The sequence below is a fragment of the Schistocerca serialis genome, chromosome 1 (genome assembly GCF_023864345.2).
Source record: "Schistocerca serialis cubense isolate TAMUIC-IGC-003099 chromosome 1, iqSchSeri2.2, whole genome shotgun sequence".
NCBI lineage: Eukaryota > Metazoa > Arthropoda > Insecta > Orthoptera > Acrididae > Schistocerca > Schistocerca serialis.
In genome coordinates this window covers 1,140,285,714-1,140,429,892 of record NC_064638.1, presented here as the reverse complement: position 1 = coordinate 1,140,429,892, position 144,179 = coordinate 1,140,285,714, and positions in this window count along the sequence as shown.

The window sequence follows — 144,179 nt, the reverse complement described above, 5'->3', positions numbered from 1 at the left end:
TATGCGACTTAACTTCTGAGGTCATCAGTCGCCTAGAACTTAGAACTAATTAAACCTAACTAACCTAAGGACATCACACACATCCATGCCAGAGGCAGGATTCGATCCTGCGACCGTAGCGGTCGGTCGGTTCCTGACTTAGCGCCTAGAACCGCACGGCCACTCCGGCCGGCTCGAAAGCGCATCTTCACTCGCGTTATCGTCTTTGTTTTTCCTCTTAAGGTGGGCCCATTAGCTCGTCAGTCACAAAAGTGGATCAATAGTTATTAGTTCTGAAATGTTTATTTTTCACACAATCGCGCAAATGCGACCATGACAAGTCTCCAGTGTCCTCCTTCAACCGCCCGTGTCTTTCCCGTCGGGGAGCAGCCCGTCTCTCTCCTTGGGCTTTGTGGGTTTTTCATGTCTCAAAGACACCGCCATTTGCAGAGAGAAATGTGAACCGCCCAAAAAATCAGGGTCTCTCACTTTACCAATGGGCAGCCTTCTTACACTGCTCCCATATCTGATACGATTCCCTTCGCCGTGTTATCTCCTCTGTCCCGTACCGCACCGAAACAACTCACCATCATTATCACATCAACAGTTATCATCCTTATCAGTAGATCTTTTGGTTACAACGGATACACAACGTTCTCGTCTGGTTACTAGCCCCTGGTAACTGTTTGAAACCTGCAAGGGGCCCACATAAAAGAGACGGATCGCTGGCGATATCTCCTGCATTCGGTCACTCGCTTCGACCACACGAGTATTTCACCAGATCATTTCTACCAGTATTAGGAACACCACTGTGTCATGTAGTGCTGCTACAGAAAAATGAACTGTCGTGTTCATATCCGTAAGTCGACTAATACTAACAAAAATGAAGAAAGAAATTGTTATTAAACATTCGGAATTGAAATTTATGCAACTCTTAACTGTAGGCTATGCGTCACAATTGATTACGTTTTCATGGACTTCCTGTGTTCTGTACATAAATGCAGTGTGTAAATCATTAACATATTCTGAAGTCCTCCATACATTTTTCATCTATTTGTCTTGCAGTGTACCTATAACGTGCGATGTACTGAAGTATCCCCCATGATTATGGCCGCACATCGGGAATTAACAGACTTTGAATGCGGCATGGTAGTTGGAACTAGAAGCATGGGACATTCCATTTCGGAAATCGTTAGTGAATTCAATATTCCGAGATCCACAGTATCAAGAGTGTGCGGAGAAGACTAAATTTCAGGCATTAGCTATCAACCACGGACAATGCGGTGGCCAGCGGCCTTCATTTAACAACCGTGAGCAGCGACTTTTGGTAGAGTGGTCAGTTCCAACAAACAAGCAACGCTGCGTCAAATAACATAGAAATCAGTGGGATATATACGAAAAACGTATTCGTCAGGACAGTGCGGCAACAGACGCGAATGTCTTTGCTAACAGCACGACATCGCTTGCAGCGCCTCTCCTACGCTCTTCACCATATCGGTTGGACGCTAGACGACTGGAAAACCGCCGCCCGGTCATATGATTCCCGATTTCAGTTGGTAAGAGCTGATAGTAGGGTTAGAGGGTGGCGCAGATCCCATGAAGCTATGGACCCAAGTTGTCAACAAGACACTGCGCGAACTGGTGGTGGCTCCGTAATGGTGTGGACACTTTTTACATGAAATGGACTGGATCCAACCGATCGTTGAGTGGAAATGGTTATGCTTGGCTACCTGGAGACCACTTGTTCCCAAACAACGATGGAATTTTTACATGAAATGGACTGGATCCAACAGATCGTTGAGTGCAAATGGTTATACTTGGCTACTTGGAGACCACTTGTTCCCAAACAACGATGGAATTTTTATGGATAACAATCCACCATATCACAGGGTCATATTTGTTCGCCATTAGTTCGAAGAGCATTATGGACAACTCGATCGAATGATTTGCCCATCCGGATCACCCGACATAAATCCCGTTGAATATTTATGGGACATAATCGAGAGGCCAGTTCGTGTACAAAATCCTGTACCAGTAACACTTTCGCAATTATGGACGGCTATAGAGGGAGTGTGGCTCAATACCCTTTCTGCAGGGGACTTCCAACGATTTGTTGCGTCCATGTCATGTCGAGTTGCTTAACTACGCTGAGCTACAGAAAGTCGTCTTACAGTCCACCGGCATTGCAGATATCCCATGACTTTTGTCACTTCCGTGTGTATACACTGAAAAGACAAAGAAACCGCCTAATATCGTGTAGGGGCCCCGGGAACACGCTTAAGGGACTCAACACGAGGTGGCATGGACTCGACCAATGTCTGAAGTAGTGGTGGAGGAAAATGACACCATGAATCCCGCAGGGCTACCCATAAATCCGTTAACAGTACGAGGGGGTCGAAATCTCTTCTGAACAGCACGTTGCAAGGCAACCCAGATTTGCTCAATAATGTTGGTGTCTGGGGAGTCTGGTGGCCAGCGGAAGTGTTTAAACTCAGGAGAGTGTTTCTGAAGACACTCTGTAGAAATTATGGGCGTGTGGGATATAGCATTGTCCTGCTGGAATTGCCCAAATCCTTCGGAATGAACAGTGGACATGAACGGATGCAGGTTATCAGACAGGATGCTTACGTACTTGTCACTTGTCACAGTCATATCTAGACGTATCAGGGGTCCCATATCACTCCAACTGCATACGTCCCACACCATTACAGAGCCTCCACCGGCTTGAACAGTCCCCTGCTGACATGCAGGGTCCGAAAATTCATGAGGTTGTCTCCATACCCTTACACGTCCATCCGCTCGATACAATTTGAAACGATACTCGTCCAACCGAGCAACATGTTTCCAATCATCAACATTCCAATGTCGGTGTTGACGGGCCCGGGCGAGGCGTAAATCTTTGTGTCGTGCATTCATCAATGGTACACGAGTCGGCCTCGGCTCCGAAATCCCATATCGATGACGTTTCGTTGAATGGTTCGCACAATGGCACTTGTTGATGGCCCAGCATTGGAATCTGCAGTAATTTGCGGAAGGGTTGCACTTCTGTCACGTTGAGCGATTCTCTTGAGTCGTCTTTGGTCCCGTTCTTGCAGCATCTTTTTCCGCCCGCAGCGTTGTCGGAGATTTGATGTTTTACCGGATTCCTTATATTCATGGTACACTCATGTAACGGTCGTAAGGGAAAATCCCCACTTCATCGCTACCTCGGAGACGCTGTGTCCTATCGCTCGTGCGCCGACTATAACACCACATACAAACTTACTCAAATCTTGATAAACTGCCATTGTAGCAATAGTAACGGATCTAACAACTGCGCCAAACTCTTGTTGTCTCATACAGGCGTTGCAAACCGCAGAGCCGTATTCTGCCTGTTTACATGTCTCTGTATCTCTGTATATGAATACGCATGCCTATACCATTTTCCTTCACGCTGCAGTCTATGTTCATTTGATGTAGTGTGACTGCAATTAAATGGCTCAAATGGCTCTGAGCACTATGGGTCTTAACTTCTGAGGTCATCAGTCCCCTAGAGCTTAGAACTATTTAAACCTAACTAACCTAAGGACATCACACACATCCATGCCCGATGCAGGATTCGAACCTGCGACCGTAGCGGTCGTGCGGCTGCAGACTGTAGCGCCTAGAACCGCTTGGCAACTCCGGCCGGCTGCAATTAAATGCAGCGAGACAATCTGTGGCATGCGAAGTCCAAACTTGACCATTGAAATTACCGAGTTTGTATTCCGAAATAGAGGTGTAATGGTTCTTCTGCTATGAGGAAGTATTCTGCTACACATGTGTATAATATGGTGTGCGTTACCTTAAAGGTGATGGTGAGGTGCACCTCTTGAATGAATTTAACTTTTTTGTACGGTTCGTAGGTAAACAGTTACGTGATATAGAGACGAACAATAATTCCTTTTGAGTTATAACGTACCATTTCCACTTTGTTTTAACCACGCTAACTGGAACGATACAGTATTCCTGTTGACAGCAAGACATTTTTCACTGTGTTCAACACTCTCTTAAAAATAAAACTTGTTGGATAATTTTTGTTGAAGAGTCACACCTATCATGCAGTCTCTATATCTCGGTATTTTTCACAGCAGCCCCATATCATTTGTCGCCGTTCACTCTTACGTCCACCATCCTGAACGTCCTATGGCTCTCTGTTGTGTTGTGTCGCTATCTTTGCATCCCCTCCAGCGGCTTAGCGTCCATACGTCGCACGCCATGATTTTCACTGATTGTCACATAACTTCTCACGTGATTTGCCAATGATTGCATTAGTCTTCCAAACAAGTCCCTTTCTTTACAGTGCTTTGTCATCAAAATTTTACAAAAGTGGCTGAGCTCAGTGGGGATTTGGATATTAATTTACCTGTACAAAAGTTTTAATTTTTATCAGTTAAATGTGTGAGGTGACATAGAATGGTCACCTTATATAATTACAAGTGTTTACACAGCGGTTTTGCAATTTTGAGGAAGGAATATTTGGTTTAACATCCCGTTGATATCAACATAATTAGCAACGGAGCATAAGCTTGGATTGTGTCACGGAAAACAGTCGTGTGCTTCAGGGAAGACCTCTATCTCGATGGCCGGACACAGATTTGAATCGTCGTCGTCCCGAATGCGAATCCAGTGTGCTAACCACTGCGCCACCTCGCTCGGTGATTTTAGTGTATCAGTGGAAATGTTATCAACCAGCAACACTGCCGGTTCCCATAGCTCTTGTTGTAAATTGTGTAAGAGAATTTCAAATGATATGTAACCAGAAAGGACCTAAGTGCGTTTGTAGAGTAGATATGTTCTAAGTATCTAAATTAAAACGTCGGCTTAATATGATCTCTTTCCATTTGGAAGTTAAAAACTTTAACAACGCGTCTAGTTCTTTTAAATAACTCAACATCATGAGCTGGATTTATACTTCTGCTGGCAAACATTAAAATGTTTCTGATCACAAAATTTAAAGAGTAGTTTTGACTTTGTAATCCTGTAATTTGTGTAGTGGCAACTTTACCTGCCACTTCACTTTACTGAGTGTCGCAAGCTCTCTGCATTCTAACGTGGCCATAGCGAAAGGAAATGACGATGCACAACCACGCTTAATAACTAGACTATCGAGTAATAGCTAGGCAGACAAATTGACACAAATGGCCGATTTGTCGCATGCTATTCGGGTTGCCTGGGAATTACGGCCGATCACCGATCGATTACTGCAGTCTGTAATTTTCCCACACACGAGCGATCCATTGACATATCGCGCGATCTGGCGACAAATTTCTGCGATCCGTCCGTCACTTGTGTGTTGGACAGCTGCTACGTCAATCAACAGCTGCAAGAAACGCAATATTAACTCTTCTACATATTTATGCAGGTCCTTAGTTTACTCTTCTGATCGTCAGGACTTACGGGGCACACGATGAAGAATGAGCACGGTTGGTTCAAATGGCTCTGAGCACTATGGGACTCAACATCTTAGGTCATAAGTCCCCTAGAACCTAGAACTACTTAAACCTAACTAACCTAAGGACATCACACACACCCATGCCCGAGGCAGGATTCGAACCTGCGACCGTAGCAGTCCCGCGGTTCCGGACTGCAGCGCCAGAACCGCTAGACCACCGCGGCCGGCAATGAGCACGGCTTGCGTTTCTTAATACTTCTAGAGCTATGGTCCACATGCCACCATAGACTGAGTAGTGTTCAGGTGTAGATGTGCTCATCCTTCGGGAACGCAAAATCATGAGGTATTTCATTTTTTTGCATAAACAGAAAATTTATTCCTTGGCGCGCCCAGGTTACTTGACAATACCACCAGCCAGTCTTGACGGAGTCGAGAGGTCATATAATAAGCGTTAGTTTGTCACCTGGGAACTAAAATCCGCAAAGGAGTTCGGAAGGAGGGAGATACGACCTTACTAGCAGGACGCCAGTGCCAGAAAGAGCTTGTGTCTTGGAGCCGATGCACTTCGGTGGCTGTCAGCAGTCAACACGTGACAACACCTCCGCGTTCCCCATTGTCTCTATAAAGCGAGTATATGGCGGGCACATTGTCAGCAGTTGACTAAAAACCTCTGCTGACTCGAAGATGTTACAATGAATTGTACTAGCTGCAGAATTATGAAAGTGCGTGTTGTGGGTTGTAATTATCGTGTGACAGGAAAACTTGGTAGATATGCTAATACGTTAATGCGGAACCGATTTTCACATGAAAAAAAAAAAAACAGTTCCGGTTTTGGCCACCAGGAGCAAATCTAGCACTGTACATCATCTTGTCAACGTCTCTGGTGCTCTTATTGAACAAATTGCCTAAGTGGCGGTTGATAATAAAACCAACGTCATGCCTTTCTCACTTGCTCACTCCTAATCCATTACATATGGAAACATTTCTATACGTCTTTCTTGCATTCACAGCGCCAGATTTGCACCCGGTGGCCAAAATTGGAACAAATTTCTTTCGGCGTAAGTCGGTTCAGCATTAACGCTGCAGAATATCTATCAAATTTCGCTACCATAGGACTTCTCCCCGATTTATCAATCTGTATGTTGAGCAAGCAGTAAAGGAAACAAAAGAAAAATTCGATGTAGGTATTAAAAGCCATGGAGAAGAAATAAAAACTTTGAGGTTTGCCGATGACATTGTAATTCGGTCAGAGACAGCAAAGTACTTGGAAGAGCAGTTGAACGGAATGGACAGTGTCTTGTATGGAGGGTATAAGATGAACTTCAACAAAAGCAAAACGAGGATAATGGAATATAGTGAATTAAGTCGGGTGATGTTGAGGGAATTAGATTAGGAAATGAGACACTTAAAGTAGTAAAAGAGTTTTGCTATTTGGAGAGCAAAATAACTGATGATGATCGAAGTAGAGGGATATAAAATGTAGACTGGCAATGGCAAGGAAAGCGTTTCTGAAGAAGAGAAATTCGTTAACATCGAGTATAGATTTAAGTGTCAGGAAGTCGTTTCTGAAAGTATTTGTGTTGAGTATAGCAATGTATGGAAGTGAAACATGGACGATAAATAGTTTGGACAAGAGAGAATAGAAGCTTTCGAAATGTGGTGCTGCAGAAAAAGTTGAAGATTAGATGGGTAGATCACTTAACTAACGAGGAGGTATTGAACAGAATCGGGGAGAAGAGGAGTTTTTGGCACAACTTGACTAGAAGAAGAGATCGATTGGTAGGACATGTTCTGAGGCATCAAGGGATCACCAATTTAGTATTGGAGGGCAGCGTGGAGAGTAAAAATCGTAGAGGGAGACCAAGAGATGAATACACTAAACAGATTCAGAAGGATGTAGGTTGCAGTAGGTACTGGGAGATGAAAAAGCTTGCACAGGATAGAGTAGCATGGAGAGCTGCATCAAATCAGTCTCAGGACTGAAGACCACAACAACAACAACAACAGGACAACTACAGCCCGCACTGAACCTCTATGAGGAGCTGACGTTAATTATAACCACCCTATACTAGAACTGGTCAAGGAAATATTTTAATGAAAACTTTGAGATAATAATTAGATCCCAGAATGAATTTTTACTCTGCAACGGACTGTACGCTTGTTTGCAACTCCTAGCATATTATATCTGTCTACTGGACCGATACACGAACCTGGAGTTTCATGGAGTTTCAAATCAGCGACCACTCCGCTGCAGACTGAAAATGCATTCTTGAAACAATCCTCGAGAAGTCACGTCTCTGCAATATCCTTTCTTCAAATAACGCTTGTCTCACAACGTTGTAGGAGAAATTAGTAAAGTTTGGAAGGTAGGAGGTGAGGTACTGATGGACGTAAAGCTGTGAGGCCGGATCGTGAGTCGTGGTTGGGTAGCTCAGTCGGTAGCGAAATTGCCCCGAAAGCAAAGGTCTCAGGTTAGAGTCCCGAACCGGCAAAGATTTGTCAATAACTAGATTTTCTGGCCGCCCTATGCAGTGTCCATGGATGTTTCTTCTACCACGACATCTTTATCGCTCCCCTGCACAGTTCGCAAACGGTGCGTCGGAAAGCACGATTGTCCGTAAACCTCCTTATGAGTCCTGACCTCTCTGATTTTCTCGAGGTGGTCTTTCTGTGACAAATATGAGGGAACCATGGACCAAGCCAATATGGTGCGGTTTGCGTGCCTCGACACTACAGGTAATCACACAGAAGTGGACGGATATCTGTGAGGAAGCCAGATGGACCCCTGCTTCTGGGTGAACAACGGCCTATTCAGGAGCTGCAGGGGCAGTATGCAGGACGACAGGTCTGACCTTGTAACATTAGTTAACAAGACCTCGATACACTTGGCACTGCAAACGGCAGAAAGCAAGGAGAAACAATAGGTGTTATATTTCCCGAGGACATGCAGTTCTACTGTATGACTCAATGATAAAGGCATCCTCAGTGATAAAATATTCCGGAGGTAAAACAGGACACTGTTTGGATCCCTGGGCGGGGGTTATTAGAGAACATGTTGTCATCAGGAGAAACAAAACTGGCGTTCTGCGGGTCAGAGGGTGAAAAGTTAGATCCCTTAACAGGGTAGATAGGTTGGACAATGTAAAAAGAGAACTGGACAGGTTGAAGTTACATACAGCAGGAATTAGTGAAGTGTGTTGGCAGCAAGGAGCTCTGATCAGTAGAACACAGAGTTATGAATACAAAATGGAATAAGGGTATTGCACGAGTAGGTCTAACAGTTAAAAAGAAAACGGGAAGGTGGGCATGCTATTATGAATATCACATACCTTTTTACCACAGGCGCAATCGACACACCGAGCGAGGTGGCGCAGTGGTTAGACACTGGACTCGCATTCGGTTCAATCCCGCGTCCGGCAATCCTGATTTCGGTTTTGCGTGATTTCCCTAAATCGCTCCAGGCAAATGCCGGGATGGTTCCTTTCAAAGGGCACGGTCGACTTCCTTCCCCGTCCTTCCCTAATCCGATGAGACCGATGACCTCGCTGTCTGGTCTCCTTCCGCAAAAAAACAACAACTATCGATACAAAACTAACAGTGCGCCAGTATAAGTTTGTGTGCCAACTAGCTCCGCAGATGATGAAGAGACTGAAAGAAACTAGACTGAGACAAAATAAATTATTCAAACAGTTAGAGGAAATTAATATTTAATTCTCATGGGAGACTGGAATTTTATAGTGGGAAAATAAAGAGAAGTAAAAACAGCTGACTGTGGGAAAGGAATGAAATGAGAAACCGCCTGCTAGAATTTTGCACAGACCACGATTTAATAATTGCTAATTAAGCATCATGAAACAAGATTGTAGGCGCGGAAGAGATCTGGAGACACTAGAAGCTTTCAGATACATTGTATAACGGAAATCAGGAATTTGGGAACCATATTTTAAGCTTCAGAACATTTCCCAGGGCAGATGAGAACTTTGGCCATAGTGTACTGAATATGAACGGCAGATTAAAACCTAAGAAACGGCAGAAAGGTGGGATAGGCTGAAAGGACCAGACGTTATTCAGAGTCTCCTGTGGAGCATTTGGCAACTATGGACTGAAAATTGGAAAAGGACACTATAGAAAAGGATTGGATAGCTCGGGGGACTTAATAGTGAAGGCGCCAGAGAATCAAATAGGCAAAACGGGAAGGCCATTAAAAATTCTTGGTTAACTCAGGAGATAATGAATCTGATTGACAAATATATAAAAATTCACTAAGTTAAACAGTCAAAATGCCTCCGGAAGAGACGACTTTCTTTCAGAATGACAGATCGTTGGGAGTCATTGGCAAAACTATTCCATCTGGTATGCATGGTATATGAGACTTGAAAAACAATATAATAAGCCCTGGTCCAAAGAAAGGAGGTGCTTATAAGTGTCCGAACCATCAGTTTAGTAAGTCTTGTTTAGAAAATACTAACACGGGTTATTTGCAGAGAAATGAAAAATCGATGGAAGCCGCTCGCGAAAAATCAATTTGGCTTCTGGAAAAAATGTATGAGAGCATGAGGCAATACTAATCCTACGAGTATCTCAGAAGATAGGCGAAGAAAGGCAAATTTATATTTTTAGCATTTGTAGATTAGAGAAACCATTTGAGAATGTTGACTGGAATGTACTATTTGAAATTCTGCAGCTGGCAAGAATAAAATTCAGGGAACCAAAGGTTATCTACAACATAAACCAGAATACAGTTATAACCGTCGAAGGATATGACGTAGAAGAAGTAGTTGAGAAGGGAGTGAGGCGGGTGTGTAGCCTACTTCCGATTTAATTCAATGTGTACTTGAGCGAGAAGTGAGAGTAAAGACGAGGAAATTGGAAAAGGGAATTAAAGTTCAGAGAGAAAAATTAAACCTTTGAGGTTTGCCGGTAACATTGTAATTTTGTCAGAGGACTTGAAAGAGCAGTTAAACGGAATGAATGATTTCTTCAAAAGTGGTTACAAGGTGAATACAAAGAAAAGTAAATCGAGGGTAATGGAATGTAGGAGAATTGAGTGAGATGATGCTGTTTTCTGTCTGTAGGTGAAGGCTAATCTCAGGAACTGCGTAGGGATTTTGATATGGTTCTAACTAAAGGGTCAGAGCTTATATACCGGAAAGTTGTAGCTTCCACACTTTCAATTTTGATACCTCCTTTTAATTTAGTTGTTTCCGATGGTGAAACGCACTGTATTAGACAAAGTTCCTGAACCATTTTCGAAAGATTAAGTTCTATAAATGTCCAAAACTGTATGACTACACCGCAAATTACACAGAGGGAGACTGGAGATTAGTGTGGTAGTATGGTAACAGTAAGATACATCGTAGTCCAAAAATACCGTACAGCTCATGACCAACCCCCACATTTATTTTCTTTATGATATAATTCCGTTTGCTAGCAGTCGTCCATGAAAATAAAAATCATCGTATGGCACTGTTGGCCGGGATGTCCCATTCAGGTTCGGCCGCCAAGTGCAAGTTTTATTACATTCGGGCCATATTCGGCGACATGCGGCCGATGATGAGGATGAATTGATTATGAGGACAACACAACACGCAGTCCAAGAGCGGAGAAAATCTCCGACCCGGCCGTGAATCGAACCCGGGTGCAGTGCATGGGAAGCCAACACGTTACCACCCAGCTAAGCAGGGGGACAACACTCCGCCAGTCCTACGTACATAGAGTATGTGGCAGTCGCCTGCCTGGATGTCGTTCCTGATACAGTGAGACTGTGTGTTGCATAAAACGAATCGGTAGGGGTAGCTAATTCACCATGTGTAAGAAGCAGTCAAATGAAAACGAGATCAATGGAAAAAATAAGTGAACTGTTTTTTATTTCGAAAGTAATCGTCGTAACTACTAATACAGTTATCCCACTACGAAGCGGCCGGCCGGTGTGGCCGAGCGGCTCTAGGCGTTTCAGTCTGGAACCGCGCGACTGCTACGGTCGCAGGTTCGAATCCTGCCCCGGGCATGAATGTATGTGATGTCATTAAGTTAGTTAGAATTAAGTAGTTCTAAGTTTTAGAGGACTGATGACCTCAGATGTTAAGTCTCATAGTGCTCAGAGCCATCTGAACCATTTGAACCACTACGAAGCAAGATGGTAAATGTTTTCATGGAAAAATGTTAACTGTTTCCTAAGGAACCATGATTGTTCCCAGGTGTGCATCTCTTCGTCCGATGTAAAACGGTGGCCACGAACGTCTTTCTTTAGGCAAGAGGAGAGATGGGGACTGTATGAAGAATGTGTAAGGGTTGTTGTTGTTGTTGTTATGGTCTTCAGTCCTGAGACTGGTTTGATGCAGCTCTCCATGCTACTCTATCCTGTGCAAGCTTTTTCATCTCCCAGTACCTACTGCAACCTACATCCTTCTGAATCTGATTAGTGTATTCATCTCTTGGTCTCTCTCTACGATTTTTACCCTCCACGCTGCCCTCCAATACTAAATTGGTGATCCCTTGATGCCTCAGAACATGTCTTACCAACCGATCCGTTCTTCTGGTCAGGTTGTGCCACAAACTTCTCTTCTCCCCAATCCTATTCAATACTTCCTCATTAGTTATGTGATCTACCCATCTAATCTTCAGCATTCTTCTGTAGCACCACATTTCGAAAGCTTCTATTCTCTTCTTGTCCAAACTATTTATCGTCCATGTTTCACTTCCATACATGGCTACACTCCATACAAATACTTTCAGAAACGACTTCCTGACACTTAAATCTATACTCGATGTTCACAAATTTCTCTTCTTCAGAAACGCTTTCCTTGCCATTGCCAGTCTACATTTTATATCCTCTCTACTTCGACCATCATCAGTTATTTTGCTCCCCAAATAGCAAAACTCCTTTACAACTTTAAGTGTCTCATTTCCTAATCTAATTCCCTCAGCATCACCCGACTTAATTAGACTACATTCCATTATCCTTGTTTTGCTTTTGTTGATGTTCATCTTATATCCTCCTTTCAAGACACTGTCCATTCCATTCAACTGCTCTTCCAAGTCCTTTGCTGTCTCTGACAGAATTACAATGTCATCGGCGAACCTCAAAGTTTTTATTTCTTCTCCATGAATTTTAATACCTACTCCGAATTTTTCTTTTGTTTCCTTTACTGCTTGCTCAATATACAGATTGAACAACATCGGGGAGAGGCTACAACCCTGTCTTACTCCCTTCCCAACCACTGCTTCCCTTTCATGTTCCTCGACTCTTATAACTGCCATTGTAAATAGCCTTTCGCTCCCTGTATTTTACCCCTGCCACCTTTAGAATTTGAAAGAGAGTATTCCAGTCAACATTGTCAAAAGCTTTCTCTAAGTCTACAAATGCTAGAAACGTAGGTTTGCCTTTCCTTAATCTTTCTTCTAAGATAAGTCGTAAGGTCAGTATTGCCTCATGTGTTCCAGTATTTCTACGGAATCCAAACCGATCATCCCCGATGCCGGCTTCTGCTAGTTTTTCCATTCGTCTGTAAAGAATTCGTGTTAGTATTTTGCAGCTGTGACTTATTAAACTGATAGTTCGGTAATTTTCACATCTGTCAACACCTGCTTTCTTTGGGATTGGAATTATTATATTCTTCTTGAAGTCTGAGGGTATTTCGCCTGGTTCATACATCTTGCTCACCAGATGGTAGAGTTTTGTCAGGACTGGCTCTCCCAACGCCGTCAGTAGTTCCAATGGAATGTTGTCTACTCCGGGGGCCTTGTTTCCACTCAGGTCTTTCAGTGCTCTGTCAAACTCTTCACGCAGTATCATATCTCCCATTTCATCTTCATCTACATCCTCTTCCATTTCCATAATATTGTCCTCAAGTACATCGTCCTTGTATAGACCCTCTATATACTCCTTCCACCTTTCTGCTTTCCCTTCTTTGCTTAGAACTGGGTTTCCATCCGAGCTCTTGATATTCATACAAGTCGTTCTCTTATCTCCAAAGGTCTCTTTAATTTTCCTGTAGGCAGTATCTATCTTACCCCTAGTGAGATAGGCCTCTACATCCTTACATTTGTCCTCTAGCCATCCCTGCTTAGCCATTTTGCACTTCCTGTCGATCTCATTTTTGAGACGTTTGTATTCCTTTTTGCCTGCTTCATTTACTGCATTTTTATATTTTCTCCTTTCATCAATTAAATTCAATATTTCTTCTGTTACCCAAGGATTTCTACTAGCCCTCGTCTTTTTACGTACTGATCCTCTGCTGCCTTCGCTACTTCATCCCTCAAAGCTACCCATTCTTCTCCTACTGTATTTCTTTCCCCCATTCCTGTCAATTGTTCCCTTATGCTCTCCCTGAAACTCTGTACAACCTCTGGTTCTTTCAGTTTATCCAGGTCCCATCTCCTTAAATTCCCACCTTTTTGCAGTTTCTTCAGTTTTAATCTACAGGTCATAACCAATAGATTGTGGTCAGAGTCCACATCTGCCCCTGGAAATGTCTTACAATTTAAAACCTCGTTCCTAAATCTCTGTCTTACCATTATATAATCTATCTGATACCTTTTAGTATCTCCATGGTTCTTCCATGTATACAACCTTCTTTCATGATTCTTAAACCACGTGTTAGCTATGATTATGTTGTGCTCTGTGCAAAATTCTACAAGGCGGCTTCCTCTTTCATTTCTTAGCCCCAATCCATATTCACCCACTATTTTTCTTTCTCTCCCTTTTCCTACACTCGAATTCCAGTCACCCATGACTATTAAATTTTCGCCTCCCTTCACAATCTGAATAATTTCTTTTATTTCATCATACATTTCTTCAATTTCTTCGTCATCTGCAGAGCTAGTTAGCATATAAACTTGTACTACTGTAGTAGGTGTGGGCTTCGTATCTATCTTGGCCACAATAATGCATTCACTATGCTGTTTGTAGTAGCTTACCTGCATTCCTATTTTCCTATTCATTATTAAACCTACTCCTGCATTACCCCCATTCGATTTTGTGTTTATAACCCTGCAGTAACCTGACCAGAAGTCTTGTTCCTCCTGCCACCGAACTTCACTAATTCCCACTATATCTAACTTCAACCTATCCATTTCCGTTTTTAAATTTTCTAACCTACCTGCCCTATTAAGGGATCTGACATTCCACGCTCCGATCCGTAGAACGCCAGTTTTCTTTCTCCTGATAACGACATCCTCTTGAGTAGTCCCCGCCCGGAGATCCGAATGGGGGACTATTTTACCTCCGGAATATTTTACCCAAGAGGACGCCATCATCATTCAATCATACAGTAAAGCTGCAAGGGTCTCCCAGCGAAACTTCAGCAGCGTACTCGAAACAACCTTACAAATATGTGATTGGGACCATCATTGAGCTCCTTCAGTTTTCTACTTCCTAATTAACGCTAACTATATGTTTAGTAAAATTATATTCAAAATACGGAATAGTGTTACTGTCACAAAAATAAATATTAATTTCTAGCGTTTAATACTAGACTAGCTTTATACGTTGCATTATGCTTTATCTGGATTAAGCATTCTCTGAACCATCGCTCAGTTTTGTACCTTTCATATACCAAAAGTTTTAGCATTTTAAATGCTGTAACATGTACATCTTTATAGCTCTGTAGCTCCTACTAAAGTAACCGTACTATAAGAATGAGTGTAGGCTAATTTGCTTCTTTACTCTGATGCGCTTAATATTTTCGTAGTTAACATGTTTTATGTAAATTCCGTTTCAAATATCCAACTTCCACAAACACGTCTGTCAGCAAAACGCTTTGGACCAGTAGATGACGCATACTGTCGTCTTCAGTGCAAGCTGTGAGTTACCTCCTCATTTTGAAGTCTGACACCTGAACTCTGTCCATCGCACCCTGGCGACCAAGCCCCTTCACCTACCTGAAATCGGTTGTGTTTATGGTGTAATACAAAGTGCCCTCTGCCATGTACATCACAGTGATATGTAGAGTACACACAGGGGTGGACGTGACCATCGCCATGTTATGCTCTCACGGCAAATCAGACAACCAAACAAACAAAGCACTCTGCGGACTTTCTCAACCAGTCCTCTTTGAAGAGCTCTTCACTCGTGCGCAGCGGACTTTCGGATGCAGCGTCCAACAAGACTTCTGGAGGGTTCTCGGGCATGTGAAGTCACTTTCCCCTCGCAACCGCAGTCTGGTGAGGGGCACTTGTCGGGCGCCTTAATGGCCACACTCGGTTGTTGCCGGCACCGTGGAGTGGGGCAGGTGCGTTGGCGCGCAGGGCCGGTCTAATGGGCCCGGGGTGGGACCCTCGTGGGGGCTGCTGAGCCGCGGCCGGTCACCCTGGCAGTAATTGAAGGGCCAGTCCCGTGGGCTCGCGCCTGGCCCTTCTGTTCCCCCGTGCGGGCCACTAGTCCGCCTGTGAGCTGTGACGTACGGCTGTGCTGCCATCCGGCAATCCTAGGTCTGCTTTAGAACACACTCCTTCCGCCCTGCGCAACATTACAACTCCGACTCAGCCATCTAGTATCTTGATGATTCTCCACGAACAATTTGCAGTAGGCAGTGGTTATGACAAGATGCTAGAGACGAAACTGTTACAGGCTTCTCAAATCTACAAAACGAGAAAGAAGATGTTAGTGCACCTGCCTGCGAAATGCAAAGGTCCCGAGTTCGAGTCTCGGTCCGAGACACAGGTTTTAATCTGCAAGGAAGTTTCACATCAGCGCACACTCCGCTGCAGAGTGAAAATTTCATTCTGGAAATATCCCCCAGGCTGTGGCATAGTCATGTCTCCTCAGTATACGAGGTGCATTCAAGTTCTAAGGCCTCCAATTTTTTTTCTAGTTAACTACTCACCCGAAATAGATGAAACTGGCGTTACTTCTCGACGTAATCGCCCTGCAGACGTACACATTTTTTACAACACTGACGCCATGCTCCCATGGCAGCGGCGAAGGCTTCTTTAGGAGTCTGTTTTGACCACTGGAAAATCGCTGAGGCAATAGCAGCACGGCTGGTGAATGTGCGGCCACGGAGAGTGTCTTTCATTGTTGGAAAAAGCCAAAAGTCACTAGGAGCCAGGTCAGGTGAGTAGGGAGCATGAGGAATCACTTCAAAGTTGTTATCACGAAGAAATTGTTGCGTAACGTTAGCTCGATGTGTGGGTGCGTTGTCTTGGTGAAACAGCACATGCGCCGCCCTTCCCGGACATTTTTGTTGCAGTGCAGGAAGGAATTTGTTCTTCAAAACATTTTTGTAGGATGCACCTGTTACCGTAGTGCCCTTTAGAACGCAATGGGTAAGGATTACGCCCTCGCTGTCCCAGAACATGGACACCATCATTTTTTCAGCACTGGCAGTTACCCGAAATTTTTTTGGTGGCAGTGAATCTGTGTGCTTCCATTGAGCTGACTGGCGCTTTGTTTCTGGGTTGAAAAATGGCATCCACGTCTCATCCATTGTCACAACCGACGAAAAGAAAGTCCCATTCATGCTGTCGTTGCGCGTCAACATTGCTTGACAACATGCCACACAGGCATCCATGTGGTCGTCCATCAGCATTCGTGGCACCCACTTTGATGACACTTTCCGCATTTTCAGGTCGTCATGCAGGATTGTGTGCACAGAACCCACAGAAATGCCAACTCTGGAGGCGATCTGTTCAACAGTCATTCGGTGATCCCCGAAAACAATTCTCTCCACTTTCTCGATCATGTCGTCAGACCGGCTTGTGCAAGCCCGAGGTTGTTTCGGTTTGTTGTCACACGATGTTCTGCCTTCATTAAACTGTCGCACCCACGAACGCACTTTCGACACATTCATAACTCCATCACCACATGTCTCCTTCAACTGTCAATGAATTTCAATTGGTTTCACACCACGCAAATTCAGAAAACGAATGATTGCACGCTGTTCAAGTAAGGAAATCGTCGCCATTTTAAGTATTTAAAACAGTTCTCATTCTCGCCACTGGCAGTAAAATTCCATCTGCCGTATGGTGCTGCTATCTCTGGGACCTATTGACAATGAACGCGGCCTCATTTTAAAACAATGCGCATGTTTCTATCTCTTTCCAGTCCGGAGAAAAAAAATCGGAGGCCTTAGAATTTGAATGCACCTCGTACTTTCTTCCAGGAGTGCTAGTTCTGCAAGTTTCGAAGGACAGCTTCCTTGAAGTTTGTAAGGTAGGAGACGAGGTACTGGCCGAAGAAAAGCTGTGAGGAAGGGTCGTGAGTTGTGCTTGGGTAGCTCAGGTGGTAGAGCCCAAGAAAGGCAAAGATCCCGAGTTCGAGTCTCGATTCGGTGCACAGTGTTAATCTGCCAGGAAGTTCCAAGAAAGAGAAGCTTGTTCGCCGCTGTCAAGAGTCGGGGCCAAATGTGGCTGAGGTGCTTCAAAAGTGGATTCTACTGGGGGTCCTGTTCTGGGTCCTTTAAGTCGGTCAGTAGTGTGTAATTTTGCTCGCCCTAAAGTGCAGAGTTCTATAGTCCGATTAAAATTGCTTGATAGTTGACACTGCACGCGTTGTAGCTGGTGTCCTTTCATTAGAGCGCTCCACGTCACTCCCGAATCGATCGACGTTGCCAAACTGCCACAACAACTCTGGTCAGTTCACTTCCAATTGCTTGTGCGGCTTTCTTTCTTGCTCTGTTGCACTCCGAATATTGAGTCTGACTCTCTTATTACGTATTTCATCACACATTATAATCACACCAAAAACCACACACATACAAACACAGCCGGCCGGTGTGGCCGTGCGGTTCTAGGCGCGTCAGTCTGGAACCGCGTGACCGCTACGGTCGCAGGTTCGAATCCTGCCTCGGGCATGGATGTGTGTGATGTCCTTAGGTTAGTTAGGTTTAAGTAGTTCTAAGTTCTAGGGGACTGATGCCCACAGATGTTAAGTCCGATAGTGCTCAGAGCAATTTGAACCCCCCCCCCCCCCCCACACACACACACACACACACACACAAAACACATTCACACAAAACTATGTTAACGAAATCCACACGTTTCATACACAGCATTAACCAAACACTACTGGATCCTACCGCACAAGCAGCGATTCAGCGCCATTTACACGGTAATTATAATCAGAGAGATCGGCTTACATTAGAGAAGGTTCGCACGACATTCCGTGAGGCTGAATTTTTGAAGGCTGTCAATTAATCGTTGCGACTGAGACATAAGTGTCATAAATACAAGAATCTTTTGCAGTGTAATGGCATAGCGTAGTGGTTACCATATAAACATGACGAATAGGAAGTTTAAGATTCGAATGTCGTAAATTCAGCGAAAGTCTTTAGTTTTCTAAATCTAATCAAAAGACTTTGACTATCATTTTATTCAATTAATCGGTTTAAAAATAACTTTTTTAATTCTAAGACTTTGCCAGTCGTTTTCATCATCGTATTGACTTTTTATTTGCTCCTACTTTTCTTCTTATCATTCTTTTCTCGTTTGGAATCCGCTTGTGTCTCTTATAATCTGCAGTCAACTGCCAACCACGACTGCTCATCGGTTGGTACGCGGCATCCGGTGTAGACAGTGTGAGGATGTTGTAAGCACATTCTTGCTTCCCACTGTTGAAGAGCTATTGGGGGATGGCGATTGCATCTTTCACTTCCATCGAGCATCTGTTCATAATTCACAGCCTGTGGCGGAGTGGTTACACGATAGTAACATCCTTGTAATAGACTGGCCCGCACAGAGTCCTGACCTGAATCCTATAGACCACCTTTGCGATGTTTAGGAACACCGACTTCGTGCCAAGCCTCACCGACCGATATCGATACCTCTCCTTAATGCCGCACTCAGTGAAGAATGGGCTGTCATTCCCCAAGAAACCCAGCGCCTGATTAAACGTATGCCCGCGAGAGTGGAAGCTGTCGTCGAGGCTAAGAGTGGCCCAACAGCATATTCAATTCCAGCATTACTGATGGAGGGTGCCACGAACTTGTGAGTCATTTTCAGTCAGGTGTCCCGATACTTTTGATCACATAGTGTAGTTAGTTTTATTTGTTTTGTGTCTATCGTCTCAGTTATGTGACTGTATTTGTGATTTCCTGTCAGAGAGGTCACAGTTCGTAGTAACTGACGGAAAGTCATCGAGTAAAACAGAAGTGATTTCTGGCGTTCCCCAAGGTAGTGTTATAGGCCCTTTGCTGTTCCTTATCTATGTAAGCGATTTGGGAGACAATCTGAGCAGCCGCCTTCGGTTGTTTGCAGATGACACTGTCGTCTATCGACTAATAAAGTCATCAGATCAAAACAAACTGCAAAACGATTCAGAAAAAAATATCTGAATGGTGCGAAAAGTGGCAGTTGACCCTGAATAACGAAAAGTGTGAGGTCATCCACATCAGTGCTAAAAGGAATTCGGTTACACGATAAATCAGTCTAATCAAAAAGCCGTAAATTCAACTAAGTACCGAGGTATTACAATTACGAACAACTTAAATTGGAAGGAACACATGGAAAATGTTGTGAGGGAAGGCTAACCAAAGACTGCTTTCTGTTGGCAGCATACTTAGAAAATGTAACAGACCTACCAAGAGACTGCCTGCACTACGCTTGTCCGTCCTCTTTTCGAATACTGCTGCGTGGTTTGGGATCCTTACCAGATAGGACTGACGGAGTACATCGAAAAAGTGCAAAGGAAGGCAGCACCTTTTGTATTAGCACGAAATATGGGAGAAGTTGTCACAGAAATTATACAGGATTTGAGATGGAAATCGTTAAAAGAAAGGCGTTTTTCCATGCCACGGAATCTTCTCACGAAATTCCAATCACCTACTTTCTCCTCCGAATGCGAAAATACACTCCTGGAAATTGAAATAAGAACACCGTGAATTCATTGACCCAGGAAGGGGAAACTGTATTGACACATTCCTGGGGTCAGATACATCACATGATCACACTGACAGAACCACAGGCACATAGACACAGGCAACAGAGCACGCACAATGTCGGCACTAGTACAGTGTATATCCACCTTCCGCAGCAATGCAGGCTGCTATTCTGCGGGACCGTAGCCCAGCTTCATGGAGACGGTTGCGAATGGTCCTCGCCGATACCCCAGGAGCAACAGTGTCCCTAATTTGCTGGGAAGTGGCGGTGCGGTCCCCTACGGCACTGCGTAGGATCCTACGGTCTTGGCGTGCATCCGTGCGTCGCTGCGGTCCGGTCCCAGGTCGACGGGCACGTGCACCTTCCGCCGACCACTGGCGACAACATCGATGTACTGTGGAGACCTCACACCCCACGTGTTGAGCAATTCGGCGGTACGTCCACCCGGCCTCCCGCATGCCCACTATACGCCCTCGCTCAAAGTCCGTCAACTGCACATACGGTTCACGTCCACGCTGTCGCGGCATGCTACCAGTGTTAAAGACTGCGATGGAGCTCCATATGCCACGGCAAACTGGCTGACACTGACGGCGGCGGTGCACAAATGCTGCGCAGCTAGCGCCATTCAACGGCCAACACCGCGGTTCCTGGTGTGTCCGCTGTGCCGTGCGTGTGATCATTGCTTGTACAGCCCTCTCGCAGTGTCCGGAGCAAGTATGGTGGGTCTGACACACCGGTGTCAATGTGTTCTTTTTTCCATTTCCAGGAGTGTATTTTGTTGACACCGAGCTCCATAGGGAGAAACGGTCACCACGATAAAAATAAGGGAGATCAGAGCTCGTACGGAAAGATATAGGTATTCATTCTTTCCGCGCGCCATACGAGTTTGGAATAATAGAGACTTGTGAATGTGGTTCGATGAACCCTTTGCCACGCACTTAAATGTGATTTGCAGAGTGTCCATATGGATGTAGATGTAGATGCAGGAGATGAGCTTCAGTGATCGAAACATGTAATCTAATTAAACATGTGCAACTGAGAGGGAAGAAAAAAATGAGAGTTATCTCAGATTTCGAGCTTGGTTTGATGCGATTATCGTTTGACCAACCCTACAAAGTGCCTTCCACCATACGCTGTGGTTTACGTCGTATGTAAGTAGACGAGGATGCAGATCGCGTTGCTTTAGGTACATGAATTATTGTGACAAATACACTACTGGCCATTAAAATTGCTACACTACGAACATGACGTGCTACAGGCGCGAAATTTAACCGACTTGAAGAAGATGCTGTGATATGCAAATCATTAGCTTTTCAGAGCATTCACACAAGGTTGGCGCCGGTGACGACACCTACAACGTGCTGACATGAGGAAAGTTTCCAACCGATTTCTCATACACAAACAGCAGTTGACCGGCGTTTCCTGGTGAAATGTTGTGGTGATGCCTCGTGTAAGGAGCAGAAATGCGTACCATCACTTTTCCGACTTTGATAAAGATCGGTTTGTAGCCAATCGCAATTGCGGTTTATCGTATCGCGACATTGCTGCTCGCGTTGGTCGAGATCCAGTGACTGTTAGCACAATATGGAATCGGTTGGTTCAGGAGGGTAATACGGAACGCCATTCTGGATCCCAATGGCCTCGCATCACTAGCAGTCGAGATGAGCGGCATCTTATCCGCATGGCTGTAACGGATCGTGCACCCACGTCTCGATCCCTGAGTCAACAGATGGGTACGTTTGCAAGACAAAAACCATCTGCACGAACAGTTCGACAACGTATGCAGCAGTATGGACTATCAGCTCGGAGACCATGGCTGACCTTTGACTCTGCAGCACAGACAGGAGCGCCTGCGATGGTGTACGCAATGACGAACCTGGGTGCACGAATGGTTAAACGTCATTTTTTTTTTCAGATAAATCCAGGTTCTGATTACAGCATCATGATGGTCGCATCCGTGTTTGGCGACATCGCGGTGAACGCACATTGGATGCGTGTATTCGTCATCGCCATACCTGCGTATCACCCGGCGTGATGGTATGGGGTGCCATTGGTTACACGTCTCGGTCACGTCTTGTTCGCATTGACGGCACTTTGAACAGTGGACGTTACATTTCAGATGTGTTACGACCCGTGGCTCTACCCTTCATTCGATCCCTGCAAAACCCTACATTTCAGCAGGATAATGCACGACCGCATTTTGCAGGTCCTGTACGGGCCTTTCTGGATACAGAAAATGTTCGACTACCGTCCTGGCCAGCACGTTCTCCAGATCTCTCACAAATTAAAAACGTCTGGTCAATGGTGGCCGAGCAACTGGCTCGTCACAATACGCCAGTCACTACTCTTGATGAGCTGTGGTATCGTATTGAAGCTGCATGGGCAGCTGTACCTGTACACGGCATCCAAGCTCTGTTTGATTCAATGCCCAGGCGTATCAAGGCCGTTATTACGGCCAGAGGTTCTAGTATAATATATTTGTGCGATGAATATCCGTTTATCATCTGCATTTTTTCTTGGTGTAGCAATTTCAATGGTCTGTAGTGAACCTTTTCGGTTGCATTGGCAGTGTAGCCGTGTAAGATAGGCGGCTGCATACGGGATTCACTGCGTGTAGGCTGGGGACAAGGCTTTCCGCCGTGCATCCTCTTCTCTCATGCCCCCCTTCCAGCCCCCCCCCCCCTCCCTCCAGGCCCGAGGCGCTGTATTCTATTTGCTGCTCGGCTCCTTCGCCCCCTCCCCTCCACAGTGCCCTGGTTTCCTTACGTCTCGTCTGCGCTCGGTCGTTGCTTCTCTCGGCGGAGCGTATTTTCTCCCCGCCGAGATAACTCGGGCGCGGCTGTTTTCGATTGCGCCTGGCCGGACCCGGGCCCGGCAGTAACAGTCTCGTTGATTGCAGCCCACTGTGTCGCTATCTTTATCCCCGCGCAGCCTCTGACGTGACCGGCGCCCAGAAGCAACCCTTAGCCCAGCCATCCGGCTGCTATGAACGCCGCCCGGCTGTGTGTTATCAGAAGGAACGGCGCGCAACGCAGGGCTGATGGAATACAAGGCAGCAGCCAGTCTATTAGGTTAAGGCAGTGGCAGTTTGAAAAATGAAATACAACAGACTGATTTCTATCGTGAAATTTATAGAGATACGAGCTGATTAATCAGCGTTGTCCGGTTTCTTATTGTTTTTTTTTTTTAATATTATTTTATTGTCGTCATTCTCGTCTGTGACGAAGTTGTACTGGCCTCTGAAAATGATTTATTTTAATAGTGCTTAGACTACCTTTTCACGTTTTGTTGCCCTTTATTTCGTCACTTTACTTATTAATAACTTGCTATAACAATTTGTGATAACTTTTATTTTCACACAACTGCCATGTCTAATGCAGTTGTGACTCGGATTTCCCGTAACAGAGGTCTAATTCGCCTCTGTCTGTAAACAGATTTGTTAACCAAATCCGCACACGATCCAACAAGTCTGCCAATTTAACCTCAATTTTGAAACAGACACTGTTCGTGTGTGCTGTATTTTGACGCTAATAGGAATGGCTACAAATGCAGATAAATCTTTTCTGACATTGTCCCTAGGATTCTGTTTAAAGCGGAAGAGGAAGAAAAACAGACGCTGGTCTACGGAATATTTTAAAGTGAGAGAGAAATATGTCAAAGGAAATGTTATACTCGGAATCTACATCAACTTTCTCCGAATGGACAGTGAAACTTTTAATAACTTGTTTGAGTTTGCTTTGCCCCTACCCTTTATGTTGAAAAAGAAGACACAAGCAAGCGAAAATTTATTCCCTTTTACTAGTTCTTCTAATGACAGTTCATTAATATACCACAGAGTTGGAAGATATAACGTTTAGTGGAAAGAGTGTTATTAGAATTTATCTCAGTTATCGTGAGTGTTCACAACTAGTATCAAGGATAAACACTAAATAGCACTGCTAATTACCACAATGGTAGAGGTGTCGCATCTTTCTCCAGTTCTTCCACGCCTTCGAGTCCGAGGGTCAAGTCGCAGGGCGCCATGCTTTTGCATCATCGCGGGGGAAGACTGTACGCCCCATTGAGCTAACTTTCAAACTTAAGCGTTAGTAGGAATTACGGGGTTTCTAAAACATGATCCTTTAATTCTGTTGCGCAGCGTACAAGTAACACTGCCGGAAAAAGAAACCCCTGTCAGAACCAGCCAGTGCCGAATGTAAGCTTGAGGTTGAAGAGCACACCGGGAATTACTGTTGTCAACAGCATGTACCGTGAGTGACTGCAATAACATTATTTTCAAACAAGACACAGAATATAATTTCGTCATTTCCATTGTTGTGCAAATATTTTCATTGTAGTGTAGGTACAAAGAAATGAAACAAAATGGAATTATTCTGTAACGAGCCACTGGAGCACCTTACGACCGAAATACTCAAGGTTTCCCTGCACGAACTTAGAAATTTTATCAGAGTTCGTTTTCAAACTGAATATCTACTCGCTTACGTTTGAAAAACTAGACTGCTTCAGAATTTTTAATTACTATTTGTGGTGCATGAAAGTGCAATTCAGTTGCAAGGAACTAGAAGTAATACACTAGTAGTGGCTTCGTTATGGTATTAATTAACACTAATTCGTATTGGTTTGGAATGCTTTTAGTAGCTAAATTTAAAAATTAGTGTGCTTTACAGGCTAAAAAAGTAATTGGTTTGATATATATTTGACTCTTTTCTTATTTGTCCACTTGGGGTTAGCCGTAGTATCTGTTAACCACATTGTCTGTAGAAATAAAACAGTTTCTGCACCATTCACTTGTTTATTTTGCCACTGTGCGTTTCGATGGTTCACACCATTATCTTCAGGTGAAGAATTGTTTATTTACATGGCTGGTGTTCGTGAAGAGTACAGACGTCTTTCAGAGTTGCAGACCAAGCGTGGTGTATGTTATTTTGCGTCTTTTTCTAATGAAAAAATTGTTTATTTAGAAAAGGCTCTTTAGAAGTTAAAAAACATGAATTTATGGCAGTGAACTGTACTTACAGAGGCGGTAGAGTTGTAAAAGGTCTGCATACTGTTGCCTAATGTATGTCCTCTCCACTGCACATTACATTTACACCGTCGTTTCAGAAATGTACGTGTTACGGATGCGTTTGTTTACATTGTATACAGAGATACAAGATTAAATGGTTCCTGCAAAAAAAATTTTTTCTTTTTTAAAAATATGAATCGCTTGCACCAAAACACTGAGTTGTGCGCAGCTCAGTTATTATAGCTATGTATTCCTTTTTTATGTGAATGTGCTGTAGCATTGGATACAAAAATAATCATTAAATGGTTATGTGCATAAATATGTTTTCCGTTTATTTTAAAAATGTTAATGAGCTGCTCTTGAATACAGATCTGTGCACACTTCAGTTATTATATTAATTTCTTATATACAAAAAGATTACGATTGAATTTATTGAGGGAAGACTGGGATTGGTTACATTAATTGCTGTGCATTGAAACTGTCTACTTACGCTGTTTCTAGTTCTGTTCCAGCGTTATGACGTGTATGGGTGTCTGGATTTCAAGCACAACGTTTCTTAGCTCCCCTTCCACTTTGTATTAGTTCATTGCCTCAGCATCTCTGTTTTTCTTTTTGTGCTATCGTACTTGATGATAAAATATATTTGTCTTCGGGTTTCCTCGTTGCATGCTTTCTTATTTTCTGCCTTACATTTGCCATGTTGTTGTTGTTGTGGTCTTCAGTCCTGAGACTGGTTTGATGCAACTCTCCATGCTACTCTATACTCTGCAAGCTTCTTCATCTCCCACTGCTACATCCTTCTGAATCTGCTCAGTGTATTCATCTCTTGGTCTCCCTCTACGAATTTTACCCTCCACGCTGCCCTCCAATACTAAATTTGTGATCCCTTGATGCCTCAGAACATGTCCTACCAACCGGTGCCTTCTCCTTCACCCCAATTCTATTCCACTCCTCCTCATTAGTTATGTGATCTACCCATCTAATCTTCAGCATTCTTCTGTAGCACCACATTTCGAAAGCTTCTATTCTCTTCTTGTCCAAACTATTTATCGTCCACGTTTCACTTCCATACATGGCTACACTCCATACAAATACACTCCTGGGAATTGAAATAAGAACACCGTGAATTCATTGTCCCAGGAAGGGGAAACTTTATTGACACATTCCTGGGGTCAGATACATCACATGATCACACTGACAGAACCACAGGCACATAGACACAGGCAACAGAGCATGCACAATGTCGAAGCTAGTACAGTGTATATCCACCTTTCGCAGCAATGCAGGCTGCTATTCTCCCATGGAGACGATCGTAGAGATGCTGGATGTAGTCCTGTGGAACGGCTTGCCATGCCATTTCCACCTGGCGCCTCAGTTGGACCAGCGTTCGTGCTGGACGTGCAGACCGCGTGAGACGACGCTTCATCCAGTCCCAAACATGCTCAATGGAGGACAGATCCGGAGATCTTGCTGGCCAGGGTAGTTGACTTACACCTTCTAGAGTACGTTGGGTGGCACGGGATACATGCGGACGTGCATTGTCCTGTTGGAACAGCAAGTTCCCTTGCCGGTCTAGGAATGGTAGAACGATGGGTTCGATGACGGTTTGGATGTACCGTGCACTATTCAGTGTCCCCTCGACGATCACCAGTGGTGTACGGCCAGTGTAGGAGATCGCTCCTCACACTATGATGCCGGGTGTTGGCCCTGTGTGCCTCGGTCGTATGCAGTCCTGATTGTGGCGCTCACCTGCACGGCACCAAACACGCATACGACCATCATTGGCACCAAGGCAGAAGCGACTCTCATCGCTGAAGACGACACGTCTCCATTCGTCCCTCCATTCACGCCTGTCGCGACACCACTGGAGGCGGGCTGCACGATGTTGGGGCGTGAGCGGAAGACGGCCTAACGGTGTGCGGGACCGTAGCCCAGCTTCATGGAGACGGTTGCGAATGGTCCTCGCCGATACCCCAGGAGCATCAGTGTCCCTAATTTGCTGGGAAGTGGCGGTGCGGTCCCCTACGGCACTGCGTAGGATCCTACAGTCTTGGCGTGCATCCGTGCGTCGCTGCGGTCCGGTCCCAGGTCGACGGGCACGTGCACCTTCCGCCGACCACTGGTGACAACATCGATGTACTGTGGAGACCTCACGCCCCACGTGTTGAGCAATTCGGCGGTACGTCCACCCGGCCTCCCGCATGCCCACTATACGCCCTCGCTCAAAGTCCGTCAACTGCACATACGGTTCACGTCCACGCTGTCGCGGCATGCTACCAGTGTTAAAGACTGCGATGGAGCTCCGTATGCCACGGCAAACTGGCTGACACTGACGGCGGCGGTGCACAAATGCTGCGCAGCTAGCGCCATTCGACGGCCAACACCGCGGTTCCTGGTGTGTCCGCTTTGCCGTGCGTGTGATCATTGCTTGTACAGCCCTCTCACAGTGTCCGGAGCAAGTATGGTGTGTCTGACACACCGGTGTCAATGTGTTCTTTTTTCCATTTCCAGGAGTGTACTTTCAGAAACGGCTTCCTGACACTTAAATCTATACTCGATGTTCACAAATTTCTCTTCTTCAGAAACGCTTTCCTTCCCATTGCCAATCTACATTTTATATCCTCTCAACTTCGACCATCATCAGTTATTTTGCTCCCCAAGTAGGAAAACTCCTTTACTACTTTAAGTGTCTCATTTCCTAATCTAATTCCCTCAGCATCAACCGACTTAATTGGACTATATTCCATTATCCTCTTTTTGCTTTTGTTGATGTTCATCTTATATCCTCCTTTCAAGACACTGTCCATTCCGTTCAACTACTCTTCCAAGTCCTTTGCTGTCTCTGACAGAATTACAATGTCATCGGCGAACCTCAAAGTTTTTATTTCTTCTCCATGAATTTTAATACCTACTCCAAATTTTTCTTTTGTTTCCTTTACTGCTTGCTCAATATACAGATTGAACAACATCAGGGAGAGGCTACAACCCTGTCTTACTCCCTTCCCAACCACTGCTTCCCTTTCATGTCCCTCGACTCTTATATCTGCCATTGTAAATAGCCTTTCGCTCCCTGTATTTTACCCCTGCCACCTTTAGAATTTGAAAGAGAGTGTTCCAGTCAACATTGTCAAAAGCTTTCTCTAAGTCTACAAATGCTAGAAACGTAGGTTTGCCTTTCCTTAACCTATTTTCTAAGATAATTTCTTATTCTGCCTAAGACATTGGTCATAAAAAGGTATAAAATCTGTCTCAAATGTAAGAAAAAGTTCCCTCTCAGTGGTTAAAGACAGTCTATCTACTAACATCCGAAACTACGGAGTCAACTCTAATATCTGGATGAAACAAATAATGAATTGACGTACCGACAGACAGGTGAACTGCTTCGCTCTTTCCGACCATCTGTAGGTACAAAAGCATCATCACCACAATGTTTCGTACTGTCCACAACTGAGAATAATGCGTGCGACAGGAGAGTGACAGAATGTCCGGTGCGCACTGTGTTGTACTTTAGTGCAGGATAGTTCACATCATCCTAAAAAAAGTTTTTGTGAATGTCAGTCTGCTCGCAAAAAAATGCGGCAGCGTCGCGCTGAAAGGCTTAGCACACATCCCACACAGGGAAAATCGCATCCGGTTCAACAAAAGAATGGAAGTGGTCCGTTTGTCATCCTACGCAGACGTGGCCCGTGCATCTCACAGCGTCTCTCCTCGCGTCCCTTTATATACTGCTCGATGCAGCGACGTATCTTCGGATATATAGACTGAGAAAGAAAGGTACTCCCAGAGAGATAGCTCCTTACGTTCGACCTGGGCGGGCACCAGTACGTATTGCGGAACTCTCAGAGTGTTACAGGTAGCGTTTGGTAATGATGTAAAGTTTCCATGCTGATGGATGAAGCTTTTGAGTACAGAAGTTTATTTCTGCTTTTGAGACCATTGAGAACGCTGCCTCGTAATTCGACATATCGATTTGGGAGACGGCATATTACGGATCGCTGTTAAATTCACTGTCTCGTCCCATCCAATCCTTGGTAACAGTTTCGACGGATTGGTGTGTTTGCCATACATGAAGCTGCCGTATTTCTTATAAATACTTGTTCACAATCAAATGGTTCAAATGGCTCTGAGCACTATGCGACTTAACTTCTGAGGTCATCAGTCGCCTAAAACTTAGAACTAATTAAACCTAACTAACCTAAGGACATCACACACATCCATGCCCGAGGCAGGATTCGAACCTGCGACCGTTGCGGTCGCTCGGATCCAGACTGTAGCGCCTAGAACCGCACGGCCATCCCGGCCGGCTGTTCACTATCATTTCTAAAAACTTCTGTTTGAACAGGTGCGCTTCTTATGCTTGTATGAATGTTATTTGATAGTTTAGTGTTTTGAATTTTCCGTGGATAATATTCGCGATGATGTTAAAAGTGGCAGTTTACAAAGAAGACTTCATATTTTCTTTCTTTATTGAAATTTGAACCTATAAGTATATTTGATCACACGCATACTACCTACACAGAAACTCATCTATGGAGTCGAAGGAGTTACTGAGCATAAATGATTTACATTTTTTAAAACTTTCATCATTTTTCTGTAATTTAATTCATTTAGAAAGTGGTCAACTATCTTTATTCGAACGGATTTTAAACCCACATTTATAGCTACAAGGAAAGGTGTATTTTTGTGAGCGAATATGTTTGGTTTTATCGGAATAAACCATGATCAGTAGTCTGCAATGAATGATATATATAATTTTGCTTGCTACTTGGATAGACAAACGGTTTGTTGCAGAGTAAATGCTTTGTAAGGCTCTTGTTAGTAAACTTAAAATTTTAAGAATTACCAACAAGAAGTTCGAGGATGGGCACCGGACGTTATCCTTACAACACTTTCTCTACAATTTATAATTCGTGTCTTTGTCTGGAACTGGCATTCAGAATTATGCCATGTCATATCAATGAATGGAAGAATGTAAAATAAGCTAATTTTCTAGCGAGCGAACACAAGGGGTCGCATTCGCGAGGACGACGGTACAAACCCGCGACCGGCCATCCTGATTTAGGTTTTCCATGATTTCCCTACATCGTTTCAGGTAAATTTCGGGATGGTAACTGTGACAGGACACGGCTGACTTCCTTCCGCATACTTCCCTAATCCCATGGGACCAATCACCTCGTTATTTGGTCCCCTTCTCCAAATCAGCCAACAATCAAGCTAATTTTCTAGTCGTTCTAACACCCAAATCAATAATTACACGTACAGCAAATGTTGCTGAAATTTTGGTAAGACCTATAATTTGTGATTTACACTTGTATTTCCGATGAATATAAATACCCATGAATTTTGAACAAACAATTTTACGTATTACCTATCCCTATACTGTATTGTTTTGATGATAGTACGCTGATGATATGATCCGAAACATTATGGCTACTGAAACTTCCTGGCAGATTAAAACTGTGTGCCCGACCGAGACTCGAACTCGGTACCTTTGCCTTTCGCGGGCAAGTGCTCTACCAACTGAGCTACCGAAGCACGACTCACGCCCGGTACTCACAGCTTTACTTCTGCCAATACCTCGTCTCCTACCTTCCAAACTTTACAGAAGCTCTCCTGCGGATCATATCATCAGCGTACTATCATCAAAGCTGTGAGTACCGGGCGTGAGTCGTGCTTCGGTAGCTCAGTTGGTAGAGCACTTGCCCGCGAAAGGCAGAGGTCCCGAGTTCGAGTCTCGGTCGGGCACACAGTTTTAATCTGCCAGGAAGTTTCATATCAGCGCACGCTCCGCTGCAGAGTGAAAATCTCATTATGGCTACTGTCCACCGCGATGTGTGGCATTGCGGACACGTGCAGCGGTAAAGAAAATATGGGAATGGAGTAGGGATGGGATGAATGGAGGATCATTCTAGCGACGATAAGGGGCGTAAATGAGGAAATCCATCTGTGACATTATTGTTCATATTTTTTAAAAAATTTTGTAAATATTTTATTGAAACTATTAAAGCAGAAGTAGAGACATCTTGTTTGAAGCGAAATCGATACTGAAACTCTTTGATAAGATTAAAGTGAATGTACACATTAAGAAAAAGGGTGTGATATTTGCTTTTAAATATTGTAAAGATATCTATTTGTTATAATTATTAAATGAAAAAGGTGCTATTATGTAATTACGTATGTAATAGTTACTGGCACTCACTTAGGGCTGTATGAGGAATGTGTAGTAGGAAGGGAAAGCTGTGTAAGCGTAGGAAAAAGGTGGGAGCGGAAACGTTTGGCGCGCTTTGGCGGGCCCGAACTAAGTCAGTCGGTGGCCAGTGATCTTAGAGGCAGCACGTACAGCGCCAGCATAGTGTGGAGTGCGCCCCATTGTTGCATCTTGCCTCGGTTGGAAGCTGCAGTTTATCACGGCCTGGTATGGGGAGAAAAACGGGCTATTGATTATAAGATGGATCATCGCTATGAAGAGGAAATAAGTCCGACATGGATAACTGCTCTTGGCCGTTCTGATGTTAATGCAGTTGTTGCCACCAACGCAACCGTCGCTGATGTCAGCTTACAGGGTACGACATTTTAGCTATGTATTATAGTGTGTGCCAGGAAGTTGAAATGTGCTTTAAGAGTAATAACCATCATCCAAATTAACAATTGTGTCCACCTGGTAATTTATCCCGCTCATAAACCAAGCAGGTAAAGGTAACATGGTAAAGGAAAATTCCGAGTGACCTGTATTCGGCCAAGACTGTGAAATCTTTAATATATTGTTGGCAAATCAGTGATTAATCAGTGAAATAATTGCTGGAAAGAATAACTGAGAATTTCATAATTAACATTGCTATTATTTTCTGTGTTAGAATGATTACGTAAGGTCATGCCAGATTCAGATACCACATTAGATAAATTGTTTGCTGCTTTCACATTACGTATTAATGAAAGGAAATACTAAGTTGATGATCAATGGTGATAAATAGTAACGTTGAACAGTTTATAGTGAATCAATGAAATGTTGAGTACCAAATATGTTGATGTATAACCCCCCGCCCCCCCCTCTTGGTCCAAATTTACTTTTGTATTAATGAAATCAGTCTGTTTGATTAAGCAATTGGGTGCTATAGTTTTGTTTCGAGCGGCTAAACTTTTCTTGTATTGCTGAACAATCTTTTATCTCAATCTAGTGAAGTCTATTAGGTAAGTAGGGAGTTGCAATCTTTTCTGCTGTCCTGCTCAGCTTCATTACGTGTGCCTAATTAGACTGGCGAATAACCGTGCACCACCAACCACATATATTGTTATCGATGCAGAATAGTAGTCTAACTACTGTTATTTGCCATACCTCTGAACTAATGACTTATTTGAAGAAACCAGTCAAAGTCTGATGCTTATTCCTTAGGTTAACACACACAGTTATTACACTTGTTTTTGTGGTTTTGCTGTCCGGATAGGTAACGGTATTTCTGTTTTTTACATTGCTTATTATTAACAGTATAGTGTGAAAATGTTACAGTTGGCTTTGCATGACAGTATGTTTTGTAAACCAATTCAGAGAATACAAAATACACACAAGTCAAAAGGAGGAATATTACATATCGACATCTACGACTTCGAAAAAAATGTTCAAATGTGTGTGAAATCTTATGGGACTTAACTGATAAGGTCATCAGTCCCTAAGCTTACACACTACTTAACCTGAATTATCCTAATGACAAACACACACACCCATGCCCGAAGGAGGACTCGAACCTCCGCCGGAACCAGCCGCACAGTCCATGACTGCAGCGCCCAAGACCGCTCGGCTAATCCTGCGCGGCGACTTCGAAAAATGATAGATTGTTATGGCTCGGTATCTGGAAATGAGCATCTCGGAAACGGTGAAGCTGGTCGTCTATTGGCGTGCTGCTGTCGTGAGCATCAATTGAAACTGGTTTTAGGACGGCGAAACCACAAGTAGAGGACAGGCTGTTGGACATCCACGGCTCATCATAGACCGTGGAGGTCGTATGGTTGCCCCCTCTGTAAAGCAGGATAGGTGGCGATCTGAAGCTGATCTGACGTCAGGCTACGAAGTCTGTTCAGAAAATTCCGGAACTTCGTTCACAAAATTTTTCTGCTCTTACCTCTTACTTATTGTGCATGCATGGTGCCCTTCGAAATACTCTCCTCCGCAATTGATACACCGCTCCCAAAGCCGTTTTCAACTTTGGAAATAAAAAACAGGCCGCAGGGGCGAGGCCTGGAGACTACGGAACATCGCAACTGCACAAGCTGCTTTAGTCCATGCAACTGTGGTAGCCACATTGCTATGGTGATGTAGTGGTTAGCACATCTGCCTAGTAAGCAGGAGACCTGTGTTCAAGTTCCAGCAATAGCTCAAATTTTAGTTCATTATATCAGCTTATATCCTTAAAGAAATATTGGATTGTATGTCTGTCTAAACAACTAAACACATATGGACTGGTCGAAAAAACAGTGCTGGCTCCACAGTAAAAGCACACATCTGATACTTACACAGCTTGCTCGTATTCAAGATTAGAGCTCTTGCCTCGCTGCAATATTCTCAAATCTCGAAGGTCGGCGAGTGAGTGCTGAAGCAAATCTGCTATTTTACCGAAGGCCTCCAGTTTTTGCTGGTTTCTGCCAACTGGAGACAGGATAATAAGTGAAATATATCACACCACTTTTTCTGATCTTAATTTCCTGTGTGGAAACGCCTTAAACGAAACTCCTGTGTCTTACATTGAAAAATAGCTACTTTCAAGTTCCAAGTGCAGGAGCCGATGAAGTACATTGCCACGGCTTCACATACGCTTATTTTAAAGTCTTTCTCCCACCAAAAGTGTTGACAGAGAGATACTTATCCAAATAATGAAACTGCTTACATAATATTTATGTCAATGCCTGTAGCTGCAACATCTAATGAAAGCAGTTGCAGTAAATTACAGATGATAAAAGCTGCCGGTCGGAGTGGCCGAGCGGTTCTAGGTGCTACAGTCTGGAACCGCGCGACCGCTACGGGTGCAGGTTCGAATCTTGCCTCGGGCATGGCTGTGTGTGATGCCCTTAGGTTAGTTAGGTTTAAGTAGTTCTAAGTTCTAGGGGACTGATGACCTCAGAAGTTAAGCCCCATAGTGCTGAGAGTCATTTGAACCATTTTTGATAAAAGCTATTTTAGGTTAAGAGTGTCAAATTTGCCTAGAGAACATAACAAAGCTGCTAAAATGGTCCTCAGTAACATTAACAATGAGTTTGGTCCGCTCAAAGCAAGGAAGTGCAAAATTTTCATTATAGCCTTTATTATAATTTATGAGAAACAAATAAAATCCTTTTTTTATTAATATATCACACTAAAACCTATGTACACTAGCTGACATCAACCGTAGGTCACGTATTTTGTTTTGCTTTCAGTATTTTTAGTAAGTTTATATAATTTGTAATTTATTTACTACAGTCTTCTTCTTCATGGTGCCTCATCTCGTCGCTCCACATGGTCAGAATGTTATTTCGGATGTGGCGTTGTTAGTGGGAGAGAGGAGCCAGATGCCCTTTCTGTTGCCACCACTTATCACCAGGACAGAATTTGTGTACAGCGTCTAGAACACCACCTGTCTGTGTGCCAAAAGTGAGCGCTTAAACGTGGTCGGCTTTCAGGAAGGGTAATTTATGTGCTACAATCAAACATTTACTACGTTGTCTGCGACATTTTTCATCATCGTATTTAATTTTTATTGAGCCTAATCACAAAATTATAAAATTCGCTAAATATTATCCGTAGGAAAAAAACTGCTGGAAGTTAGTTTCACAGAGGAGGTGTTGGTGGTTAGGGGGAGGCGGGAGTAGCTTGGGCATTTCCGTCAGGGACGCAGAATCACCTCGACACTTGTCTTTTAATAATGGCCATCTAGCTGTGCGTACGCCTACGTGTTGGACCTGGTGCCCACGAACTTGTGACGTCACACTAGCCGCCCTTCCCCGACATACAGTGTGAATTCTCGGCTACTTCCGGGGCCTGTCAGGAGATCAGTATGTCAATGAAACGGTTCCCAACAAAATCCTTAACTTTGTCATATGCTATCGACAGCATGATCTATTGAAATGCACAGCTATGGAGTATTAATGGCGGACGTTCCTGAAATTGTTCGAAAACGTCAGTTTTCGATTTATTTTTCATTTATTAGTGGAACTCATGGACCATAAGTTCCCAGAGTTTCAGTGATGGAAAAGTTTCTTAGTGGCCTAAAGTAACTAAATGTGCGAAGCGACTTTCGTGCGATGCCGACTCTTCAATACCACCATGATGAACGACGATTTTGTGGATTACTTTCAAGTAATCTTGCATGGGATACATATAGAAAGCTGTGAATCCTGAACTTGTAAAAAAGTGTGTTCATGGCGAACCCCAGAATCCAAATGAGTCTCCAAATTAACTCATATGAAAACGTTGCCCTAAAACTGTATTTTCACCTCCTACAGTTGCCACAATTGCAGCTTATGATGCAGTTCTCGTATTTAATGATTGGAACCTAGGCAGGGTGAAGATATTAGGGAGAATGGGCTTTAAGATAAGAAACTTCATTCACGACATATAGAGAAAAATACATTTACAGCTCCTGTCTGCGGCTGAAAAGCCAGTTGCAGAACTGGCAATGGAAAGAAAACAGAAATCAAGAAACCACAAGAGAAGTCTCGAAGAGAAAAAGGACCCTGAGTACAAATCTGGGGCCTTCTGAAGAGTTCACATAAGATAAAACGTTGGGTTGAACTTTAAATTGCGTTTCCTGAATATTGTTTTTTAAAACTTTATGTGCCTTTTTCTCAGAACCTATTACGGGGGGGTAGGACGTTAAACGAGCTGGCTTGGAGCAGGAGTGGCACCACAGGACATTTCAATTTCCACTGTCTATACTTTTACAAATAAATTCATATAACTGTGTCAGCATGACCAGGAAGGATTAAGAATTTACACTCACAGCAGTGGAAGTTCTAAAACATAACGAAGTAATTTTTTTACGCGTGAAATTTCATCATTTTTTTCACTTACTAATGGCAGCATTTATTGCTATAGGTACACATTTCTTCATAAGTAAGAGAGATTCTTCGATGAATTTTGCACAGCATACAAACCATATTTAAAGGTGTATGAAACTCTAGAATTTTCCAAATCTATTATAAACTGTGGTAAAAATTCAGGTAATTAACTATAAAATTTGTGTTTTTTCTAAACATGAAGTTTAAAAATAACAGTTCATTCTTTTTTTCATAAATTAAATAAATTCTAGAGTTTCATACACCTGTGAGTATGGTATGTATGCTGTGCAAAATTCATCGAAGAATCTCTAACTTATGAAGAAAAGTGTACCTATAGCAACAAATGCAGCCATTAGTAAGTGAAAAAATGATGAAATTTCGCACGTAAAAAAAAATATTTTTTTATGTTTTAGAACTTCCACTGCAATGAGTGTGAATCCTGAATCCTTCCTGGTGATGCTGACAAAGTTTTATGAATTTATTTGTAAAAGAATAGACAGTGGAAATTAAAATGTCCTGAGATGCCTCTCCTGCTCCAAGTCGGCCCGTTTGACGTCCTACGCCCCTTAACCTAAATTTGTGAAACTCTCTATACAAGTAAATCCAATTAATGTTGTCTCAAGAGCAAATTTTGAATTTCTGGGTGCTGATACATGGGGCAAAGTGCGTGAATTAAGTACGAATTTTATATTATACGGGGGCTGTTCAATAAAGAATGATCATAATTCCTCGCATTGAAATTTAATCTTATGATGTTTTGTTAGCTTAGTGTGCAACAAACACGCCGTAGTATTTTCATTGTTGGGTCTCCTGGTTCCCACCTGTGAGAGGCAGGCAAGGTCCGACATGTTCAGTATCGCCTACCGCTACATTGGAGGTCACGCGAGGAAAAATATGCGGCTTTGATATTCTGCTTTCGTCTCAAGAAATCTTCAGCTGAGGCCTATACAGTGTTACAAGAGGCCTATGGAGAGTCTGTTCTTCCCTACAGCAGAGATCGAAGGTGGTTTAAAATGTTTAAAGAGGGGAGTCATCAATTTCAAAGGAAGGTGGACCCGGTGCTCCAGTTACTTCTCTTATGGAAGAAAACATCAACACTGCTGCTGTCATTGTGAGAGAGACTACCGCTGCAATGGGGAAACACGCGAGGAAAAATATGGTCATAATTCGTCTCAACAAATCTTCAGCTGGGGCCTATACAATGTTACAGGAGGTCTATGGAGAATCTCTTCTTCCATACAGCAGAGTTCGAAGGTGGTTTAAAATGTTTAAAGAGGGGAGATCATTAATTTCAGAGGAAGGTGGATCCGGTGCTCCAGTTACTCCTCTTACAGAAGCAAACATCAACACTGCTGCTGTCATTGTGAGAGGATCGACAAATTACCTTAAGATCACTTTCTGAAATATTGAACATTTCACTGGGTGGCACCCACACGTTGGTGACAGAAAAATTATGCATGACACGTGTTTGTGCCCGATGGGTTCCAAGACTGTGTGCAGGTCTGAATGCAGTTAAAGTTGGTGTTAGAGGAAGATCCAGAGTTTCTTTCAAATGTAATCACTGCTGATGAAACTTGGCTACATCATTTTGATCCTGAGAGTAATCAGCAAAGCTCAGTGTTGAAATCTCCTTCGTCACCAACACCCAAAAAAGTAAAAGTGGTTGCATCTGCTGAGGAAGTTATGGTCATCTCATTCTTTGATATTCATGCAATAATGGTTTATCAGCTTGTTCTACCTGCACACACATCAGTAACTGGACAATACTACAGGGATGTCCTGAAAACATTGCAAGTCGATATCAGGCGCAAAAGACCACATTCCCGTGAAACAGGCTGGATGCTGCGCCACGATAATGCGCGGCCGCATAATGCCAATGTTGTTGCTGAATGTCTTGCAAAAATCAACGTGAAGTGCATCCCTCACCCTGCCTATAGTATGTAGTCTAACATGAAGAAACGCCTTCAAAAAAAGTAAGTATATATAATCCATGAAACTTAATAGTAAATGTGTTAATTTCATGTAAAGCTTGCTACAAAATTTCATTGCCGTTTCTTCACAATTGTGGATTTGCATCTTTTAAATAATGTGTATTTTTTTATGAACATACCCCCTTTAAACCTCTCTCAAATAGTAGCTTGCTCCCCGTCGGAGACGGTCGCTGCAATTCGTAAGGACTGTATTACACTATCAGATTTCTTTGTCAAATATCTTTGTCCAATATCTTTGTCAAAGATATTTGATGGTGTAATAGGGAACTTTGTCAAATGTCGTCCAATATTTGATCAAATCTAGGGCCTCGCTGTAGATTTGATCAAAGAAGTCGCTTGTCTTCTGTTCACTGCAATGTGACATGTTACCACATGGAGCGATAGCATCGCTGCATTCAGTCGTCTGCAGTGTTTTTATAAACATTGCGGGTAAATGCAATTGGTTTATGCCGACAACTACAAAATTAATAGAGATGTATGAAGCTGATGAGGCGCTTTACAACGTCAGGCACATTGAATACAAAAATAGATTACGAAAGTTGGAGACCTGACCTAACCGTTCCTAACCTAACCCTCTCCTATAGCAAGGAATCGGAGTGTTACAGTGAGCCTGTCTTCTGCAGATGTAGCAGTTCTTAAGTGAATATTGTGCTTTGGGATACGAGGATACACTTCATTAAGCACATACAGAAACGTATGCTCATCCATTCTTAAGTAATTGATGTACAGCTTGACGTCCCCCACTATAAGCTCACGTAACAAGTTTTGTTTAATGCTTTTATCGTGTCGTCGTAAAACCCACGGCTTCACCCAGGTTTGTTTCCTTTTTTTCCCCCCGCTTCTCCTCCGCATATGCACTCAGTGCAATTGTGGTACATGCAACTGCTGCGGTTAATAACAAGTTGTTGTTGTCAGCCATCTTTAACTTTGACGAAAAACATGATGACAGTGTAATACCCCTTCTAGCGCTACGTCAATGATATTTGTCAAATATATTTGACGGAATATTTGATCACATCTTTGATCAAATCTTTGACAAAGAAATTTGATAGTGTAATACTGGCCTAAGACACGTGGTGTCACGTGCTGTGACGTACGCCACAGGGCACATACATCTCGATGGCACCTGCTGATCCTAAAGGAGGCCACACACCTTGAGTTTAATTACGGCGCTTATCACGTGTGACATCATGTCTGAGTGATGAACTTTTTGAGTGTAAGAGGCAACTGTGCTGTTCATAGAGGATGTGAACCTGCGCGGAAGACTCGTCTTTCGCGACGACAAATTGCGTCTTTCCCTCCAGTAAGAGCACAGCTTGCACTATCTCATCGTCGTTAATTATCCTGTTGCTCATCCTGTTGCTATCATGACCTCCGTCAGAAACAGTTGCACTTTTGGCGTTCGTGAACGGCTTCTTGAACCTCCTGAATATTGGGATATACAATGTGCTTCATGTTCCGATGGTGTAAATAAGAAAAAAGGCGGCCGGTTACGATGTTTTAATAAAAATCTTAGTTTTCTATAGTCTGATGCAGCTCTTGATACGATAGTGACGAGAGTGGACAACGAAGTAAGAATTATGTTAATACCTTCAGCTGCTAATGGGCCTTGATAAATATCAAAGGGGACAGGTGAAAATGTGTGCGCTGACCGGGACTCGAACACGGGATCTCCTGCTTACATGGCAGACGCTCTACCCATCTTTTTTTTAATCTCATTTTGTTCGTATTCGTTTGTTGAATATGCTCGGGGCGGACGTCGCAAGACATCCGTTTCAGTTCGTCGATGATCCATTGACTCAGTTTTTTATTACAGAGGGCAGGTAACCCTCTGACCGAACACGCTGAGCTTCCGTGCCAGCGTATCCATCTTAGCCAGCGGGGGAGTAGAGGATAGCGCGACTCCAGGGACTATCTCGCCCGCACCTCCCAAGCATAAAGTAAACAACGTTCAATCCATTCTTCAGAAAGAATTAAAGAAGTTTAACGATTCAGAGAGAAAGAAAACGGGCATTCAAGAGTTTTATGTTCCAAGCCAGAGGTATGTCAACAAACTGATGCAACCACACAACGAACTTCGACTCACCTTTTTCTGTCACCCATTAGTATTTAATATTAATCACGGGCGCTACAGGAAACGCCTAACGGAAAAAAAATGAGAACAGAACTGAGGGGAAAAACTGAACGTAGCTTACAAATATTCAGTTGAGATAATAGCAAAGATTTTGACATGAACGGAAGACAGCGCAGTTAAACTGAAGGCGTGTGACCCCTTTTACGGGCTTACGTTTGCAGTTATAAAAATCCACCAACGTCTGTCAGGTTAATTAAAAATGTGCATAGTTCCTTACGCTAAAAAAGTACTATTTCTGCCTGGTTGTTTCACTTTTGCACAGTTTATGTTAAAAATACGCGTGCACGGTGGAGGGAAGAGGAGGGAGTGTACGAGCTCGTGGTTTAGTAACTGTAAAACTAGAATTAATATACGACATGAGTGCTCATATATGATTCTAGTCTCCGTGGGAACATTTAGCAGTGTGACTTGTTTTTTGGGAATCACCTGACTGCATGCACATCATGACGAATTATCATGCACATTACCACTGGAAAGCGGAACAACTAACAAATAGCTAACAACCTCGTAACGTTTCGGTGCGCTCCATTGGATTCTGTGCAGCGCCAGCAATTGTAACAAACTGTTTCTACATTTCGCAACGTTATGGTGTTGTTGATCGACTGCTTTTTCAGCACAGGTCAGAAACAAATAGGAAACTGCCTACGATTTAACAGCATTTGAGAAAATACCGGACTGTAGTTGAGAGGCCTTTAGTTCGAATTACGTCCTACATATACGTACCAACTTCCAAGGAGTTCCATTGAATTTTCCCGAGAACCTCTGTCATAGTTTTGTAGGGGATTTTAGTCAGCCGTTACAGTCATAGCAGTGCGCCTATGAATTCCTTCTATGTCTGCCTATTGTCATTCCTACTTCATACGCTAGAGGAGCAACCTACAATTGGTCGCATTAGCCTCTTACAAATGGCTATCCTCGCAGTTGTACTACACTTTCCGAGAACACTTACAACAAATCCAAAACTTCCATTTGCCTTTCGTACTGTTGATAATACGTCCTCAACCTTGTTCCATATCGCTCCTTAGAATTACTCCTAATTATTTAAATGATGCGACCAACTTCAGAATTTCAAAATTGATACTTGGCATTATAGGACGCTTTCTTATTGTTTTGGTACTTGAATATGCCCACATTTAAACAAATATATGACGGCGTGTCATGACATTTTATCGTGTGCTGAAGTATTTGTTATTATTTTTATTCTTATTCTTTTCCGTTTAGACCTAAGTCACGTAGTTCTGCCGAGCTTCCCTATCCTTTGTCATTTTCACGCTATGGGTGTTTTTACATGCCTGGGTGGATTTCCTTCCATTGTCGAAAGAGACTTTTATTACTGATGGAATTTGATGTGTAGATGAGCATGCTGCAATGACTTCTATCGTTAATGTCGTCATGGTCCATTTCTAGTTGTTCAAGGTGTTTTCAAATACCACGTGCAAGATTATCATATTCTCTCACTACGCACAAACTATTTGCCCTACAGCAAAACTTAACAGAAACTTTTTGTAGTAAACTGAATGTAGTTAAATTTTGTATCAGGATATACTTTCACTAGAGGCCGCAGTTTTCGAATTATTCTAGAATTATTCTAGTACAAAAGCGACCGTCAAACGCGTTTTTCTTGAATAACTCTTCGAAGCTCTTAGCTTCCCTGTATTGTTGTTGCTGTGGTCTTCAGTCCTGAGACTGGTTTGATGCAGCTCTCCATGCTACTCTATCCTGTGCAAGCTTCTTCATCTCCCAGTACCTACTGCAACCTACATCCTTCTGAATCTGCTTAGTGTATTCATCTCTTGGTCTCCCTCTACGATTTTTACCCTCCACGCTTCCCTCCAGTACTAAATTGGTGATCCCTTGATGCCTCAGGACATGTCCTACCAACCGATCCCTTCTTCTAGTCAAGTTGTGCCACAAGCTTCTCTTCTCCCCAATCCTATTCAATACCTCCTCATTAGTTACGTGATCTACGCACCTAATCTTCAACATTCTTCTGTAGCACCACATTTCGAAAGTTTCTATTCTATTCTTGTCCAAACTATTTATTTTCCATGTTTCACTTCCATACATGGCTACACTCCATACAAATACTTTCAGAAACGACATCCTGACACTTAAATCTATACTCGATGGTAACAAATTTCTCTTCTTCAGAAACGGTTTCCTTGCCATTGCCAGTCTACATTTTATATCCTCTCTACTTCGATCATCATCAGTTATTTTGTTCCCCAAATAGTAAATCTCCTTTACTACTTTAAGTAACTCATTTCCTAACCTAATTCCCTCAGCATCACCCGACTTAATTCGACTACATTCCATTATCTTCGTTTTACTTTTGTTGATGTTCATCTTATATCCTCCTTTCAAGACACTGTCCATTCCGTTCAACTGCTCCTCCAAGTCCTTTGCTGTCTCTGACAGAATTACAATGTCATCGGCGAACATCAAAGTTTTTATTTCTTCTCCATGGATTTTAATACCTACTCCGAATTTTTCTTTTGTTTCCTTTACTGCTTGCTCAATATACAGATTGAATAACATCGGGGATAGGCTACAACCCTGTCTCACTCCCTTCCCAACCACTGCTTCCCTTTCCTGCCTCTCGACTCTTATAACTGCCATCTGGTTTCTGTACAAATTGTAAATACCCTTTCGCTCCCTGTATTTTTACCCGTGCCACCTTCAGAATTTAAAAGAGAGTGTTCCAGTCAACATTGTCAAACGCTTTCTCTAAGTCTACAAATGCTAGAATCGTAGGTTTGCCTTTTCTTAATCTTTCTTCTAAGATAAGTCGTAAGATCAGTATTGACTCACATATTCCAAAATTTCTACGGAATCCAAACTGATCTTCCCCGAGATCGGCTTCTACCAGTTTTTCCATTCGTCTGTAAATAATTCGCGTTAGTATTTTGCAGCTGTGGCTTATTAAACTGATAGTTCGGTAATTTTCACATCTGTCAACACCTGCTTTCTTTGGGATTGGAATTATTATATTCTTCTTGAAGTCTATATATGTATAGGGATATCATCATTTTGCAGGAAAATATAATACTTGGAAGCTCACTTGTTCACACACACACACACACACACACACACACACACACACACACACACACCCACACAAACACACACAATATGCTACAGAATCTTAAATATAGAATTTAAAAAAATTAAAATAGCATCCTTGTTAGCCTGTTGGCCACGTTGTCCCTCTTGTTACCCCGTACAGCGTGGCTGGAATCCAGAGAAATTGCTCGGGTATCTCTTGGATCACTCCCAACTGCCTACATGGTAGCATAGGTGTCCGTTTGATTGTCGTTATGTCACAAAAAGTAATTTTTAGAAGATACAGAAAAGTTACTATACCCCACAGAACTGATGCCTACCTCGGGACCGTGATTGTTCCCAGGAGTCCGTACAACTAGCAGTTTTAGTACATGAGGCATTACTGAGATGCGAAAACCTCTTACAGCTAAAACTATACTTCACTAGCCAGCTTACGGTGTGTTGAAGAGGATACTTCTGGTGCCACTACCATTTCCCAACATCCCTTTTCTATTCGGAAATGGTGTGTGGGAAGAACGATTGCTGTTAAACTCTATACGACTTCTAGTTTCCCTAATTTTCCGTCAAGGCATATGTGGAGAATATAAGGTGTTGCCCCGTGTCTCCTTGGAGCGTACACTTTCTGTACTTCTACATCAAACATCTCCATGTGACACAACGCCGCTCTTGAAGCGTCTGTCACTATAATTCTATGAGTATATCCACAACGCTCACGTGATGCCTTTACGAAACGTGCCGATCGTCGATGAATGTCCTCGGTGTCTACTATAATTCCTAGGTGAAACCTGATGAGCAGTCTTCAACAATCGATCTTACAAAAGCTTTGGAGATCACTTCTTTCCAGAAGTGAATTACATTTCTGTACTAAATTTCTTTACGATACTCACATGATGGGGTTTACTGCAGGGTAAGAATGCAACCTTGCTTCTCTGCTGGAGGTTAATGATAGAGTGGGCCCAGAAGGCAGCCAATCAATTGATAGAGCACTTTGCTGACAAAACATACAGAAAACATGGTTCAGCACATCTGAAACAGACAGACTACGGACGACAGGGGATGATCTTCAGATCCCACCATGCCGGTATGGGTGTGCTGATGCAGGTGTTTCTCGAGGATGATATCGGTGGCCCAGTTATCATAGCATGCTGGTGGATGGTGGCTGACTGCTGTGGAGTGGCGGTGTGGAAGCGAGGCGCCGTCCTTGTGCCCGGATTGAAAATCCAGGCAGTTGTCGTTGGCTCGTGGCCCAGTGGTGGCAGTGTTACATATTCGGTCACTACCGATACAGGTCGTGCGTCATCAAATGGGCCAGCTGTGACAACTTGCTGACAGGTTTGTCGTGGTAGTTTAAAGCCTATTTCCACGTGCAGAAGGGCCTTTCTATCGAGGCCACGTCGAAACATCTGGAGCGGGGGCGATGGCCTGGTGTGACTAATCGGTAGGTCAGTCGAACATGCGGCGGGAGTCGGTGAGTCCATCACGCGGAAGCCGTGTCTGCTGACGCTGTTGAGCTGGCATACATTGGGCGGTAATTCGACTTCATCACTCCGAATGGGTACTCCTAATTTACCCTACGTATTTTAAATTGTTGACTTTTCCAGTGATTTTTCACGAATGGCGTAATCGCACAGTAACGGGTGTATTCACTAATTTGTGTGCAAGACGTTAAACTTATACTGATGAGCCAAAACATTATTACCACATGCATAGCAGAATTTTGGTCCACGTAGACATCTACGTTCAGGTCACGCAGTGGCTGTAAATTACGCGCCGCTGGTCAGTGGGTGCGTAGCTGGCACCCGACTGCATCCCAGGTGTTAGTTGGTTGGTTGCGTGTTCCATTGATCATTTGCATGGTACGGTAGCCGTTATGATGTGGAACGTGACAAGTGCATAAGCAATGCACATTGAAACAAGATTTTTTAGTATATATATATACATATATATATATATGTATATATATATATATATATGATTAATATTTCTATTATTTACCCCATTCCCATAAATGGCACAAAATGCATACACTATATTTATTATATACTATATTTATTTATTCCTATTCAAGAATTCATCTATGGTATAGAAAGAGTTGTCAAGGAGATATGATTTCAGTTTATTTATGAAGCTATTACTGCTGTCTGTCAGACATTTTATTTCATCTGGTAATTTGTCGAAAATTTTATAGCAGTATATTTTACCCCTTTCTATGCCAAAGATAGGTTGAGTAAAGGATAGTGTAGGTCTTTCTTTTTTCTGATATTATAATCATGAATGTCACTGTTGTTTTTAAACTGGTCCATGGTGTTGAGAAGAAATTTCATTAGTGAGTAAATGTACTGTGAGGCTGTTGTAAGAATTCCCAATCTTTGAAAAAGATGCATATAAGATGTGCGACTATGAACCCCACACATAATTCTAACCACTTCCTTTTGAGCAGTGAATACTTTTTGTCTAAATGTTGAGTTACCGCAAAATATTATTCCGTATGACATCAGAGAGTAAAAGTATGCAAAGTATGTTAGTTTACTAATTTCTATATCCTCAACATTTGCAATTATTCATATTGCAAAATTTGCTGAACCTATTCGCTTTAGAAGATCCAAAATATGAATTTTACATTTAAGATTCTCATGTATATGTACACTCAAAAACTTAGTATGCTCTACCCTTTCTACTGACTTCTTCTGATGTTTTATATTTATTGAGGGAACTGTACTTTTTGCAGCAGAAAATTGGATGTACTGTGTTTTTTCAAAGTTTAGACTAGAGTAAGGCCATTTGCAGTAAACCATGGGACTCACATCAGGCACATTTGGTGGCCGACTATCAGCGTAAGTTCACTATCATGCTCCTCAATCAACTGTAGCAAAATTATAGTCTTGTGAGGTGGACAGTTATCCTACTGGGAGAGATCATAGCTGTGAAAGAAGACATCAAGCGTGAAGCGATGCAAGTGGTCCACAATAACGCCTACATAGTCTGCAGCTGTCATGGTGCCTTCTATTACTACCACAAGTCCCATGGACGCCCAGGTGAATGGAACCTGTAGCATAATACTCTCCACACAAGTCTGCGTCTACTGGGCAGTGCATGCTTCGAGCAGTCGTTCTCCCGGATAATGGCATATCTGGTGTAACAAGAAACGTGATTCTCCCGACCAGGTGACACATTTCCAATGATCCTGGTACAACCCATAGATCTCGTGCCCACTGCAGTTCCCAACTGTAGTTGACTATGGATTTGGGTATACAATGAAACGCGTAAGGGTTGTCTGTTGTGGGGTCCCATGTATGCCAATGTGCCCTCAATTGTGTGCTCCAAAATGTGCCTACAACAGCATTGAACTCTGTCTTCAGACCTGCCACAAATCGCCAAGTATCCTGTGTTACATAACTGGCAAATCACGATTTCCACATTCTGTGATGTGGAGTCGAACACCTTGTTTCCTAACTGGGGTTTCACGTTCTTCAACCAGTTTCCATAGATACCTACGATGGTGTGCAACAACGCCAACCAGCTTCGCCCTTTCCGAATTTGCATTCCAGGCTCAACGCCTTAGCATTAGGAGGTGCTATCCAAAATTTTCGGGACTGGTGCTGCCATCTCTTGAAAACCTTACCTTTGGACTAATGGTCACCATCACCCTCAAAGTAGTTCCAATCCGCACGTACACACCGGTCCCAGCACTTCTGCCACTGGTCAAACGTTTTCTGGAAGTCCTGTCCTTTGAGGATGTTTATCATCGCCTCTCTAGGGAGTCAAACCGACGGCCTTTCAATTTGAATTTCAGTTTTGGAATAGCATGATTCGCAAAGGGCCAAATATGGCGAGTACGGTGGGTGGGGTACAACCGCCATGTTGTTTTTTTTGACTAAAATGTCCTGGTGAGCAAGTATATGTGACAGAACGCATTGCCGTGATGCGGTAGCCAAAGTTCAGGCGGTCGTCGCCGCACATTTTTCGTCGCAAAACGCCACATTAGTACGCGGCATTCACTGTTTCGTTGGGTGGGACGAATTCTTTGTGCACAATTCCCTTGGTATCAAAGAAAACGATGATCATGTTCTTCACTTTTCTCTTTACCTGTCCCGCTTTTTTGGGTGTTGGAGAGCCCAGTCTCTTCCACTGGGACGATTGTTGCTTTGTCTCTGGGTCATGACCATAAATCCAGCTCTCCTCGACGGTGACAACCCACAACAAGAAGGCTGGATCATCAGATGTGGTCTGATGAAGGTCCGTGCACACTTCATCACGCTGTGCCTTCTGATCAGCAGTCAAGATCCTTGGCACAAATTTTGCGGCGACACGATGCATGCCCAATTCATCAGTCAACATTCGTTGACATGTCCCATAACCAATACCCACTTGATCCGCAAGGTCTTGAATGGTTCGACGTCGATCCACACGAAGCAATTGTTGAAGTTTGGTGGCAATGGCGTTGTGCAGATAACGGGTCTTCCAGTGTGAGCATCATCTTCGACGTCTGTACAGCCGGCTCTGAACCGAGCATGCCACTCAAACACACGCATACAGCTCATATTCCGTCCCCTGACCACTTGTTGAATCATTGTAAGGGTCTCCGTAGCACTTTTCCCGAGATTCTAGCAGATTTTGATACACACACGCTGTTCTGTTCACGGATCCATCGTATAATCGCCACACATCAAACACAGACTATTATGGAAATCACTGCGGACACACAACACGTCCTTCCAGCTGAATGCTACTCCGCACACTGACTCATCAGACACGCAGCTCTCGCCACCTAGCGGTGCAAAGATCTACTACTCCTACTTTCCAGATGGCAGCACTAGTCCAAAAAATTTGGGATTCCACCTCGTATCTCCCTTGTCCATGTCATCTTTGTCAGTGGATTTCCCCAAATGCGACTCCTGTCATCTCTAGAAGGACTGCCCAACCATATCCGCTTCGCTTGTATACTTCCCTTTCCGCTACACATGCCCAGCAACGCTAGCAGACGACATTCCATGTCACGATAGCAGTGGTCACTATTTTTTTAGTATATTTATGTAAACGTTAAAATATCAGACCCAGCAACGATTATCGATCCTCTGTACACTTTCTTGCCTTTTGCTGTATCTCTCCAGCGTTCTCTAGAGACAGCAGTACGATATAGTCTGCTGACAGACTCATGCAGTTTCCGACGTTATTCACTAAATGATTTATACTGGGTGGTTATAACTAGACTGAAGGTGTGTGTGTGTGTGCTGCAGTGCAGGCTGTAACATCACAAGACACTGAACATCGTTGGTACGTTCATTAATCGGTGTGCTCGCGGAATGTACTGAAAAAAATAATAATTCCACTTTCTTCCACCAGGTGAAAATATGACGCTGTAAGCAGTCAGAATGTGAAATGTTTCCTGTTTGACTTCAGTATGCTGTTTGTCGCTTGTCGAGGCGTATTGATTTCTTTTGTGAAGTGACTATTGATGTACAGAGTTAACAGTGTTGACGTTTTCTGTACGGAACGCAATGTCTATCGATAAGAAAGGTCGCACACTACTGGTAAAGTTGTTTTATCCGGACGACAGTGATAGCAGCGCTGCATTGCGGGAATATCGGTGACAGAAACAGCTTCTGAGAGGCTCCACGTCCATAAATGGGCTACAGCTGAGGTGTCCATCTCGCGGCCATCGGGCCCATGCCACCCAAAGCAAGTATCAGTGCAGTCCAAGAAGCGAGAATCTATCACACGCTTGGAAAAAAGAAATCCATGAAATTCCGTTTATGTGAAGTTATGATAAGCTGAGTATTTTCTGTTTGAAACTCCTGTCTCACGTTGCTGTTCTCTCATTGGTCCATACCGTTCTTAACATTGCCGCCCGTGCCCTACCTGAACCCTCAGAGACTCTTTCTTATAACCGGTCAATCCGGCAGACGTGCTGGCCTGTTATCATACGGCAACTTTAGTTGCAACTGCGAAACATGGGATTTAGAGACGTAAAATGAAATTAATTTATGGAAATACAAGGAAATTTAGTGTTATTTCCGTACAGTTGTGGTAAAGAGCTTTTTTCTACATAGTTTTGATTAGTAAAAGTCGATAGAAGTTAGCAACCTTCATGTGGACTGCAATTACTGCAATACCGTATATTTTGCAGCTTTAAGGTGGCTCAGTCGAGAATAGATGATAAGAAGATTTTGTAGCGTAATTACTGAAATGAAACCTTCCATCGTACCAAAAGCAAAGTCTGTGCCAGAACTTGACGATGTCAACTAGGTGGAATTATTTTGGATTTTTGGTAAATTTAAGTGCTCATTTAGGTGACAAACAGGCGTCTTCGAGGTGGGAACCTACTTATCAGTACAATGTTTCAAATAGTAAAAGCGTTCCAAATGAAAGTTAAATTATGGCAAGAGCAAGTAAGTGCAAACAGTTTTTTTATATTTTTTTCATTTCAAGACATTGGCCAAATATCATAAAGACAGGATGAAATATGCAGCCATGCTTGTCAATTTGATGCAAGAATTTTAAAATGGATTACTGGATTTTCGGCAAATTTACAAACATTTTAGATACGCTGCCTGCAATTTTTCGGATGGAATGCGTAGAGTTTCGGTCTGACATTCGACTAAAGGAAAAATTGGAACATGTATCTTTGCTGGACTTTTACAAATCATACCTGCCCAGAGACTGCCATATATAATTTTTTTTTGGAATCACGTGCGATTGTGAATAATTATTTTCAAGAGTAAAAACAAAACCAAAACCTCAGATGAACACCTTGAGAACACCCTGAGAATTGCAACCACTTCGATCGAGCTTGATATTGATACATTAGTTGCTCAAATTCCAAGTCAATTCTACGATATGTAATTACTTACATATAAAATTACTAACGAAATGTCATGTATAAAATGTCAAATTAATTCCATCTTGCTTTTTTGGAATAAAGGATCGTAACTTAATAATTTCGAAGTTATTTAAATGTGTAAGCAGTTTTTTCCGCTGTTAGTGTTAAGTATATTGTGTGTAACCCAAAAATTCTCGTCTTCTTACAATGTGGCCTAGTAACTAAAAAAAGTCGGCCATCCGTGAGCTAAAGAATATGATGAAGAAATTTGAAGGAACAGGTGAACTACGTGGTGCAGCAGGGAGAGGGTGGCGGCCCATTCCCATGGCAGTTTTTGTTGAAGTTGCTGTAGCTATAGCCGACCGTGCAGCACATGACTCAGTTCCTGCAGCCAGTGCTCGAGCTGCGTCACAGAAATTGTCTCTCCCCTTGCCATCAGTTCAAAAGATTCTGTGGCGCATTTTACTCTGGTCTCCGAACAAGATTCCGAACGTGCGCCAAATGATGCCCCAAAAGATAGGCAACTACGTCGTGACTTTGCCCTTCTATTTTCGGCACCCATGGAAATGGGTGATATGTGGTCGGGGGATATTGTTTAAATAGACGAGACCCGTTTTACTCTGGACAGTACTGTGAATGTACAGAACTGTCGCAGATGGGATTCTACTCCACAGCATGTTGTGCAGTAATGTCCACTGCACTCAGTTTATGTGTGATATGATTCCTCTAGCTTCTTCATTCTCGGTAGGTTTTTCTTCGAGGAGATGACACCTCGCAGGCCTGTTAGGTCTGCAGTGACATCTACACGTTATGAAGTCCTCCTTGTACAACACGCGACTCTAGCTTTGCGCCGGCCGGTGTGGCCGAGCGGTTCTAGGCGCTTCAGTCTGGAACCGCGCGACCGCTAACCGCTGTCACTGTTACGTGCTATAGTAATTTTAAACATCTAGCACATTACAGACATGAGAAAAAGTAAGAATTGTAATTTTACATAGTTTCACTCATAATAATTTCATGTTACTACTTAGTTACTATACAACATAAATATTACAAAAAATGTCATCAAAACTATAAACTTCAGGAGCAGCTCATATAGGGCGCCATACGCAAAACCGATGTGTACTGTGAAACCAACATATTATTTTACGACAGTAATGGCTGAACTGTGTAAGCATTCACTTGAGCACGAACACAATTCCGCACTGGTATGTAATGTTAACATTAAAAGACAACAATGTGATGGACTTATAACTTTTGTAAATCACATTGTAATGTATACTCATGTATTTGTTTTAGCATTGATAATGACCTGACACAGGTCGAAATCTGATCTGCGTTGTGACTATAAATGTCATATTAAAGCAACTTAAGTCTACGACTGATTGCTGCTCTATATAACCCAATATAACCACAGTCGCTGCGTGCACCCGCCCCATGGAGGGCAACCTGAGAGTAAACTGTGTTGCATAAGATATGTGTTTTAATGTACCAGCGAAGCTGTGCAGCACAAAGCAGTAGGAGTGAACAGGTGTACAGATTGCAGACACCGTGAACTGCTGCGTTGAACCAACTGCCGGCCTCCAGGGCAGCGGTAGAGCAAAGCTGCTTGGCGTACATCACGGTGAGTGTACTCAAGAGGGCACTGCAGTGCCTCAGCCAAGTCCCGGCTGTGCCGGACCGTCTCCCGTGCACAGACATACGACCGGCAGCTCCTAGGTCCAGCTACTGCAACCGCAGGTAAGCGCGCGCACGCACACACAGTGCCGTGATTTAGTTTAGCCCCACAGGGCGCAACTCTGGGTCCAGTACTACTGTCCTCCGACCGCACCCGCTCGCCAGTGATGCATCGTCCCTTCCTTCTGGCGCGTCATACTCGCCCGTTTCCGCGATAAGTGCGCTGCTGGCGGCCGATACTGCCGTTGTCATTGTTGGCCATTACACGGTGAATTATGCTGCCCGGGAGATAGCAGCAGACCGCACATTATTCATCGGGTACAGCGCGACGTTACCGGCCTGGAATCACCATTACGCACCCACCTTTTGCGCTAAACACCGGGGTTACTATATCAGCCTGGCAATTTCCTATGAATGCTGTATTGCCTTTCCTGGTCTGGTTGGAGCACAAACACGAGTGTTGCAATATTTTCTACAGCGTACGCATGACGTGCATTCAGTGTTCCGCCAGACATACAATACAGTGACTTTAGAACATTACTCCTCTATGCACACTGTTATTAGCAAGCGAAACGGGCAACGCTTTGCAGCTGCTAAATATACAGGGTGAAAAGTATCTACACCGACAAACACTGGGAGGTTGTAGGGGACATCAAAACAAATATTTTTCCCTAATGTCATTTTTTCCTATGAGGAGTATTTAAACCGGTAGAGGAAGATTTTTCTGGTAGCAAATTAATTAAACCAACAAACACTTTTCCGTTTTTTTATGAACAAGAGACAACACATTAACACAACCCAATTTCAGTTATAGTAGATTTTCAAAAATGCCTCCATTGACACGTAAAAAAAGGTTACACTGTCGGATCACGTTCTGTCTGACACGGGCAAAAACCCCAGGAGTATCCTGAATTGTTCCTGCTGCTTCTACTATGCGGGCAACCAGATCCTCTTCTGATGCAACAGGAGTTGCGCAAACAAGGTTGCGCGTCTCTCCCCACACAAAAAAGTGCAGAGTGGACATATCTGGGGATCGAGCAGGCCATGGTACAGGACCACCTGAGGCAATCCACGTTTCTGGGAACCGTCGGACCAGAAATCGACGCACTCGACGATTGAAATGTGCCGGCGCCCAGTCATGTTGGAACCACATGCGTTGTCTTGTAGGGAGCGGGACGTCTTCCAGCAATTCTGGCAATGCTCTAGCGAGAAAATTGCTATAGTGCGTGCAATTCAATGGCCTAGGTAGCAGATACAGCCCAGTTAAACAGTCTCAAACAACACCGACCCACACATTAACGAAGAACCGCACTTGATGAGCGCTGGTAACTGTGGCATGTGGGTCATTCTCACTCCAAACATGCGAATTGTGCATGTTGAAGACTCCATCAGGCTCGAACGTTGCTTCATCGGTAAACAAAACAGAGGCTGGAAATGTAGGATGCATTTCACACTGTTCCAGGTACCACTGCGAAAATTATGCTCTGCGTGGATAATCAACTGGTTCCAGGTTGGGGACACGCTGTAAGTGAAATGGACATAACAATTGCTCTCGAAAGACTGTTCTTACATTCGTCTAATTCGCCCCATGTTATGAGAGCTGACTGAAGGATCCCACTCCACATGCAGCAAGACAGTTTCCTCAAATTGCAGCATTCTTACCGTGCGACGGCGTCCTGTCCAGGTAATCTGCTAAACGACCCGGTCTCACGCAGACGTTGGTACACAGTAGCAAAGGTCGTATGATGCGGGATTCGGCGATTAGGATATTGTTGTTGATAAACCCGCTATGCAGCTCGTCCGTTGTGGTGCGCTACGTGGTAGGCACCAACCATATCAGTGTACTCACTCCAGGTGTATCGCTCCATTACTAAACAGAGACAATGCACTACTACACTGGTTGACAGCAGTTGCCTAGAACTAAATAATCCTCATAGGAAAAAATGACATTAGGGAAAATATTTGTTTTGATGTCCCCTACAACCTCCCATAATTTGTCGGTTTAAATACTTTTCACCCTCTATATGGAACTAACTGGATATACGTCCTTAATTTAATCGTGTCACAAAACATATATGATGCAAGCAAAACAATACATAGATAATCCCAATCTGTTACTAGAAGCGTTACCAGATTCCTACAAACAGATATCCCTTCATTACACTCATTTTAAATGATATGTGACCAGTATTTACCCACCTCACAAGCTTCATGGGTGGCTGCCATCTTTTATTTTAAGTAGTAAGTAGCTGGACACAGTTCGCAGATGAGGAGTTGAGCAATGGTTTGTTCTTCTGCGCATTCGCACGAGGAGGAATCACAAATAAATGTCAACTTCTGCAGGTTGCTCTGACGCCTGCCGACTCCTGTCTGTGGTTCAAATGGCTTTGAGCACTATGGGACTTAACTGCTGAGGTCATCAATCCCCTAGAACTTAGAACTACTTAAACCTAACTAACCTAAGGACATCACACACATCCATGCCCGAGACAGGATTCGAACCTGCGACCGTAGCGCTCGCGCGGTTCCAGACTGAAGCGCCTAGAACCGCTCGGCCACACTGGCCGGCCACTCCTGTCTGTGGTGCCTCTACATAGGCAAATTGAATTTCCCCATCCTGAGCCAACTGTCGCCATCCAGAAACATACACTCCTGGAAATGGAAAAAAGAACACATTGACACCGGTGTGTCAGACCCACCATACTTGCTCCGGACACTGCGAGAGGGCTGTACAAGCAATGATCACACGCACGGCACAGCGGACACACCAGGAACCGCGGTGTTCGCCGTCGAATGGCGCTAGCTGCGCAGCATTTGTGCACCACCGCCGTCAGTGTCAGTCAGTTTGCCGTGGCATACGGAGCTCCATCGCAGTCTTTAACACTGGTAGCATGCCGCGACAGCGTGGACGTGAACCGTATGTGCAGTTGACGGACTTTGAGCGAGGGCGTATAGTGGGCATGCGGGAGGCCGGGTGGACGTACCGCCGAATTGCTCAACACGTGGGGCGTGAGGTCTCCACAGTACATCGATGTTGTCGCCAGTGGTCGGCGGAAGGTGCACGTGCCCGTCGACCTGGGACCGGACCGCAGCGACGCACGGATGCACGCCAAGACCGTAGGATCCTACGCAGTGCCGTAGGGGACCGCACCGCCACTTCCCAGCAAATTAGGGACACTGTTGCTCGTGGGGTATCGGCGAGGACCATTCGCAACCGTCTCCATGAAGCTGGGCTACGGTCCCGCACACCGTTAGGCCGTCTTCCGCTCACGCCCCAACATCGTGCAGCCCGCCTCCAGTGGTCTCGCGACAAGCGTGAATGGAAGGACGAATGGAGACATGTCGTCTTCAGCGATGAGAGTCGCTTCTGCCTTGGTGCCAATGATGGTCGTATGCGTGTTTGGCGCCGTGCAGGTGAGCGTCACAATCAGGACTGCATACGACCGAGGCACACAGGGCCAACACCCGGCATCATGGTGTGGGGAGCGATCTCCTACACTGGCCGTACACCACTGGTGATCGTCGAGGGGACACTGAATAGTGCACGGTACATCCAAACCGTCATCGAACCCATCGTTCTACCATTCCTAGACCGGCAAGGGAACTTGCTGTTCCAACAGGACAATGCACGTCCGCATGTATCCCGTGCCACCCAACGTGCTCTAGAAGGTGTAAGTCAACTACCCTGGCCAGCAAGATCTCCGGATCTGTCCCCCATTGAGCATGTTTGGGACTGGATGAAGCGTCGTCTCACGCGGTCTGCACGTCCAGCACGAACGCTGGTCCAACTGAGGCGCGAGGTGGAAATGGCATGGCAAGCCGTTCCACAGGACTACATCCAGCATCTCTACGATCGTCTCCATGGGAGAATAGCAGCCTGCATTGCTGCGAAAGGTGGATATACACTGTACTAGTGCCGACATTGTGCATGCTCTGTTGCCTGTGTCTATGTGCCTGTGGTTCTGTCAGTGTGATCATGTGATGTATCTGACCCCAGGAATGTGTCAATAAAGTTTCCCCTTCCTGGGACAATGAATTCACGGTGTTCTTATTTCAATTTCCAGGAGTGTATGTTAGATATACGTCCTAATCTGATCATTCCAGGGCAATTGTGTCAGGAAGCAAATTTCGGCTTGTCGTTGAATCTTCGCCCTCTTTGAAGGATGAAGCTCGAAATTATAATAAATAACATAAGAGTATGAATGAAAAAGACTCCTTTGTTTTCGTTCTTGCACCAGACGGCCGAATGTTCCACATGGAGACTCTCGGCCAAAATTGCCGTATGCTCATTTCATTTACCAATACAGACCAGCTGCAGTCAATCTGGTCCCTACCCACTAGTGGGCGTTGCAACTTACGTCATGGACGGTGGCCGGTAGGGATTTTAGAAACCTTTTAATTAGGCTGTCATAAAATTTTGACATAAACTATCTGGGGAGTAATTACTGTTGTATGATTTAACTAGCTGTAACTTTCCTTTATAAATTTTGTAAAGTTACTTCCTCACTTTATTAATCACCATTAACAGTTGGCCGGTTAGAAAAGTTTTGCTACTAACAGAGATACGAACGTGGACGGTAGGTAGAAAAGTTTGGCTATCCCTGATACTGATAAAGAAAAACATTACAACTGCTATATTTGTGTTGTTTTAGGTTTAGAAGACCATATTTTGAAAAGAAAATATATATTAGTCATGTTTTTATAAATTTTGTACTGTTACATATTTTTATAGTAGGCATTTGAGGATACAGCGGAATTAACTGTAGACCTCTGAGTAATTACTTATATAATCTTCTGTCATAGGAAAATGTACAGGATTCGTTATTTTTGATCTTATAGTCCTTACCCTTTGAGGAAGCCCAGAACATAGCTCCACTGTTTGTCTGGCATTGTCCTATTGGACAGTTTGAAAGTTACAGAAGAAGTATACCGAATGGTGTCTTTTGAAGACTACTAGTGCAAAAACAGTTCTAAATAACGCTGCAGTACAAGACTAGAGACAAAAGCTTAATACTGCTTAATGAATGATGTCGATTTGTTGGCACTTCCTTTGAGGAAGCCCAGAACATAGCTCCACTGTTTGTCTGGCATTGTCCTATTGGACAGTTTGAAAGTTACAGAAGAAGTATACCGAATGGTGTCTTTTGAAGACTACTAGTGCAAAAACAGTTCTAAATAACGCTGCAGTACAAGACTAGAGACAAAAGCTTAATACTGCTTAATGAATGATGTCGATTTGTTGGCACTTCCTTTGAGGAAGCCCAGAACATAGCTCCACTGTTTGTCTGGCATTGTCCTATTGGACAGTTTGAAAGTTACAGAAGAAGTATACCGAATGGTGTCTTTTGAAGACTACTAGTGCAAAAACAGTTCTAAATAACGCTGCAGTACAAGACTAGAGACAAAAGCTTAATACTGCTTAATGAATGATGTCGATTTGTTGGCACTTCCTTTGAGGAAGCCCAGAACATAGCTCCACTGTTTGTCTGGCATTGTCCTATTGGACAGTTTGAAAGTTACAGAAGAAGTATACCGATTGGTGTCTTTTGAAGACTACTAGTGCAAAAACAGTTCTAAATAACGCTGCAGTACAAGACTAGAGACAAAAGCTTAAAACTGCTTAATGAATGATGTCGATTTGTTGGCACTCAACCGCAGTCGCATCATCATCATCATCATCATCATCATCATCTCTCTCCATGTCCTCATCCTGCCAAATGAGCGAATACACTCCCCATCTCTTCGTATAATACTATGGAATTAATTTACCATAAAAAAACCGTTTTTTGCGAACGCCAGAGTTGACAAATTTGTAACGATTTAAGAAAACAGTCACAAATTTTTGGGAATAATGTCTGCCATAATACTTGTTTTCCAGAAGTATCTCAAAATTACCCATTTCGTACAGCTTCTTTTTAAACGTTCGCAATTTGTCCTTTTTAATGTCAGTAACAATAAATGTCAAAAGCTGAAAGAAATGCTTCCGCGCTCAACAGAAAACAGTTGCTCAAGTCGTCCAAGGAATTGTCACGTCACACTTTCGCTTCCTGCGCTGGTAATATGAAGCTTTACAAATCTACGCCGCGTGTCAACTGCGACAAAACACTTCTCGTTGTACAGATACACACATCAAAAAATGTTTCGCATCACCCCGCTTCCAAGATCTCCTGAAGATAGACGTTCACTGTGGATATTGTATCCCAGATACAGTCGCTTTGAATGTACAGAGTTGTCACTAAACACGGCCAAAGATGTGAACAGCCATGCATGAGCAGCGCCTATTATATGGATGGGGTGCGACAGCCGATTAGTTCCAGTTATTCCACCAGGAAGGAGGTACAGAGCTCGTGCTGTCAGTAGTTCAACCATGCCTAGACGGTCAATACCGCGGGTCGATTGCGTCCGCATTGTTACTTTGTGCCAGGAAGGGCCCTGAACAAGGGAAGTGTCCAGGCGTCTCGGAGTGAACCAAAGCGATGTTGATCGGACATGGAGGAGATACAGAGAGAGAGGAACTGTCGGTTACATGCCTCGCTCAGGACTATTACTGCAGTGGATGTCCGCTACCTACGGATTATGGCTCGGAGGAACCCTGGCAGCAACGCCACCATGTTGAATAATGCATTTCGTGCAGCCACAGGATGCCGTGTTACGACTCAAACTGTGCGCAATAGAGTTCATGATGCACAACTTCACTCCCGACGCCTATGGCGAAGTCCACTTTTGCAACCAAAACACCATGCAGCGCGGTACGAATGGGTCCAGCAACATGCCGAATAGACCGCTCAGGATTGGCATCACGTTCTCTTCACCGGTGAGTGATAATCGACGGAGACCTGTTTGGAGGCAAGCCGGTCAGGCTGAACACCTTAGATACACTGTCCAGCGAGTGCAGCATGGTGGAGGTTCCCTATTGTTTTAGAGTGGGACTATGTAGGGACAACGTACGCCGCTGGTGGTGACGGAAGGCGCCGTAGTGGCTGCACAATACGTGAATGCCATCCTCCGACCGATAATGCAACCGTATCGGCAGCATATTTGAGAGGCATTCGTCTTCATGGACGACAATTCGCGCCCCCATCGTGCACATCTTGTGAACGACTTCCTTCAGGATAGCGACATCGCTCGACTAGAGTGGCCAGCATGTTCTCCAGACATGAACCCTATCGAACATGCCTGGGATGCATTGAAAAGGTCTGCTTATGACGATGTGACCCACCAACCACTCTGAGGGATCTAGACCGAATCGTCGTTGAGGAGTGGGACAATCTCGATCAACAGTGTCTTGGTGAACTTGTGAATAGTATGCCACAACGAATACATGCATGCATCAATGCAAGAGGACGTGCTACTGGGTATTATAGGTACCGGTGTTGACAGCAGTCTGGACCACCACCTGTGAAGGTCTCGCTGCAAGGTGGTACGTCATGAAATGTGTGATTTTCATGAGCAATAAAAAGGGCGTAAATGATGTATATGTTGATCTCTATTCCAATTTTCTGTACAGGTTTCGGAACTCTCGGAACCGAGGTGATGCAAAACTTTTTAGATGTGTGTATTACAATGTACTGGCAGCGTTACATATTTGGTAAGGTCGATCGTGGATGGTTATAACAATAACTCAAAAATCTAAGAGAAAAGGTAATGGAGTGTGAAAAGGAAGTGCAAATGATACTGCTTCATAAGACTGTAACTTCTGCATTACTTAAACGTGGAACTTGCGGCGAGTTTTAATTCACTTGCTAGCAATGCAAGGAGTCCAGGTGGTGACGACCTCACTGTTGAGCACCCAATAAATATCCCCATCTCCTCCACCACCGCCGCAATGTGTCCGAGTTTGGAAGCTTTTCTTGCACGCGTGCACATACAACCACGTGGGTACGTCATGCAATTACATTTACAGTGTTTCCATTTACTTCTGCTAATATCCAACCTTCACTTCACCGGACACATGAAGAACATTCAGACAGTGTTTGAACCCTTCCCATGCTCCCCCAAAGCTGTAAGGAAGTGTCACGCGTAGATGGAGCCTTTCTCAAACCGACGCACAAACAAAAACAAACCATGTACCGTGAGAATGGCCGACCTTGCATAATCCGTTCGTTCCTTACGTTGTAGGAGGTGCGGTGTCGTACGCTCAGCCGAGATCACGACCCAAGTGATAACGAAAATGGGACCTGGTGAATGGATATCACATAACGCCTTTTGTTGTGGTGTCGTCGACATCTCGACTTGGATAACAGATGAGCGAATGGGCGAGTAGGCGCGTTATCTACACAACGAGATTCGCACCGGCAACGACATGAACTCTTACAACTGGCACCAAACTGAACATTTAGTTTCGGATCATAAGTAACTTTTATCCCGAAGTTCTGTCGTCGCTCATCTAGAGATTGGATGAATCTTTTTAAAACTATCTTTATTTATTGATTTGAAGAAGTCATGTGCCAATGAGTCACTAAAAAGCTTAAGGGAAGCAATGAAACTGTTTTAAAAGGATAATAAGAATAAAGTAAATGCAGGCAACCCCCTGTGAGACGAGTTCATAGTCGACAAGTGACTGAGACAAAAGTATTGCATCACTTCTACATTGTTCAGGGTACACAGAAGGTGTTTCAAAATTAATATCGGAGTTTTGAGGCTTTGTAGCATTTATTACATGCAACTTACAATTACCAATAAAACATCAAATTTAACGGCAATTCAAATAGATTTGTTTGTGTACCTGTTAAAAGCTCTGAAGCCTACAGACTACAGTTTACGTGTCAACTTTGCAAAGTAAATATTCCTGCATGACGATGAAGGTTTTTCGGGATCGTGTCGCCTTTAGTGATGAACCGATATTTCACCTAAGTATAAATTTGAACACACACATAATATGCCCATTTCGCGGTCAGCAAATACCCACGAGCCGCGCGGGATTAGCCGAGCGGTTTAAGGCGCTGCAGTCATGGACTGTGCGGCTGTTCCCGGCGGAGGTTCGAGTCCTCCCTCGGGCATGGCTGTGTGTGTTTGTCCTTGGGATAATTTAGGTTCACTAGTGTGTAAGCTTAGGGACTGATGACCTTAGCAGTTAAGTCCCATAAGATTTCACACACATTTGAACATTTAAATAAATACCCACGAGATGGTACAATTGCAACAAGATTCCCCTAAACTGAATGTTTTTTGAGCCATATCCCGGCGGAGCTATTTGGGGAGCAAAATAACTGATGATGGTCGAAGTAGGGAGGATATAAAATGTAGACTGGCAATGGCAGGGAAAGCGTTTCTGAAGAAGAGAAATTTGTTAACATCGAGTATAGATTTAAGTGTCAGGAAATCGTTTCTGAAAGTATTTGTATGGAGTGTAGCCATGTATGGAAGTGAAACATGGACGATAAATAGTTTAGACAAGAAATGAATAGAAGCTTTCGAAATGTGGTGCTACAGAAGAATGCTGAAGATCACATAACTAATGAGGAGGTGTTGAATAGGATTGGGGAGAAGAGAAGTTTGTGGCACGACTTGACCGGAAGAAGGGATCGGTTGGTAGGACATGTTCTGAGGCATCAAGGGACCATCAATTTAGTACTGGAGGGCAGCGTGGAGGGTAAAAATCGTAGAGGGAGACCAAGAGATGAATACACCAAGCAGATTCAGAAGGATGTAGGTTGCAGTAGGTACTGGAAGATGAAGAAGCTTGCACAGGATAGAGTAGCATGGAGAGCTGTATCAAACCAGTCTCAGGACTGACGACCACAACAACAACAACATCCCGGCGGAAAGTTTATGGGCCTTCCTTAGTCGGTTTAGCGGCTGTAACTGTTGTTTTGTGTCTTGGTGGACTAGAACTATGGCTGCTTCTTTAGTTCGAAGAAGCTAAACCACGGTATTTTATTTGGTAGCTAGATGGTGCGCCGCCTCACTGCCATAAATGAGCAAGCGACTGATTAAACGGCGTTGCATCCGACTGCTGGATTGGCCGCGAGAGGCAGAATGACAGAGCTCGTTTCGCATGGCCTCCGCTTTGAGTCGATCTGACACCATGCGATTTTTACCTTCGGGGGTTCATAAAGGATCGTATGTACGTGCCTCCGCTACCAGTTGATTCATCCAACTTAAGAAACTGGAGTGAAGCAGTTACTGCAACAGTTACTCCAGACACACTAATCAAGTTTTGGGAAGAGCTCTCCTATCGATTTTATGTGTGACGTGTGACGAATGGTGTTCACAATGAACACTTGTAACAAAAACTGTTTGAGTTGCTCTTTCAGTTGATTTATTACTAGGGTTGGAACTTTTATAGTGGCAACTATTTATTTACAGCTCGTACAAAATAGATACGTGTTTCAGAGTTTTACTGACCTTCAAAGTAGTCACCAGCATTGTGCATAACACATTGCCAGTGACGTGGAAGTCGTAGGATACTCTTAGCAGTGCCAGTTGTGTTGACAGTTCGAGCGGCGCGGTCTATTGCCCGACGAATTTGTAGCAGTTGTGAAGCGAATGCCTTGAAGTGTTTCTTTCAGTTTAGAAATCGAGTTGAACTCTCGAGGTCTTAGCAGCCCCATCAGTCAAACAAATCAGTAACAGCTTGCACTGTACGTGCTCGAGCATTGTCCTGCAAAATGATGGTCAGGTCCTGCAAAAAGTGTCATAACTTCAGTCTCTATGGTGTTCATTTTTTGAACACAACCTACGACCAGCTTAGAGACAGAAGTGATGACACTTTCTGCAAGACCCCATCATTTTGCAGGGCAATGAGCTGGCCAACCTACATGGGGCAAGTTGAGACTGATTTGTTAGATCACTGAGGCTGGAAAGTGCTCTGAACCACACTCCGCAGATTTAAGCCCTTGTGATTTCTACTTGATTCCTACATTGAAGGAAGCACTTCATAGCATTCACTTCAGAACTGTTACAAAAATGCGTCGGGCAGTAGACCGTTCCAGACGAACTAACAACACATCTAGTGCTGCTAAAGTTGTCCTACGACCATATACACTGACGGACCAAAGGAACTGGTATACATGCCTAATATTGTGTAGGTCCCCCAATAGCACGCAGAAGAGCCGCGATACGACTAATGTCTGAAGTGGTGCTGGAGGGAATTGACACCATGAATCCTGCAGGGATGTCCATAAATCCGTAAGAGTACGAGGCGGTGGATATCTCTTCTGAACAGCATGTTGCAATGCATCCCAGATATGCTCAGTAATGTTATGACTATCGGCAAATTACCAAACTACGCTGTGGCGGTATACATGAAAAAGACTTTCAAGGTTTCTCTTCAAAATGACATACGTATGATATCTGCACAATGTTCGGTTCTTGTGCAATAAATAATTCAAAGTGTTCCAAGACTTTGTACACCCTGTATGGACGCGAGATACCACCTTGCGGAAAGGCAGATTAGCGTCATTAGAGGAGGAGCACTTGCGAAACAAAGCGATTGGTACCGGTGATTCCGTTTCTGAAGAACCATTTCAGCATTTGCTTTAAGTGGTTTAGGGAAAAACGGAAAAATCTAGATGACTGGAGGGGTATTTGAACCTCCGTTCTGCCTTAAAGAGAAACGGAATTTCCAACCATCTTCAGCTTCTGCAATTTCACTCTGCAGCATACATCGAATAAATCACAATCAGAATCTCTATCTACCCCTGGAAATCTTTTCCAGTTGAAAATCTGGTGTCGAAATCTGCTTCTTACCATTGCATGTCTTCCTGAAACTTTTCGGTGTCTCCAGATCGCTTCCACATATAAAGTGAGTTACATCTGAATTCACGCCCAGTACACACAGCGATATCTGTAAACACAGTAGTAAGAGTAATTTATTCAAGCGAGCTATATCTGAATAAATTAATCTTATTGCTATGTTTCCAGACCTCGCCCTGTGCCCTGGCCGTTCATGCTGTTATTCGAGGCGCCAGCAACCATTACGTTGACGCCCCCGCAGTCAGTATGCGACTACAGCGAGGAAACCCGAGAGTAGCGCACTACTCTAATTTAAGGGCGCGCTGCGAGTAGTTGGCCAGCGGCTCGTCAGATGGCGGGACGAGCGCTTTGATCTTAATGGCGGGCACGCAGATGATTAACCTGTCCACAGTACACACACAGCCAGCCGGCCACGTTTCTGCTTCTGCCCGAATACAGTGAATTATGTAGCAGCAGAGATAATGCGAGGACCATTATTCAGCTTGCTGTCAACTGATGCCAAATCCGGCTGTACGTGAAGTGCACGTCACGTGACGCGCAACTGATAAAGCGGCCATAATTCCCTGTTTAGTGTTACGTCATTGCTTGCAGGGTGTTAGGTCCGCTTCCACAGTGCTAGAGCAGATATAATTTAGACTGTAGCTACTGTATGGACGGATGCAACATCATCGATCTCTTCAGAGTGACCTACTAGTAATCTGATATCTGTCAACCGCTAACGCTGCTACTTTTCTGTGAAGTGAGTCACAAATATCTCTTGTCCTAACCTTTCTCGTTGTTTCTCCCCCGTTCATGACTGATTCTAAGCGGACGGTGGGCGACTTAAGGGTTTATTCAGGGTCAATGACACCCAAAGACGCACGAGTAAATAATGCAAGACTTTTTTTCTCGTTCAGTTTCGGTTGAAAAAAATGCAGTCTTTCTTGTGGGACATAGTAGAATGTTCACGCACCAGCCCGAATAGTTTCATCGAGACTGGATAGGTGGCGTCGCTATATAGGTACGTAGTCTTCAAAATGGCGTCAGTAACAGAGGTGCGTTCGAAGCAGAGAGCTGTCATTGAGTTTCTTTTGTCTGAAAACGAGAGCATCGCAGATACTCATAGGCGCTTGAAGACTGTCTATGCAGACCTCGCAGTGAAAAAAAAAGTATGGTGAATCGTTGGGTTTTTAGGTTTAAGTAGTTCTAAGTTCTAGGGGACTGATGACCACAGAAGTTAAGTCCCATAGTGCTCAGAGCCATTTGAACCATTTTTTTGAAAGGCCTCACTTAAATCTGCAGACCAGAGGGGAGCTCACAAAACTTTCCTGGACTCTTCTTCATCACCCACCCTACATCCCGGATTTCCCACCTTCCGACTTCCATCTGTTTGGCCCAATGAAGGATGCACTCCGCAGGAAGGGTATTGATGTTGCAAGACGTTGGCTCCGTCGTCTGCCAGTAGAGTAGTACCTTGATTGCGTACAAGCCCTACCAATAAGGTGGCTTAAGGCTGTCGGACTGAATGGAGATTGTGTTGAAAAATAGGGGTTTATTCCCAAAAGTGTAGGGAATATTATGGTGTTCGGAATCCTGAGTAAAATCACCGTGCTTAAAAAAATATGTTGCAATACTTAACCGAACGCCCTTCACAATCTTCGTCTACCATCACTAACAATTCTTTGTTCTGGCCTACAGGTATGGCTTCCAACTCATCTGTAATTGTCAAACCGGCACCCAGACACACTTACTGGCAGGCTTTGTGTTACGTCACTCACAAAATTAAGTAACTTGGAGCTCGCCATCGTCAGTAACACCCAGCAGAAAATCGATGACACTTTATAACGAATTTAATACAGTTTCATTGTTGATGTATACGTCTGTCTGCACATAAAAACAAACTATAACCAACCGATGTTCGTTCCTGTATTCTCTCAGAAGACCACGGGAACTTACGATCTGCTCCCTAGTCCACCCACGCACTGCTTCATCCTCCACTGACAGACACCCCAACAATATCGTTCTTGACAGTTCGTGATAGAGTGTTTATAGGCACATTTGCACGCTGAGCGGTTATTTAGGAAAAAGTCGTAGTTATAAGTTGAAAAATAAAGATATATTAAAAAAAAACTACAGATGAAATCCACGGCTGTGCAAGCATTGCCTGTAGCCGCTGGAAAACAGAGGAAGAATTACTATCGTCAGATGACGAAAGTATACGTTACTTTTTGTTTGATAGGTCCTGTACTGATCGGACGTGTGTTGCGTTAACATTGTATTATTTCAGTATTTTATTCACGAGTTGCAATCACCGGCACTCGTAATCACATGATGTAAGTGCATTTTTATCTCAGAACGTAATTATTACTAATCCATGTATGTTTTATTTTGTGTCACTAGTTATTTGTAAGATTGTTGAGTGTCTTGGCTTGGCAAAGAAAGGATCCGTAAATTGAAAAGATAGTCGTCCAGCACGAACCATCGACGTCTTCGGGTGCTGATCTCAAATACGAAGTCCGATATAAAAGACAAAAGGTGAATCTGCAAGAGCGCGGTCATAATTAACATAACGGACAAAGATGCCTTGCCCAAGCACATAAAAAAGCAAAGTTTGTAAAATATCAAACATAATTAATATTGCGTACTGTTATCTCTCTTCTGTGTGTGTAAAGTTCAGATACGAAAAAGACCATTAATATTTATAAGTGGAAGTGGACAGTGTCGATAAATAATGCCTTCAACATGGAGCTCGAAACTCCACAGATACTAAAAGTAACTGTCCTTATTTAGTTTCCAGAAATCAGTTCCCATCCAACTCATTCCTAAATTAATATATCCTATGGACTCTGAAAAAATGTAAATTCAGAAGGTCCTGAAACGTCTTCCTAATTACGCTCACCCCTGTTCCTAATACCACCTGTCAGTTGAAATTAAAAGCGTCTTCTAGAGTAGTTACCAGTTTGGAATGTATACCAGTAGGACTTTTTCCATCCATTGATAAAAAGCTTGATAATAACTACAAAGCTCGTAGCTGACCGCATGAAATCAAAATTAGCGTGCCAATTGCCCTGAGATTTAACGTATCACTCCTGGTCCCACTTCTTGGCTCATCCTCTTGGTTGTTGTGGGCACCAGAACCAATTTACAGTACTCGGGGAATGGAGGCTGTGTCCGGCCTGAGAGTGATGGATAGTCCTTCCTGTAACCCTTCTCAATGGTTGTTGTCAGGGCCCCTTACGCTCAGTTAGTAACTTTCACATGATGACTGGTTTTTTTAGCACTTGTAAGGAAGAAGAATTGAAACGTCATATCAGGTAGCTGCACTTTGCACGGAAATGCTATTAGTGGGAACAGGAAATGCCAGTATCCCGTTCCTGAGGCTGACTGGCTGTTAGAGTGTCGCGAAATCGGGAACTGGCCTGCAGCCCTCAAGGATAGTGGAGGAAATTCGCGTGCTCACTGAAGCAGAGGCCCTGTTTGAACGTGGTTAGTAATCCTCTGTGAATAACGAGATTACTTTTCCGATACTGATAGCCTAAAATATTCCCCAGTGTGGACGCGTAAATCTGTTCAGGCACTTTCTAGTTTACTAGGCTAATATTATTGCTTAATGAGTGTGCAATTCTTCAGAAGGAGGAAGTCATAAATAACGTCACTGAGCCAGTAGCTAGTAGGAGTTGAAAATTGAAATAGGTCGATTTCAAAATGGTTCAAATGGCCCTGAGCACTATGGGACTCAGCATCGGAGGTCATCAGTCCCCTAGAACGTAGAACTACTTAAACCTAACCAACCTAAGGATATCACACACATCCATGTCCGAGGCAGGATTCGAACCTGCGACCGTAGCGGGCGCGGTTCCAGACTGAAGCTCCCAGAACCGCTCGGCCACAGAGGCTGGCATAGGTCGATATGGTACAGTCTAAGTGTAGTCAATCGGTACCCATGCGACAGCATGCGTTGCCAATATGTGCCAAAACGCCGCGCATAAAAATGGGATTTTTCCCGGGCTGATACCTCTGTTTGTGTTGATGACAGAGAGACAGCATCAAGTGTTTTGGATAGCCCTTGGGGTAAGGACCTTATGTATAGTCAACAGGAGGATCGCTTTACAGTAACTACGTAGAATACAGGGTCAAATTTTGAATACTATCCACTTCCCCCAGCTTAGGAAAATGGAACAAATCGGTTGGTTCTTTTAGCATTAGATGTGGTCTACGGTGCGAAACCGGGTATTATGACGGCGTCATCTCGTTCATAGGTGGTTCCTGAGAAAATTCGCAAAAAGCGTTTTTCAACACTTTTTCACCGTCAACAGCGGATATCTAAATAAACTACCGCAACAAACTGCACAAATTTTAACGGTATATTATCTAGGAATTTATCTAGAAGCACCACCTTCCCGTTTTCAAAAATCTTTGTCCGTTAGCGAGGAACATTATCGAGAAACACTCGAAAAACATAGCCACCTGTTCAGAATGCTCCTATTCTCGCAGTAACAATACGCTAAAGCTCACTTTCCAGTGAGACATAAAAGACTTCGCTTCGAGTAGAGACTTGAAGGCAGTCGGTTCTCATTGAGGTACTGAAATGGGCAAATTACACACCGAGGAATTTCTAGGAAAACTCACATGGAAGGACCTGCTCCAAAGGTTGTTCAACAAAACTCACCGTTTAATTTGAAAGATAAGTACATATTTATCATAACTATTCAGAAAACACCAATTTAATTAAACAATTAACCTGTTAAAAGCAAGCTACTTTAAGCCATCAATTAATCCAGAATCTACATTGCCAATCTCAAGACTATGTAATGTAACATATCATCAAAATATAGTTTCGGATTACAAGACGACTATGCGAAGAAAATAGCCGAAATTTTGACGACATATTCTTACGGTTTATATCTCTTTCAACGTTAAAAATTTTCTTGATATCTTTCCCCGTTTACGAGAAACACAGGTTCAAAATTACCATTCTTGCACATATGAAATACGCTCGTAAAACCTGTTGTGAAGCGAAACGTAGCTTATAAAGCGACGTAGCACGGAAGAAAAAGCTGCAAAGTGTCGCCGCTGACGTCAAAACGGTTGTAGGAAACGGATTGCTGTATACTGAAGCACATACAAAATTCTTGCGCATCTAAAACCGGTTTGAGGCGTAAAATTGGTTTTGCGATATTTTTGTTTCACAAAAGTAAACTAGCAAAATTTTACTGACCGATATAGTGGCATTCCCTGTGTAGATGGGAAAAGAAGATATCCAGCGGAATAATGCTTCTAATTGGAGTGCAAAAAAGGCGAATATGCTTCCGTTTGAAAAAGATTCTGACTCAAAAGTGGTTATCAGCTGCCTATCAACCTTCCTCAGCACCTTTAAAAATTTTCGCAAAACTTTTGGCAGGTGAAAATATTTGCGGTTTTCGATGCTGAGAAAGACGGAGTCAGCGGAAGTGGGAAAGGGACGAAAAAATGATAAGTAATGCAAGATAATAGACAATGGCTGTGATATAGAAAGAGCGAAACAGACAATGGTAGTGTGAGAGAAATGGAAGGCCACAGTGGCATTGGAACATAGTTGACAGTGAAATAACAGTGCTAGGAAAAGAGTGAAGGATACAGTGCCAGTGGGAGAGAAATAAAGAGAATGAAGAGAAGGATAAAACGGAAGTGAGAGAGGCAGTGATAATAAGGGACAGAGTCTGTTGCAAGGACAACTAGTAAGAGAAATATGGTTCAATGAGAAGAGACAGCAGCAGTGGGAAGCAATCAATGATATACTAAAAATAATGGCCCTGAGCACTATTGGACTCAACATCTATGGTCATAAGTCCCCTAGAACTTATTAAACCCAACTAACCTAAAGACATCACACAACACCCAGTCATCACGAGGCAGAAAAAATCCCTGACCCCGCCGCGAATCGAACCCGGGAACCCAGGGGTGGGAAGCGAGAACGCTACCGCACGACCACGAGCTGCGGACCAATGATATAGTAGTAGAAAGAGATAGTAAAAGAGAGGCAGTGACAGTGACGGGAGACAGTAGTAGTAGCACAGAAGAGAGTGACAGAGAGACGCAAAGATATAACGACAATGAGTTGAGATGAATGAGTGAGTGAGAATGGACGAGTGGTAATGGGTGGGTATGGCAATGGACTACTGGAGATAAGCGAGTTAAGTGAGTGGTGCTTGTGCGAGAGATATGCGAGTTACTTGTTAAAAAGACCGCGAATATGTTCTCACGCCAAAATTTTCGGGAAAATTTTTAAAGGTGCCGAGAAGGGTAGAGTGAAGCAACTGGTACCCCACTTTTGAGTCAGAGTATTTTTTACTAAGAGCTTTTTTTGTTCTCCGGTAGGAGAATTTTTCTTCTGGTAAGTTACGTTTGATAATAGATGAAACATTGTCATGACAGATGCCACACCATCTATTTTTAAAAATATTTATTGTAACTGTCTCAGCAGTAAATTACCGCAAAAGATGACAATTTCGGTCACTTTATAATTTTCGGATCTAATTATTCATGAATTGTAAAAAGTCTAAAAATGTTTGTAAAGGAACTCCATTATAAGATGTAAAATAGTAGAGAAACCTCTACTGCAACTTATAACAACATTCACGGTGGTCTAGTTCATTGTGTTGCCTATCCAGCGCCTTCAAGGGGCCACAAAAATTTTAATTTTGGTACTTCATGTAATTCTTGAGCGAATTTAAAAATTTAAAGTATTGTCGTATTCTGCTTATTAAGAGGCACAATCTGACGTGAAAGTTTAGCACAGTAAGACAAGTATTACAGTTAGAAAATGTATACATCGTAGCTTACAGCACGCATATCACCCGGACGTTATCCATCGAGTATTTGAGACTTAAGAGCACACAGTGACTTCCGACAAACTTTACACATAATCTCAAAGTTTTATGAAACTTATTCTTGAAACTTCCTGGCAGATTAAAACTGTGTTCCGGACTGAGACTCGAAGTCGGGACCTTTGCCTTTCGCGGGCAAGTGCTCTACCAAACACGACTCACGCCCCGTCCTCACAGCTTTACTTCTGCCAGTACCTACTCTCCTACCTCCGCAGTATCCTTTCTTTCAGGAGTGCTAGTTCTGCAAGGTTCGCAGTAGAGCTTCTCTAAAGTTTGGAAGGTGGGAGACGGAGGACGGGGCGTGAGTCGTGCTTGGTGAAGCATTTGCCCATGAAAGGCAAAGGTCCCGAGTTCGAGTCTCGGTCCGGCACACAGTTTTAATCTGCCAGGAAGTTTCATATCAGTGCACAATCCGCTGCAGAGTGAAAATCTCATTCTGGAAACTTATTCTTGTTGACACCACACGCAAACTGATGAAGGAGTTTATAACTTACTACATTTTCGATGCTCATGCACGAAAACTTCAGTATCAGATAAGACGCTTTAATTTATTGCTCTTTAAGTGCGAAATTTATTCGCAACACTTTTTTCAGATACTGTCCACGTATACCATTGAATGTATCTACAAAAATACATCATTGTACGACACAGGGTTGAGGAGATACGACCTCATAGACAATAGGATGAATGAAAAATTAGCTTTCGGACAAAACGGAACGCAAATTACGCGGACTATACGGATCAGTGTTTGATAATGAGAGCACTTAGTGACTTCCAACAGACTTTAAACATAGTTTCAAATCATTACCAAGCTGTTTCTCATGTACATGCCCCATGCAAAGTATTTAACACATTAACTCACTTGTAATCATTCGTTTTAGGATATTTTATACCTGGGAGGTCGATTCCTTAAATAATCGGGAGACGAGAGGTTTTATTGTTTTTACTATCCCCGCTCTGTGTCGTACAGATCCACGACACGTCCTGTAGTGCTGTTTCTACTATTTTACACGTTATGAGTGAGATTGTTTTATTTTTTCCAGAAAACTTTCGACTTTTTACAGTCCGTTATTAACCAGATGTCAAGGTCACCATTAAATGGCCAACACTAGGTATCTTTCGGAAAAATTTACAGCTGACAGTGTTACAGTAAATATTTTGTCCACGTCGGTAGCTGCAGGGTCAATGCGGTTGAACCGGAACGGACCTGGTTTGATTTCCGGCCGGGTTGGAGATTTTCCCCGCTCGGGGATTGGGTGTTGTGTTGTCCGCATCATCGCTGACGCGCAAAGTACATAAATTACGTCAAATGAAAAAGGGATAGGGATAGAGTACATATTTTTAAAATTGAGTTGGTTTCCGTGGATCAATTTTTTTTTTTTATTTTCTTATTTCTTTTTTTTTGGACGAAGTGAATATGAACTTCTTACGCTGTTTTTGTTTTTCTGGATGTTATCAGCGGAAGTTACTTAAACCAAATGGGCACAGTTTATTAACTGTTAACCAGTGGTCGAATCTCGGAGTCTTTCTGAATGCAGTTAGTTACAGCGCCTGAATTATTGTCTTTGGAGTAGAGACGAGTTTAAGGTGGGACGTACGTGAAAGCGTCCAAAATTCTGAAAATTTTTTGTTGGATCTTCATTTACTAAATGGTATTGAAATTTCAATTCTGGAATATTACGTTCCAATTCCACTCCTAAATGTGGTAATAATAATAATTAACAAACACTTGCACGAACCACGGCCCTTTGTTGTTCTGTATTTCCTCATATTATTTATTCCTGCGATGTTTTCTTCCAGTTTTATGCAGCCAAAATGTGGTGAACATTTCGGTGTTTAGCAGATCCAGAACTTCTACAAAAGTTTGTGCATGGAAAAACTCAAAATTCTACTGAACATTAAGAGTCTCTGATATGAAAGACAACATTTGTTTCCACAACTGCTACGTACGATGCTTGTTTAGTATTTAACTGTGCTAATTTTGGCAGACTACGGACGCTACGGAAGCTAGGATCTGCTCCAGAAGTTTTCACACTGTCGGTAGTGAAGGAAATCGATAACAGGAGAACCGACCTTATTGTTACTGAGTCTGAAAATCAGGTTAACCCAAGAAGACAAGTAAAGAAAATACTGCTTGAGGATGAAGAGGAGAATGCATATGGCATGCGCTAGTTCACCTACTTAAGGTACGGCCTAATTAAACAATGACAAATCTTCGATTCAGGTTTCCCGTAACTTGCATTTTAGCAACTTTATGTACATTATCCTCACAAACTACTGACTTTATAGTACTTAAATATGGCATACAGTCGGTACTATAATGAACATTATGTGGAAGGTATTTTCATTTATTACAACAGTAAGGCATTTACTCAACAGAAATGCCTGAAGATTTTTTTTTCACAGAAATCTGCAGACCCGCAAAAATCTATTGGAAGAAGCTATCAGTATTGTGTTCAACAGATATTTGTAATAATGGTATATAAAACTTTACACTAAAATATATTGATTCAGTTCAGACAGATTTTTCAAAAAAGGAACATTCGTACGTCTTATTGAAAAAAATATCAGTTATTTATAATTAAAAAACTTTCCTTAACAACTGTGACAAATTTAGTTACAGTGCTTTGCAAACTTGAGTTTTTTTAAAGCGTTGCATCTTCGCATGCGTCCTCCGTTAATCAACTTGCCTCTGTTGAGAGCGAAACTGGCGGCCCTTCCATAGACTGGTTTTACTCTTGCAGCAGTGCAGAGAATTAATCCGGGTACGCCAGTAAACTTTCCCGAGTAAATCCGCGGAGCAGTTCGTCGCGTACTGCGCCTGGAGCGCACATTGCCAACAACGCGACCGCATTTTTGAAATTTTTCCTATTTATGCTACGTGAACTCAAATATTAATCGCCTAAAATAGTTCGGTGCAACTCTCGAAAATTCTTGATAAAATCAACTTCTGCACGTTTATATGCTTGCATTCAGCAGTTTGGCGGTTACACCGATTATTAACATATCAGCATTTCATATTTGCAATGGCTTCTCTCGCTCTTACGTTAACCTATGATCTTGCAATGTTGATTACTTAAACATGTTACCTAGGCAAATGTATTCCCGAAATTTCGTTACTCTACATTAATTATTTTTTGCTGTTCGATTCTTTTCTTTCAGAGTATTTTGGGGGATTAGTGTTGAGGTCTGAACTTCACGTTCCTTAAATGTAAATAGTTTCAAAAATTCGATTCCCGTGTGATTGAGACGGTGGCCACAAATAGGGGAGAAATGACGCAACGGGACAAATTTGTCAACATGCTGTTGTTGTGGTCTTCAGTCCAGAGTCTGGTTTGATGCAGCTCTCCATGCCGGAGTGGCCGTGCGCTTCTAGGCGCTACAGCCTGGAACCGAGAGACCGCTACGGTCGCAGGTTCGAATCCTGCCGCGGGCATGGATGTGTGTGATGTCCTTAGGTTAGTTAGGTTTAATTAGTTCTAAGTTATAGGCGACTGATGACCTCAGACGTTAAGTCGCATAGTGCTCAGAGCCAAGCAGCTCTCCATGCTACTCTATCCTGTGCAACCTTCTTCATCTCCCAGTACCTACTGCAACCTACATCCTTCTGAGTCTGTTTAGTGTATTCATCTCTTGGTCTCCCTCTACGATTTTTACCTCCGCGCTGCCCTCCAGTACTAAACTGGTGATCCCTTGATGCCTCAGAGTATGTCCTACCAACCGATCCCTTCTTCTAGTCAAGCTGTGCCACAAATTTCTCTTCTCACCAATTTTATTAAATACCTCCTCATTAGTTACGTGATCTACCCATCTAATCTTCAGCATTCTTCTGTAGCACCACATTTCGAAAGCTTCTATTCTCTTCTTATCTAAAGTATTTATCGTCCACGCTTCACTTCCATACATGGCTACACTCCAAACAAATACATTCAGAAAAGACTTCCTGACACTTAAATCCATAATCGATGTTAACAAATTTCTCTTTTTCAGAAACGCTTTCCTTGCCATTGCCATTCTACATTTTATATCCTCTCTACTTCGACCATCATCAGTCAGTTTGCTCCCCAAATAGCAAAACTCATTTACAACTTTAAGCGTCTCATTTCCTAAAATAATACCCTCAGCATCACCCGATTTAATTCGACTACATTGTCAACATACGCTTCCTAATAGTATGGTGCAACTGTCTGTCAATTCATCCCAGTCACCATTACACAATTTATTGCTAATAGTAAGGTCCCGGCGGGTCCGTTGAAACCTCTCTCGTAGTAAAGCCCCTTCCGTCCGTTTGAAGACGACTCGAAGAGCGCAAGGATAATTGCAGGGGAGGGGAAACTGACACTTCAGCTATTGCGGAACATGCTTTATAGTCAGGAGGCCACCAAATTCATTTTGATAGGACTCAATTATGGCAGCCACAAGCGGATACCACGAAAGACTACACGGAGAGTCCATAGAGATGTTGAAACACCACAGAGTGATGACTGGGTGTTGTGTAATGTCCATAGGTTAGTTAGGTTTAAGTAGTTCTAAGTTCTAGGGGACTGATGATCATAGATGTTAAGTCCCATAGTGCTCAGAGCCATTTGAACCATTTAGTCTTCTACTATGGGGTGATGGTAACAGCGGACGACGACAGTCGACAACGGCCATTTGCGGTCGCGTATTCAAAACATGTGACGTCACGCCACTGCGGGAGAGCTCGCGGAATCGGAATTTTGCTGTCTAGTAGTAGTGAATAGGACGATCAACGAAGCTACGAACCCCCTTGAAACTGTCCTCCACAGATGGGGACGAAACGTCGGGTTTTCAAGTGAATTCCTTTCGATCACGGCGCAATAGTCCGGAATATTTTATTAACTCTGACAATTCTGGCTGCGAAAGTTTACACTTTACAGAGCCTTTAATCATCAATAATAATCCTTCACTATTTACAACAGTCTGCCAACACTGTGCTATCCTTCCGATTTCGCGACTGTAAAAATCACGTGGTTTTGAGGTGAGTGCATTTTTATCCGGAAAGGAAGTTCGTTGAAGGTTCTTCGATAGACAGCGGAAAAACTGAAAATCTGAGGGCGCAGGATCAAGTGAATAAGACTGGTGCGGAATGACTTCCCAAACCAATTCCTGTAAGGTACTTTTTCTCAGTCTGCTAGAATGCGGTCATTATCATGTAGTAGCATCACTTCACGCAGTCTTCCTGGTCGTTGTTCTTGAATTGCGTATGGAATACGTTTCAGTTGTTGGCAGTAAATGTTGACAATGGTGATTACATCTCGGGTAAGCAATTTGTAGAGTACACCGCACCGTCACTGTACCATCAGATGCATTACATTATCTTTTGTGGATATGCGCAGTGCTTTGAACGGGGAGTGGCAGCTTTAATTGGGTTCAACCATTCCTTTCTTTCCCTTATGTTAGCATAAAGACACCATTTATCATCACTAGTAACGACAGAGTATAGGAATGGTCGGTGTCGTTCACTAGCCAACTAAATAATGGTTCAAATAGCCCTGAGCACTATGGGACTCAACTTCTGAGGTCATCAGTCCCCTAGAACTTAGAACTAGTTAAACCTAACTAACCTAAGGACATCACACACATCCATGCCCGAGGCAGGATTCGAACCTGCGACCGTAGCGGTCTCGCGGTTCCAGACTGCAGCGCCAGAACCGCACGGCCACTTCGGCCGGCTACTAGCCAACTGATAACGAGTAAGCAGACGCACATATGGTCATCCGCTGGTTTTTGTGATTTTGGCTTAAATCATGCAGTACCCAGACACCCGATTTTTGAACCTTTCCCATTGCATGCAAATGTCACACGATGGTGGAATGATCACAGTTCATCATATTGTGTATTAATGGATGTAAACGATCTTCGTAAATCCCAAAGGTATTCAGGCACTTGGAGAGTCACTAACGTCAAAACGATCCTCCTCAAAACGAGAAAGCCATTTTCTTGCCGTTTTCTGCCCAGTGGCATTACTTTCATCACGGAACAAATGTTTCTGGTTACCTAAGCTGCTGTCATCCCTCTGCTGAACTCAAACAGAAGAATACATCGGAAATGTTCCGATTTCTGCTCTTGGCACTCCATTTTCTAGCGTTCACAGTTCCACTCACTATTTACAGATGACAAAATGACACTATGTAAACACAAACAGTAACAGTGAACTACAAGTAAAAAATTACAATCGATTAATAAATCCATAGCAAACGGAATACCAACATGCAAAACCAAAACGCTATGAATCAGTGCACCAACCTAATAGTTAACATGAAGAAGGCCCGAACGTTACCATGAAATGAGGTGGAAAGGTAAGTTAACTGATTTGGCGTAGAATGATTGCGTTCCTTTCTGGATGTTGGTTGTAATGGTTGCCATATTTGTTTCACTGTGTATGTGAGTGATTGGCACGAGTCAGCGCGCATCCGTAATGAGTCTCAAGGCTTTGTTCAGAAGGACTTCCACTTTGCGGTGGTGAGTCTCTGCTGCAATGCCACAGATTTCACCTGCTACATACCGCCTCCTTTATACACCAATCGGTACTCACCCAGTTCCCCCACTACCCGGCCGCACGAACACTCCTTGCGTGGAGTGGTGGGACACTGGATCACTGAAGGGCTAGGCGATAAACACGGTCTCTCAGAGCTACCATAGGACCTGTCGGGAACGGAAGCCGCTCTCGGCCGATGCTGTAATTTTAGTTGGCTGATCGCTGGATCGCAAGCTTTATTTAGGGTGTAGCCACTGTCTCTGTTGATCAGACCATCGGCCACTCGTATTTCAATAGCCTCCTTCAGAGCGGAGTCCCAAAACCAACGGGGTCTGTCTTAATACTCCCGTTCTTGGTACTTCATTGATTCCCCTTAAGCGATGCAATGTTCTGCAACCGAAGACTTTCTTTGGTGCTTCAGTTTGGTGCGTCTACTGTGTTCCTTGCATCTTTCTTCGATTGGCCGCACGCACTGCTCGATTTATTCCTTATCGTATTTACTTCAGTGCCAGATGCTTTTCATAGATTCCACAAAGAAACTATCTCGAAATCTGGCAGGTGAGATCTGTGGCACAAAATCTGGTCGTATGTCAAGTACGCCAGTGGCAAGACGTAAACTATACCTTCACTGGGAGATAAGAGTGTTGATGTTATTGATGACAGTGGTTCAAATGGTTCAAATGGCTCTAAGCATGAGACTTAACATCTGATGTCACCAGTGCCCTAGACTTCGAATTACTTAAACCTAACTAACCTAAGGACATCACACACATCCACGCCCGAGGAACAATTCGAACCTGCGACCGTAGCAGCAGACTGAAGCGCCTAGAAACGCTCAACCACAGCGGCCGGCGATGACAGTGCCACTAAAGCCAAGTTACACAGTTTTCCGAAATTCCTTCACAAAAGAAGACGAAGTAAATATTCCAGAATTCAACTCAAGAACAACTGCCAACATATATATTTTAGAAGTAGACATACTCGGTGTAGGGAAGCTTAAAACACTTAAGAAAGATAAGGCTGCTGGTTTAGACTGTATACCAGTCTGGAACTATTATTATTCGCCGGCCGCGGTGGTCTAGTGGTTCTAGGCGCGCAGTCCGGAACCGCGGGACTGCTACGGTCGCAGGTTCGAATCCTGCCTCGGGCATGGATGTGTGTGATGTCCTTAGGTTAGTTAGGTTTAAGTAGTTCTAATTTCTAGGGGACTGATGACCACAGACGCTGAGTCCCATGGTGCTCAGAGCCATTTGAACCATTTTGAACTATTATTATTTCCATACTTAGCAATCACATGCAACCGCTCGCTCGTAGAAAAATCCGTATCCAACGATTGGAAAGTTTCGCAAGTCTCACAAATACCCAAGAAAGGAAATAGGAATAATCCGCTGAATTACAGACCCACGTCACTAACGTTAATTTGCAGTAGGATTTTGAAACATGTACTGTGCTCGAACATCCCCTTGGTGAAAACGATTTACTGACAAATAGCCAACACGAATTAATAAAATACTGTTCTTTTGAAACACAGATAGCTCTTTATTCTCACAAAGTAATGAGTGCTATCGACAGGGGACGTCAAATCGATCCCATTGCTAGATTTCCAGAAGGTTTCTGGCTCCGTTCCTCACAAGCGACTTCTAGTTAAATTGCGTGCCTTTAGAGTACCGTCTCAGTTGTGTGACTGGATTTGTGGTTTCCTGACAGAAAGGCCACAGTTCACAATGACACAGCTCTGATGCGTTACGGATAACAGGTGCGTTTCGGCGTACGACTGAAATAACGCGGCAGCTTGAAACGTACTCTAAAGTTGAAACACACAGGACAGTATGATTCTTGTGAAGCAGTGTCGTCACCAGACGCAGAGGAATCGTGCTAACAGTTTGACCAGATCCGCATAGACGTGGGTGACGCTGATCCGGAAAACCCAGACCTTGCACTTCGCGATTTCTATCTTTTCGGCAAGCGGGCTGAACATCTGGGGGGAAAAGAGATTTTCCAACTATAAAGACGTTCAGACAGAGGTTTTCCAATGTCTCCGTGACCAAGTGGTGTATTTCTATAGTCGAGTAACTGAACGATTGTTTGGACGTTTCAACCTATGCTTACAGAGACAAAGATTGTGTCTCCTCTCTACGTTACTTTGACGTGTAGGGCAGCGTTCAATAAAAGTTACTTGGACTTCCATAATAATGAGTAGCTACATTTTTGAAGTCCTCTCACACATTATGTTAATGAAATCATCGCACAGTCACTCTCGTACAGTACTTCCTTTGAAGCCGAATCCAACAAATTGCATGCCACACGGTACATCGTAATCCAGGGTAATTTACGGAATGTACTCTTCCTCCGCCTGATAGAATTAGTGTTAACTTCATTAAGGTAATGAAACATGACGAGTACGCTTGTACATGAAGATGGCTTTCAGCAACAAAGCGAACAGAAATATGGCTATGGTCGTATATGGACGACACACAAGCATTCATATTATCCAGATATCAAACAACTCACGAACGCGGCAAGTGTCTGAGTTATAGCAATCTGAATTATTCATATAAGTATCACAAAAACCGTAAGTGGTGATCCCAGTTTTTTCAATGTTTTTTATTGTTTTCCCTCGTGATAATAGTAACCGTATTTGGTCGGGGTGTCTCAATATCTACAAATTAAATCAAATACAGATCGAAAGTTCTTTTTCCATCTGTAATACAACCCATAAATTTAAAGGGACGGTCATCGTGATGCGTCTGCTCACGCAAGACTACTAAAATTTGGTTTTAAGTAGAAATTGAAATTAATCTCTTGAAACAAAACTTAAAATTAGCTGTAGCAGTCGGTCATTGTTGACGGTGGATCCATTTTTGTTAGTGGCCAAACTGCCTTCTAGAAAAATGCTGTAACATTTAGAGAAAATTACATGTTTTAATACGACCGTCAAGTTTTGGGGGCCGCTTGGTGACTGTGGCCAGACCATTTAAGGTTCCGCGCTTGTATACAGTTTTGTGAAACTCTTCGTGATGATTGGCAGATTAGACTAGATTAGATTTGATTTACTTTCATTCCAATCGATCCGTATTTAGGAGGTCCTCCAGGATGTAGAACATATCAGAAAAACAAACAATACATGACAAATATTTACAACTAAAACAAATAAGCTAATGTACCACTCCACAGATCCCAAGTGGAATGATCGTCATTTTTAATGAACACTATATGAAAGAGTCATTTTACAAATACTAATGCACTGAATTTAAAATAAAAAAGTTTATTTATTTATTTATAATGTAATAAACATGTAATAAAAAATGTCTCTGAGCACTATGGGACTTAACTTCTAAGGTCATTAGTTCCGTAGAACTTAGAACTACTTAAATCTAACTAACCTAAAGACATCACACACATCCATGCCCGAGGCAGGATTCGAACCTGCGACCGTAGTGGTCTCGCAGTTCCAGACTGTAGCGCCCAGAACCGCACGGCCACCCTGGCCGGCAAACATGTAATACAACTACTATAATACTTATTTACAATGAACATTTTACTGCACTGAAATGGTGCAGAAGTTAGATTCTACTTACACACACACACACACACACACACACACACACACACACACACACACACACACACATTTACAATGAGCGACTCTATAGCAAGTTGCAAATGATCCGTTAAGCTCGTATTGGTCGTTGGCTATAACAATTAAACATTAAAACATTTCTTGTATGTTATATCCGTTAGCGGTCTTGGGCGTCTTGTGATGCGCGTTCTCCCCCCTTCGGAGGTTCGAGTCCTGCCTCGGGCATGGGTGTGTATGTTGTCCATAGCATAACATAGTTTAAGTTATATTGAGTGGTGTGTAAGCTTAGGTACCGATAAACTAAGCAGTTTGATCCCATAAGATCCTACCACAATTTTTTTAATATCTTTCAGGAGAACTGTCAAAATGATAACTCATGAGACTTAACTAATTTACATTATTTAATCGCAAATAATTCTGAAGCTAATACATGCCACATCAGATTTGTCTGCACAAAAGAACAATCAATTACTGATACACATGGAACGCAGCTGTAGTGCGTCCTATCAGGCAAACAGACAAGAGAGGGAGATACGAGCAGGAACGCTCTTCACTTACATTCTAAAACAAAAAAAAACCTATTTTAATGAACGGAATCAGCCACAGGCTGACTGTCGTTATATCTCTGAAACGTTATCTATGAAATTATAATTACATGTCACAAAATTAATGTGCATAAGTTATTTAGATATGAAATTATTTACTTTAAAAAACAGATTAGCGCGCGTTTTTGTACTTTCCGTCGTTTTTGCGAGGTCACGTTTACATATAATTACGTCTGTCTGTCCATGTAATGCTTGTATCTTACATCTCGTAGGAACGAAATCTCTGCACAGTTCGTGTACGAACTCTGCTTGGTCCATTTGCTTCTTCAGAGAGTCCGTAGAGATCAGAATGAGCGACAGTAACTTTAACTGCGACAGCAGCAATGATGTTAGTAGTTCATCGAAGAAGCCATTCTCAACGCTGAGTGACCACATGGAATACTCATCTATCAGCCGAGTAGAAACCAACTCCAACCTTAAGTAGGTCCCGTTTCTACACACCGTCTAGTTTTATTTTTTCTCAGGTGCTTCTTCGAAGAACGGAATGGTATTTACGTACTTATCTGTGTTGAGCAGTGTTTGAGTTTTCTGTGTTTGTGTATTTTTCAAGCACTAGTATTGCGTGAGCTGACTTCGTAGAGTAGCAATAACCAGATCAAAATAAAGGACATCAGAGTTAACATTCGCTGATGACATTACCCTCCTCAATGAACGTGAGGAAGTGTTAAAGGATTTGTTGAATGTAATGAACAGTCTAATGAAAAAAGACTACAGATTCAGGTAAACTGCAGAAAGACGAAAGAAATGAGGAGTAGCAGAAAAGAGATTATCGATCTACTTAACATCAAAATTGGTTAACACTAAGTAGAGAATATTAACACTAAGTGGTCCGGCGACACCACAGCGGTGTCGTCTGCACAGTATCGCGCAGTGGCCGGCGATAGCGCGTTAGTATCTTTTGCATTCTGATGGTGTCTTGTTCACGTAACAATAAGTTACACACGTCAACAAGTGTTTTGTTTTTATAAGTACTTGTGCCCTTTCATCATGACGGACGAAAGAGACAATATGATTATTTAAGATGAATGCCCGGACGTCTTGTCTGACGTTCCGGACGACTTGGCCGATTGGGAAGAAGACATTGGATATAAAAAAAATGAAAGTGAAGCAGAATCGTAGGAAGATAGTGAAATACGTCCAAGAAGAATTCGGCGAACGCTACGGTTGCCAACTGATTCGGCTGAATCAGAAGAAAAAGACAGTGCACAGTGGTCAGACTTTGATTTACCGAGGCCAATAATAAATTTTAACGATCCCCGGGTCCAAACATATTTCCCAAAGATACACAGACCGTCGAGGATATCGTACAATTTTATACTGGGAACGATCTATTTGAATATATTAGCAACGAAACCAAAAAGGACCGCAGTCAAAATTGCATTAGAAGGAAACTGGATTTTAAAAAATGCCAAATTTGTCGACGTTACGGGACCCGAACTTAGAAAATGGTTTGGGTTTGCTATCCTTATGGGAATTGTAAGCAAAGCAAGGATCAATGATTATTGGTCAACGAATCCGTTGATAGACACGCCGATATTTCGCAAAACGATGTCCCGCAACAGATTCAGACAAATATTATGATTTTGACATTTTTCCGACAGCAACAATAAACTGGATAGTGCCGACCGGCTTGTCAAAGCGCAATTCGTAATTGATTATTTTTTCCAAAAAGTTTAAAGAAACGTTTAATCTAAGTCTAAACATCTCAATTGATGAAGGAATGATACCGTGGGATGGACGTTTAAATTTAAAAGTTTACAATCCGTCGAAAATTACGAAATACGATATACTCATTTGGATGCTGTGTGATTCCAGTACGGGATGCATTTCCTCATTCAAGATATATTCCGGCGTTGGACAGCCTTTAGCAAAAGCAGTGATGGAACTATTGACACCTTCTGATGGAAAGTGGCATCGCCTCTACACGGGTAAGTTTTATAACGGTGTAGAGCTTGCAGAGACGTTACTTGAAAATAAAGTTCGAGTTTATGTAACGATACGGCAAAATAGAGGATTTACGGAAAATCAAAGCGAGCAAAAGTCAATGTGTTTGAAGTTTGTCATCAACGGAAGGGTGACAAGCGGCCGGCGACAAGCCAAGTAATCCGACTTAGCGCTGTCGGCGGCAAGCGAATAAATTTGTACGAGACGTGCGGCCGGCAAAGTGTTAAGAAATTCTGCAATCTTGGAAGCAAAATAATACATGACGCTCGAAGTAAGGAGGATATAGAAAGATAGCTAACACAGGGAAAGAGGGCATTCCTAGCCAAAAGAAGTCCCCTGATATCAAACGTGGACCTTAATTTGGGGAAAAAAGCCAGAGTGTACGTCTGAAGTTCAGTGTTGTATCATAATGAATCATGACTATGGGGAAACCGGAGAAGAAGAGGATCTAAGTGTTTGAGATGTGGGGCTACAGGAAAGTGTTGAAAATTAGGTGGAATTATGTAAGGAACGAAGAGGTTCTCCGTAGGCTTGGTTGAGAGTAATATGTGAATAATACTGGCAAGAAGGAGGGACAAGACAATAGGACTTGCGTTACGACGTCAGGGTATAACTTCTGCGGCACTAGAAGGAGTTATAGGGGGTAAAAACTGTAGAGGAAGATAGAGGATGGAAAACGTCCAACAAGTAATTGAGGATGTAAGTACAAATATGCTTCTCTGGAACGAAGAGTTTGGGAGAAGAGGGAAATTCGTGGCGGAACGCACCAAACCAGTCATAAGACTGATGACACACACACACACACACACAAAACAGCTCATAGTAAAGTAATTTTAAATTCCGTCTCACGGGAACGAAATTTCTCGCAACGTCATCTCTGTACAAAATATTATCGGTGCTTTTCCCACTTCAAACAGTTCGTGGAGATCGGATGCGCAACAGTAGCAGTAACGACCTTAGTGGTCCATGGAAGCCGGCTCCAGATACTGAGTGACCCTACAGGGTAGTCGCCCAACTGCCGAGTAAAGAACAGCTCTAGCAGTAGTTCTTGTTTCTACACAGCGTTTATTCCTTTTCTTAATGACTTCTGCGAAGAACTAGCTTTTCTAAACGTTGCATATTTTCCTAGCATGTGTACTGCGAGCCTCTTAGCAGTCATACTTAGCTTTTATCTATCGACTGTTTGGGACGATGTTATATTTCTTGTTGTATAGACACACGCAAGTTACAGATGGACAGGGATTGCGTCTGTTGTGTACGAATGTCTACATCTACATCTGCACACCGCAATCCACCATACGGTGCGTGGTGGAGGGTACCTCGTACCACAACTAGCATCTTCTCTGCCTGTTCCACTTCCAAATAGAACGAGGGAAAAATGACTGCCTGTATGCCACTGTACGAGCCCTAATCTCTCTTATCTTATCTTTGTGGTCTTTCCGCGAAATGTAAGTTTGTGGCAGTAAAATTGTACTGCAGTCAGCCTCAAATGCTGGTTCTCTAAATTTCCTCAGTAGAGATTCACGAAAAGGACGCCTCCTTTCCTCTAGAGACTCCCACCCGAGTTCCTGGAGCATTTCCGTAACACTCGCGTGATGATCAAACCTACCAGTAACAAATCTAGCAGCCCGCCTCTGAATTGCCTCTATGTCCTCCCTCAATCCGACCTGATAGGGATCCCAAACGTTCGAGCAGTTCTCAAGAATAGGTCGTATTAGTGTTTTATAAGCGGTCTCCTTTACAGATGAACCATATCTTCCCAAAATTCTGCCAATGAACCGAAGACGACTATCCGCCTTCCCCACAACTGCCATTACATGCTTGTCCCACTTCATATCGCTCTGAAATGTTACGCCCAAATATTTAATCGACGTGACTGTGTCAAGCGCTACACTACTAATGGAGTATTCAAACATTACAGGATTCTTTTTCCTATTCATCTGCATTAATTTACATTTATCAATATTTAGAGTTAGCTGCCATTCTTTACACCAATCACAAATCCTGTCCAAGTCATCTTGTATCCTCCTACAGTCACTCAACGACGACACCTTCCCGTACACCACAGCATCATCAGCAAACAGCTGCACATTGCTATCCACCCTATCCAAAAGATCATTTATGTAGATAGAAAACAACAGCGGACCTACAAAACTTCCCTGGGGCACTCCAGATGATACCCTCACCTCCGATGAACACTCACCATCAAGGACAACGTAATGGGTTCTATTACTTAAGAAGGCTTCGAGCTACTCACATACTTGGGAACCAATCCCATATGCTCGTACCTTAGTTAGGAGTCTGCAGTGGGGCACCGAGCCAAACGCTTTCCGGAAGTCAAGGAGTACGGCATCAGACTGATACCCTTCATCCATGGTTCGCAAGATATCATGCGAAAAAAGAGCGAGTTGCGTTTCGCAGGAGCGATGCTTTCTAAGGCCGTGCTGATGCATGGACAGCAACTTCTCTGTCTCAAGGAAATTCATTATATTCGAACTGAGAATATGTTCGAGAATCCTGCTACAAACTGATGTTAAGGATATTGGTCTGTAATTTTGAGGATCCATCCTTCTACCCTTCTTATATACAGGCGTCACCTGCGCTTTATCCCAGTCGCTCGGTACTTTACGTTGGGCAAGAGACTCCCGATAAATGCAAGCTAACTAAGGAGCCAATGCAGTAGAGTACTCTCTGTAAAACCGAATTGGAATCCCATCAGGACCTGGCGATTTATTTATTTTCAACCCATTCACCTGTTTCACAACCTCAGGGATGTCTATTACTATGTCCTCCATACGAGAATCTGTACGAGACTCAATCGGCGGTATGTTTGTGCGATCCTCCTGCGTGAAAGATTTCTCAAATGCTAAATTTAAAATTTCAGCTTTCGTTTTGCTGTCTTCCGTTGCCAGGCCAGACTGATCAGTGAGTGACTGGATGGAAAGCCTTCGACCCGTTTACCGATTTTACGTAAGACCAGAATTTCCTTGGGCTTTCAGCAAGAATGCGGGGTGAATTGGCCAATGTCAAGAAAGTATTGGAAATTGTGTTGGCTGTGGCTGACAGTCTAGAGTCTGGTGACCTCGGCTACAATGCCACTGAGGATTCTACCTGGAACGAAGGGTCTGTAACCTCTGGTGCCTATAGCGAGACATGGAATGCCTAATGTCACACCGCCGTCATATACGCTTGACCCGGCCGGCTCAGATTCGCCCGAGTGTGAACAGAAAAAAAAAATATGGTTAAAATGGCTCTAAGCACTATGGGACTTAACTTCTGAGGTCATCAGTCCCCGAGAACTTAGAACTACTTAAACCTAACTAACCTAAGGACATCACACACATCCATGCCCGAGGCAGGACTCGAACCTGCGACCGTAGCGGTCGCGCGGTTCCAGACTGTAGCGCCTAGAACCGCTCGGTCACTCTGGCCGGCATGAACGGAAAACAGTGTGGGGATCGCAGATCACTGTGCAGAAGGCGAAAATGGTTACTGGCAAATGGTTTCTGATCGCATTGCTATCCCTTTACGCCCTACAAACAGGTTTAATGTCTTGCATGTTGCAAAAGCACATTGGAGCCAGCACTCTATGCCTCTTCGGAGCTGAGGACAGTCTTTCTGAAAGGTCTGGACTAGTACAAGGAGTATGGGGTTCTGGTCTCTGGGAGCTCCAACATTAGGTGGCTGATGGAACACCTTAGAGAAACTGCAGACAGGTCGGGAAGGAGGACCAGTGTGCACTCTTTATGCTTGCGGTGGGCGTTGCCCGAGATGTGGAGGACGCTCTGCCGGCGGCGACTGAGGTGCACAGGGTGTAGTTGGCTGCAAATTGTGGCTTCTGTCGCCAGGATGAAAGCTGAGCCATCGTTTTTAAACATCGATCCCAGAACCGACCTAGGACCTCTGGCTTAGGTTCGTGGCTTAAACGAGAGCGTCAGGTAATTCTGTGACGACCTAGGATGCAGATTTCTCGACCACCTCTGTCTAGTAGAGGATTTTAGGACCCTTTTGAATAGGTCGGGCATACACTGCACACAAGGAGCTGTTGCATGAGCAGTAGAGCACTGGTGGGTACTTATGTTTGTTTTTCTCTTTTTTTAGGGGGAGGGGGGAGATAGAGAAACCTTTGCAGAGCACAGATAAATTAAATCTGAAAAAAATTCAGCCTCATTAATTACAGAAAGTAGCATTCGTCATGCCAGATCAGAGAAATAAAATATTAGTGTGTTGCAGTGAGCAGCACACTGAAAAGAGTCTTCGAAGAGAACTTCACAGCATAAACATTTTAGAACTTAGCGAAATAGCAAAAAGATAGCTGTACTTCAAACAACTGCCCCGCCATCAGTGCAGAGACCCACAAACGTCTTCCGTGCTCTACAAAACTCTCTATCAAACACTTAGTCGAAGTACGGTTCATGTGCTTATTACTATGGCTGCCCCATCAAGTATTCAAAATAGTGAACTTCAACTCTCATAAAATGTAAAAAGTGATTCCGGACAGACAATACTGTGCATGTTGAATGTAATAAAAATTTTCAAGTTATCTGTGGTGTTATTAGCAGAACATTCGACCGTAAAGTGAAAAACAGACCACCACGAAATTCTATAGAGTGGTGTCTTATCCTATAGAAGCTGAAGCTGGGTCATCTCAGTAAACTAAATGAAATTCAAACTGTAGAGATGCGATTCTTGAAGAGGAGAAAGGCCTGATGAGAACTGACATAATTAGAAATGAAGATACTGGATCATAATTAACTACTTTCAACATGAATAACAAAATTTGGAAGCATTGTGAAAAGTGAAAACAACATCGTATGAGTAGACCAGCTCATAGAATTCCCTAGAAGATCCTGAACTACAAGCCGAGTCGGAAAGAGAGTCATTGGAAGACCCTCGAATAGATGGGAATGTCTTTTTTTTGTGAGTTTGGAACAGGCAATAGCTTAATCCTTGAAAATAAGACGACGATGGCTTATAACAGCATATCATCTTGATACATGGCGTTTCATGTCTACTGGAGGTGTCGGTATTTTTCCTTGTGTTAATTTTCCCCACAGGCAGAACTCAGTGGATGTTACAGACTGTTGAGCATGTAGCCCGTTTTCTGTTTCCCGAAAACCCAAACCAACGACCTCCAAATCTTCTGTTGAATGTGAGGAATGCACGGGATATAAGTCATCCTGAAACCAAATGAGTTGCGTAATGTCAGATCAGATGTCTTACAATGACTGCAGCAGCATGTCTTTTACAGATTAAACACTTCTGAATATTTAGAGTCCCTTCGATAGAACGGGAATCAGTGCTGTGCAACAGCCAGACAAACATTGGTCGTTATTTGTCCACTTTTGTTAACAAGTGTAAACTTGAGACACACTAGTAGTGTGATTTGCCCACGCTTTGTAAACAGTGTTTTATTCGTAAATAAAATTTGGTTTAAAACGCCTTATCACTTTTTAATTTTCGTAGATACTGTTCTGAGAACTTGAACCGATTTCCAAAGTCACAGTCATGAAGCTTTGATGGAGTGATTTGTGGAAAGGACGAAATGCATCGGAACAAGGTATTCGCAGAACATGCCTTCAGTTGATCCGATTCGCACATTCAAGATTATTCATCACATTTTCAGTTTCCCAGCAAATCGACACTCAACACTACAGCAGCCGGTAGCAGGGAACCTAATCTGACCCACTGTCCTGCCATCCCGCTACAAATGATCCCAATTCTGACTTAGTTGTAGAGTGAAAAATTACTTGCTGACCTCAGAAAATTAGCCACATTGTCTGCTATAACTTGGCGGAAACAGCACCTCGAAACATTTACTCGTTCTGGAAATATTTGAGGAGCCCTGTCTTAACTGCCTCACTTTGTATCCTGATGCCCTCGGCACTCTTTAGCAAGTGGGCTTCTTCCAATTCACTGAAATGCATGACATGGAAATTCTCACTTGTTGTTTATCCACTTCTTAAAGCAGCTTGTTACTTAAGGTAGGTGCAATAAATATTTTCCTCTTCCATGCATCCAGTGGTGGTCTGCATCAGATGTATTTAGTTGTGGGCGTTTTGTTTCTGAATAGCAATACATTGCATCGGACGTCAGAACCGATAGCAAACCCTGGAAGCTTGGTAATGGGTGCGGATGACGGAGAGATTCTCAAAACCGCCTGAGGGAAGAGCACTATAGCCGTCTATGACATAAACTCTTAATGGGCCTTCACGCACTGAATATTTACTACGCAATACTGAATTGTGCGCAATTATTGTGGCTGTCTGGGATTGGTATTGACGTTTTGTGCAATATGTTGAAGCAGACTGCACAGCTTTAAAACATTGAAGCTCGTTCAGTGCATTGAACAATATTTTTCACCGTGTAATGTTGGTAACGCACAATAAACCTCAGTTCCCGCCAAGAAAGAGAGAAATTCAATTTTTTCCTAACGAATTTTCGCAAAGAAAAGTAAATAAAAAAGATTAGAAAATGGGCTGAAAGAGATATATGACAGTTTCACAAGCTATGGCATGATCGCGAATAAAATAGTGATCCTGAAAGTATAGAATAAATTTTTCTATTTCAGTCTATGATCACGATATTGTCACGTCCTTAGATTACCGGTTTTCGTTAACATTGACTGCCTTCACATCTGTTTTTAAACGGATGTTGTAATATTTCTGGCTTAGTCAGCCATCATATTAGGCTCCAAGAAGCTGTTCCCAGAGCAGTGGAGATGCAAGAAGTGTATAGATGACGAAATGTTGTGTGAGGTACCTATGACAGATGTTAGATTCGGTACTATTCCCGTGAGAAAGACCGCCTGCATAGTGCTACTGCTCTATGATTGGCTGCTGTGTTCGGAGCAAGGACGCCAAAACGTTAAAGTGTAGTTATTATTATTAGTTAAACTACTCATTGGAATGACTTCACTTTTTAATATAAATATCTCTAAACAGCTGACTATCAATCAGTCATTTTAGAATTATTTAAAACAATTTAAATCAAAAACAAAAGACTGACGAATTTGCAGACGAAGCATTTCGGAAGAGTTCGGGTCACACCTTTTCTGGCATGGCGCGCGAAGTGTTTCGGGCTGTTCGTCACTCTGGATTAGGCATTTGAAAAGAACAGACATGTTGTCTGTCGTAGGATGTGTTTCCAATTTTTATTTAAGTTCCTGTTCGTCACTCTGGATTAGACAGTCGAGATGTACAGTCATGTTGTCTGTGGCAGAATGTGTTTGCCAGTATTCAGTATTAAAACATTCACTCCGGTAGTCATGAGGCATAGACACGTGCCCCAAACAGTGTAAAGATACATTTTCGTAAACATTGTGTTTGATCATGTAATTTGCTGTATCAGAAGGTGTTGTATTAAGATCATGTAGTCTTCTCGTGTGGCTATATTAAAATACGCGAGTGGCATCCCAAAGAAGTGATACATTATTTCAGAACAGATCCTCGCTAAAAGTCAGTTTCAGCCTCAAGATAGAGAACCTACGACCTGCGTGCTGTTTTCTGCGCTGGGGACATCAACTTGAAGACAGCAGGTCAGTGAACTATAACAGAACCTTCGTATTCCACGCAGAGCCGTGGAAACAATTAGGCGCCTCACGTGTACTGCATGCACACAACAAAAGTGCTCAGTGACACGTCATCTGCAGTAACGCAGAGGTGGTAAAGGAGAATAATCGTTATTAACACCAACAATCAATTCATTCTTTCCTTCTTGCCGTAATGTGAAGATGGTCAGTGCTGACCGAAACCGGTAGTCTAAGGACCTAAGAATTTTGTGATCATAGACTAGACCAACCGGTGCTTTGAAGAAATGAAGTTCCTTACGGTAATGAAACACCAGATACCTTGGTACCCACAATAAAATAGGAAACTGAATATAATTATTTCATGACTGTAATCAGAAACTTTTATTTTACTTGCAGCAGATACCGTAATTTGAAAATAATACCATGTGGGCTGTACAGTGAGCATATACATGTTTCTTTTCTACCAACGATTGTCACAGCGCAGACATAATGATCATGTAAGCCGTCAGTTAGCATAATTGTCTTATTTCCTTCTCAACAGTCGATACATTAAAGAAATACATAGACTGTAGCACAAGCACAAGAAAAATTACACAGTTCACTAGTTTAATTTGGAATTAGTTGTAGTTATAGTTTACGAATCAATACTAATACGAAAGAGTCTCATTTCCACTGACATGTTCACAGATTCTTGGTCCTGCTCTGCCTATTATGCATAATCTGTGCTTGTGTTTTGCAAGGAAAGCAAAAAAAAAAAAAATGGTTCAAATGGCTCTGAGCAATATGGGACTTAACTTCTGAGGTCATCAGTCGCCTAGAACTTAGAACTAATTAAACCTAACTAATCTAAGGACATCACAAACATCCATGCTCGAGGCAGGATTCTAACCTGCGACCGAGTCACCTAGAACTTAGAACTACTGAAACCTAACTAACCTAAGGACATCACACACATCCATGCCCGAGGCATGCCCGTAGTGGTAGCGCGGTTCCAGACTGAAGCGCGTAGAACCGCTCGGCCACAGCGGCCGGCTGTGGGATGGAATTCCATGCCCGTTGCAGTTGGTCTGTCGATACAGGGACGGTCAATGTATTTGGTGGATAGCGCTGGAGTTGTCGTCCGATGACGTCCCATATGAGCTCGAACTGATAGAGATCTGATGATCGAGCAGGCCAAGACAACACGCCGAACCTCTGTACTGCTTGTTGGTTTACAACAGCGGTATGTGGGCGAGCGTTATCATGCTGGAAAGCACCCCCTGGAATGCTGTTCATGAATGGCAGCAAACCAAATTGACGTACAAATTTGCATCAATTGGCGTAGGATACCCTCAAGAATGCTCCTGCTGTCATACGAATTCGCACTCCAGAGCCTAACTACAGATGTACCGAGGCAGAATCAACTTTCACCAGAAAACACAACAGGCCACACTGCCCTGCAGTGAGCTCATGCTTGACACCACTACAGTCGCAATGGCAGTTCGTTGGGTCAGTGAAATAGCGTCGTCTATCTAGAAGCTAACCCTGAAATAACCAATTGTAAACGTTCGCTACGTTACTGTGGTGTCAACTACTGTTCAAATTGATGGTGCAGATGCAGTATGATGCGCCAGGGCCACATGCCGAATACGATGGTTTTCCATCTCGGTAGTGCCACGTGGCCGTACGGCGGTTGGTCTTCTTGTGACCATACAGTCTCGTGACCACCGCTGCCAGCATTACATTCTTGACAAGTCTTCCTACAGTATATCATCTACATCTACATGCACATGATTACTCTGCTATTCACAATAAAGTGCCTGGCAGAATGTTCAGTGAACCACCTTCATGCTGTCTCTCTACCTTTTCACTCTCGAACGGCACGGTGGGAAAACGAGCACTTAAATTTTTCTGTGCGAGTCCTGATTTCTCTTATTATTTCGTGATGGTCATTTCCCCCTATGTAGGTGGGTGCCAACAGAATGTTTTCGCAATCGGAGGAGAAAACTGGTGATTGAAATTTCATGAGAAGATCCCGTCGCATCGAAAAACGCCTTTGTGTTAATGATTGCCACTCCAATTCACGTATCATGTCTGTGACACTATCTCCCCTATTTCGCGATAATACATAACGAGCTGCTCTTCTTTGTACTTTTTCGATGTCATCCGTCAGTCCCATCTGATGCAGATCCCACACCACACAACAATACTCCAGAATAGGGCGGACAAGCGTAGTGTAAGCAGTCTCTTTGGTAGACCTGTTGCACCTTCTAAGTGTTCTGCCAATTAATCGCAGTCTTTGGTTTGCTCTACCCACAACATTATCTATGTGATCGTTTCAATTTAGGTTATTTGTAATTGTAATCCCTAAGTATTTAGTTGAATTTACAGTCCGCAGATTTGTGTGGCTTATAGCATAATCGAAATTTAGCTGATTTCTTTTAGCACTTTTCTTTATTCAGGGTCAATTGCCACTCTTCGCACCATAGGATATCTTATCTAAATCATTTTGCAAGTCGTTTTGATCATCTGACGACTCTACAGGACGGCAAATGACGACATCATCTCCGAACAATTAAGACGGCTACTCAGATTGTCTCCTATGTCGTTAATATAGATCAGGAACAATAGAGGGCCTGTAACACTTCCTTGGGGGTCGCCGGATATTACTTCTGTTTTACTCGATGGCTTTCCGTTTATTACTACGAACTGCGACGTTTCTGACAGGAAATCACGAATGCATTCGCACAACTGATGCGATACTCCGTAGACACCCAGTGTGGTTAGAAGACGCTTGTGAGGAACGCTGTCGAAAGCCTTCTGGAAATCTAAAAATATTGAATCGATTTGACATCCCCTGTCGATAGCACTTATTACTTCATGAGTACAAAGAGCTAGTTGTGTTTCACATCAGAAGGAACATCCATCTACTCATAACCCTATTACACGATATCGTTCGAACTCTGTGAGGTTTTTGTCATCTTAAAGGCATTCTAAACTAACATCAACTCTCAACTCTCTACGTCGAAAGTGACAATAACCATTAAAGTGTGTATTTAAAGCATATCTGATTTGCATCCTCATCGTGTCGCTACTATCGCCAGTCTTATGCGACTCTCATAAATTGGAATAGCCATCGTTAATGTCGGACAACTCTTGTTTGGTGTTACTATTTTTTTTTTTTTTTTTTTACATCAGTGTTTACTGAAACAATGTTATTGTGTCAATCATTATCAGAGTGTGAGGTCACAGAGACAACTGCAACTGTACATGGTCAGAGATTGTCACGCATGAGAGAGAGGCAGCTATTGGTGTTCGCGGCGATGCAGAATCATCGGTCGGCTGCCAGCGCAGCGGCTTGCTGCTGCTGTGACGGTTGGCGGCAGTTAATGGGGAACCCCCGGGCGCTGAGAGGCTCGCCGGCCAGCCACGGCCGCGTAATTGGAGGGCAGGCGCCCACTGTGCCGAGTCTCTGTGCTCCCGTAACAGACAAACGGTTGAGCCATACTCAGTCGCTGTCAGCGCGTATTGGCGGCGGAGCGAAAATATTTCACTGTCTACTGCTGCAGCTGCTCGTTATTTTTGCCTCATTCGTTCTCCTACCTTTTATTTTACTCTGTTTTTTCATACTTTTATACATTTCAGCCGTCTCTTTTATTCTGTGCACTGTGAAACAAGACTGAAATTTCTGTGACCACGTTGTATTAAATAATTCACTGAAGGGTCGAAAACTCATGATCATCCGTATGTGAGTAGCGACTTCCTTTCTCCTGATCTCCAAGAGGAATTACAATGCTGCTTCCCTCAGTACATGCCAGACCTTGCCACAGAGGCAACCAAATACAGTGATTTTAAAATACAGAGATGTGTCTCCTCAGCCATCAGGGTCATTTATCTATAAAACTCTGCATTTGTGTGCAATCGTTGCCTGAAGCTTAACATTTCCTGGTGAAACAATACCTTATAAGAGTCTGTTACGACCATCAGATTCTCAAAATTGGTAACAGATATTATTTGGCAATAATATAAATGAGACGCTGAGAGCCATACGGGCCTAAAGCACACCGTCACCGATTTTGAGATTTAGTTTGTTTTTGTTTTCTGACATTTGTTGATCTTACGGCGAACCAGCTTTATCCACACTGAAGCGCCAAAGAAACTAGTGTATGCATGCGTATTTAAATACAGAGATATGCAAACAGGTAGAATACAGTGCTGCGGTCGGCAACGCCTATATAAGACAACAAGTGTGTGGCGCAGTTGTTAGATCGCTTACTGCTACTACAATGGCAATCAAGATTTAAGTGAGTTTGAACGTGGTGTTATAGTCGGCGCAGGAGCGATGGGACACAGCATCTCTGAGAGAGTAATAAAGTGGGGATTTTCTCGTACGGCCATTTCACGAGTGTACCGTAAATATCAGGAATCCGGTAAAGCATCGAATCTTCGACATCGCTGCGCCTGGAGAAAGATCCTGCAAGAACGGGTCTGAGTGAAGAGAATCGTTCAAAGTGACAGAAGTGCAGCTCTTCCGAAAATTACTGCAGATTTCAACGCTGGGCCATCAACAAGTGTTAGCGTGCGAACTATTCAACGAAACATTATCGATATGGGCTTTCGGAGCCGAAGGCCCCTCTCGTGTACCCTTGATGACTGCACGACACAAAGCTTTACGCCTCTCCTGGGCCCGTCAACACAGACACTGGACGTTGATGACTGGAAACAAGTTGCCTGGTCGGATGAGTCTCGTTTCAAATTGTATCGAGCAGATGGATTTGTATGGCTATGGAGACAACCTCATGAATCCATGGAGTCTCCATGTCAGCAGGAGACTGTTCAAGCTGGTCGAGGCTCTGTAATGGTGTGGAACGTGTGCAGTTGGAGTGATATGGGACGCCTGATACGTCTAGATACGACTCTGACAGAGGACACGTATGTACACATCCTGTCTGATCAACTGCATTCACTCATGTCCACTGTGGATTCCTACGGAATGTCTACATCAAGTTTTAGTAGAAATGCTTCATACTGATAGTTTCCAAGTTTTATCTGAACCTCAAACCACTGAATGCTCTTAACGAAAATGACGATAACAAGGCTATGAATTTTTGGAACAGGTCATAATTACGTGTATGGTGCATTTAGTACGTATGTTCTGATTTTAGTTTGACTTTAATTACAAACAGTCAAAAGACAGTAGTGTCACTAGCTTACACATGAAGATTTTGTGAATTAACGTTAATACTGAATATAATCTTAAATATTAATTAGTAATTCATAACATAAAGTGCGTGTATTATTTTCACATAGCAGATATGGGATGCTGAGACTAGGTTTAAAAACCAATACAGACATATGAGACTGGCGTTTCGTCTGTATAACTGATTTTCACAAAAATATGATTTTTTTCAAAGCTTTGTTTCTGTGCTTTGAGTTCTTATGGTACTCAGTGTCTCAAATATATGCTTGCAGAAATGCTTGTCACTCAAGCAGTACTTGCTTGAGCCATATTTTCAAAACTGGAATTGCTGTGTTGTCGTGCGCTTGTTCCTCATTCATTATCAAAATGCAAATGTGAAGTGATTCAAACACAGCGGAATGGAACAGTATGAACACTTGGATATGTGGACATGCTACATCAGTTTTAGTGCGCACACGCTGCAATATCCCAGTATCACAAGCCACCGTGATCATATCATCCAGATAATTGGGAGGAACTGTTCCATTCTGCTGTGCTTACATGACGTAACTGAAACCTAATAATTGCACTTCAGTGACGAATAAGGAAAGTTCGTCTTACAACAAAGCAGTTTCTGTTTAGTGAAATGTGACTCTCGAAGAACTGCAAGCGTTCATGTAGTTGACAGCTGTGATGGTGTCTTCAAATACTGCCACAGGTTCCATGGAAACCCATGCGAATGTCCCTCATATCGGTCTGGGTCCGTTGCGCGATCCAAGTTCCGAAGAGCCATTCGCCTGAATGACGCGATCTGCAGACGATCCTCTTCCTGGTGTAACAAAAAAACTTGATTCATCCGTTCATGCTACGCGTTTCCATTGATCCACAGTTCAGTCTCCGTGGTGCTGTCCCCTTGTTCAGCACAGGATATGTTTCACTTGCTCGCCTCAGGGCTATCCCACATGGATGCGTTTGCAGCCTGGCCTGCTGCGGAAAATATTACAGCTGGGGAAAGGTGCTTGTTCTCATGCTGACCACACCCGTGACCTGCAGAAAATCAGACTTGATTTGGAGGCCCACTGATAGGATCAGAAAACCACAAGAAGTTGAGTAAAGTAACACAGAATCGTTTAAGACCCACCATTAAGATAAGAAGAATTAGCAGAAAGAATAACTTCCCTGAAGAGCAGAGGAAATAACTGAAAGGGACTGCATCCCCTGTCTTTTACACGTTCACACAGCCATAATCTGCAAGACCAGTATCCACAGTCGTGGTGTTAACCGAAATACTGGTAGCGATGGAAGAACACGGTTTTTTTACCCTTCATCAAAAAAGTAATGGATCAAATCGGCAAGATTTTAAGAAAACATAACTTTCGACCGATTTTCAGACCATCTAAGAAAATAGGCCAAGCATTTCGTTCCGTTAAGGACAAACGTCCCCCTCTGTCTACATGTGGTAGGGTCTACATTGGAACTACAAAGAGAAGTGTGAATACACGGTTGAGGGAACATAAAAGTCTTTGCCGACTAGGGAAAACAGACAAGTCAGCCATGGCGGAACATGCTCTTCCGTTGGGTGATCACGTAGTGAAATTTTCGGAAACTGAAGATTTATGTACGAGGGTATTTCGGAAAGTAAAGAACAGAAGAGTTTTGGCGAGCAAGTTGGCAACAATGGCGTTAACCTTGAACCGTTAGCCTTCTCCTCGCGGTCGTTCGGCTGTTGAACGTAGCTTCTGGTTGGAGTAGGTGGTGTTTAAATTGGCTGAACCGGTTCAGAATCCCGCAAAATGCGAAGTGCGCTCCGTCATACGTTTTCCTCATGCAAAACGTCAGCAACCACCGGATATTCACAAAGAAATTGTTTCTGTTTATGGGAACATTAAGAATCGACAAAATGTAGCTAAATGGTGTCGTCATTTCTCTGAAGGTAGGACCGATGTTCATGACGAACAAAGAACAGATCGGCCATCTGTGATCTCTCATGCCCTTCTTCGGAGAACGGAGGAAGCATTTCGTGCAAATAGACGTCTCACATTGAAAGAATTGCTTCAGATATTACTGGACGTGTCAATGACAACTCTTTATGACGTTGTGACTGTCAAGTTAGGGTACAGAAAATATTCTGCGCTCTGATTTCGAAAACTGTTAACGGAAGAACACAAAAAGAAAAGGATCGGCATTCCACTCGACTTCCTCACACGCTATGCCGAAGCAGGTGATGAGTTCCTTGATTACATTGTGACAGGTGAGGAGACGTGGGTTTATCACCGTACACCTGAATCCAAGCAATAATCAATCCAATGGCGCCATTCGAATTCACCAAAAGCCAAGAAATGCAAAACGTCGATTTCAGCGAAGAAAATCATGGCTTCTGTTTTTTTGGGACAGACAAGGCATTCTTCTGTTGGAATTTATGCCTCCTGGAACGACAATTAATGCTGCTGCAAACTGCCAGACTTTGAAACTTCTTCGAAGGCAATTCAGAACAAACGCAGGGGAATGCTGACAAGTGGAGTCCGCTTGCTTCATGACAACGCTCGGCCTCACACAGCGCTCGTAACCAAAGCACTACTCAAACAATTGAAATGGGACGTATCTACCATCCGCCATACAGCTTGGACATTGAGCCCAACGACTTCCATGTCTTCCTTTACCTGAAGTCACACCTTGATGGAAAATCATTCCACGACGATGAAGAGATCAAAAATGAAGTTGAAATGCGGTTCCGACAACAGGCAGCAACCTTCTATGACTGTGGGACACAAAAGCTTGTGCACGGACTTTACAAATGTAGGGATAACAGGGGTGATTATGTCGAAAAATAACAAATAATCCAGTTAATGAGATGTAACTGACGTTTTCTAAATACATGTTCTATTTATTAAGGACTGCGAGCCATTGTATCTTTACTTTTCGAAATGCCCTCGTACTATGACGAACTATTATCCACGGCTATATAGAGAATCCATCGAAATATATAAAGAAGGGGATAATTTTAAGAGAAAAGAAGAAGCTATGAAAGTGATATATGGACTGTAGCGCTACAGAATAGATAAGAAGTTTTTATCTTTGACGTACTACGATCGATAGTTACATTTTATCCTTGACAAGGTTTATCTCTGCTATCACGTTAAATCCACCATGCCCACTTTCCACGGTATTTTGGCCGTTCTTCGACGTCCGAGTCGTCAGTCGGCAGGACTTAGCACAACCAGGAGCACCTCCGAAGATGTCCAACGTAGCTTTGGACGAAACATCAGGGATAGAAGAGTTCCACGGACGACGGCCATACAACCCGGAAGAATTCTCGGCAGCTAAAACATCCGGTCGTGAAAGCCTTCATCGTATGATCGATTTTTATATCATGCAATTTGTGTAGTCAAAGTTGCGGCAGTCTGTTGCTGTCACAGTTCGTAAACCAGCTGCATGACAGATTAACTTCTCAAATTTTTGGTCCAATGATTTTAAAACGACGTGCTTTTATGATAGGCACTTTCTCATAATTTATGCTTCAGAGATTTAGCATCGACCAATGTAAACAAATTATTGCTGTTATCTCGTATAGAATGGTCATTCATAAGTACCTCCAAGCATTCAGAAGACGACTAAGTGAATTCTACAACACATTTAGAAAAATGACTCCTCTCAGTGGAGAGGGTATCTCTCCGAGTTTCTATTCGTAATACGCACTGTGGCACAGTCGCGCTAGGAGACAGGTGTGTCAGAGCAGATAGGCAAATCAGCTGTTCCTTGTCATTGCATCAAACTACACTACTGGCCATTACAATTGCTACACCAAGAAGAAATGCAGATGATAAACAGGTATTCATTGGACAAATATATTATACTAGAACTGACATGTGATAACATTTTCACGCAATTTGGCTGCATAAATCCTGAGAAATCAGTACCCAGAACAACCACCTCTGGCCGATATAACGGCCTTGGTACATATGGGCATTAAGTCAAACAGAGATTGGATGGCGTGTACAGGTACAGCTACCCATGCGGCTTCAACACGATACCACAGTTCATCAAGAGTAGTGACTGGCGTATTGTGACGAGCCAGTTGCTCGGCCACCATTGACCAGACGTTTTCAGTTGGTGAGAGATCTGGAGAATGTGCTGGCCAGGGCAGCAGTCGAACATTTTCTGTATCGAGAAAGGCCCGTACAGGACCTGCAACATGCGCTCGTGCATTATCCTGCTGAAATGTAGGGTTTTGCAGGGATCGAATGAAGGGTAGAGCCACGGGTCGTAAAGCATTTGAAATGTAACGTCCACTGTTCAAAGTTCGTCAATGCGAACAAGAGGTGACCGAGACGTGTAACCAATGGCACCCCATACCATCACGCCGGGTGATACGGCAGTATGGCGGTGACGAATACACGCTTCCAATGTGAGTTCACCGTGATGTCGCTAAACACGGATGCGACCATCATGATGCTGTAAACAGAACCTGGATTCATCCGAAAAAATTACGTTTTGCCATTCGTGCACCCAGGTTCGTCGTTGAGTACACCATCGCAGGCGCTCCTGTGTGTGTTGCAGCGTCAAGGGTAACCACAGCCATGGACTCCGAGCTGCTAGAGATGCTAGTGATACGAGGCCGTTGAGATCCAGCACGGCGTTCCGTATTACCCTCCTGAACCCACCGATTCCATATTCTTCTAACAGTAATTGGATGTCGACCAAGGCGAGGAGCAATGTCGCGATACGATAAACCGCAATCGCGATAGGCTACAATCCGACCTTTATCAAAGTCGGAAACGTGATGGTACGCATATCTCCTCCTTACACGAGGCATCACAACAACGTTTCACCAGGCAACGCCGGTCAACTGCTGTTTGTGTATGAGTAATCGGTTAGAAACTTTCCTCATGTCAGCACGTTGTAGGTGTCGCCACCGGCGCCATCTTTGTGTGAATGCTCTGAAAAGCTAATCATTTGCATATCACAGCATCTTCTTCCTGTCGGTTAAATTTCGCGTCTGTTGCACGTCATCTTCGTGGTGTAGCAATTTTAATGGCCAGTAGTGTATAAATAGTTCAGCATACAGATAGGCAACCCAATGATCAGATGTCGAAAGCTGGTTGCTGTCACGTCTTCTGTGGCATCTGTGCCAGCCACTTCAATGATGTATTGATACTAGCCACATCAGTAACGGGGCCATGTTGAGTAGTTGTAATTCGAATTAAAAGCCTGGGGAGATGCTCTGTCCAACGGTATGTGTCTATTTTCTTCACGTCTTGTTCTTTTGGTGTAGGCATCTTCTCAAATTCTGCAGATACGAATAATCCTGTATATTCGAGGGCTATTCAGAAAATAAGTTTGGATCGATGGTGGAGTTGAAACCACAGTGAAAATCAAAAATGTTTTGTTTGCTACAGCTTTCTACACCTTCCAACTGCTTCTCTACATGGTCGCGGCTCCGACTTAGAAGGAGCCGCCTATGCATTCTGCGTCTCTGGTCTGAAGTTCGTTGTCTGTGCCAAAACGTTGTCTGCATAGCCGGTTCATGCGAGCAGTGGCAGCCAACACCGGACTGTACAGTGTGTGATTAACGCTTCCCATCGAAAACACTACAATTGCGTCCTCATTGCACATGCATCGTGCAGTTGAGAATTGTCATGCAGAAGGAAATGCATGTCAGGGAGGTCATGTGGGGTTGTATGAAATCAGATGAAACCTCTCAGCAGGTACCCATACTCGGCGGGAGACATCATTAGCCGGCCGCGGTGGTCTAGCGGTTCTAGGCGTTCAGTCCGGAGCCGCGCGACTGCTACGGTCGCAGGTTCGAATCCTGCCTCGGGCATGGATGTGTGTGATGTCCTTAGGTTAGTTAGGTTTAAGTAGTTCTAAATTCTAGGGGACTGATGACCACAGATGTTAAGTCCCATAGTGCTCAGAGCCATTTGAACCATTTGAGACATCATTATTGTAGGCATCACTACGTGCTCACTGTGCGCTCAGAGCTAAAAACAGCGACGTGACGCTATTGACAGGCATGATAGAGACACTGCCCAACACATCTGTGCAACGATTCATCGGATTTTCACTGTCCTTTAGATTTCGCGACCTTAACTTTCCGAATAACTCTCGTCGAATGTTTTAACGTACAAGGTAATGGCAATAATTTCTTTACACTGGTGCACAGAACATCACTACTTTGCAAGGAAGTGCAAATCATAAAAAATTCAACACCATCAACTTCTGTAGTCCTGTCATCAGTTGCATGTAATACACGTTGACATACGGGAGACGGACGGTTTTTTGTCGGCCGCGGTGGTCTCGCGGTTCTAGGCGCACAGTCCGGAACCGCGCGACTGCTACGGTCGCAGGTTCGAATCCTGCCTCGGGCATGGATGTGTGTGATGTCCTCAGGTTAGTTAGGTTTAAGTAGTTCTAAGTTCTAGGGGACTGATGACCTCAGACGTTAAGTCCCATAGTGCTCAGAGCCATTTTGAACGGACGGTTTTGAACTGCGTAGTACTGAGGGCGCGGTGGTGGGAGGTGGTCGTGGTGGGGATATTTCTGATCCACACAAGACGCCATTTCATTTACTCAGTCACTATGGAGCTGTGGGACTTGCAACGTCGAGTGTTCGTCAATGACAGTTACGTGGAAAGTGGTGAGTCTATTATTGCCACGCAGCGATTGTTTCGTGCGTGGTTTAATGTCGGTCGACATGGTGCTGCTCCGAGCCGCAACACAATCCTCAGATAGGTGGAAAACTTCACATCAATTGGAAACATACTGGATAAGAAGCATCCTGGCCCGAGACGCAGAGTAACGACACCAGAAAATGTTGAAAGGGTAAGTCAAGCGGCAGTCAGAAGCCCAGGACGGTCAGCTAGAAGTCATGCTAGTGAGTTACGAATCAATCGCGAATCGGTTAGACGAATATTGCATAAATTATTAAAATTCCATCCCTACAAAATGCTGATTGTCTAACCACTTAAGGAAACTGATTTTGCTGTACGAGAAGACTTTGCTTGCAGAATGCAAGTGATTTTGGGATCGAATGAAAATGAAATTTTATTGATGAGCGATGAAGCTAATTTTTATTTAAACGGGACCGTGAATAAGCAAAACCTACGTTACTGGACTCCAGAGCATCCACACCTTATCAAAAATGGTTCAAATGGCCCCGAGCACTACGGGACTTAATTTCTGAGGTCATCAGTCCCCGAGAACTTAGAACTACTTAAACCTAACTAACCTAAGGACATCACACACATCCATGTCCGAGGCAGGATTCGAACCTGCGACCGTAGCGGTCGCGCGGTTCCAGGCTGTAGCGCCTAGAACCGCTCGGCCACTCCGGCTGCATGAACGGAAAACAGTGTGGGGATCGCAGATCACTGTGCAGAAGGCGATAATGGTTACTGGCAAATGGTTACTGATCGCATTGCTGTCCCTTTACGCCCTAAATGCAGGTTACTTGCTTTAAAATTCTAATCGGGATCACACTGGCTTGTTTTTAAAACATTATTTACTGTGTCTCTCTTTTATGCTCATTTGGTAAATTGTAATGCACTGAAAGCACTATTAATTACACAGTTGTTTATTCTTTCAAAAATGGTTGAAATGGCTCTGAGCACTATGGGATTTAACTGCCGAGGTCATCAGTCCCCTAGAACTTAGAACTACTTAAACCTAACTAACCTAAGGACATCACACACATCCATGCCCGAGGCAGGATTCGAACCTGCGACCGTAGCGGTCGCGCAGTTCCAGACTGTAGCGCCTAGAACCGCTCGGCCACTCTGGCCGGCCCCAAACCTTATCCACCAGCATCCTCTCCACTCAGAAAAAGTAACAGTCTGGTGTGTTCTTGGCTATGTTGGCATTATTGGAGCTCATTTTTTTTTTAAGAGAACGGGGCCACAGTTACTGTTAATTCGGTTCGTTACATTCGTAAGCTTGAAACATTCTTGTAACCAGAACTAAGAAGACGACGAATCCCTTTAAAACGCGATTGGTTCCAGCAGGGTGGGGCAACATCGCACACCGCAAACACTTCAATGACAGTTCTTAGATGCATGTTTCGTGGCCGGATTATCTCACGTTTTGGCAGTGGTCCTTGGCCTCCCAGGTCTCCCGACTTGTCAGTTTGTGACGGTGTACTGTGGGGGTACCGTAAGAACTAAGTCTATAACCACAAACCACGAAATTTGGACGAGTTGAAGAATGCAATCATTCAAGAAATTGCTGCCATCCCTTCAGAGATTTTAGTTCGTGTGATGGAGGATTGTGAGAAGAGACTTGAGTCCTGCATTCGGAATGATGGACATCACCTTGACGACATTATTTTTCACAAATAACTTTGTTAACTAAAATGGCAAATAATTGACTTTGATTTTGTGTAAATAAACGTGCATTAATTTTAAAGTTGGCTGAGTATTATTTCATTAAAAAACGTCCGTCTCCCGCGTGTCACCCTGTATAATGATATATTGATCATTTTCACATTTGTACTATCTAACCTCAACTGAATGACAGCCACTGTTTGTACCATACGCGTTTCGTCTTTACTTTTTTGCAAGGCATCTTCTGCGGCAGGTTTCATGGATGTTGTTCTACGTATCGTGTTTTCGTTCATTTGTTAGCGCTGCTCTTTTTCTTATAACTGTCATTTGAAAAGTTTTATTCTCAGACTTCACAACACATGAGTGTTCAGTTTGCAGTGCTGTGAAATCTCAAACAAAAATTTTCAAAAGGGTATTATTAGAAGTAGAGCAGCGCTAACAAAGGAACAAAAGCACAATATATGGAACTTTTGTATCCCGCCTGGAAGGCGGTGCGTGGGTAGGAGCAGGAAATGGTAATACCCGTCGGTACTGCAGTATGATTTTAAATCACCTTTACTCTAACAAAAAGAATACTTAACTTTTCAGTGAGGTGCGAAGTGTCCCGGCCGTGTGCTCTTGAACAAATGGCTGAATCTACCGTGGTGCTCGTAGAGCTGAACTGCGCCTGCTAGGTGGCGCTATCGTCGGTGTCGGTCGTAGTGCCAACTTACGAACCTACACCGTCGCATCGTTGCTATCGGTACCACAGGAAAAACATCCACGAAACCTACCACTGGAGATGCCTAGCAAGAAATAAAGGGGAACTGCATGTGGCACGAAGACTGTGTTTCAGTCAGTTGTAATTAGACGGTCCAAAAGAGAAAGTTATCGATATACCTTAACATAAAAAATGCCATTTTAAAAACATTCGGCCGAAAATTTGGAAGTTAATGTGTCATGCAACTGATTTAAGAAGTGTAGTTGCCATAAACTGCCACAACTTTGACGTTTATATAAATTACATTATATCAAATTGATTTTTATGTGAAACCCTGGAGTTACTTCTGAATAACCATGTATGTACTGTTATAGTTATCAAAACGCTAGGAATCTGTGGTAGAGGTGGGGGTGTAAATGTGGAAACCTAGTTTGTTTTTGCTGTATAAAAGAAATGTTTACTTCTCTTTCAGCTTCAAAAATTAGCCAAAGCTAATTCATAATGTTTTAGCAATGAATGTAATATTATGAAACACAAAAACTAAATACGTTAAAAATTAAAAAACATTTTCTGCTTGCACAACAACTCATTAATTTTTCAAGAATTGCGGGTAATGTGGAAACGCCTTACATTTGTGCGAAACAGACTACTTCAAACGAAAACTATCAAAAATTTTAGGAACTATTTTATTTTATATTAAATTTAAATTACACAAAAATATTTTTAAACGCAACTGTAATAGAAAAGTGCTTCATCATAAGCGAAGTTCACTTGCAAAAATCGCATACGTAAATATCTCCTTCATTTCTGGCACACAAAGAGTGACTCCACTCCTCACACAGTATACACTTAATCCACAATTCTCCCCTAACGTCCTTGGAAAAGGCGCCTCCGCAAAAAAATACAAATGGCATATTCTTCAGTAGGTTTTTCTTCCCCAACTGGGAGATCCAAATCTGACTCGCCTGAAGAGACAGTTGGTGCATTGGGCTCTTCATCTGAATCCTCAGGAGTGTTTGCTGTAGTCAGCTTCCAAAATATCAAAAACTTGTCTACTGCTTCTTTGTTGAACCCGTTTGCTCTCGAGTTTAAGGTCCCCATACGTTTGTGGATTGTGGGTTTATTTCTGTGTCGTCTAAGAAAAAGGTCAAACAAAGCTCTACCTGCAGCATTTGAAGTAAAAGGATGATTAATATTATTTCTTTCCACTAGCTGATATGCCTTTCTCTTGACATCTAATCTGGCAAGGCCATAGAAGCGATTATCCATTTCAATTAGATACTGTACCAACTGTTTCTCAATAGCATCAGGTAGTACAGGCTTACGTCCAAGTCTCAAAGAAACACATTCTTCAGTTGACATATCACTATGCATAAACCTTTGAAGTGTCGTCTGAGGTACACTGAAAGCTTTTACTGCTCTTCTTAACCCCATCTGCTTTCCCCTTAAGGCTAGTACAGCCTTAATCATGTTTCCAGCATCCCACTTCTTCACAATAGCTCTTGATTTCCGATCAGTTAGCTTTCGTGGTAGCTAGAAACAGACGCAAAACGTACTGGAAGTAATGTATCTGATGTTGGTATTGTAGAAACGTTTCCACAATGCCATCGTATGTATGCTTCCACATTACCTACACAATGGTCATTTTAAATTTCGGTAGATTACATTAAGCAACTATCCATTTAAGGTTGACAAACGACTGCTAAAACCTTCTATGCACCTCCCTTTATAAGCTATCAGACGTAAAGAAAAGATAACTACAAAGTATGTAGATAAATGTAATAGCAAAATTTACCTCCAAAAAGGTTTAGAAAATGCGCGAACATTAACTGCGTCATTGTCACGGCGTCTGTTGCTCAACTGACTGCTAATCCTTGTAATGGTACTTGAATTACGTAACCATTACGGCACCTCACTTCAACCTCTCGATACCAGCAATATTCTACTGTGTTTCTGTAAAATAGTTAACATATTTCTTTGACAACATTCAGATTTGATTTCATTAATGTAGAGGCACTTCGATACATATATATGTATATATTGCAATGATATTATTCTTATGTGTATTCTTTCTTTTGTCACTATGATCTTTGACATACTTGTAACTCTGATTTTTGGGCGCGTAAGCGGTTATTAGAGAGTCAAGCTTTGGTCGTCATGTTAAAAAGACGCAAATTGTAGTCAGTTTGTGAAATGTGAACTTTAACAATGAGGAAGATATTTTCAAGTAGGTTTTATATTATGAAGTGATGTTTCGGAACGAGTTACGTGATATTGCAGCAAAAGTAATAAAAAAGAAGTGTAACTTAAATTCGGAGCGCTGATTACTTTTTTGCATCACCATTGTCCTAACCTGCAAAATTTTCATCTTCAAGAATGGTTTATGAAACACATCTATTAAACTTTTGAATATCGCAGAATAACACCTAGACCTCTTTGCGTCCGAGCTTGGAATCATCACTACCTAGATTTTCGACGATTGAGCCATGAGTTCACAACGAGACCAGCGCGGGAAACACGAAAAGATGAGTGCCTAGTTTCTCCATTATTTCAGGAAATGACTTTATTAACTGTACTCTAATGACACCTGCCACAGAATATTGCAATATTTAGTAGCGTGAGCAACACTACAATCGTAATAAATTTTTGACCTTTGTTATTGTAGGGTGACAAATAGGAACTATTGCAACAATTTCCGATTGCCCCGCTACAGTGCAGCACTCTGCAGGCCATATACTAGACGTTTCCACATTACCCACACGCTTCCACATTTACCCCCCTACCTCTATGTTTAAAATGAGTGACACAACGAATTATATTTGCGGAGGGTACGTTGAAGGAAAAAGTAAAGGACTGTGACCCCTGCTTCTCCTCTCTGAACCCAATCTTGTACTGGAACAATTCTGGTTTTTGTGTCACACGATGTTTTGTGAGGTGACGTAACCCTGGAACGAGCTCTGGGACGCGTATTCTAGGAGAAAAACCGATCCCTGTGTGATAAGGTTCGTTAGTATCGGCAGCGCGTGTTCGGCCCCATCTGCCACTGGAGCACCGGCGCCGCCTCCAGACGGCCGCAACGTCGCGTCTGACGGCCTCGCGGGGCACACGTCGGCGCTCCTGGGTCGAGCGGTCCCCAGGGGACGGTATTCCATTTGATGCCGCCGCCGCCGCCGCCGCTGCCGTTTCGGCCTCCTCATTCCTTGTCCGCTCCACGCCGCGGGGCTTCCCCACTGCCATGTGACTTCCCCTCCAGCCCTCTGGCGCTGCCGCCGGACTTCCCCCCCCCCCCCACCCTCGCACTCGCCACCCCGCCGCGGGACTTCCCCCTCCCTCACGGCTACCAACTCTACCCGGCGGACTGTATCTTCTTTATGGCTCGCCCGGAGGCCCGCGATGTTTCCGAATGTCGGCGACCCGGCAACCGGTCCGTTGATTGTACTGCCCGGCCCCGCCTCGCCTGTTATCGCCTCGGCGGCCCCAGACGTGACCGGGCGGACGGTATCGGGCGCCGCCGGACGCTCCACCCGGCGGCAGCGTTCTGGCCTCCCCCGTATCAACAAATACGTACAACTCCCAGCGTCTCGGAGAGGCACTTCGGTGGAAACGAAAATACCCTGCCGAATGGTGCAGTTATTTACCGCAACGTAAGATCCGATCTATTCAAAGTTTGGACTGTAACTGTGAATAACGTTGATGCTCTTTTGCCTACATCTCCTCCTCTGCACCCATCGGTGCATAGCCCTTTCAGACCCCCACCCACACTTGAAATGAAAATTTAGAAATAAGTGCATTTTTGTAACTAAAAAAAATATAGAATCGTGGTCCAATTCCTTAGAAAATTTTATTTTTTTTAATTTTGATACATATTTTGAACCCACGCGATTGTGTGGGTCGGCATTATCTTACATATTTATGTCATTTCTTGCAGTGATATTCAAGAAAGCAATTCATGTCTTTTGACAAACACAAATAAATGTTACCCTTCAGACATCTTGTTCTCGTCCTCTTCGTGCAATGTTTTTGCCTGCAGCAACGAGCTGAAGGCAAATCAGCAACAGTTGGCCAGTGATGATATCCGTCTAGCCGCTTCTCATCACATGGTGTGTTTGCTGGTTTGTACATATTATCTGGTGGCTCTTCATCGGATTCACTTTCATGTTCCTGTCCTGAAGAAGAAGAAATTAGCGCTCCCCAATCACTCGTCGGGATCCAAGAAGATCTAAAGTGTTTTTCTTTTGTACTTTATTGTCTTCGCATTCAACTTTGTATTGTAACAAGGAATTGACGCAAGCCAAATCAAGTAAATGAATCAAAACTTTCAAAGTCCACTTTTTTGTCTTCAAGAAAGCTTTATAGGTCTCCATCATTTGATCGCAGAAGTCCACTCCTCCCATACACAGGTTGTACTCCACCACGACTGCAGAACATGGCACTAAGATGTACTTCTTTTCTGGGTTACTCCATCTATCAACATTCCTTATAGGTTGACATCCTGTACAAGTAGAGGCAAGGGTCACAGCTTTTGAATCTTTCCACTGGACAGTGACTATTTTATCATCGTCCCTGCAGAATTCTTCCATATCTCCTCTCTTCAGTCTTTTTTCTTCTGTCAGGTGAACTGGTTTCACTCTGTTTTTCATTATGGCTCCTGTTCCTTCCAGCCCTGGGTCAAGTAACTGTTGCAATAGTGGCAAAGCTGTAAAATATCTGTCAAAATATAGTCTTACACCTTGAGGTAATGTTTGAGCAAGGCGAAGTATTACAGATGGCCCAAGACCAAGGCCAACATCTGACAGAGGAGTTGATTTACCGTGATAAAATTCAAAATCAAGTACTAAACCTTTCGCTGTTGCCAAAACAAAGTTTTTAATTCCCAAAGGGCGCGGTTTGTTTGGAACATACTGAGACAATGTGCAGCGTCCAGTAAATGGTACCATTTTAACAAAATCTTCCGTCGGTTCTTGGTAGAACAACATTATAATAATAAATGAAAAGCACCAGTTTGCTTTTGTTCTACAATATCATTTTTATTGCTAACCGGTTTTCGGCTTACAAGGCCATCATCAGACAAGATGGCCTTGTAAGCCGAAAACCGGTTAGCAATAAAAATAATATTGTAGAACAAAGCAAACTGGTACCATTTGCTCATCAATGGAATAATCATTTTCAGAGGGGCGTGGAAGTCTCAAACAAGCACTGCGTACAACATTATTTGCAGGTTGTACTTTCCACAATCTATTAGTTTCTGATCCACGTGGAATGTTGTTAGTGTCCACAACATGCAGTGCTGTTCTGAGAGTGAAGAACCTGTCTCTAGGCATGCAATCTGCAATAGTTGGCATACGCAATGACTTCTCCCAGTACATAAGTGTACGAGGATATCTAATGCATCCCATAAGTACATGCATGCCATACAGATTTTTTATCTCTTGAGGATTTGTATGAAGCAACTTCCCTTTCTTCGAAAAGTAGTAACTGTTAGTGCAACCAGATGCTAACTGAAAAAAATCTTCTGGGTAGTACTCGCTGAAATAGCTCATTGGAGTTTTAATTTCCTGTCCTACCTCACTCTCTGAGTGCGCAAAAATTTTGTAGGTGAATGGTCTTTTTCTCCAAGTGGAAAAACGACGATGTGTTTCCACTGTTTTTTTACTGTGTTGACTGGGAAAATTGTCCTGAACTTCTGGCGCAACTGGTAGTATTGTTGCAGAAGCATTGTTACAATTTTCCTCCTTCTCAGAAGATTCAGAGCTTTCTCCAAGTCTAGGTTTGATTGTTGGAAGAGTCCAAGTTGTATCTAACAATTCGTCATCACTACTGAAGACTTCCACTTCAAAGTCACCTAATATGGCCAGAATTTCCTAGTCAGTAAGCACTAAAACGAAACAAACAAACGAACTGTGAAAATAATGCTTAAATACAATAGTAAAATGACTTATCTATTCCGTAATCTGTTCCGAATCGTAACCACAAACATCGACCGAAAACGACCATATGCCGGTAAAATAGTCCCAACACGCACAATTGTGCGTGTGGATGTTACAGTCATTGTAGCTATGAAAGTATTCAAATAATTGTGGCGGACATATTTTTATTTACTTCTGTACACCTCTCGGAATCTCAAACACATTTTTCCAAATGTCAAAACGCAATAAATAAAGCACATTTACCTCGACAGACGTACTTCCGACCCGCCATCTTGAAAATTACCAAAGATTAAGACACAATATCACGCGTCTGTAACGAGATATCGATATAAATCGAGTTGTATACGAAACAGCGATTCCTGCTCACTCGTGTGATTTGGGACTCAATTGCATAGCGGAATAATATGATGCTGGAACGCAAATAAACCGCACCCACACAATTGTCCGTACCGGGTCTGAAAGGGATATAGGAAGAAAAGCTAGACTTGTAACACTTTGAGACCCAAAAACTTGAAAATAACAATAATTTTTTTCGCATGGTTAAACCTTTCATCATAATAAGAAACGAATACAAGAAGAAACTGACAAAAATATAACAATCAATTACGTCAATGAACGAGTACAATAAGGAAGTGGCAAAAAAATGGTTCAAATGGCTCTGAGCACTATGGGACTCAACTGCTGAGGTCATTAGTCCCCTAGAACTTAGAACTAGTTAAACCTAACTAACCTAAGGACATCACAAACATCCATGTCCGAGGCAGGATTCGAACCTGCGACCGTAGCGGTCTTGCGGTTCCAGACAGCAGCGCTTTTAACCGCACGGCCACTTCGGCCGGCGAAGTGGCAAAAAGAAAACAATCAATGACGTATTTTCACTTTGGAATATAATAGTAAACATTTCACCAAATAAATCTTTATTATCATAGCAAGCAACGAATATACGAACAAACCGGCAAAAAGTATACAATCAGTTCTTTTAAGGAGGTGGTTTCACTTTGCAACCACTGCAACATACAGTTTTCAACCACTCATCATTTCATGGGATAAACGAGGGCCATTCAATAATTAAAGAGACAAATTGGTATGGAGAAAAAAAGGTTTATTTTTACAAAAGAATACTTTTTCTTTTAATTAAATTCTTATGGTTGGTATTCACAGTTGTATAATATTTCTTAAAAGACATCATAGTCGCCGTCGACTATATAAAATATTTATTATTCCGATTGCAATTTCGGCCTTATGTCCATTTCCAAGTAACACTGCAAAAGTTACCTAAACACAATAGATACAAAAGTGAAGCACAGGGTGTAATTGGATGTAGGCTCATGCACAAAATGTTGCATTGGAGAAACTGGGCGGGCATTTAACGACAGGTTTAAAGAACACATCAGGCAGGCAGAGAGCAATACCTCTACCTTTAGCAGACACTTAATTGAGAACAAATATATGCTCAACAACATAGATTCATCCCTTAAAATACTGTATACTGTGCCTAAAAGTAGAATCATGAATATTCTAGAAGAAATAGAGATTTACAACTGTATTAAAAATCGTCCCAATGACCTACTTAATGATCAAACTAATTTAAAAAATAAAAGATTTTTAGATAATTTACTGTCCGTTTTATGTTCAAATGATGATTGTAAAATGGCTTACAGGCGCAGTACCTTGACATCTGATGGGAGTTTACCACCCTGACAGTTTGTGTAGACAAGCGTGTGGATACTTCAAAATTAAATTAGCAACTGTGTAATGACATATCCGATACCACTTGCAATGTATCTATTCTCTTATTTTATGTATTTTAAGATCGCCAATTTCTATGTGATGTATCTGATCAGTTTAGTCTTAAATCATAAGTAACAAATTTTATCAGTAATTTTACTGTATTTTACTGTATTTTACTGTAAAGAAAAGTTTATGGACTATAACGAGGGAAGAAAAGCATACTCCAATGTATTTTTTATAAATGATGACACAATTACAATGTCATTTCTTCTCCATGGATTTTAATACCTACTACGAATTTTTCTTTTGTTTCCTTTACTGCTTGTTCAATATCCAGATTGAGTAACATCGGGGAAAGGCAACAACCCTGCCTCACTCCCTTCCCAACCACTGCTTCTCTTTCATGCCCCTCGACTCTTATAACGGCCATCTGGTTTCTGTACAAATTGTAAATAGCCTTTCGCTCCCTGTATTTTATCCCTGCCACCTTTAGAATTCGAAAGAGAGTATTCCTGTCTCATACATCTTGGTCACCAGATGGTAGAGTTTTGTCAGGACTGGCTCTCCCAAGGCTGTCAGTAGTTCTAATGGAATGTTGTCTACTCTCGGGGTCTTGTTTCGACTCAGGTCTTTCAGCGCTCTGTCAAACTCTTCACGCAGTATCGTATCTCCCATTTCATCTTCATCTACATGCTCTTCCATTTCCATAATATTGTCCTCAAGTACATCGCCCTTGTATAGACCCTCTATGTACTCCTTCGACCTTTCTGCTTTCCCTTCTTTGCTTAGAACTGGGTTTCCATCTGAGCTCTTGATACTCATACAAGTGGTTCTCTTCTCTGCAGAGGTCTCGTTAATTTTCCTGTAGGCAGTATCTATCTTACCCCTAGTGAGATAAGCCTCTACATCCTTACATTTGTCCTCTAGCCATCCCTGCTTAGCCATTTTGCACTTCGTGTCGATCTCATTTTTGAGACGTTTGTATTCCTTTTTGCCTGCTTCATTTACTGCATTTTTATACTTTCTCCTATCATCAATTAAATTCAATATTTCTTCTGTTACCCAAGGACTTCTACTAGTCCTCGTCTTTTTACCTACTTGATTCTCTATTGCCTTCACTACTTTATCCCTCGAAGCTACCCATTCTTCTTCTACTGTACTTCTTTCCCCCATTTTTGTCAATTGTTCCCTTATGCTCTCCCTGAAACTCTGTACAACCTCTGGTTCTTTCAGTTTATCCAGGTCCCATCTCCTTAAATTCCCACCTTTTTGCAGTTTCTTCAGTTTTAATCTGCAGTTCATAACCAATAGATTGTGGTCAGAGTCCACATCTGCGCCTGGAAATTTCTTACAATTTAAAACCTGGTTCCTAAATCTCTGTCTTGCCATTATATAATCTATCTGATACCTTCTAGTATCTCCAGGAATCTTCCATGTATACAACCTTCTTTTATGATTCTTGAACCAAGTGTTAGCTATGATTAAGTTATGCTCTGTGCAAAATTCTATCAGACGGCTTCCTCTTTCATTTCTTACCACCAATCCATATTCACCTACTATGTTTCCATCTCTCCCATTTCCTACTCACGAATTCCAGTCACCCATGACTATTAAATTTTCGTCTCCCTTCACTACCTGAATAATTTATTTTATTTCATCATACATTTCATCATTTTGTTCATCATCTGCAGAGCTAGTTGGCATATAAACTTATACTACTGTAGTAGGCGTGGGCTTCATGTCTGTCTTGGCCACAATAATGCGTTCACTATGGAGTTGTAGTAGCTTACCCGCACTCCTATTTTTTTATTCACTACTAAACCTACTACTGCATTACCCCTATTTGATTTTGTATTTATAACCCTATATTCACCTGACCAAAAGTCTTGTTCCTCGTGCCACCGAACTTTACTAATTCCCACTATATCTTTAACCTATCCATTTCCCTTTTTAAATTTTCTAACCTACCTGCCCGATTAAGGGATCTGACATTTCACGCTCCAATCCGTAGAACGCCAGTTTTCTTTCTCCTGATAACGACGTCCTCCTGGACGCCATCATCATTTAACCATACAGCAAAGCTGCATAATAATAATAATAATAATAATAATAATAATAATAATAATAATAATAATAATAAACTGATGGTTTCAGGCAGGAACCTTATATTCAAATGGTTAATCAAGAGTGCACCTTGGACCCTATCAGGCGGAGGGAGGGGTAGGAAGCTGCAGTGCGTATTGTCTTTGCTGTGATTTCACGGCAAATGATTCTGTTTACACTTGCTAATGGCCTGTATCCATTACATGTTCACCATACTTCAGATTCATACTGAACTGATAAGTTTGTCTGTGTGGTACGGAAAGAAGCAAATTCAGTTTAGCTTGTGAAGAACTTTTCTTCTCTAGGGGGTGAATTTGCAGCTACTCCTCCTCCTTCCCCCTATAAGATACGCCATTGCATGAAATCTAAATGTCTGAAGTCACTAAACGTCTTAAAATGAGTTAGCAGTAAGAACTGGGTAGCAGATCGACACACTGTGTTTATATTCTGTAGAAGCTTCATCGGCACACGACTTGACTATGACAGCGTAAAGTATGGCTCAGCTAGATTTTCCTATTTAAAGATACTGGATGCTGGCCAACATGCAGGCAGGCATTAGACTGGCCGCAGCAGTCTACAGAACCAGCCCCATTCCTTGCCTCTGTGCAGGGAAGCTACTCATATAAGCTTACAGCATGAGTAACCCTTGCCTATACAGCGGGTATAGTTCGTTAATTGGATACTTTAATTAAATAAATTAATTTGGGCCTGTAATATTTAATACCAGTAAGTCATCACTCATCAAATCAATCAGTAAAGTATACATGCGGCTACTAAATCAAATCAAGATATCAATGAACTCAGTTTACTACTCACAAATATTCTGTTTTACAATAAAACGAATTCCGTAATAACGGAAATCAACAGTCTAATGCCTTGTCAAACTTGGATGAAAGATCTGAATCGTAGTTAAAAGTAAACACGTTTCTGAACAAAGAATTTACATTTGCGAAGGAAGTACAGTATTTTAGTACATGGAGACAGAAGACCTCTAGAAGGATATGCGTTTGCATCTATTGCCGTCAGGACTCCTGTCCGGTTTAATTAGACGGTGGTTTTAATGTCTTTTTCACTGGGTGACGCACTCTATTACATACGCAATCAACCGGCCAGCTTAATGCCACGCACTGTTTCTCATGAAGTGTAATTAACAAATCTGTCACAGTTGCCGTATATATGTTTGGCCACTAGTTTCGAACCATCTGGTTCATTCTGAAGCCTTTACTGCAGAGACTGCAAAAAATAGCACGTAACTATCAGGGAACAGTGAATACACATGTGGAATTACAATATAATCAGATCAAATATAACAGAAATTAACTACTTGAATTCATACGTACTTCCACTGAAAGTGCCTCATCTTAATTTTAAAAAAATGGCAGTACAGGCTTTAAAAAAATGTTCGCAGATGACTGTCACAATCGACACGCGTTTATTTAACAGGTCAGAATCAAACTGAAGGCCAACACAGCTAACAACATTAGGAAACCTTCGAAGGCGCTAACGTCACGCCTCATCTAGAAGTGAACGGCCGCAGTCAGTGCGCGTGTTGCGTCTTAAATGTAGACGCGTCGAAGCACCTTTGTTAATTTTTTTCATCAATGTGGTGAGTGGCAGTGGCAAATGTGTATTACACAAATACAACTAGTAATGTCGCGCATACACGTTACATGTTTGAACAGAAGACGAGCGTTTCATGTTGAGGTGCGCATCGGATTAAATAAGAGGCATCGTAAGCGTCTTAATTAACCAATCACATTCTATATGAACTACAATAAAAGATATATACTATCACATTTGTTGCTCCGTTAGAAATTTTGCGTCATAAATGCAGGTCATTGTAATTTAAAAGTTTACATACCCAAAAAGATAACATACATTAGGAACAGAACATATTGCCTGCTCAGCCAATAAATTATGAAAATAAACAGTTACACAGCCCTACTGAAACAGCGTCTCTTTGCACCCAGTTGATGTCTTTACATTGCCCATCTTTCAATTATCGGCATACGGCGCTGTTGTCCCACGACGCGTAATACAGACATTGGTGACATTAAACAGATGTTCAATGAAATGCCCACGTATAACCGGTGCTAAGGGGCATATGTCTGGCATAAAATAGTTTTTAAATAAAGCGTGCAGATGACGTGCAGAAAGGTTCTGACATGTAGGCCGGACACAATGGCTTGACTATTGCACTTTTATTTTTTAAATTTTTTACTTTATTTTCTATTTCAAAGTTGAGGACGTATTGGTTTTTAAACGTAGGCGATAAATAATGGCCTTTTTATAATTTTAGGTGCAACATTAGGCACCCAAAAGAGTGTATGATGATCTCGCAGCGAATAAATAACAAATGCTACGAACTACATAGAGACCGGTTTGCAGTGGATACCATTTCGCTTGCACTTAATCTGTAATTAGATACGCATGTCAGGCCAGCAATTATTTCAAATCATGATGCTTGAATCTGAGGCAGTGTTTCGTAGGAAAGCGCTTCCTAATGGAACTCACACCATTCAAGTGTATCTGTAATGAGATTAACATGTCTAGCTAGCAAATTTGTCAGATCATGATGTTTGAATTTGACAGGTGGCATTATTCAAGGCGTCACTATAGGAAAATTTCCATACAGCAAGTACGACCAGTAATGCAAAGTTGTTTAAAATGCTTGAGCATTCGTATTTCAGTATTCGTCCTCGGTAATTTACAACAGTAGGTCTCACGAACGGATGCGGGCTAAGATTACAGGACTAGGCGATTTGAATGTGGTCGTGTATGACGAGATGTCGTAATGATTCTGTGCCATGACACGATATTTTTGTAAGACTCTGTAGCTGTTTTTTCACAAAACTTATTGTCTAAGCAAGCAGTATATTCTGTTCTTAAGTGTTGTATATACGTTATCTTTCTATGTCTTTTAGATGATAATCATCTGTGTGTATGACGCAGAATTTCTAATGGAGCAACAAATGTGATTTTATTTATTTATCTATTATTGTATTTTATATTTATAGTGAGTAGTTACTAACGACGCTATGGTGCCTCTTATTTAATCAGGTGCGCCATTGGCGTGGACGCGTACCACAACAAGAAACGTTTGTCTCATGTTCAAGTATGTGACGAGTATATGCGACATTATTAGTTGTATTTGTATAATACTTGTATATTTACCACTATCACTTACTACACTGATTAAAAAAAGACTAATAAAGGTGCTTCGACGCATCCAATTCAAAGCGAGACACACCCATTGGGCCGGCCGCTACGGTCGCAGGCTCGAATCCTGCCTCGGGCATGGATGTGTGTGATGTCCTTACATTAGTTAGGTTTAAGCAGTTCTAAGTCTAGGGGACTGATGTCCTCAGATGTTAAGTCCCATAGGGCTCAGAGCCTTTTGAACCATTTGAACACCCATTGGCTACGAGCGTGCGCTTGTAGATGAGACGTGACATTAGCGCCATCGAAGTTTCTGATGCTGTTGGCTTTGTTGGCCTCCAGTTTCATTCTGACTTGCTAAGTAAGCACATGTCGATTTTTGACAGTCATCTGTGAACATATTGTAAAGCATGTACTGTCATACTGTTTCAGTGCAGGTATGTATGAATTCAAATAATTTCTGTTACATTTGAACTGATTGTATTGTAAATCCACATTTGTATTCACTGTTCACTGACAACTGTGGACTATTTTTTGTAGCCTTAGTAGGTCAGGCTTGAGAAAGAGCCAGTTGTTTCGAAACTAGTGGCCAAACATACTAAATGCAAGTGTGACAGATATCTTTACATAAAAGCTTATGTCTGACCTGACGCATCTCGTCGTGTTCTACGACCTTCCGTGAACCATACTGCAAACACCCGTAGCACTGCCGGAATACTTGCTCGTACGCGAGTAGTAGTTTCCCGGATGGTCATCACATTCTCTCATGGCAATAGTCCACCCTCTTTCAAACTCACTGGTTTGACGTTAGTGTTCGCCCATACGTCAGCGAGGCATCCTGCACGTCTGCTCACGTCACACTGATCCATTACCTTAGGTTTACAGCGACAACGAGAGCCGCAGGCACATTTTAACAGTGGGTGGTGATGCGGTGGGATATCGATTTTGACCATGAACCTGCAGGCGGACATGATTCAGATCTAATCATTTCTGCAGAACATAATAATGTACATGTCCTGTCAATATGAACGTCCTATCTCTAGCCGTTTATGGTGCTGTGTTTTTTCTGACCATGACTGTACTATACCTGTAGTTCCATCAAGGGACGCGCCTATAATGCATCTGCCACATTGTCTGATAAACCGTGTCGAACACCAGCTGTTCGACCCGTCGAAAAGACTTTTTTAAACATGGACAGGCGAACAAATACTTCAGGCTCAAAGAAGAAGAAGAAGAAATGGTGATTACCGCAAAGCCCATCAATGTCCACACATCAGAAAAAGTTTTGCATCACCCCGGTTGCCAGAACTCCTAAAGATAGACGTTGACTGTGGATATTTTACCATAGACACAGCCCCCTTCACTGTTCAGGGATGCCACTAAACCCGCCCAAAGATGTAAAGAACCATGCCTGAGCAGCGTCTATTAGACGGAGGGGGTCCGTGAGCCGATCAGTTGCAGTCATTCCACCAGGAAGGAGGTACACGCTTGTGTAGTCTGGAGTTCAGCCATGCCTAGACGGTTAATACGCTGTTCTATCGCGTCCGCGCATTGTTACTTTCTACCAGGGAGGGATCTCAACAAGAGAAGTGTCCAGGCGTCTCGGAGTGAACCAAAGCGATGTTGTTCGGACATGGAGGAGATACGGAGAGACAGGAACTGTCGATGATATGCCCCGCTCAGGCCACCCAAGGGCCACTACTGCAGTGGATGACCGCTACCTACCGCTTATGGCTCGGAGGAACCCTGACAGACACGCCACCATGTTGAATAATGCTTTTCGTGCAACCATGGGACGTCGTGTTACGACTCAAACTGTGCTCAATAGGCTGCATGATGCGCAACTTCACTCCCGACGTCCAGGCCGAGATCCATCTTTGCAATCAGGACACCATGCAACGCGGTGCAGATGGGCCCAACAACATGACGAATGGACCGCTAAGGATTAGTAACACGTTTTCACCGATGGGTGTCGCATATGCCTTCAACCAGACAACAGTCGGAGACGTGTCTGGAGGCAACCTGGTCAGGCTGAACGCCTTAGACACACTGTCCAGCATGTGCAGCAAGGTGGAGGTTCCCTGCTGTTTCGGGGTGGTTCCGACGTACGCCGTTGGTGGTCATGGAAGGCGCCGTAACGGCTGTACGATACGTGAATGCCATCCTCCGACCGATAGTGCAACAATATCGGCAGCACTTTGGCGAGGCATTCGTCTTCGTAGGCGACACTTGGCACCCCCATTGTGCACATCTTGTGAATGACTTCTTTCAGATAACGACATCGCTCGACTAGAGTGGCCAGCATGTTCTCCAGACATGAAGCCTATCGAACATGCCTGGGATAGATTGAAAAGGGCTGTTTACGGACGACGTGACCCAGCAACCACTCTGAGGGATCTGCGCCGAAACGCCATTGAGGAATTGTCATTGTCAATAAATTATTTTATTTGCTGGGAGGTTACACTAGGTTCTATTCTCGTTAACATTTAAATATTGTCTTTCGAAATTTTGTGTTTTTCTGATATGTTCTATACTACAGTGCGTGTGCACTTTTGCCATTTATTAATACATTTTGTGATTTGCTGATATATTCTCAACTGCAGTGCATGTGCACTTATATCACTTGTCAACATGTTTTTTTTTTACCATTGCGTTTATTTGTTATGAAAATGCTAAAGAGTTTTTCAGTGCGTGTGCATTTTGGTCATTTTTGTACATTTCTTTTGATTTGTTTTGAAGTACAGTATATGTGCACTCTTGTCATTTACATTGTATATACATTTTATGATTTGATGATTTTTTGCTATTACATTTATTTGTTGTGAAAACGTTGAAGAATTCTTCAGTGCATGTACACTTATGTCATGTGTTAATATGTTTTGTGCTGAACGTCAGTAACTGTGCACTTATGTCATATGTTCTGTACTCATTGTCATTGTCTGAAATGTCTTGTACTCGGTGCATGTGCACCACATGTAATTCATGTACTACATCTGAATATTCTGTAAATTGTAAAAGTTAATTAATTAAGAAAAAATTTGTTGCTCATGGCAAGTCCAAATGAACCACCATCGCTGCCAAATTTTTGCCCCCCCCCCAGTGGAGGGTTATTAAACGTGTATCTATTTAGTACAGCGATGGCGAGGCATGACAGAAGCTCTGACCAGAGAGTTATTTATCGTTGCTAGTCTGCGCTTGACCGCGCGAGAGTTCAGTTGCATGTAGGGAGTCGGCAGGTGCAGTTGTGTGTGAGGAGTCGGCGGGCGTCGACATGGCCCTCTGGTCAAGATACAGGACGAGGTATATTTTTTAAATAAGGTAATGAAGCAGCATTGCGCACATCTGATAATGTAATGTATCTTAACTGTAATTAATTTGTTCAAGAATCGCCCCAATAATAATTTTGTTTTCAAACCAAGCATTTTTAACAAAAGAATCATTTTATTGAAAGAAAATTTCCCATGCATTTCCTTAAAGAAAAAAAATTTACTTAAGTTCAAAGAATATTTGCGATGCATTTCCTCCAACTATGGCGAAAATAAGAGCAGATCCAATTTTACTGAGGTAAGAACAGGGTCTAAGATCGACATTTCGGTCTATTTGCGTTTTCATTATCACTGATATTTCATTTTCATTGAATTGTCTTTCATTTTTGTGGGGAGCTTACACCTGGTTCAGATTGCTATTTCTCATTTAATTGTCATTGTCAATAAATTATTTTATTTTCTGGGAGGTTACACTAGGTTCTATTCTCGTTAACATTTAAATATTGTCTTTCGAAATTTTTTGGGAGAGGTTACATGATCTATACTCCAATTTTCTGTACAGGTTCCGGAACTCTCGGAACCGAGGTGGTGAAAAACTTTTTTTGTGTAGTTCTGGCTGTCACATTGTAAGTTAGATTTTTCCTGCTTTGCTTTCAGGATGACTTTGGAAACTTAAATTGCATTCAGGGTATATTTTTATTCAGGTAATGCAGGCATTTTCCTCAACATGAAAAATTGTAATGAAAAGTTCATGTTTTATAATTTAGGATTGGTAGACATTAAGGGAGAAGAAACTAATGCCCACATTTCTTTCATATAAACTCAATCACTATAAAAGTGACGCCAGTAGCATCTAGTCATGAGTGGCAGAATTCATACGGAAGACGGAGATGATACCAGCGGTGGTTGAGATGGAATTCACTCACGCACCACACAAGAGACGAAACACTTAGCGCCAGTTTAATTTTGCAGCGTCTTAATAACTTACAGCTGAACTACGGCGATGTGACATCTCTAATAGACTTGCATCTACATCGATACTTCGCGAGCCACCTGACAGTGTGTTGTGGAACGTGCTTCTGGTAGCACTAACTGATCCTCCCTTCCCTGTTCGGTTCGCGAATGGGGCCTGGGCAAAACGATTGTCGCTAAGCTTCTGTATTGGCTCTGGTTTCTCCAAACTTTTTCGTTGTGATCATTTCGTGAGAGGTATTGGGAAGAAGTAATACGTTTTCCGAATCTTCCCGGACAGTACTATACCGGAATTTCAGTAGTTAACCTTTCCGCGAAGCACAACATCCCTCTTGTGGTGTCTGCCACTGGAGTTTGTTGAGGATCTCTGTAACGCTCTCTGTAACGAACTACTCGATACGTGCCACTGCCAGTTGTATTTTTCATCTGTTCTATCAGTTCTACCTTCTAAGAGCCCCAGACTGATCAACAATGCTCAAGTGCCTTGTAAGCCACTTCTTTAGTAGATGAATTACATTTTCTTAAGTTTCTTCCTCGGAATCTGTCGCATCTGTTTGTCCTACTCTTTGATTTATGAGTTCATTCCATTTAATTACACTACTGGCCATTAAAATTGCTACAGCAAGAAGAAATGCAGATGATAAACGGGTATTCATTGGACAAATTATACTACAACTGACATGTGATTACATTTTCACGCAATTTGGGTGCATAGATCCTGAGAAATCAGTACCCAGAACAACCACCTCTGGCCGTAATAACGGCCTTAACACGCCTGGGCATTGAGTCAAACAGAGCTTGGATGGCGTGTACATGCAGCTTCAACACGATACCACAGTTCAACAGGAGTAGTGACTGGCGTATTGAGACGAGGCAGTTGCTCGACCACCATTGACCAGACGTTTTCAATTGGTGAGAGATCTGGAGAATGTGCTGGCCAGGGCAGCAGTCTAACATTTTCTGTATCCGGAAAGGCCCGTACAGGACCAGCAACATGCGGTCGTGCATTATCCTGCTGAAATGTAGGATTTCGCAGGGATCGAATGAAGGGTAGAGCCACGGGTCGTAACACATCTGAAATGTAACTTCCACTGTTCAAAGTGCCGTCAATGCGAACAAGAGGTGACCGAGACGTGGAACCAACGGCACCCCACACCATCATGCCGGGTGATACGACAGTATGGCGATGACGAATGCACGCTTCCAATGTGCGTTCACCGCGATGTCACCAAACACGGATGCGACCATCATGAGGCTGTAAACAAAACCTGAATTCATCCGAAAAAATTACTTTTTGCCATTCGTCCACCCAGGTTCATCGTTGAGTACTCCATCGCAGGCGCTCCTGTCTTTGATGCAGCGTCAAAGGTAAACTCAGCCATGGTCTCCGAGCTGAAAGGCCATGCTACCACAAACGTCGTCGAACTGTTCGTGCAGATGGTTGTTGTCTTGCAAACGTGCCCATGTGTTGACTCAGGGACCGAGACGTGGCTGCACGATCCGTTACAGCCATGCGGATAAGATGCCTGTCATCTAGACTGCTAGTGATACGCGGCCGTTGAGATCAAGCACGGTGTTCCGTATTACCCTCCTGAACCCATTGATTCCATATTCTGCTAACAGTTATTGGATCTCGACCAACGCCACTAGCAATGTCCTGATACGATGAACTGCAATCGCGATAGCCTACAATCCGACCTTTATGAAAGTCGGAAACGTGATGGTGCGCATTTCTCCTACTTACACGAGGCATCACAACAACGTTTCACCAGGCAACGCCGGTCAACTGCTGTTTGTGTATGAGAAATCGGTTGGAAACTTTCCTCATGTCAGCACGTTGTAGGTGTCGCCACCGGCGCTAACCTTGTGTGAATATTCTGAAAAGCTAATAATTTGCATATCACAGCATCTTCTTCCTGTCGGCTTAATTTCGAGTCTGTAGCACGTCATCTTCGTGGTGTAGCAATTTTAGTGGCCAGTGGTGTATTTTTAACGACCACACATAAAGGCTTCAGATGCTGAATTCACCCCTCTCTCTCTCTCGTCAAGCATTGAACAGTTGGCGCCTGTAATTGTTTTTTGTTGTTGATGAAGTCGTATTTTTATTTTTAAGGAAACCGCAGGACATGGGAAATGATTATCCTTTTGTAAATATAAAAGCTCAGAAATGATTTAATTGACCGTTTTTATATTTGTAATCAGAGAGGCGAGAGTTATCTGAATGAGACTGTTAGCATAATGCTTATCTATTTAATGTATTTGTCAATACTGAATTGGAAATGGCGTGAAAATTTTAATAGAATTATATTTCGCAAAGTGTATTTTGTTATTTCAGGCTAGTTGCCTCTCCGAGCGCTCCCACTTGCCAACAAACTACATTCATTGTTTAAAAAATGCGTTTTTTTATTAAATTGTGTATACAGTTTTGTTTGATGCGGCTGAAAGTTATGTTGGTGGAGAAGCGAATGGTGGTTTCCTGAAGTATGGTTGTAGCAAGTGCTGATTCAATAACTGTTGTGGAATATACATTAAGAGCTGAGAACTGCATGTGGATGCATGTATATTTCATTATGTCGCACAACCACTGTGAACTTAACTGGTTTGTTTGTAGAAATTGTCGTTTTTTATATTTATTTTGCCAGTGATAGTATAAATTTCTGTTATATTTGTAGAGAAGAGTGTGTCTGTTGGGTGTTTCCTTTCAAAGACTATCTACACGCTTTCCTGATACCGGAATATTAATGGACGTGGTTGCATTGTCGTGAGTGACACTGGAATTGAATTAATTTGAATTCAATGTTCTACCGCCACGTTTTGCGGGGGCAAAATTGTTCCTCTATTAAGTTATCATTCTGGTACGTTTGGAAACATATACCACTTAAAAAAATATGCATCCAGTTCTGTTTTTCTGTTTGCTTATTTCACATAAGCATCTGTATTACGGATTATTACCAATTTTGTTGAGTTTGAATTTATTATCTGAGATAGCTCATTTATTTCTGAGACAGGTCTGTTGGAAACTGCTATTCTCCTTACTGCACTGTTTATTTTTAATTACTTACGTTACACTCAGCAGAGCTTCACCTACGAAGTACGACCGTGATCTGTTAACCGTGCGAAGTTTGCAAAATACGTAACATCACAAAATCCTTGAACGTAAATTTTCGGTTATCAGTTAGGTCGATGATTCAGTTTTTATGTTAGTAAATGAAAATGATATTAAATCACGTCTAAGCAAGGTAATAACTCTTCTGATACTGATGTTGGTGTCTCAATGTCATTCTACGTATGTTATCGAGTTCACACAGACTAATTATGTCGTGAAGAAGAAAAGCAAAGCATGCCTCTATGGAAATTAATGACGTATAGAATTCGCTCCGGAGACCATTCTGAGCTTACAACTTTTCAAGAGTTTCAGGGTAGAGGTAGGCATGTTCTGCGTAAAGGATGGAACCCTGGGGGAGCTCGAATTTCCGGGAAAGACGTGGGGAGAATCAGGCGCCCACGCTTCGAGGTAGCCGGAGGCTGTCAATACCGCAGTCCATTCTCCAGTCTGTTCCGAGAAGACTCCATACGTTCTATTCGGTAGCTTATCCACGCGGGTGATGGAAACCAAATGGAATTCATAAAACCGTGCTGGAGATGAAGAAACAAGGTGGAACCTTCCTTCTTTACTTTAATCTGAAGGGATGTATGGATCTTAAATAAGAGATATAAATTAATCGTAATAAATTATTTAGAAACCAAGACACCATATGAAACAGTTAAGTAGCTACGAAATTATCTTCAGGTAGACGCATTCGGTGCGGAGGCCATACTGACCCTACGAGATATCAGAAGAAAGAGTAAAGAATGGCAATTCGGCGTTTATAGCATTTGCAGATTTAGAGAAAACTTTTGACTATGTGGCCTCACTACACTCTTCGAAATTTTGTAGGTAAGAGGGATAAAACTCAGTGAGCGAAAGGTCATTCACAATAAACCAGACAGCAGTTGTAAGAGCCGAAAGACTTTGTAATGCCCTTTTCAAAACATTTTTACGTAAAATTCTACGTAAAAAATGCGTCCAAATAGTCCACATGCTTTCAACTTACACTGGCGACCGTGACAAAACGAATTGCCTGGCGATTCCTGGCTGTTTGTCCTGTTACTGTCGCCAGTATGGGCTGACTTCCACCTCCACTCACTTAAAAATTCCCGAAGCTATTACTGAATGCACAATGTAATTATCCTAAATTGCTGACCGGAGCAGTGAAACTGAAGAAGTGGACGTATGGAATTTTGAAATGTATAGTCGTGGACAAAACGAGCGAGACCCCTCGCCTTTTCGTTTGCTGATCCGCACAGCTTTAAAGTCTGCTACACAGCATAACAGGCAAGGCGACGAAGTGCTACCAACATACTATGCACAGGCGTGAAATTGACAAACTACCAGAACTTTGTCAGACCGTTTTCAATCATGTGTAACACTATATTAATGCTGATTAGTGTGTTAAACACAGCACGTAAATATAAGATATAAATGAAAGAAGAAGCGCTAATTAGTATGAACTGTACTAATAAAAATTAATTTCAGCTTATCGAGACTACACAACTGTTCTAGTAAGACAAAGTACCCCAGATCGTTACGAAATACCAAAATATTATTCGCATTCGCCCGCGAAACGGTTTGTGTCAACTTTCAGACCAGTCGTAGTGGATTACTGTTGCTGACCTACCATGAAAGTGTGCAAATTTAGCAATGTGTGAAGATTCATAACGAAATTCAGTTAAAAATCATTCAGTGCCACACGTAAGTCAATTAAATTATTGACAGAAGAACAAGAGTTTCATATTGACATCCACACGGTGCCAGTACAGAATAAATGTAGCAATAAAACGTATTGGGGGCGCGAGGATTTCTTAAAATTGCTTTACTGATAGTCTATCTGCCTCCGTCGAGATTAGAACCGAAAACAAACCAGACCTCCCTTGCAGTAGCAAACACCTTTCACTACGCTAGCAGACAACCCAGGCAAACAGCCCTCTATTATTACCTCAGACATGAATAAGCTGGAAATCTCGCGAAGAAAATGACAAAATGATCTGCAGTTTCTGTTGCGTAGAGCTTTCTGGACTCTAAAATATAAATTTTCTACCTTTGTGTCACCACTTATGTGACAATCATTCGGGATGTTTATCGAAATAACATAATACTGTTATTAGCGAGTAACGGCAACGGGTTCTACACAACGCTGGTGACTACTTTGAAGGACAGTAACAGGTGCAAATACACTCCTGGAAATGGAAAAAAGAACACATTGACACCGGTGTGTCAGACCCACCATACTTGCTCCGGACACTGCGAGAGGGCTGTACAAGCAATGATCACACGCACGGCACAGCGGACACACCAGGAACCGCGGTGTTGGCCGTCGAATGGCGCTAGCTGCGCAGCATTTGTGCACCGCCGCCGTCAGTGTCAGCCAGTTTGCCGTGGCATACACAGCTCCATCGCAGTCTTTAACACTGGTAGCATGCCGTGACAGCGTGGACGTGAACCGTATGTGCAGTTGACGGACTTTGAGCGAGGGCGTATAGTGGGCATGCGGGAGGCCGGGTGGACGTACGGCCGAATTGCTCAACACGTGGGGCGTGAGGTCTCCACAGTACATCGATGTTGTCGCCAGTGGTCGGCGGAAGGTGCACGTGCCCGTCGACCTGGGACCGGACCGCAGCGACGCACGGATGCACGCCAAGACCGTAGGATCCTACGCAGTGCCGTAGGGGACCGCACCGCCACTTCCCAGCAAATTAGGGACACTGTTGCTCCTGGAGTATCGGCGAGGACCATTCGCAACCGTCTCCATGAAGCTGGGCTACGGTCCCGCACACCGTTAGGCCGTCTTCCGCACACGCCCCAACATCGTGCAGCCCGCCTCCAGTGGTGTCGCGACAGGCGTGAATGGAGGGACGATGGAGACGTGTCGTCTTCAGCGATGAGAGTCGCTTCTGCCTTGGTGCCAATGATGGTCGTATGCGTGTTTGGCGCCGTGCAGGTGAGCGCCACAATCAGGACTGCGTACGACCGAGGCACACAGGGCCAACACCCGGCATCATGGTGTGGGGAGCGATCTCCTACACTGGCCGTACACCACTGGTGATCGTCGAGGGGACACTGAATAGTGCACAGTACATCCAAACCGTCATCGAACCCATCGTTCTACCATTCCTAGACCGGCAAGGGAACTTGCTGTTCCAACAGGACAATGCACGTCCGCATGTATCCCGTGCCACCCAACGTGCTCTAGAAGGTGTAAGTCAACTACCCTGGCCAGCAAGATCTCCGGATCTGTCCCCCATTGAGCATGTTTGGGACTGGATGAAGCGTCGTCTCACGCGGTCTGCACGTCCAGCACGAACGCTGGTCCAACTGAGGCGCCAGGTGGAAATGGCATGGCAAGCCGTTCCACAGGACTACATCCAGCATCTCTACGATCGTCTCCATGGGAGAATAGCAGCCTGCATTGCTGCGAAAGGTGGATATACACTGTACTAGTGCCGACATTGTGCATGCTCTGTTGCCTGTGTCTATGTGCCTGTGGTTCTGTTAGTGTGATCATGTGATGTATCTGACCCCAGGAATGTGTCAATAAAGTTTCCCCTTCCTGGGGCAATGAATTCACGGTGTTCTTATTTCAATTTCCAGGAGTGTATGTAACTCTTTTGTATCGGTTGTGAATAAAAAGTTGCCACTATTTAAGTTCCAACCCTCGTATAGTCTTACATATGACTGGAAACAGTCTGACAAACTTCGTATAGTTTGTCAGTTTCACGGCTGTGCATAGTATGTTGGTAGCACTTCGTCGCCTTGCCTGTTATACTATGTAGCAGACTTTAAAGCTGCGCGGATCAGCATAACGAAAAGGCGAGGGGTCTCGCTCGTTTTGTCCACGACTGTACACTGCATATCACGACCTGGTAGTCGTCCTATGCTGTGTATTTAGCTAAAACTCTCGCACTTCGTCCGCAAATGACTGCAGAGTAGGGCTGTACAACAAGCGAAAACGAGACACTGAAAGTTTGCATTAAAACCACGCACATCTCTGATCGGTGCCACGTCGATATGTTGCATCTCTCCTACAAAAGGCTGAAAAAGAAAAGCAATAATACATTGGTAGTTAGGATAAATATGTGAACTGGTATGTCAAAGAAGTATTCGAACACGTTTTTATTGAGGTTCACCTTGGTACAAATCATACAGAGTTACAGTGTATGATGCTTACGTGATGAAAGTAAGGTGGCAAAAGATAAAAATGAAAACTGACTGGGCTGGGACACACAACAATACACAATCGCACTGTGTTTTGGTGAAGTGAAAAGTGTTTTACTACGTTATTTGTGGAAAATACTTGTCATATTAACAGAATCTTCCGTCGGTTCTTTCATTGTAATAAATGAAAAGCACCAGTCTGCTTTTGTTCTACAATATTACTTTTATTGTTACCCGGTTTTCGGCTTACAAGGCCATCTTCAGACATTTACTGAGTATTATCACCAAAGAAGTAAAATGTTAGCAAACAACATTGGAAGAGAAGTAACACTTCGAGACTGAAGTACTTTTTCATTCCAGAATGAGATTTTCGCTCTGCAGCGGAGTGTGCGCTGATATGAAACTTCCTGGCAGATTAAAATTGTGTGCCCGACCGAGACTCGAACTCGGGACCTTTGCCTTTCGCGGGCAAGTGCTCTGCCATCTGAGCTACCGAAGCACGACTCACGCCCGGTACTCACAGCTGTACTTCTGCCAGTATCTCGTCTCCTACCTTCCAAACTTTACAGAAGCTCTCCTGCGAACCTTGCAGAACTAGCACTCCTGAAAGAAAGGATAATGCGGAGACATGGCTTAGCCACAGCCTGGGGGATGTTTCCAGAATGAGATTTTCACTCTGCAGCGGAGTGTGCGCTGATACGAAACTTCCTGGCAGATTAAAACTGTGTGCCCGACCGAGACTCGAACTCGGGACCTTTGCCTTTCGCGGGCAAGTGCTCTACTTTTTCATTGCAAAGACGTTACTTACTGTATGTTTCTACTTCAGTCTTGTAAGCCGAAAATCGGTTAACAATAAAAGTAATATTGTAGAAGAAAAGCAAACTGAAAATACTTGTTATAGTTACGCGTGCATCACGACACCTCAGTATGATGCGGAGAATGGAAGTGCTTGCCACACGAAGACATAAATAAAAACGAATATAGGCGCGAAAACATCGCGACAGACTAAATTACATTCTAGAAGATAGCTTAACTCCCAGCAAAAAACGTTCTCATCAACATCGTTTGGCTAAAAATGGCTCTGAGCACAATGCGACTTAACTTCTGAGGTCATCAGTCGCCTAGAACTTAGAACTAATTAAACCTACCTAACCAAGGACATCGCACACATCCATGCCCGAGCAGGATTCGTACCTGCGACCGTAGCGGTTAACTCTCAAGTGATCCAGAAAATTCATGCACACCAAATGTAAAGGTATTTACAAAAAGAAACGATCTGTTGTTTGAAATAAAGATGCGCATAATTTTATAATCATTTAACAAAAATGTTCACATTACAGAATAAATAAAAATGAAAACCCACTGATGATGGCACAGTGGTGCCGAAACATGTTTGGGTACTGAGAAAAAACGGTGTTTTGCATAACAGGCGGACCTCACATCCAGCGTTTTCGAAATGTTTGCGAATCGTGTAACTGAGGAGGGACATGGGTACCACGTCCCACATTCACCTAGTCGGATATGGGAAAGCTACCAAAAAACCACCGAGCGAGGTGGTGCTGTGGTTAGCACACTGGACTCGGTTCAATCCCGCGTCCGGCCATCCTGATTTAGGTTTTCCGTGATTTCCCTAAATCGCTTCAGGCGAATGCCGGGATGGTTCCTTTGAACGGGCACGGCCGACTTTCTTCCCCATCCTTCCCTAATCTGATGAGACCGATAACCTCGCAGTTTGGTCTCTTCCCCCGAAATCAACTCAACCCAAAATCCACAGCCATGCAGGCCGGCACATCGGCCCTCGCCATTAATCAGCCGGGCGCTTCCGATACGGGGATAGTGCGTCTCCCAGCATCCCGGAACTGGTCTGCTAAACGTGCGGCTCTCCAGGCGCTTAGAGTTGACTGATGTTGCTTGAGAACATCAATAACCTTAATAAAAACGCCTTCAGTAAATACTATTCGTGTGAAACACCAGATATGCGGACTACGTCACCATAGACTGCCAAGAGGCACCGACACGCAACAAAATTTTCAACTGATAACTTAAATTAGACCATATGGAATAACATCACATTCATCTGAATGAAGTGAGCAGGTTTTTGGTTAATAGAACACAGTTCGAAGGGTAAATAATTTTAATGGCGTGTGACGAGGGCCTCCAGACGAGTAGACCGCCCGCCTGGTGCAAGTCTTTCGATTTGACGGTTGAGTGTTCGACAGAAACATAATTAAAACAGGATGTGATCCAAGGAAGCGAAATAGGAGCTACAGTGTTCTCAGTACACGAATACGATTTATAAGGTAGAATCAGCAGCACTATTAGCTTTTCCGCTGACAGTACTATTGTGTGCAGAAAGGATCATTGTTGAACGATTATAAGAAAACGGAACCAGACATTGACAACATTTCCATACGAACGAAGCTCTCTTTAAATGTGGATAAAAGTCTGATAGCGTCTAACAAGAAAGGATAAACTGAAACTCTCCGATTGCAAGACTAGTGGTAAATATGTTGAACATGTCACATCGATTAAAGATGTAGAACTGATAGTAAGAAAGGACATGAAATGGGTCGATCATGTAAATTCTATAGGCGTATCAGGGAAGACAAACGGAAGACTCAGGCACTGTTCTAACTGAGACATTACGATTCATATTATGATACGTCATGCTACTCGCGATACAACACAGAGGCAACCCGCATCGCCGGATTACCTAGAAAGATAGTGGAACTGATTTGACTGGTTTACACTGTGGCGACAGCGATACAACAGCGATACGTACCTTTCTCATATCGCCTGGAACAACACGGATTACGTACCTTTCTCATATCGCCTGGAACAACACGGACTGTTGATTGGTCAACGCAACTTGTGTTGCACAGTGCACGGAGAGGGAACTTCCAAGCCATCCAATGTGCCTCAAAAAATTGTTTTATGTAAACGAAGAAAAGCTACATCTATCTCAGTGGGAAGTTTCACGGTAAATTACTACTTTTCGTACAAAAAATTAAAAACCACTGTTATGGGATTCGTGCATATTCTCCGCTATACAGTCTTTCTCATTCAATTTTGTGGAAACTGTTCGTTAAAAAAATTGACTTTTTTGTGTCTTATAATCTGACAACGTCTTCATAATGAACTGGATATCTTTTCGTTATTCCCCGTAGTTAATGAGGTACTTCGACGTAAAGTAAACCACTATGCATTGGTCTTAAAAAGTTTACTGTGAGAAACGTCTACTTTTGGATCATTTTATGGCGTACATTGTTGTGTACGAAATATTGCTAACATATCGAAATTGTTTTTAACGGTAGAAGGAGGGCCATACCTCTTTTCGTTCTAGAGAAAATACGTGATATATATTGGAGATTGTCGAGGTTGGCAGCTATGTGCCACACGGGAGGCTATTGCCACCTGCTAAGGCCTGCTATGCGGAGTTGCCCCGAGTTTCTCTTCTTCGTATACTGCCGATACAAACCGAAGCTGGAAAAGAAAAATTTACTGAAATGAGAAGACACGTGGAACCGTCAGCTGATGATGCTGACCATTTTTTTCCAGTTTATGCTCCCTGATATCAAGAAACTTTGCGACAGGTTTAAAAGAGGTCTGAAAGCTAAATTCCAGTTACTTCCGAATGAGCACTTAACATACACTGCTATGCGAAACAGAACAATTGTAGAAATACTATCTAGATTTACTAATTTTTAACCATTACTTATATATGTATCACAATGAATAAAGTACCACACTAGATTGTCATATTAAAAATAAACTTCTCATAGTGACATTTTTAAGGTCACTCAAACACTTGCACCAAATTATTGTAAAGAGAAGATTCTCAGCAGGAGCCGTACCGCGTCGAAGATTTATGTCCTGCTTTTTCAGAGTAGCTGATGATTCTTGCTCCAAAAAGTAGAAACTGTATGGACTCATTGTGTTCGTGTTAGGAGAGTTCACGAGAAACCTCTGCTGATTCGTGCTTAATATTTATATGCATTTTACGGGTACACCTAGCACCTCATTTTATTTTTCAGTTTTTTGAGCTTAAAATAATGTCCAACCACAATCGTGTCCTCTTCAGAAGAGCTCATGATTGAAACTGAAACAGAAACGTAATCGTGCTGTTTTGTCGCTTGTCGTCTAGCGAGTCGCATCACATAGCGTATTGCATACCATATCATCCCAGTGAGATCACAAGTGTCACGCGATCTTTAATAGTGCACGTAAAATGCAGCGCATCTGCGAAGGTAGCCACAGAAAAGATGTAAGTAACACCGCTTCTAGAGTTAGAAATCCCTGTCGAGTAAGTACACTGAAGAGCCAAATAAATTGGTACACGTGCCTAACAGCGTGCAGGGTCCCCGCCCGCACGCACAATTATCGCAACACGACGTGGCATGGACTCGGCTAACGTCTGAAGTAGTGCTGGCAGCGATTGACACCATGAATCCTGCAGGGCTGACCATAGATCCGTATGAGTATGAGGGAATGGAGATTTCTTCTGAACAGCACGTTGTAAGGCACCCCCGATATGCTCAAAAATGTTCATGGCTGGAGAGTTTGGTGGCCAGGGGAAGTGTTTAATCTCAGAAGAGTGTTCCTGAGGCCACCCTGTAGCAATTCTAGCCTTGTGGGATGTCGCATTGCCCTGCTGGAATTGCCCAAGTCCGTCGGAATGCACAATGGACATGAAAGGATGCAGGTGATCAGATCAGATACTTAACTACGTGTCACCTGATTGAGGCGTATATAGATGTACCAGGGGTCCCATATCACTCCAACTGCACACGCTCCACACCATTACAGGGCCTTCGCCACTTTGAACAGTCCCCTGCTGACATGCACGATCCACGAATTCATGAGGTTGTCTCCATACCCATACACGTCCGACCAGGCAATATGTTTTCCAGTCATCAACAGTCCAATGTCGGCGTTGACGGGCCCAGGCGAGGTGTAAAGCATTGTGTCGTGCAGTTATCAAGGGTACGCGAGCGGGCCTTGGGCTCCGAAAGCCCATATCAATGATGTTTCGTTGAATGGTTAACACGCTGACACTTGTTGATGGCACAGCATTGAAATCTGCAGCAATTTGCGGAAGGGTTGCACTTCTGTCACGTTGAACGATTCTCTTCAGTCGTCATAGGTCCAGTTCTTGCAGGTTCTTGTTCCGGCCGCAGCGATGTGAGAGATCTAATGTTTTACCGGATTCCTGATGTGAAATGGGCGTACGGGAAAATCCCCACTTCATCGCTATCTCGGAGATGCTGTGTCCCATCACTCCTGCGCCGACCCTAATAACACGTTCAAACTCACCTAAATCTTGATAACTTGTCATTGTAGCTGCAGTAACCGAGCTAGCAATTGCGCGAGAGACTTGTCTTACTTACGGCGTTGCCGGCCGCAGCGCCGTATTCTACCTGTTTACGTATCTCTGTATTTGAATACGCATGCTTACATCAGTTTCTTTGGCGCGTCAGTGTATAATAGCCGATGTCGATCCATTTCAGAAACGTGCTGCTAGAATTCTTAAAGGTTAGTGTAGCCCACACGAAAGTGAAACGCAGACGCTCGTGGAACGTAATAGTCGTTAGAAGTAGTCGTTAGATAAATTTAGAGCGCTAGCATTCCTTTGTTACATAAACGAATGAAATGCGAATAAAAATCATTAATACTAAAACAATGTACCCTTGGCCGTCAACCGTACAGTGTTTTGCGGAATATATGTGTAAGTAGATTGTGTGGTTTGGATGAGATAGTTCATGATACGGTTTCTCTGAGGGCAATATAGTTAAGTGACTAACACATGTCGTGATTTTAGGAACCTGGGTCTTCGCTTTGATCTATTCATTCGTGTCAACAAATATTTTTTCTATTCCACGGCACTTATAAACCTCATAAAAGGAATTTCTTTCATTCCACAAACGGCGCAATTTATTTTATCTATCTGTAACTAATTCTGAGTGGAATTTACCAGCAGAAAAGTATCAATATAACTGAATAAAACAGGGTGAGGAGGGTCCATAATTCTCAGAGTCACTTATAATAAATAGGAAAATGGGAATATTTTCAATAACGTTAGAAACATGCACATATACGTTAACGTAACGTTATATTGGTAAAGCAATATCAGCTCCATGTGGACTCCCAATTACATCCTTTATTAGACAAGCCGTCTGGTCGGATTAACCTATTTGAAATATGGTGCGCTTCGAGTACCAACACAATAAAAATACTGTTAATGTCGTGTGACTAGGGCCTCCAGTCGGATAGACCATTCGTCGCGTGCAAGTCTTTCTATTTGACACTACTTCGGCAACTTGTCCGTCGATGGGGATGAAATGATGATGATTAGGACAACACAACATCCAGTTCCTGAGCGGAGAAAATCTCCGACCCAGCCGGGAATCGAACCCGGGCCCTTAGGATTGGCGTTCTGTCGCGCTGACCACTTATTTTTTCTTTTTTAATCTCATTTTGATCGTTTTCGTTCATTGTATCTGCTCGGGGCGGACGTCGCAAAACACCCGTTTCAGTTCGTCGTTGATCCATTAACTCAGTTTTTTTTTTTTTTTTTTTTTTTATTACAGAGGACAGCTAACCCTCTGACCGCACCACTCAGCTACCGGGAGCGGACTCCAGCACAATGTTCCTAACAAGCAAGAAAACTGCGCAACCTGTCAAAATTGACTGGGACGAGTGTAATAAATTTCACATATGACAGTGTAGTAAACAGATTCTATGCGAAAAAGGAGAATAAATTTTTATGGTCATCTTCTCAGAATGAATTCCAACAGTTTAACTAAACAAATCTTTGACTTCTTCCGTAACCGAAAAACGAAGCCCAACTGGTTTAAAGAAACTGAGAAAGACTTAGTGGAATTAAATATTTCAGAAAATTCACTTACTGATCGAACTGCTAAATTAATTACTAAAGATGAAAACATAAGGTTCCAAGACAAATCCACACAAAAGTCCAAATCCTTCATCTCCGAAGAAGAGAGGAGAAGAAGATCAGAAAGAATGAAGAAATACTGGGCTCTAAGAAAAGAACAACGCACAAAGAAATGATTGATCCAGCTTACCCCAAAGAGGGTGAAACGCAAGAAGAAGAAGAGAAAACAGCTCGTTGATTGTAACTCAGCTGATAGGTTCCGACGAAAGTTATAACAGAGTATGGACACATTATAAGTGCTTTAAAACAGAGGCACAATCCTATGCCACGGAAAATAGCTGTTTAATGAAGCGAGTTTTCTGCCTCGTCCACAAAGTAGATTACAAAACCTAAGCACTATTCCAGGTATCAAATGCTTCATAATCAATCATTAAACAGCCACTGGAGTTCAGTTTTAAGAAGTTTCATTTAACAGTGACAGGAAGTGGCATCTCGTTAGTTCTTAGTTCGAAAAGCTAAGCGTCAAGCGCAATAGCGATCAGAAACCGGCCTACGTTTTAGGTTACTGCCGAAACACGATTCCAGAACTACCTTCAGGTAACGATCACATTTTTAATTTCAGTGATATCTGACTTATAAACAAGGACGGTTTCTGAAATATTTCTCCACGAAGAGGGGAAAACGGAAAAATCAGCTCCAGAAATATAGTGCAAATTTAGACACTATTGAACGTTAGTGACTACACAGAGCTCTTAGGCTACCATAACAACGTTGCACCAAGGCGAAGAATTCTGCGATCTGCATTGTATTTTGCGTTGCTTCCCTAAATCTCGTAAGGGAAATGATAGGCCGGCCGCTGTGGCCGAGCAGTTCAAGACTCTTCAGTCCGGAACCGCGCTGCTGCTACGGTCGCAGGTTCGAATCCTGCCTCAGGCATGGATGTATGTGCGTGACGTCCTTAGGTTAGTTAGGTTTAAGTAGTTCTAAGTCTAGGGAACTGATGACCTCAGATGTTAAGTCCCATAGTGCTCAGAGCCATTTGAGGAAATGAACGGCCCGTTTGATAGGGTACGGCTAGTTTCCTTCCACAGGCTTCTGTGAGTCCGACATGTGTTCCGTCTCGAAAGAGGTAATTAACAGCACGTTAAACCCAGTGAGAAGTAATATTATACCGCAAACTGTTGCATTACCTACGTCATTCTACATTATTGGTGAAGGAAAGTAAAAACTGTAACTCTCTCCCGTGTTCATAAGGCCTAATGATGTTTCCACTGGTCAAAGTCAAGGTTCTTATAGCCTACATTATATAGGCCTACAACCTCCCCCCCCCCCCCCTTCCTACGCATTTTGCAGTAGGTATTCAACTGTTAAAATTTCGTAGGCTACCGCGGCCGGTAGTTTTATGAGTATAGTTTTGTGAGTATGGTACCGGACCCACATACATTTTAGGCTACTGTTGAAACATGACTGCAGAAATCCCATCAGATAAGGCTCCCATTGTTAATTTCAGAGATATCTGACTTATAGACGCAGAAGGTTTCTGAAGTATTTCTTCAGCAAGTCGGGAAACTAGAAGAATCGGCTGCTAAAAATATACCGCAAATCTAGACTATTATTGAAGGTTTTCTACTGGACCCAGAAGAAGGCCACTGTAACTGTGGGCGAAACGTTGATTTCTCCAGTATAGTTTCTCACAGTATGACGTGGTAAGATACCTAGAAAGCTTTTCTGTCATTAACATTTCGTTTATATAGGTTCCGTCAAGTAGCCTCCATTGATTCTGTGATAACGAAACCAGTTTCGCAGTTTATTCAGTTCAATGCGCCACATAGGATGACCCTACAATTTCAGTTACTCTCCTTGGTTTGGTGTTCCCTTTGCGTCCAGTAGTCCTTTAAGTGTTCACTGACCATTTTCCTCTTTTTAATCCATGTTCATCTCCATTTTTTGTTCCTCATTCAGCTTCAAATCCTTTCCACTTGTTGCACTTACCTGCTAAATGAACTCTTTTCCCACTATTGGTACTTTGAGGTGATTGACTTTTCTGAGTCTCTTTTAGATTCTGGATGCCATGTCGTCATTCTTGTTTTTACATTCGCAGTTATAGTTAGCCTATTTTTATTGTCTGTGTACCGGTTTCTCTGTAACATCATGCTCCGTCTCCTTATGTCATCCGAAACTGTGTCCAGGCTGAAGTGGGCTTCGGTGTTGGTTCGAAATATCATCTTCAGTTTGGACTGTGTCCACGTCTAACTTCTCTAAACACCTGCACTGACAATTAGTTAAGATCCATTAATGTATCAATCAGATTTATTTTTTCATTTCAAGTGTTTCATATTCTCTTCGTTTGTGAATTATTCCTTACCCCTTACATCTGTCGACAGTATCGCAGTACTGCATCAGAAGATGATAATGAATTGGGCAGCACTTTGAACGAGAACCACAATAACATTGTCACCATGTGTAGAAAGCCTGCGCTTGTCCCTAAGTTCTCCAAACGTTTCGGAACATATTCCCACAGAATGTGAAATGAAAGAACATGCTTTCACCTGTTCTGGCACTAAATTAACAAAGTGGGATACCGGACTAGTATTTAGGTAAACGGTGATTCAAATCCCGGTCCAACAATTAACATTTAGGTCGTTTGTGATTTCTTCACCCCGTTACGATGAATATCAGGATGGCTCCTGTGAACAGGATAGGCCGATTTTCCTTCCAGGCTTCTCGCATCCGAGCTTGTGCTTCGTCTCTAATGAGATCCTTGTCGAGGGCACGTTAGATAAGATTATTAATTTTTATTTAAAGAAATCCATATTGTGGAGGTCCTCAAGGATGTAGAACATGTAATGAAACAAGAATACGTATTAGATATTTTCATAAAAAGAGCTATGTTAATGCTCCTTCCGTAGATCCTTGATGAAATGGTCTGCACGGATTTGTAACAAGTCAACATCCGAACCACATTGTCATTTAAGAGGCATGTAAACGTTTTTGCTCTGAGGAGCGTAAGACAATTTTAAGGCTCTTTTAGCCATGCATCATCAAACAGATGTTAGTTTCCAACATTTACTTATAGACGTTAATTCTCTGAAGACGTACACTTCAAATTTTACGTCACACTTTATTTGATATTATTGACAATATATAGATCAATTTGTTCACTAAGAAATTCCTGTCGTTGGAGTAGAAAGAGCTGGTCGTCAGCGAGTCCTTTAGTAACGTCTTCAACTGAATTCTGTAAGTAGCTAGACTTTTATGGCGAGTTGCAAGTTGTTGAAAATGTGTGTTCTGGAATAATGGACGCGCTCCTATAACGAGATCCCTCTTTATCTATTACCTTAATTGTTAAGGGGTTAATCTGTCATCTACTAAACATGGTTCCGCCTGACGTGACGTGTCGTTGCCTGCTACTGACTCTACCCAGTCATTAGTAGAGGAACCCACAGTTCAAAGCAGAGTCCGGACCTAGGTGCAACTCGCCATATTTCACAATAACACACCTTGTAAAGGTGAAAAAAGTGGTAAGTAAACTTTGTGACTGAGTTTAGACCGTACCTGTGGATCCGTAGTATGCCAATTACTGAACCACGCGCCACGGTACCCATACAGGGGGTGGGCAGAAGTAAGGAAACACCAGATACACAACACCACAGCATGCCTAATACGGCGTAGGAAACCGATTGCCATTTAGGACAACTTCCATCCGTTTCGGAATAGATAAATGCAAGTCCTGTGTGGTTTCAAATGGTATCTTACACAATTCATCCTGAAAAATACATAGCAGTGGTAAGTTTAGGTAACAATCATGAAAGTGGATAGCGGTGACCTACCCTTCTTTGCTGGTAAACCTTTCGAGATGTGAGGTCGTGGTCCTAGAAACTCTTCTCTTCCAGACGTTTCGTCCAGGACCGCGCTGGACATCCTCAGAGGCTTTCCTCTGCTGAGTCGGCAAGAGTTTCTTGGACCACGACCTCACATCCCAAAAGTTTTACCAGCGGCTATGTCATCCGGTCGTGACAGCCTTCATTCTATGACTACCCTTCTCTCCAAAGCAGACCACGACGGCTCAGTAATCTTGAGATCTGGTAACTGGTGTCGAGGAGAGATGCGACAGTTCATCCCCGTGCTCGTTAAACGAGTCCTGTAGGTGTATGAACGGGGGCCCTTGAAACACAGCATAATTATTGGGGCACAAACTAAACTAAACTCCTCCCGCACAGGACATGAAGGCCCAAAGGTACCGACTGGTCGCCGTGTCATCCTCAGAACACAGGCGTCACTGGATGCGGATACGAAGAGGCATGTGGTCAGCACACCGCCCTCCCGGCCGTATGTCAGTTTCCGAAACCGCAGCCGCTACTTCTCAATCAAGCAGCTCCTCAGTTTTCCTCACAAGGGCTGAGTGCATCCCGCTTGCCAGCAGCGCTCGGCAGACCGGATGGTCACCCATCAAAGTGCTAGCCCAGCCCGACAGCGCTTAACTTCGATGATCTGACGGGAACCGGTGTTACCACAACAACAAGGCCGTTGGTATTGCATGGATCTCATTACCCAAATCGGTCACATAATCCTTAGCAGTAATGCGACATTGTGGCCGAGCGGTTCTACGCGCTTCAGTCTGGAACCGCGCGATCGCTACGGTCGCAGGTTCTAATCGTGCCTCGGGCATGGCTGTGTGTGATGTCCTTAGGTTAGTTACGTTTATGTAGTTCCAAGTTCTAAGGGACTGATGACCTCAGATGTTAAGTCGCAAAGTGCTCAGAGCCATTTGAACTATCTGAATGCGACACTGCAGAGCAACCATGGGGCCCATGGAATACCACGATATGACCGTCCGATTCATCAACGAAGCCCCGCCATGTTTCGCTCTTGGAATGTAAACTCGTCCAGAAATTGGAAATGGCGTGAAACAAGACTCATCCGACCAAATGACTTTTCTGCCATTCCTCCATACTCCAGGTATTATGACTTCTGCGCTACATTCTCCTCCTGTTTCCGAGCATTCCCATCAGTGATGAGTGGGTACGTAATTCAACCTCACCCTTAAATTCTTTATTTCTGGTACTCCCTTCGTGTAGCTTTAATGCTGACAGAGTTCGCGAGTGTGACATGCAGTGCTGCAGTGAATTTTGCAGCCGTTGTGATCTTATTATTCGTCACAATCTTCTTCATTAACCGTCTGTCACGATCACTCAACAAACACTTTGGTCCGCGTTGTGATTTAGTGAATGACGTTTTTCCGCCGTACCTGTACGCTGTGTAAATCTTCGATAAGATGGCTCTTTAAAACACCTAACACTCCGGCCCCTTGGTTACGGAAGCACTCACCATACAAGCACCAACAATTTTCTCACGTTCGAATTCACTTAGCTTCGACAGAATGAGCACAAAATTACACAAAACGCTGGTCTGGTCATGGCTCACATTTCTATCGTGTTGAGGACATTGGACAAGTGCTGTTCGAGCTCAAATACAGCAGCACAACATCCAGGCTTGCCTAGCATCTGCATTTACGTCCACGCATGCGTTTCCGTGATATCTCCTTTCTCATCCAAGCCCTGTAGATGAAACAAAAACATTCTCAAACTCCTTCTACATTTGCCGCTGTTCGTTTCAGCGTTTTCCGTGAAATTCAACATACCATTGTATTTCGTAAAAATCGTAAGGTTCGCAGGAGAGCTTCTGTAAAGTTTGGAAGGTAGAAGACGAGGTACTGGCAGAAGTAAAGCTGTGAGGACGGGACGTGTGTTGTGCTTGGGTAGCTCAGTTGGTAGAGCACTTGCTCGCGAAAGGCAAAGGTCCCGAGTTCGAGTCTTAGTCCGGTACACAGTTTTACTCTGCTAAGAAGTTTCATATCAGTGCACACTCCGTTGCAGAGTGAAAATCTCACTCTCGTAAGTACTTCCTTTCATAAACATAATAATCTATCTTCCAAAAATTAACTTGTGTGGTCATTTCTCTCTAACCAAGAGCGAAGCAAACACTCGTTTCTTCCTCTAGTTGTATTTCCCGATTTTTATTCAATAGCATCATATTATTTTTTCTCTCTTCTTCATACCAGTGCTATTCCAATTTTTCACGTTCCCCTTTTTCTCCCTTTCTCTTTTCTCTTAGTACGTCCGTTGATACACAGCCCACAGAGTAAATATACCTGCCTGGAAATAATGTCGTCCTACTTTTCAAATATCAAAGCTGATTTTTACCTAGATATAACTAATAGAGAGATTTCATTTCTTTCTGAAATTGCTAGCCTATATTTGTTAGATTTCGTATTAAATACAACACCTATTATAACACGCGTTTATAAGGATGAAGTATATAGGACGTCTTGAGAAATTAAGACAGATTAAGACAATCAATAAAATAAATAAATAAATAAATGCCTCGTTTTATACTAGACGCATGCTGAGGGCGCTAAGAGCGCGAATGACGCTGACGTATGTTCTTAAAACAAAAATATTAACCTAGTATAGCCGCAGTTTTTGGTAACAATTATTTTAGTGTTATTAGGAGATGCACTCCTTTTTGTAATCTTGTTTTCACGCTATTTCCATTTCAAAGATTCGATTTACAGCAGCATTTTTTCTTCTAATCCATTCTCTTGTACGAGTATAATTTCCCCAAGGAAGAGTACGTCATGAGGATTTCAGTTGCCGCTATCTAAGATCCAAAGAACTTTCATCGATTTTCATTGTTTTCTGAATATTTAGTGTTTTTTATCGTTATCGTCTAACCTCGTCAACTAGAGATATTTCTCGAGAGGTCGATTAGTGAAATCATTTGTTCTGGGATTTCGGATAGTACTACAAAAATCATCAACAAAAGCTAGGCATCTGAAGTGTGAAGTACTCAACGTGAGGAGGAAAGGAAGTACGTTGAATTTCTGTTATGCAACAAGTAGGGAGGGCGGTCAGTAGTCTGTGTATTGTTGACAGAAGACTTAGAAGGTACAACGATGCTCTGAAGAACCTGTTTTCACTATGATTGTCTGTCCTCTCCTAGAGGATGGGTCATTTTCTGTTATAACGGAACAGGGCAGACAGTGTAACGAATATGATAAGAGAGTTGGAATGGAAATCATTTAATGTAGGGTGTTGTTTATTGCGGCGAACTCTTGTCACGAACTTCCATTGAGTAATTTTCTCCTCCAGATGCAAAAATATTTTGTTGACTCCCACTCACATGACCATCGTAATTAAATAAGAGAAAACCTCGCACGAAAAAATTTAGGTGTTCGTTTTTCCAGCGCGTTTTTTGATTTGTAACGATAGATATGTAGTCACTCTATGGCATCGTACATCATCACGAATGTGTTGCAGGGTAAGAGAGCTGTCACATGCCAGTTCTAGTGCACGTGTAATGCTACAAAAGTTGCATTACTTTCATTCCGTTCGACATGAATTGTTACACGAGGTGTAACTCGTATAAGTGTAAATATTTTTGTACATGCTGCTTCTATAGGCCTATGTACACACATCAGTGTGTCTGTTGTTTTTTCCCGTGTCTCAGTCAGTCCGCGATCACGTCACATAATTTGCTACCTGACGTTTTGTGCATGTTTACAACCGCAGCGTTAAGTGGACTACACCTGGCGGTATAAACTATCCATTTTGCGTCCAGGTGTCCACATTTCAACACCTGACCTCTTACCCACGGGAAAATAACCATTAATGGGTTGTTCTTGCCACATGTACTTGTAGATACTAATCAACCTGAGAACATACGACTCGTAATAGCTATAATTATTTGCCTGAATATGACTTAAATACTGATGTAATGTTCTTCCACACATCACTTGCAGTCAACAATAAAAATATGTTCACTTACGCTCGTTACAGCCTCTACGTGTTACGTCCGCCTGTTGTAAGCGTACAGAAGACGAAAAATTTGTTTAAGCTTATAGAGATGACGTGAAATATCTAAATATAGACTGCACACGTTGCCATGTCCTGTTCATAGTAAAGAATATGTACTGCCGCAGTTCATGTGCAGTTATTACGCGGAAATGAAACACTCCGAAACAGTGATTGTGAGATACATACAACCACTAGCAGTCAAGACGGAACTGTTTGCCGTTTCTGA